This window comes from Nelumbo lutea, chromosome 1 (genome assembly GCF_056320005.1).
Source record: "Nelumbo lutea isolate HS-2025 chromosome 1, American lotus-T2T, whole genome shotgun sequence".
Lineage (NCBI taxonomy): Eukaryota > Viridiplantae > Streptophyta > Magnoliopsida > Proteales > Nelumbonaceae > Nelumbo > Nelumbo lutea.
In genome coordinates, this window is record NC_142684.1 from 164,638,244 (window position 1) to 164,782,422 (window position 144,179).

General features: G+C 38.7%; 3 protein-coding genes across 15 annotated transcripts; 1 reads left to right on the forward strand and 2 right to left on the reverse strand.

Annotated features, from left to right (window-relative positions):
• Positions 1-20,677: 20,677 nt before the first annotated feature.
• On the reverse strand, positions 20,678-57,524 carry LOC148878898 (beta-galactosidase 8-like). 13 transcript variants are annotated; one of them, XR_016104042.1, is made up of 7 exons: positions 57,247-57,383; positions 25,190-25,274; positions 23,520-23,624; positions 23,294-23,381; positions 22,995-23,113; positions 21,146-21,307; positions 20,678-20,940 (listed from the first exon to the last, which is right to left on the reverse strand). XR_016104042.1 is itself a non-coding variant. In XM_088960275.1 (6 exons), the coding sequence occupies exons 3-6, from the start codon at positions 23,559-23,561 to the stop codon at positions 21,197-21,199; spliced, it is 360 nt and encodes a 119-aa protein (XP_088816401.1). In that variant the 5' UTR covers positions 23,562-23,624; positions 25,190-25,274; positions 57,247-57,383; the 3' UTR covers positions 20,678-21,196. The 13 variants fall into 13 exon arrangements, 4 of the variants coding, with proteins under 4 accessions (XP_088816401.1, XP_088816402.1, XP_088816403.1 ...); XR_016104044.1 differs by having other exon boundaries at positions 20,726-20,940; positions 21,146-21,285; XR_016104045.1 differs by lacking the exons at positions 23,294-23,381; positions 23,520-23,624 and adding an exon at positions 27,149-27,418 and having other exon boundaries at positions 25,190-26,571; positions 57,247-57,423.
• A 12,656-nt stretch (positions 57,525-70,180) lies between these two features.
• LOC148878899 (Galactose oxidase/kelch repeat superfamily protein) lies at positions 70,181-72,924 on the forward strand. Its single transcript, XM_088960279.1, has 2 exons — positions 70,181-71,360; positions 72,424-72,924. Exons 1-2 carry the CDS (start codon positions 70,384-70,386, stop codon positions 72,713-72,715), a joined length of 1,269 nt encoding a protein of 422 aa, XP_088816405.1. The 5' UTR covers positions 70,181-70,383; the 3' UTR covers positions 72,716-72,924.
• An 834-nt stretch (positions 72,925-73,758) lies between these two features.
• LOC148878900 (GRF-interacting factor 1-like) lies at positions 73,759-96,778 on the reverse strand. Its single transcript, XM_088960280.1, has 4 exons — positions 96,045-96,778; positions 76,640-76,716; positions 74,566-74,650; positions 73,759-74,431 (listed from the first exon to the last, which is right to left on the reverse strand). The coding sequence occupies exons 1-4, from the start codon at positions 96,123-96,125 to the stop codon at positions 73,997-73,999; spliced, it is 678 nt and encodes a 225-aa protein (XP_088816406.1). The 5' UTR covers positions 96,126-96,778; the 3' UTR covers positions 73,759-73,996.
• Positions 96,779-144,179: the final 47,401 nt, after the last annotated feature.

Sequence of the window (144,179 nt, forward strand, 5' to 3'; positions counted from 1 at the left end):
ATTTTTATTATTTCCAAATTAAATATAAATACATTATAATTTTAAAAGGAAGTAGATTATTTACCATAACATATATCCTTGAATATCTCAATTTCAATATAATTAATCTTTACTAATAATTACTGTTTAATGCAAATATATCTGTTGTAATATATATATATATATATAAAGTTAATGAATTTTATGCAATTTAATGGAGTAATGGAGATGAGAGAGAATTAGTGACATGAGTTATTGAAGGAGATATTTAATGGCATAATTAATGAGGAGAGGGTATTAAACTAGTTAATGAGAAATAAAAGGGATGGAGAGAGAGAGAGAGAGAGAGAGAGAGAGAGAGAGAGAGAGAGAGAATGGTGTTTTAAAGAGTGTTAAAACTGAAGGGATTAGAGATCCATCATATGGATGCCAAACCCTATAGGTAGGTTGAGTGAAATTTCAAAAATTTCCTCTCCCCTCATTTGGAAATCACATTCCCTATTTTATAAAATCTGCATTTTCAAAGATCAATCTTGAACTATAAACCAAACCAGATATAAACCAGAAGCAGGAGAGGGATATACATGATATAGAGAAACAGTATCTTCCAATGGAGGTGTAATGCCCAAGGTAGGAACCAAAGACTACTCCCACTGAAAATGGCGTAGTGTAGGATGGAGCAGAATCGACAATGTTCTTCCAAAAGAATCAAACCCTTCACAAGAATTCGGTGGAGGCACCGAGTACATCTTCAGATCATCCTTTCTCCAAAGACTGATATCAAAATCCAATCTTGATCACTCCTGCTAGAAACAAGAAATCGAATTGGCAGTAGTGGCGGCAACAGAAAGGAGGCGACAAGGAGAAAATAACTCAGTCTTATTGGGTGTTGTGTTCTCTCTCTGAATTTCGAATGTGATTGATCTTCTATAGCCACCGCCCCCTTCTCATTTTATAACCTTAAAGGGATCAACTCCTAATCCCATTAGGAGTTGTTGATTCAAATCATATTTGGATCTGAATTCTCCTTAAAAGATAAGGATAAATCCTTATCTTATCTGTAGATTAGCTCAGCCCTATCCTAATCTGATTAGGAGGTTTCCATATCTGAATCTATATTCAGATTTGGACTCTCTGAGTGGATAGGGTAAGACCCTATCCTATCTGCTAATCTAATCTCAAATTCACCACTTCTTTAACTGATCAAATCAACCCAGTTCGAAATGGGCTTTAGGCCCATTAATAGTATGTCTCACTTAGCCTTCCAAATTGCTGCCCAGTTGGGCTTCCTTGTATGGCGTGGGACCCAAGCATTGATCTACACATAAGCCACAAGGGTTCGGTCCAGCTTTTGTTACAAGGCCTAGCCGATTCACTAGAAAGCCCAGTGAACCCCTTGAGCCCATCACATGGACTCTATAGGCCCAACACTTACATTAAGTGGTCCCTGGGCCAAGCCACCTTGTAACTCCCAGGGACTGTGGGCAGATGCAAGATTAGCCCATCAGGTATTATCCTCAATGGTCTTACACTTAACCTCTCAGCCCATAATGATCATACACTGCCCGACAAGAGAGGACCTCTCCCTCGGCTGTAAGGAACAATGTTGCACTCTCTGCTCACATGGATCCCGGGAATTAAAACCTTTTGCAAACAATTTGAAACCATAACATATATATACTTTTATATCTCATATAAAATATATTTTGCAAAACAAATATCAATGATTGAAATTGGCTGCCGGTAGTTTTGGTTTCCATTAGAGAGAGCACACCCCCGATCATTACCTTTGTCTGACAAAGGGGTTGATCCTGTCACTTTGATCACCCACTCAGATGAATTCTTGGACTGTTCCAACATACCTAGGTTTTGACCTCCTCTAAGGATCTCGCTGATTGGCAAATCAAAGACAGCCCAATCCGACACCTAGTGTAGTATCATAATCGAGTGTAGGGGTCAGGTGTAACTTTTCAGTTTTGCCCACTAATTTCCAAGGTCCAGGGCAATACTAGAAATCTGGTCTGGTTCAAGGTTTCAAGTAATCCTACACTACATGTGCTTTGGGTCTCACCTTGGCAAATGAGACAGGCTACCCTAACATTTGACAGCACACCAGTGTTAGCCTTAGCAGGATAAATCTCCCTAGACTTATCCAACGGCTGTGAACATTCTAAACTAACACGAGTCTCAATTAAGTGTCTAGTTTAAGGGTATTACACAGAAACACACCACAAGAACAAGAATCAAATATGTACTTTATTAATTTACAATAAATATCATAAGTACATCAAACTGATTGGAGCTAAGGGCATACAACTGTTTAACAACTCCCACTTGCACTAAGGTCCAATCTGGTATAAGCCAAAGTCCCATACTTTTCACATGTTTCTCAAACACTTTCTGTGTCAGTGGCTTAGTCAATGGGTCTGCTACATTCTCCACTGACACTACCCTCTGAATCAGGACGTCCCCTCTACCAACAATCTCCCGTAGTACATGGTACTTCTTCTCGATGTGCTTGGACTTCGAGTGGGCTCGTGGCTTCTTAGCCTGAGCAATCGCTCCACTGTTGTCACACAACTACGGGATGGGTGATGTACTGGACGAAACTACTCTCAATTTGTGAACGAACTTTTTCATCCACACGACTTCCTTGGCAACTTCACTTGCGGCAATGTATTTGACTTCAGTTAGGGAGTCTACTGTGGATCCCTGTTTGTTGCTTTTCCAGCAAACAACACACGATCCTATCATGAAAATATACCCAGATGTAGACTTTCTATCATCTGGATCCGACTGGAAATCGGCATCAGTATACCCTGGATCTATAGTGAGCTACCATCAAATACCAGACAAAACTCTTTTGTCCTTCGAAGGTACTTCAGTATATTTTTCACAGTGGTTCAGTGCTCCTGCCATGGGTTGGCCTAGAATTTGCTTACCACACTCACAGCTTGAGCAATGTCAGGATGAGTGCACAGCATGGCATACATGATGCTCCTTACGATTGAGGCATAGGGAATGTCCTTCATGCCCTCAATCTCCTCAGAAGTCTTGGGAGACATCTTTTTGGACAGAGTGACTTTGTGCCTAAAAGGAACATTTCCTTTCTTGGAGTTTTCCATGCTGTATCTCTTGACAATTTTGTCAATGTAGGCAAATTGGGATAATCCTATTATTCGCTTCGATCTATCTCTATAGAGTCGAAAACCCAGTATATAGGAGGCTTCTCCAAGATCTTTCATGGAGATTTGCTGTGAAAGCCATATTTTCACCATAGTCAACATTCCTATGTCATTCCCAATGAGTAGAATGTCGTCTACATACAGAACTAGAAACGTAACCTTATCCCCACTAGACTTCCTGTAAACACAGGGCTCATCCGGGTTCTGCTCGAAGTCAAACTTTTTGACGGTAGAGTTAAACCGGATGTTCCAACTCCTAAAAGCTTGCTTAAGCCCATATATGGATCTATTTAACTTACATACCATGTATTCCTGACCCACAGCTATGAAACCTTGCGGTTGCTGCATGAAGATATCTTCAGTAAGATCTCCATTCAGGAACGCAGTTTTGACATCCATTTGCCAAATCTCGTAGTCATGGTATGTTGCTACAGCTAGTAGGATCCAAATGAATTTAAGCATGGCCACGGGCGAAAAGGTTTCATCATAATCGATGCCCTCTTTTTGAGTGTACCCTTTCACCACAAGACGAGCTTTGTAGGTCTCAACCTTACCAACAGGGCCCTTCTTCCTCTTATAGATCCATTTGCCACCAATTGTTTTTACCTCGGGGGACGGATCTACTAGAGTCCAAATCTTCAAGTGTCTGACACTTGGTTTTTTTCCGGTCCAAAGTTCGTATGGAGTGTTTGGAACCAATTTGGTTAGAACCCGATTTAGCACGTATATCGCAGTCTCTAATGCGTAACCCCAAAAGGATGTGGGTAACTCTGAGTGTACAAGAAGTGACCAGACCATATCCAATAAGGTCCTATTCCTCCTCTCTGAAACACTGTTAAGCTGTGGTGTAGCAGGAGGAACCAATTGTGATACTATCCCATTGACCTTCAAGTAGTCCCTGAATTCGTTAGAGAGATATTCGCCTCCTCGATCTAATCAAAGGGCCTTGATTTGTCTCCCTAACTGTTTCTCGACCTCTTGTCTGAACTCCTTGAACTTTTCAAAGGATTCGGATTTGTGTCTCATTAGGTACACGTAACCATACCGAGAATAGTCATCGGTAAATGTAATGAAATACACGTGCTGGTTACGAGTCCTAACACTCAGGGGACCACATACATCACTATGTATAAGGTCAAGCGTTCCTGTACATCTTTTAGGCTTACCGTTAACCATTTTGTCATCTTTCCCTGAAGGCAAGGCTTACAAGTGGAAAGATTTTCTACAGTTAGAAAATCCAAAGGACCAACCTTTACCAACCTTGTGATACGGTCAACACCGATGTCGCCAAGTCGGTAATGCCACAGGCACGTAGGATTAACTGTATCACATATTCTTTTCTTGGGGATATCAGCTGACGTAGTTTCGGCAATGTTAGTTTCTAGAGATCATTCTCTAGTTCCTCGTATGCGATGAATTTGTTATTTATTTTAATAGTAATCGTATTACTAAAGAAGACAGAATAACCATCAGCACACAATTTTGAGACAGAAATCAATTTTTTTCTTAAATTTTGTACAAAAAGACAATATTTGAGTACAATTATTCATTCTCTAAAAATTAACTCTACGGTTCCTATAGCTGTAGTTGCAACACTTGCAGAAGTCCCCAAGTAAAGCGTTACTTCTCCTTCACTCAGCCTTCTTCTTACCTTGAACCCCTGCAGTGAGTTATACGCATGAGTTGAAGCTCCGGAGTCAATACACTAGGACGCAGAAGCAACCAACAAATTGGTTTCTATGACACAAGATTCGAGATTACTTTTATTGGATTCTAGGTATTGAGGATAGTTGCTCTTCCAGTGGTCAGTTTGCTTGCAATAGTGACAAGCATTCGATGCCTTGTCTTTCCTCTGTTTCTTGGGTTTGGTGGCCTTCTTCTGGGGCTTTCTCTTTGCCCTCATCTTCTTGCCTGATTTGCTTGTTTCAACAAGCATGGCAATGGGCTTATCCTTCTTAATCAATTCTTCGGCCCTTTGCAACATATTGCTGAGTTCTTGCAAGCTGACATTCAACTTGTTCATGTTGTAGTTCATGATGAATGGATTGAAGGACGAAGACAAAGAGTTGAGAATAACATCAATCTGGGTTACTGGATCCAGTCCGGATCCAGGAGCCTCTAGTTCGTTAATGTAACCCATTATCCGAAGACAATGGTCGTGAACTTGTTGGCTCTTGGACATCTACGCGGTCATGAACTATTTCAAGACCTTCTATCGAGTAGAATGATTATGCTCTTCGTACATTGTCTTGAGACTGTCCAATATGTCATTGGCAAGCTCGATCTGATCAAACTTTCTTTGTATTGGATTATCCAATGAGGCAATGATATAGCAGTGGGCAAGGGAGCTTTTCTCCTCTCATTCTCGGTATTCTGTTATTCGGGCCTCAGAAGCCCTATCTCTCAGACGATCCAAGGCAGGATTCTTGGCCACCTTATCCAGTTTCTCAGAGGTCAAGACCAACACGAGGTTACGATACTAGTCGGCATAGTTTGACCCTTAAGCTTGTTGTTGTTAAGAAGTTTTGCAAATTGTCCGTTTGCCATTTTCTGATAAAAGAGCAAAAATCAGTCCACAACCTAATTTGATTCATGTTCATTATATAGATATGAATTTTAATCTATGTTCCATTCCCATTTGTTCATCTCTGAGATTTCCCTACTATCTCAGTGACGGAGACAATGACTTGTCTCTAGAAATGTGGGAAATCACATAGGGTGCATGGAGCCAACTGTTTCAGCTGCAAAACCCCACCACCTTTCTGTGAAGGATCATATCCACTCATCATATGAGCTTTCCCTTTGGCCTCTGTTAGACAAGGTTCATTGCCATTTTAGGTTAAACCTTTCTGTCTAGTGAGTGCTCACCCATCATATTCGTGAACGCCAAGGTGCCATGAGGGAGTTCCCATTTTCTGGTGAAGCCCCTCCCACACCGGTCTATGATGCCCCTATCATCTTATGAAACACTTTGACAAATCCAACAGCAAATGGATAGCCCATTTTCTGGTGTGTTTCCTCATTATTGAAGGACCCGTCTTTATGGGCCGAGTTAGGGTTAAGTAGTTCGGCCCATATAGCTTTTCTTGCAAAAGTGGACTTTTAGCAGTTTTAACAATTTAAAACTGGGCCTTACAGGTTGGGCTGAATTAAACTCTTAATTAATTATCAATCCTTAGGCCCATCAGTGGGAAATTAAGGCTGACAATCAGTCTCCATCGAACCCAATATTCGGTCCAACCAGTTTGAACCAATCTGGTTCGTATGGGCCTAGGGTTTGATCTTTAATTAAAGATTTAATTCAAGAAAATGATCTGAAATTAAATACTGATCAAAGAAAAGCAAGAATCAGTCAAGAAGGGTTGTTTGCACATCACATCCTACAAAACAGAGGTTAGATCACAGAATGCAGTTTTATAAATTACAAATCGCAGATTGCGATAACCTCATCTGCGAAATCTCCTTCCTACGCCGCCATCTTCGATCTAAAAATAATAAAAGCAAAAACTCGAAAATTTCTATTAATATTACATCAGATCGAATCCTATACATTTAGTCTAAAAAAAATTATTTTACATACCAAAATAAATAGGAACTACAAAATCACAGTTTTCTATGCCAATCAAGATCTCGATCTCCAGTTGTACGAACATCCCATAAATCAAGAAAATTATAAAGAACAATTCTAAATAAAATTCAGATTTATAAAATTTAATTTCAGACCATTCGCCCTCTATCTGGGAAACTATTTTCCAAATAAAACCCTAATCTGCGCAAATCGGGTAGAACGCCTTCTACCCATTTGCGTAGGCTCAGATCTGCATGAATTCGGTTCAAGATTTGAACCATGGATCTAATACCACTAAAGGGATTAGAGATCCATCATATGGATGGCCGAACCTTGCAGGTAGGTTGGGCAAAATTTCAAAAATTTCCTCTCCCTCATCTGAGAATCATATTCCTGTTTTAGAAAACCTACATTTTCAAGGATCAATCTTGAACCATAAACCAAACCAGATATGAAACCAGAAGGAGGAGAGGGATATACCTAATACAAAGAAGCAGTATCTCCCAATGGAGGTGTTCACACCCAAGGTAGGAACCAAAGACTGCTCCCACTAAAGATGGCGCAGTGTAGGATGGAGCAGAATCAACGATGCTCCTCCAAAAGAACCAAACCCTTCACAAGAATTCGCTGGAGGCACTGAGTACACCTTCAGATCAGCCTTTCTCCAGAGACTGATATCAAGATCCAATCTTGATCACTCCTGCTAGAAACAGGAAATCGAACTGGCAGTAATGGTGGCAACAAGGAGAAAACAACTCAGTCTTACTGGGTGTTGTGTTCTCTCTCTAAATTTTGAATGTGATTGATCTTCTATTGCCGCTGCCCCCTTCTTCTTTTATAACCTTAAAGGGATCAGTTCATAATCCCATTAGGAGTTGCTGATCCAAATCATATTTGGATATGAATTCCCCTTAAGAGATATCTGTAGATTAGCTCAGCCCTATCCTAATCTAATTAGGAGGTTTCCAGATCTGAATCTGTATTTAGATTTGGACTCTTTGAGTGGATGGGTTTAGATCCTATCCTATATGCTAATCCAATCTCAGATTCACCCCTTCTTTAACTGATCAAATCAGCCCAGTTCGAAATGGGCTTTAGGCCCATTAATAGTATGTCTCACTTAGCCTTCCAAATTGCTGCCCAGTTGGGCTTCCTTGTATGGCGTGGGACCCAAGCATTGATCTACACATCAACCAAAAGGGTTCGGCCCAGTCTTTGTTACAAGGCCTAGCCGAATTCATTAGAAAGCCCAATGAACCCTTTGAGCCCATCACATGGACTCTATAGGCCCAACACTTACATTAAGTGGTCCCTGGGCCAAGCCACCTTGTAACTCCCAGGGACTGTGGGCAGATGCAAGATTAGCCCATCAGGTATTATCCTCAATAGTCTTACACTTAACCTCTCAGCACATAATGATCATACACTGCCCGGCAAGAGAGAACCTCTCCCTCGGCTGTAAGGAACAGTGTTGCACTCTCTGCTCACATGGATCCTGGGAATTAAAACCTTTTTCAAACAATTTGAAATTGTAATATATATACACTTTTATATCTCATATAAAATATATTTTGCAAAACCAATCTCAATGATTGAAATAAGCTGTCGGCAATCTTGGTTTCCATCAGAGAGAGTGCATCCTCGATCATTACCTTTGTCCGACAAAGGGGTTGATCCTGTCACTTTGATCACCCACTCAAATGAATTCTCGGACTGTCCCAACATACCCAGGTTTTGACCCCCTCTAAGGATCTCACTGATTGACATATCAAAGATAGCCCAATTCGACACCTAGTGTAATATCATAATCGAGTATTGGGGTTAGGTGTAACTTTCCAGTTTTGCCCACTAATTTCCAAGGTCTTGGGCAATACTGGAAATCTGGTCCGGTTCAAGGTTTCAAGTAATCCTACACTGCATGTGCTTTGGCTCTCACCCTGGCAATTGAGACAGGCTATCCCAACACTTGGCAGCACACCAGTGTTAGCCTTAGCAAGATAAATCTCCATAGACTTATCCAACGGCTTGAACATTCTAAACTAACACGGCTGTAAATCGGGTCATGACGCTTATGGATCGACACGACATGGCACCATAATGCGGCCCCATGGCCCGACACGATCCATATATATTATGTATATTATATATAATAATAATAATTATATAATGATATATAATATAATATATTAATATGTACACATTTTTATTTTCAATTTTATTATACTATTTTATTCCAATTGTATTTTAAAATTTTGAATCTCATTTTACTATTTCATATATAAACAATTATATACATCAAAATTCATATAAAATAAAGATTTAAGATTTTTTTTTCAATTTTTATCTATTTTGTTAATATATATTTTTAAATTTCATTATTTTTTATTTTTATTTTTAAAAATATGCCTCTCATGGCTTGGCACTGCTTTACAGCATGGCCTGGCCTGAGCTCACATTGAGCTTGTGCCATGGGCCGTGCCAGGTTGGATCTCTGAGGCACACTACAAGTCTACCAATATACATAAAAAATAATACAAACTATAGGGTTTTGCACTCTATATATTGGGGAGAAAAAAAGAAAAAGGAAAAACTTTATATCCTATTAAATTATAGGTATTGGTGAATGACAAATCCACAGATTAAAGATAATACAACAAGAGGGGGTAGTGGGTAGAGGGATTAACCATTGTGGTGCACCATGCAATCCTCCCAGCGGGGAGGATTGCAGTGGAGATAGGATATGAGCTAATAATCCACAAATCTCATTTGATTTAGTAGAAGAATAAAGAGAAAAATGAGAAGACATAACTTCATTATTGATGGAGTCACAAAAAACCAATTGGATCGCCATAATATCATGTGAAGTGTTGAACTTTGTGATGTGATTAACAACTACACAAAACAACCCTACCCTGCCAACAAAACATATTTCAATCCTCTATCAACATAATCTCACATCGTACATCTCATACATGGCAGGTCCTAGTCTCATAGTGAGATGTGTGGTGTTAGATCAAGTTGCTAAAGGATTGGAACATGTTTTGTGGGCAGAAGATCTCAACTCGCGTGCAACCACTATGGGAATAAAAAACCATCAATATAGTATGTGTTTGGAACCGTAGACTTTTATTCACTAAACATTTGTACTTGATTTGTTTGCAAAACTGAGAAAAGTAATAATGAGTCTGTTTATTGACACTTAGGCTCCACTAGGCACCACATCAGCAAAATAGTGAATAAACACCTACCTATTGGGGGAAGCACTAAAGTGAAGCATCCTCCAACAGTAGGCACACACATAAATCAAGGCATGCTTTTGCAAGTCTCTATGCGTAAGGATCCACATAATCGGAAAATACTGAAGTAGTGCCTATGTGGCAACGCTTATTCAATAAATGCCCACAGTTTCAAACACTGCCATAATATTGAGTCTGTTCACACTTATGCTAGTTTAAAGCTATAACACATTAGGTAATTCAAAGGTTTAACTGCCTAATGTAGTATACAATAGAGATATAATTAAAGATTGATGTTTATAATAAGGCAAAATCTATAATATAGATATTGCATAGAGAGAAAAAAAGATGTGAACCGATTATTAAAGTGAGACATTATCATTGACATATTCAACATTATTTAACGCTTTAGCATAATTATTAAATACATTTTGGTAAATTAATGAAAAGATAGACATGTAACATCTTTAATATGATCAAGGTTCAAAATTTCAATACGATATGCCCCGTATTGGGTGTACCGTATCGTATTGGGAACTTCACAATACACATATTTATAGATGTTTCAAGAACCATTTTCGGTTTAATGCAAAATATAGTTAAAAATAAGCGTAAAAGTGAAAATTTGAAAAAAAAAACTAAAAATATATAAAAATGTTCCATTTTAAGTATTGATACGCCCCTACCGATACATGGGTGTATCAACATTTTGAACCTTGAACATGATTAATTGATCTTGAGATCTAACATGTCACAAATAATCATTTCTACATTGTAGTAGAACTTCTATTATGATTAATTGATGATAACCTATTATGACATAGATATAAATAATTTGAGGCTTAAAAATAAACTTAAAGATGATGAGACATTATCCTATGAGATGTATAACTTAGGGTTGCACAAAGAGATGGAATTAAGATAGAGGTATGGTTAAATCTGTTTTGATAATTCAGGCTAAGAATTCAAGGGATTCAAATTTGATTTGATATCTGTGAGCCTTAAAATGGAATCTAGGTATGATTGAGGGTAAATGGAGGTGTTTTAGGTTGAAATTTTATAGGTGGATATTTTAGGGTATCCGGGATCTGGTGGTAATGTTTGATTGGTTGAGGGGGGTCAAGATCATAGAAATTTAGGTCAACGAGATATTTTAGAACATAATCTTTGTTTAATGGATGGACAAATTGGGGGAATCTAGGGTTGAAACTTTATAGGCAGATGTTTTGATGTATTTGGAGTTCAATGGTGTGGTTTGATTTATTCGGATGAGTCAAGATCAAGGGAATCTGGGTTCCAAGTGTTTAGGTAAATAAGAGGTGTCGGAATGGAATCTTGGTTTGATGAAGGAGTAAATGGAGGAATCTTAAGCTAAAATTTCATGGGTGGGTGTTTTGGGAGGTCTTGGGTCTGATGGTTGTGTCTGATCTAATGGTTGAGGTGTAAGTGGGGGTTGATCGGGGCCATCAGATAGGTATCAAGGAGGTTTAACTGTGGATCTAAGGGCTCTTGGGGTGAAATTTGGGTTTTTTGGGTTTTTTGGTGTTTTAGAGAGATCAGAAGTGTTTGATTGGGTGTTTGAGGTAAATTAGAGGTTTCGGCTGCGGACCGAGCAAAAATCGGGTGCTGACAATATCCAATGAATATGAATATGTAAAACATAAATATTTGATTAAAATATCAATAATTTTATATAAAATTAGATAACAATAGTTGGTTTCAATGAGACAAGGGAATTCCTTTGTTAGTATGTATATTTCAACTTACTAAAGATGTTGGCCCAAGAAATGCAATCAGTAAGGCCTAGTATGAAATTGAACAGAAAGGACCTATTGGGCCTACTAACAAAGTTTTTGGACCCACTAAGAAAAAGAATAATAATAGAAAAAGGGGTCCATTAACATTAATTTTTTTGGTGATATACAATATAGGGGGTCTTTAACGTATATGCCTAAGAAATTGGAACCCAATATGAATTGAAAAAAAAAAAAGCAAAAAGAAGAACCCAATTATCTCACCTTGGAATAATAGGAAGAAAATACCAAAATATTGTAAAGTTGGCAATGAAATAGATTTTCTCACATCATGCCAAATTTGAGGGGTTCACTCAAATCAATTAGAGGGATTTGCTCAAGTGGGTCCCAATTGAATGGCAATCACACATTAAGTGATTGTCTATAGAAAAGGAAACATGGTTGGATAATGGATGTTGGAAGAACTAGCCTAATTGGATTAGTGAAAGTCCTTATATATGTGGGATCAACCCCTTGCCAAGTGGCCTCTTTAGCAAATCCCACCAATCAATGTTGATCGGATTAACCCAAATTTGGTGGAGAGGATCATGTCAACAGAATTGGACAGGGCATCTTAAGTTAACCTTGTGGGTCCCCCTCTAAATTAAATGCAAATGAAAGGAAGTCACCGTTGTCAAGGATTGGCTTTCCTTTTATATACAATTTTAAATGCATTTGAATGGAGTTGGGCAAACTCTTCAAATGAACCCCTCACTATAAAAGGGGGGATGGGATGAGAGGAATGAACCCCTTGGAAGAGGAGAGAAGGTTCTCTCACAGAAAAGAGAAGATAAAAAATAAGAGAAGGAAAGGAGAAGATAGAAGAATTTGAAAGAAGTCTATCTCTCGCGTTGCTGTTAAAGTTTCAAGTTAAATGTTGTTAGCCACGTACATGTCAAGAGGCATGATCAACTGAAATCATTCTCTCCTTTGATTCTCCCTTCAGCTCCACATTTATACTCCATTGGCTCCATTTCTTTTGACAAGAAAAAGGAAGGGACGGTTGCATCCAAATCAAGGAAGGAAGAACCAGAACTTCATCTCCTCAACAGCTGAAGATTCAAAGCTACTACAACTCCGTGCAACACCAATTGGGGGATTTCGATCTTCAAATTCTCACAGACAAAAGTCGTTTGCCAATTTACTACAAAAATCAAAATCCTTTGTCAAATTCTTGCAGCCAAGGAAACTTCAATCAAGTTGCCACATCCAAAAGAAAAAAAAATTGTTACAAGTAAAGGTATTCTGTTCTCGTTCTAATAGCTAATTGTTCATGAGAAAAATTTTGTTGGTTGTTGCTTGCTTCTCATTATTGAGGATAATGATGCACAATCCAATTCATCACTCATCTAGCTTATAGGATTAGGATTAACTCCTATCCTCTTAGGATTATCTTCTATCCCTTATCTTGTTGTAACCGAACTGATCTTACTATCCTATCTGTAAGTTAGCAAAGCTTGTAGAACTCTTCTCACTTGTAATCACTCTGGCTATAAATAGTTATGGCTGGTAGTCTATCACACCATCCAAGATTAATATTCTCATATCATTCTCCTCTTGGTTTATTTTCTCAAGTTGGTATCAGAGCCATGGCTCACAATGGCATACATTTTGCAGCGAGCTAGAACAAAAGTGGCTCAAACCCCTTCCTAAGTTTTGTTTTGGGGCCACCAGTATCCAGTGTTCCTAATATCTCTCATTTTCTCCCTATCAAACTGAATCATGAGAACTATCTTCCATGGAAGGCCCAGATGATCCCTGTTCTTAGGACGCACAAGCTACTAGGCCTTGTGGAAGGCAAAATGCATGCACCACCAACTCATGTTGATGGACCAGACAGATAAAGAATGGTGAATCCAAACTATGACAATTGGGTGCATCTGGATCAATTGGTGCTTGGATGGATCATCTTGTCACTCACTAAAAGTGTGATAATCGAGGTGATCGGCCTAACTACTTCAGCTGAGGTATGGCAAGCTCTATCAGCAACCTACTCTACCATATTGAGATCGAGGGTACTTCATCTGAAACGGTAGTTGTAGAGCACCAAAAATGGTTGTCAGTCCATAACAGAGTATGTTAAGAAAGCTAAGGTAATAACCGACAGTCTAGTTGCAATTTTTGAACCCATACGCAAGGATGATCTTATACTTTATATTCTTTTTGGATTGGGGACTGAATATGAATCTATAGTTATTGTGATTACTAATAGGCCTGATTTTGATCATCTTACTATCAATGATGTAATGTGATTATTATTGAATCAAGAGGCTTGGTTAGAACAACATAACCAACCCGCTAGTGATAACCCTCCCTCAGCAAATCTAGCGACACAAGGAAAAAACAAAAATAATTGGAACTCCAAAACCACAACAAATCGTGGTAGTTCCACTCTCTTTAATGGTAGGGGTTATGGTGGCAACAATCACGGAGGTTACTCTAATCAATACACCAGTGGTAGAGGCAACAATGGTGGACGTGGCAGAGGAAATTCCTTTGAAACTATATGTCAAGTTTGCAACAAACCTGGACATGGCGCTCTTACCTACAGGAGACATTATGATCTGGCCTATCAAGGTGGACAATAGAACCCATAATATCCAGCAACATATCGTACAAGTCTTGAAAATGAACTTGACCCCGTATGGTATCCGGACTCAAGCACTACTCATGATCTGACTTTGGATATAGACAACTTACAGACTCGATCAGATTACACAAGTCAGGATTAAGTTACTGTTAGTAATGGATCATGTTTGAGGATTTTACATTCAAGGTCATCATCATTAAAACATAACAATCATACTTTTGCTTTGAATATGGTTTATCATGTTCCTAAAATCACAAAGAATATGATATTAATAAGCAAATTTACTAAGGACAATGATATTTACTTTGAATTTCATCATGATTTTTTTCTTATAAAGGATTATACGGGGAGGGTTTTAATCAGAGGAACCAATAGAAATGGCCTTTGCTAGTTCCCGGGAGGACTCAAGTCGACAATAAAGTGGCTGCCTTTATTGGAGAGCGCACAACCTTCTCAAGCTGGCATCAACAATTAGGTCATGCTGCATTCAAAGTAGTGAGTCAAGTTATTTCTAAATATGGTTTACCATGTGAGAATCATAGTGGTAACTCTATATGTCAATTGTGTCAAATGGGTAACAGTAATAGGCAACACCTTCTGGTTTCTTCATTTACTTCAACACAACCCTTAGATCATGTTTATTTAGATGTATGGGGACCAGTCCCAATATCTAATAAAGGTTTTTGAAATTATGTTATTTTGTGGATGACAATTCGAAATTCACTTGGCTGTATCCCCTCACTAAGAAATCCAAAGTTATGGATGCTTTCTTGAGTTTTAAGCATCATGTAGAACGGTTGTTTGCTAAAAAGATAAAAAGTTTTTAATCTGACCGGGGAGGGGATTTTTCATCGTCTGACATGTCCACACACTCATGAACAAAATGGCATAGTTTAACGAAAACACCGACACATTATTGAATCTACATTATCTCTACTTTCTTCCTCCTCTCTCCCATTTTCCTTTTGGACTGATGCGGCTTAGATGGCTGTATATCTGATTAATTGATTGCCCTCCTCTACTCTTCAAGGTTGATCTCCATATGAGGTATTATTTCACTAGACCCCGAATTATAATTTCATCAAAATTTTTGGATGTGCATGTTACTCATTACTGTGACCATACAATCGCCACAAATTTGATTTCCAATATCAACAGTGCATTTTTCTTGGATATAGTGCTGCTCACAAGGGCTACAAATGTCTTCACCCTACTAGTGGAAAGGAATATATCAGCCGACATGTCGTCTTCAACGAATCCCACATTCTCGGTACATAGCTACCTTCAGTTTCCAATACGAGTACTGATAGTATCCCATCCTCCATAGGTACTACAACCGACCCCATTACAAGACCACCTCGGATCTGTCCAGTAGTTCCTCCACTGACAGAATCACCACTGCCGATCAACATCTGAAATCCCTCTTTGGACGTTTTAGTGACTAATGAGAAATATGATTCTCCGACTTCTTCTTCAGACTTAGCTGATTCCACTGATTCAAGTTCTGCAACCTCCACTTATGGGCCACCTCAACGAATTAGATTGGTTTAAGAGCTTCTTGACTCTACTCCAGCCATGTTGGTTCCTAATCAACAACGAACTCATACTGTGATCACCAGATCGATGAGCTCTTCGACATTTCTTGCAAAGACTACTTCTCGGTATCCTATACCATCAGCCCTCATTGCCGACATCACCCTAGAGCAATGCAAACCAACTATGTATGGAATATGGAAACATGCTATGCAACAAGAATATCATGCACTTGTCAACAATAATACTTGGCAGCTTGTTCCCTACCATCCGAGCATGAATGTAATTGGTACCAAATGGATTTACAAAATTAAATGTAAATCTGATGGGACAATTGAGCGTCACAAGGCTTGCTTAGTGGCATAAGGTTTCAGTCAAGTATCGAGACTTGACTTCTCGGATACATTTAGTCCTGTGGTAAAACCAGTTGCAGTGTGTACTACCATTGCAATAACACTCTCTTTCAGCTGGAATATTCGACAACTTGATATCAACAACGCCTTCTTGAATGGGTTTGTTACTGAGGATATTTATGTCAAACAACCCAAAGGGTCTGAAGATCCACCAAAGCCCATGTATGTCTGTAAATTATGTAAAGCATTGTATGGACTACCGAAAGCTCCGAGGGCCTAGTTTTCTCAGCTAAGTATAGCCCTTATCAACCTCGGTTTTCGGTGTTCTCAAGCTGACCCTTTATTATTCATCTATCAACATGATGGGGTCACCATTTTCATTCTACTTTGTGTTGATGACATCCTAGTCACTAGATCCTCTCCTCATGATATTTCTCGTATCATCTCATCACTCTCTCACACCTTTGCATTAAAAGATTTAGGCTACCTTTGTCTATTTTGGGAATAGAGGCTTATTCCACCACTATGGGATTAGTACTATCACAACGTCGCTACATTCTTGATCTACTATGGCGGAGTAAACTAGCTAACACCAAACCCATATTTTCCCCCATGTCATCTTCTTGCAAATTATCATCTCTCCAAGGAGTAGCTCTCTCAGATCCATTAGAATATAGGATTATCATTCGTTACCTCAAAGGCACATTGGATGTTGGGCTTCACTTTACCCCATCCTCTTCTCTTCAGTTACATGCATATAGTGATGCTGACTGGGCTAGGTGTCTTGACGATCGTAAATCCACTAGAGGGTACTATGTGTATTTGGGATCCAACCTTATGGTGTGGAGTGCAAAGAAACAAGCCATTGTAGCTCGTTCAAGCACTGAAAAAGAATTCTGAGCACTTGCCAATTCCACGGCAGAACTATTGTGGGTTCAATCACTCTTGATTGATTTGGGTTTCCCCTCTAAAGCTCTCCCAGTTGCATGGTGTGACAATGATGGAACCACACATTTAGCTGATCACCTGGTGTTTTAAGCACGCACCAAACACGCAGAAGTTGATTTTCACTTCCTACGTGATTTAATCCTCAAACGGAAGTTGATAGTCAAGTTCATCTCATCGAAGGATCAAATAGCTGATATCATGACGAAGGCCTTACCAACACCACTGTTCCTTCATCTTTGATCCAAGTTACACGTCTTCTCGAAGCCGTTTTGCTTGCGGGGGCATATTGAGGATAATGATGCACAACCCAGTGCATCACGCATCTGGCTCATAGGATCAGGATTAACTCCTATCCTCTTAGGATTATCTTCTATCCTTTATCTTGTTGTAATCAAACTGATCTTACTTATCCTATCTGTACACTATCTTATTTGTACATTACCAAAGCTTGTAGAACTCTTCTCACTTGTAATCACTCACTATAAATGGTTCACGGCTGGTGGTCTATCACACCATCCAAGATTATTATTCTCATCTCATTTTCCTCTTAGTTTATTTTCTCAAGTCTCATAATCACGAGTTATCATAGCAATTTCGGATTTTGTCCAAGACAAGAGAATCAGAGGTTGTTCTTCAACAAAAAGAAGAAAAAAAAAGGGTTTGTATCCCACTTACATTTCTAAAAAAAAGTTAAATTTCTTTAAATTTGTCTTTAATTTTGTGTGCTCCAAATTTAGTGTAAAATTTGTGTCGACAGCCTTTTCAAACAAATAATGATTTTAAAACTAGGTAGGGTGGTTTATGATATAAATATAAAAGAGACAAATATATTGTAAATGTTGGCCTTGTGTCAATTGTATTTTTTTTATTGAACCAATGTTGATTGTGGTTAATTTGAAGTCCAATAAAAAGAAACATTTAATGGACCTTGAATCCCATTAAATCTTATAAGAAGTGGTGAATTATTAAAACCTCTCATGAAGTTTCTAATTTTCTGAAGGATACCTTGAAGTTTATTAATAATATCAATCAAGTTTCCTGAGTGTAGAGGTGTAAATAGGGTCGTGTCGCCCGCGGCTTGGCATGACCCGACACGAATTTGGAGCGGCCCGGCATGGCCCAACACAATGGTTCGTGGGCCGTGCTAGGCTTGGGGTTTTAGGTCCACAGGTTGGGTCGGCATGGTACGACCAATCAGGTCATGCTGCCCGCGACCCAACACGACCCAGCCTATGGCAAGATCCGACATGACCCATATATTATTTATATATATATTAAAAAATATATATAAATAATATATAGTATATAATATATTAATAAAATAAATATTTTTTATTTTATTATACTAATTTATTTAATTATTATATATAAGCAATTTATACATCAAAATTCATATAAAATTAAAATTTTAAGTTTTTTTGTCATTTTTTAAATAAATAGCTTTGTTCTAATGCATAGCCTAACCTGGCCCAAGGCGCAACCCCGGGCCAAGGTTGTGGGTCGTACCGGGCTGACCCCCAAAGTTATCCCAAGGGAGGGCCGCACAACCCGTTTTACACCACTACCTGAATCTTTGACGCCGCTACCAATTGTCACAAACTTGAAGCTTAGGTGAACGATCTTCTACTGGTTTGAGAAAAAGTCATCGCCAAAGATTTTTGGAGAGAGAATCCTAAAGAAAGCAACCTAGATCGGTTCCCATATTAATACACATAAATGCATATGCTTGAGTTTCGGGCCTTCTGGGTAGCTCATCATCATATGATTTTGATGAACATGACTAATTCCCGGTGTTTTTGAACTGTCATTGACTTGATGGTCAGACCATTTGGCTTAGGAACCATTCAGGCAATTGGTCCATTTCACTCTTAATCTGTTTCGTGGCAAAAAACTGTTGACTTCATCAATGATTCATTTGACCCGGGTGGTTAAACTGTCGACTCGTTTGACTTGGATAATGGTTTTTGGCCATTTTTATTTTAATTATTTTTTAAATTGAAATGGGCCGCCCATTTGAATCGAACGGTCAGACCGCTGACCTGAAAATTAGTGGCCAAAGCGATTCTGATTCTGGGTTGGTTTTTAAAACATTGCTAGTTCATGTACCGTTGTATGAGACAAGGAGCTTTCAAATAGGACTATCAATGGGTCAGGTCAACCCGATAGAATCGAACCAACTGATCTGAGTATGCTAGTTCTAATTCTAGGATTTTGTCCCAATTAATAATTGAGTCAGTTCTGGTTATTGCTTTTTCCAAACCAATTATTTTGTTAATAATATATAAAGGTTTTTTAGTTTTCCTATAATTTTTATCATATTTTATGTCAAAAGGGCAAATTTAATAGATAATATATAAGATAATTTAGTTAAAAACACTTTACTTATTAACATATAAATAATTTACTATTTTATTGTCATTTTTATTAAGGTTATATTATGAAAAATAAGTCTTAATTTTGTCATTTATATAAATAAAAATATGTATCAGTATGATTGGGTCTGTTGGGTTGGACCCGATTATCCCAATTATTAATTGGGATAGCTCTGGGTCTATGATTTTGTTACCATCAATAATCCGTTTGGGACTAGGGACTTTATCCCAATCTAGAACTTTTTCATTTATTTTTGAAATCGCCACATCAGCCAAAAAAACAAAAAAAATTCTTGATCTCTATTTTTGTTTTCAAAGAGAAAAACAGGTTGGTTTGTTAAAAAAAACAAGAAGGGTTTCTAGAACCATCAAAATAACGGTTTTTAAAATTAAAACAAATTTTCTATATATATAAGGAATATATGATTTATGGAACATGATATATAACCATGTTTTTAAAACCAGAAATTCAACAATAACATGTTTTCAGCTTGTCATGAAAACAAAAACACATATATAAGGAGAACATGTTTTTTGTGTTATTATTTTGAGAAACAATCTATTTTCAAACAAGATGGTTTTGATTTGTTTTTGAAATCAACAACAATAAAAATAATTCATGCACTACAAGAAAAACCAGTTAAGCCGGCACTCACTGAACCGCTGGCTTTGCCTTTTAAACCGCCGACATAGATATGGGCTGGCGGTTCAGTGGCCGCCTCTATAGTTGTGTCGCCCTAGGTCATGGGGTCTAGAATACAAAAACCTCCATCCTAGGGACCTGGTCCAACCATACATTTGCTAGCGGTTTTTAGAGAACCTCCAGCTTATATAATGCACGGTGGTAGCTCAAACTGCTAGGACAGGTGGCATTGACCGCCAGTTTAGTTATTGAGCGGGCGCCCTTGACCGCCAGCTTAGATTAATTTGTCACTTCCATAAAATGCCACCTTAGCTAAATTTTAACTGCTGGCTCGGACTATCTAATTAAACCACCGCCATTAATGTTTTATTTCGTCAAAGGTGGCAGTTTGGACCACCGGCGTAGACGTTATATAAACCGCCTGTCTAAGTGTAATGCTTTGCCAAAGGTGGTGGTTTGTTTAACCATCAGCTTAGGTTTTTAATTTTTTTTTTTTAAATAAGAATTTCAGTTGACACCTGAAACTTGAAGTGTTACAAGTATCATTGCAGTAAAAAATAGAAAGGAAAAAAGAAACATTTATTCAAATAAGCATCCAGGAAAAAAGAAACATCTATTCAAATAAGTATATCCAGGTATCAGTTTTGATAGCTCCCATACTTGGCCCAATAGGGTCAATATTGCTCCGGACAGTTCCTTCGAAAAGGACAGGTTCTTGAGGAATAATTCAATAGTGCGACCTGAGAATGCCATTCATATTCTACGTGATGATGCTTTTCCAACCACACACTTCTTAATGCATGAGAATGCCATCGATGTCATTTGGTGAGGAAGGGCATAATACCATTTGGTGCCCTTCCCATGTGTTGATATGAAGGAGAGAAGCATAGAAATGAAATACCAGATATGGCAGTGAAGTGTGAGTGTGTGCACATATTAACAAACCTTTGCAGTATTGAACACCACATTCTTGCAGTCTGGAAGGATGCTCACAGATCATGCAGGTAAAGTATATGAATTGCCATTGAAATTCACAGTTACAGCAGATTGGGTACCCACGTTGGCAAGAAAAGCAGCACATACCCCTGATGTTTTGTAAACATGAGCCTGAAATGAGAATAAATCCATTTCAAGCAATCAAATAAAAGGAGAATTAGAAGATACTCCTCTATGATGAAAATAAGTAAGAGCATGTGGTTTAACTTTCATATTTTAAATTATTCTTTGTCGGTATTGGTATCTTATCTTATGCTTAAAATTCTAGTACTTTATCAACACCAGCATGTGAGAATTGAGGGACATAAGTAAGATTTGTAATGACTCTGCATCCTCTGCTAGATATATGGTGCAAACATTGGATAACATATGCTGTGCAGAAATGTCATGAACTACAATGATCATAAAACCAAAGTCTTTCCTTTTCATAATTAGCTCTTTAATACATTCCTAAGGTCCAAATGTCTTTGGACCTAAATTCCCACAAAAAAAAAGATTCCTTTTCTTGTGTGTGCTGGGAAGGGGTGGAGGGTGGGAGATAATCAGGCTTAAAGCAGATCCAAGCCAGAATATCGCATTATAGTCTGTCACAGATGTAATCAATAGTAATAATGACATCTTTGAGCTTAAGGGGAAAAGAAAGGATAAAAAAAATACTCTTTTACAGAACTGTGCATAAAAGCAAACCACTAAGTTGGTTTCATTCCAAATAGAGGTGTCAATAGAATCTACATGTTTTTAAGTGAGTGCTAGAAAAAGTGGAAGGCCTTTTATCCCTTATGGATCCAATCATAGAAACAAAGGCCTTGTCTTCAAGTATGAACAGAATGTTCAGATGGACCTTCAAATCAGCAAGAGCATACTTGATTTTTAGTTGGGGAAGGATTAGGGAAAGTTGACTTTGTTTGGAGGAGCACCGGACCCAAAGGCTCATTTAATGTTTCAATGTACTAGTTATCTTGACTTGATTTGATGGCTATGCAAGATGTATATCCTAGTCAATGTAATAGCTCCCATGAAAATATATAAGGAGAGAGAGAGAACATAAAAAACTATCCACCATATGATTCATAACTCAGAATACCAACAAAGTAATCAAATAAACTGAAAAAAAAAGACAGAAAATTCACCAGGCACCAAGTATTCAAGGTTTATAAAGGGTCATTACCCAATGTTAGTGATGACTATCTAGGGTCTTGGGAGGGATAGGCTGGTATGAACCTACCCTCTGGCACTTTTTTGCATAAAGTGGCTGCTCTCATAGCCAAACCTGCTTTCTTATGCTTGCCATTTTCCATCCCAATATTTTACCATTACACCAAGCAATGGCCCCTAGGCACCATATATTCAAGGTTTGACCTTAATAAACCTAGTTGTATTTTCCAGGTGAAAATTATACAGAAATGCAACTTAAATCCAATCAATTTAGGTGAGCAGAATAATAGATCTTGTGATTAATGTTTACCTGTTATTGTCTTACTCAAAATATAGATAAAGAGAAATTCTACCTGGATCGACTGGATGGCCTATTGATGGAATTATGGAGAAAACTGCATGCTTGTATGCCAAGTATTTAAAACACAAAACATCTCATCCAGAGGCTATCTTATTTATTTTTTGTTTCTAATTTCTTACATACAAGAAAAAAGAGGCATCTTCTAAGAGGACTCGAGATTAATTTTACTTGCCAACCAAATAATAGAAATCTATGCATAAGCAGTTTGGCTATCTATACATTGAAATTACTTAAGATAGCTATACTTTTTAGTAATAATTAAGAAGTTAATAAGGGCTATACCTCCAAATTTGGACCAAGAGAAGTGAATGTTGGATTAGTGGCTATTAGCGCTTCTTCACAAAGTTTAATGGCCTTGTGCAAGTCTTTTAGGTGGCCCCATTTTGGCTGTCTAACCAATCCTGCAGTAAAGACAAGAAAAAAGAGAGAGTTTTTTAGAAAATATGTCATCTTATAGATATTATATCAACAGACACTTACATATTGTTATATCACTGTTTTCACAGAGAACAAACTAAAGTGTACCATCTCAGAGCCACAACATGTAGGAATTCCAATTCATGAACATATAGCAAGCTTACCATATTCATCAATTGGAGAATCATAATCATAACTAGTTGCAATAAAGGGTCCACCAGTAGTTTGACCAAAATTGGTCCCACCATGGTACTATGCAAGAAAAAGAAACAAATATTGGTACAAAAAGTATCAGTCCATAAATTCTTCTTAGTTCAAAATTCTAGGTTCATAATAAGTCAAGTAGTTCTCAAGGAAATTTTTGTGAAGGTATAAATTTTCAAAGTGTACCATATAGTAATTATGAAATGTTCCACCTCGTTGGAAAATCATGCAACAGCAAATGCAAGGTCCTCTACTGGTTTGTATGGCACAGAACCACCAAAGGAAAGAAACCTAACATTGCAAATAATTCAAATAATTTCATGTGAAGAAAAGGAAAATGATCATTGCAGAACCAACTGTTATTTAAATTAAATAACTGGCTCAACTAAGAAAAATATTGTTAGAATCTAGAAGCAAACACCTTACTGAAACAATTGGCTCAAAGAGCAATTAGAACCAACTGGCTCAAATAAGAAATAAGCTGAACCTTTTTTTTTAAAGAGTAATTGTTTTAAGAAACGAAACAGCCAGTAGTTTTTCATGCCTCAAAGAACATCCCAAAAGCCATAGGGCAACCAGTAGACTTATAGTGTCATAATAAACTGACCTAACAAGCAGAGTATGCAAACCAAGCTCAGGGGGAGGAACTTCAAAAGTATGGTGTACATACAAGTATTTACATGATATCTGCCTTACTGAAACTTGGACTCCCTTAGGATTTAGGAAGGCAGATATCCATACCAGAAAGACCATTAGCAGAGTACATTACGAAAGCATTTAATAAGCCCTGAACTGGATTCATTTGAATATCACATTCATCAAACCAGTAATAGAAAAAGCAAAAGATTGTAATTACATACACTGAGGCCCACTCCTTAGGTACCACTATCACAAGTTTACAATGCCTCAATTCGATTTAAAGAACTTGAACTTAAGCCCATTGTTCACGATACTCCAAACACCCCCAATACTGAAAGCTAAGCAGAAAGCAATTCTTAGCCACCCAAGTGTCCAATTGAAGTACCAATTAAAGTTGAACTTTCGGAGTTTCTTTATGAGAACCCACATGAAGCAAGGGTAAGCAAAGGTGACAGGGAGAGTAAGTCCTCCCAACAGACCAGCAAGGCTGGAAAGGAAAGGGAGTGCCACTCCAATGAAAAAAGAGATGAATTAATCCATAGAAAACTTGGAAACCCGATCGTACCCAAATTGAGCAAGGGTGGTTAATTGGTACGGCCTGTGTACCCTGCTTCGAAACTGTCAAAAACAGGCATGGAGTATATCTGGAAGCTACTCAGGAAATTGAACACGACTAAGAGGAAAGTTGTTGCAAGAAGTCCTCGTGGAATGCCATGATTATTAAATGCATACAAGGCACCCGGAATCCCTCTTGATGGCATCTATAACAATAATCAGACAGAGGATTGAAATTCAGTACCAATCACAGACACATAGACATAATCATAAGCAGCATCAAAATACTTGTATATACATCATGTAAATACTTGCACATGAAAAGACAGAGATATCTGCCTTCCTAAATCCTAAGGTAGTCCAATTTTATTATGGAATACTTGTAAATACTTGTATGTACTTGTATGGATATCTGCCTTACTGAAACTATTTGGAGTCCAAGTTTCAGAAGTATGGTGTACATACAGGTATTTACAAATATTATGAAAAGACATAGATATATGCCTTACTGAAACTATTTAGAGTCCAGGTTTTAATAATGAATGGTATGGATACTGTTTCACCATAGAGGTAGAGCTGCAAATCATAAGAAGACAGGGGAGGAACTTCAGAATAATGCAAGAGTGGGAAAACACATTTTAAAAAGCACAAAGGAACTCTACCTCATCTTCCACTTTACATTGTAGCTATGTAAAGTGATCTATGTATCCAGTTCCCTCCAATAGCACTTCCAATTGTTTTGTTTTACTGCACTACCATCAAATATAGAAAACCATGAGGAAGAACCTAAGAGTGGTAAGCATGTCATAGAAGCTCCCAAAAATAACAATTTTATGCTTGTATAATACCTGTAGCATATAAAAATATAAAAATAAGAACAGTCAACTAGGAGAAGTGGCCATCATCATTCAAGTAGGGATTTTTTAATTCATAGGGAATAGAAATTATGATGTTTTCTTTGAGCTGAAGCTTGCAAGTGACAACTCTGCAAGTTTGGTGAACAGTAATCTGATTACTATTACCTCTCTATAAATATATCTTGTACCCCATGTTTTAAGGAGAGAATGAACTGCAATGAAGTTATTGTCATCAAGCACAAGTTCTGGTGGAAGAGATCCATAGAAAGAATTTCCATGAATAGAAAGTTCAGTTAAATATCTTAGCAATCCAATGGTCGAAGGTAAGCTTAGGAATGGCAACGGGGCGGGGTGGGGATGGGGAGTCCCCGTGAAAATCCCCATCCCCATCCCCATCCCCATCCCCGTCCTCGTCCCCGCTAACGGGGACAAGGTTATCCCCATCCCCGTCCCCACGGGGATCCCCATTTCCCGTGATTTTTTATAACGTTAACCATTTTGTTTTTGTTTTTTATTTTATTTAAAAAATAAATTTACAATCCTATTAGATAAGATTCAACCATATTTTTTAAAATATTAATACATAGATGTATGTGTACATATATACATATATAACATATGCATACATATATACATATATTAGTGGGGATCCCACAGGGTGGAGAGTGCTCTCCCCATCCCCGCTAACGGGGATGAAAATTTCCCCATCCCCGTCCCCGCAAGGGGAAAATCATCCTCATCCCCACCCCATTTGGGGCGGATCCCCACTGGAATCGGGGAAATGGGGAAAATTGCCATCCCTAGGTAAGCTCCCAAAAAAGTTATTGTCATCAAGCACAAGTTTTTCATCATATTGTTATTTACTACAAGAACAGTGCCGCATTGATAAGGCTCATACAAAATACAAATACAAATCATGTAAATTACAACTTGTGAATATTTTATTTGATGTATTGCTTCCATAGTTGACAAGGAAATAGGCACTTTTCCAACCAAAAGAAAAGATAGAAACTTGAACAAAATCATATAACGTAAAAAAAATTATTTTTTATAAGCATCTTAAATAAAATATTGAATAAAAAAATCCAATTGTTCTCTAGCAAGACAAGGGGTGATTCAAAAGAAAACAAGTGATCCAATGATATCCCATGCTCCTACTGCAAATCCACTTAAGAAATTGTTTCAATCTGCAATAGAAGAAGGATAAATATTAGAATTTGTGTTGAAATGTTTGATTCAAAGGATACAAATAGTAAAAGAATCTTACAAATCCATAAAACCAAGCAATGGGTACACCAACAACACTTCCAATTGTCCTGTAACGTCCATGTGGACGTACTAGAAGTGCATCATTGATGATAGGAATGTTAATCACAACCTCAACCCATCCTGGACCAAGTCGGATACCACCTACAATTTTTGATGGGTTGGTACTTATAATAGTTGCTTCCACTACAGATGCAAACATCCCTTGATGGTTAGTCAACGAATAGCATTTCGTGTTTTCCTACAAATGCAATTCAATTATTACCAAATGTCTTTGTATTATTTTTAAAATTAATGCATGAGATAAAAAATAACACTTATAGTTAAATTCTATGAATCATTATTATGGTTGGCACTAAATTGATGGAAAAAAGGGGCTTTGAAAAGTATAAGTTGAAGAGTGGTTTGGAAACTGAGATGATTCTCCTTAGAAGCCCTTATATATAAATGAACACAAATATCAAATTAGTCTATATATATATATATATAAATTATTACCTAACTTTCTTTTCATCCAGTCGAACTCGTAATTCCCTATTTTCTTCAGCCAATTTATTTGCACGCTCTTCAATTGCCTTTTGCCCTTCTTGCGCAGTTCTTGTTTGCTCTCCATTCCACTGTTAGGGGCCATTGAACCTAGTTGGGGTTGGACCCAACCCTAGTCCACGCACTCAGCCATGATGCACTGGGCCCATTACACGAGCATATATGCCATTCGGTCCATTATCCTCTCCCTAACCTTCTAGATCTTGTATTTTCCATTTGTTGCTTAAATAGAATACAAAAATTGAAAGCATTAGAAGACCATCCATTAATATGTTAATAATAATGATGGTTTAACATGTCGTTAATAAATTATAAGAGTTCATATTTAAAATATGGTTACCATTATATCAACAAATTGTGGCTCAACAGTAGACCTGTTCATGGGCCGGGCCGGGCCAGGCTCGGGCCCGGGCCGGGCTTTGACTCTTTATTAACAGAAAAATGTTAGACCCGAGCCCGAAGCCCGACCTAATAAAAGAAATTTGAATTTTTTCCCTATTCAAATGGACATTTTCTATTTTAATTTAGATGTTTTTTTCCCCTATTTAAATGAACAATGGGCCTACAAGTGAATCAACACCATTCTCAAATCAAAAAAATTATTCAAATGGACATCACATAGGGTTTTTACTTAGGTTTAACTATAGGTCGGGCCGGGCCGGGCCGGCCCGTCGGGCCACCCGGCCCATGAACAGGTCTAATCAATAGGTGCCCCATCTTTCTTCCTTTGAGTCGCAAAAAATACCTTTGTACGTGATATTTCTTTTTCCTTTCCTTTCATTATTATCAAAAAAATTTTATATATTGTCATTCTTAACACACAAAAGATATAAATATAACAACAAACTTAGTAAATCAAATAACACAATTACCAATTTTTCCTGAACCCTTGCATAACTCTTTGCACGGCAGTGTGCTTTAATACCTGTTTGGAGCGATTAACTTTATTGGTTGTAGCTCGTGCCTATAATCATATACAATAAAATTAGATATTAAATATATTCAATATGGAACTTGTTTTAGTATATCTACCACACTTAAAATCCCCTTATCAAACTTCCAAAAGTCAACCAAGTTTTTTCATTGCTCTGGATCAACCCATTTGCCAATTTGTATTGATTCTGCAATCTTTGGACTTGGGTCAAAGTACTTGGTCTTCAAATCACATTTCCAATCTTTCCACTTCTTACCCAATGATTTCATAGAAAAGTCTTTCAATCGCTTATCAACATCAATTTTTTTCTAGAACCAAAATAAAACACCAATCAACATGTCTGCACAAGATAAATAATAATATTAAAAAAACAATGTATTGATTACCTCAACGATGTCCCATATGTCTTTCTTTAATTCACTGGGGACTTTTCTCCAGTCTACAATGTCTATGGGCAATTCATATGACATCCATGCAACATAACCCAAAAACTTAACCAATTTCTTTGCTCCTTTACCACTTGGTTGGTTATGTTCATTTATCTCAACCTTAATATGTTGCCCTTCTGGCATGTTCTAAACATCTAATGCTATGGTTGGGCCTCTAAGCCTACGCGTGTTAGCAAAAGATGACTCTCCTGCAGGCTAGCCTATATTGGATTCTTCTTGCATGTCTGAGTTAGGTGCCAGGGGCTGGGTTGAATCATCCTTAGCCTCATGTCTTGGTCTAGTGGTTGGCTAGGGTTGGGGCTGGCTTGCTTGTAACCTTGTTCTCTTTCTTCTAGTTAGCCAACACAAACTCATGTTCACCTATTTTCAATATGGTTAGTTTATACTTATTTTAATTTATTAAAATAGAAAAAGAAAGAAATACAAAGGATGTTGACCACCAGTCACTCAAGAGAAAAAGAAACAGAACTACACCTCCAAAAAGATAACTCTAACAACTAAATATCAAAACAGCCATTGATCGATCATGCACAAAGATCAAAAAACGACATACTTGGAATTTGTAAGGCATTATACAACCAAAAATATTATTTAATTATTTTCCAGTGATACAATAAAATTCACATTGACTCTACTTTAGTCAAAATCGTCTTCACCATTATCTTCAAAATTAATGACATCACTGTCAATGTCAATGTCCCCATCATTATTGTTAGCATCATCGGACTCAATATAATCTTCATCTTCTTCACCCACTCCAATTGATTGTATGGAATCATATGTTTGCTCAATCTCTATGCCAGGTGCATCTGTTCTATCCCAACTAACATCATCACCACTTAATGAGACATTGTCTGCTAAGTTTTGCACACTATGAGGCTCATCTCGTATATCACCATCATCTTCATTCACATCAACATCCCCACGCATATCATATAAGTTTCTAGGCTTTGTCTTGACAACAACATGCCAATTTCAGTTAATGGGATCCTGGACATAGAATACTTTTTCTAACTGAAAGGCTAAAACAAATGGTTCATCTGTACGCAACAGATGATTGAAGTTAACAAGAGTAAATCCAAATTTGTTAACCTTCATCCCTTTACCTTGAGCAACATCAACCCAGTCACACTTGAATAGCATTACTTTTAAATGCTCATAATAATTCAATTCTATGATATCGGTGAAGACACCATAATATGCAATGTCACCTATAACTGGGTTTATATCTTGTGTACTGGAAAAACAATTTGTTTTTGCAATCACAATAATGCCATTATTTTGGGTTTTCTGTTTGCTTCATGTTCCTTTGTATGAATCCTGAACCCATTTATGCTAACTCCTTTATATCTCTTTGCAGTTATGCATATGCCACTGGCCAACCATTTCAAACTATTCAAAATTTTCTCCTTTCCCTCAATACGCAATTTCATTATCTGTATAAGATTTAAAGGATATCTTATGAGAAACATGATACTTGATTAACATCAAATATTTCCAATAAGGAAACTTAAAGTATGCATTACTAACATGGTTCATAAGCCAATTAGGAAATTCCTTATTATGGATTCTCTGCACAATATGTGGCCGTGATCTAGGGTTCTCTCCACAAATCTTTTCAAAGTGTTCCCTACAATTGCATAGAATTGAAAACATGAGATGTGGTTATAAGGGGGCATTATTCATTAGAAATCTCAAACATATAACCTAGTCAACTTAATATATGGGCCAACAGCATCGCAATCGCAATTGCATAACACATACAGGTGTGCTTTCGTTAGTGTTTCCTTGTCCAGTTGAACATGAGAGGCACTTCCAATGCCATGGCATATGCCTGAGAAGATTTCAAATCGTCAAGTTCATGAAACCCATCCTCTTTATTTCTTATGGCTTATTTAGCCTAGTTTCAACACCTTGGAGGTATTTAGAACAAAAGGTCATGCACTCATGCACTATGTACCCCTCTGGCCTTGGCTATACATCCTTTTGGCCTATTTTTATTTCGTACATATGATTTTAGTGTAAAAAGATACCTATCCATGAAAAAAGAATGAATAAAAATAGTTTAAGCAATAAATCAATAAAATAGAAAATGTTCAAAATTGAACATAATTGGCATACCTCTATTGGGTACATCTAACGATATCGAACTAGTCCGGCTAGCCTAGCCTTTTCTGCTAAGTGGATGGGCAAATGTATCATAATGTCAAAAAATGAATGTGGGAAAATCATCTTTAACTGACAAATTACAATTGCAATATTGGATTCTAGACTAGAAAAGTCATAACCCTTTGCAACCGTTGAACATAAGTTCCTAAAGAACTTGTATAGTTCAACCAAAATAGAACTCACATTCTTCGGTAACACCCTCCGTATGACCATGGAAAGCAATTGTTGCATCAATATATGATAATCATGACTCTTCAGCCCCTTAAGCTTGTAATTATTATTCACTTGAACTAAGCCCGAAATGTTGGATGCATACCCATCTGGAACCTTCACATTACCAAGCACTTAACAAAAAATAGTCTTCTCTTTCTTATTCATTGTGTAGAATGCTGCAGGTAGATAGGTTCTATCAGGCTAAGAACTAGGCTTAGGGTGAAGTTCTTTTCTTATGCCCATATGTTGTAAGTCCTGACAAGTTTTTAAATAGTCTTTTGTCTTCCCTTCAATGTTCAATAGTGTCCCCAATAAACTATCACATACTTTCTTCTCTATGTGCATCACGTCCAACTTGTGCCGCAACAGGAGATTTTCCCAATAAGGCAAATTAAAAAATATGCTTATCTTCTTCCAATTGTGCCTATCACCATTATGATTATCATTATTAGAGTTGTCCCTGCATTTTCTCTTTCTTCCACCATTGGATTTATTTCCCTTCCCAAGTGTGTATTCTAATCCTTGCACATCATTTATCACTTGCTTCCCTGTTAATCTTATAGGTGCTGATTTCCACTCCTCATTACCATCAAATGATGACTTATCATGTCGAAACCTATGATTTCCATCTAAGAATCTACGATGACCCATATAACAAAAATTGTGCCAATTCTTCAACTTTAGTGAACAAGGACCCCTCTGATACACAAGGCATGCCAATTTACCTATGGTAGACCACCTTGACAAATTAGCATAAGCAGGGAAGTCATTGATTGTCCAAATGAGTTGCACACAATGGAAATAACTCTTTCTTTATATGTCAGTACACCATTTTCCCATAAGTCAATGAGATCTTCCACCAATGGCTACAAGTATATATCAATATCATTATCTAGTGCACGTGATCCAAGAATCAATAAACACAACATCATATATAGTTGCTTTATGCACATCCAAGGGGGTAGGTTATAAATGACAAGCACAACAGGCCAAATACTATAAGAACTAAACATTATTCCAAATGGACAAAAACCACCACTTGCTAACCCGAGTCTTACATTACGTGGATCTAATGTAAATTCTATCAACAGGACACCTTAATACTCCATCTTCCGTACGTCCTTCATGCCATCTCATGGATGAAGCAGTTTTGGATGACATAAATAACCTCTGTAACCTTGGTCGCAAAGGAAAATAGCGTAAAACCTTGGTTGGAATCTTGCCCTTACATTTAGATGAAGATGCCTCATTGCCATTATTTGTGTTGTAAGAAGGATCCCATTGAGAAAGTACCACAAACTTTACAAGTGTCTCTTTGCTCATCTTTCTTCCAATATAACATGCAACCATTAGGGCATGCATGAATCTTAGTATAGTCAAAATCCAATTGCCCTATAATCTTCCTTGTATCATGGTACAAACCTCGAAACCCCTCACCTTTTGGTAGAACCTCTTTCAGTAGCTCAAGTAACATGATAAATGATTTGTCAGACCACCCACAAAGGTACTTAATCTGAAATAGCCTCGCTATAAATGATAATTTTGTGAAATTTTTACAGCCCGGGTGCAAATCTTGTTCAGCATCACCTAACAAATTGTATTATTCTTTAGCTACTGTATTAGACCCCACCCCTACATATAAATCTGATCCCTCAGTTTCTTTATACACTTGGTTTGATATTCCAAGAGCATCCCACCACATTCCATGCATATTAACATCCACATTTGGTGCATTATTTCCATTAGGATTCTTCTTCTCCCCATGTTTAGTCTAATTAGTATAACTTGGCATCATCCCATTCCACAATAAATGGCCCAAGACTTAATCTTTATCTTCTATTGTAGAGTTGACACATTTTTGACATGGACACAATGTCCTACCACCACGATATTCATTAACAACAATACGTTCAATAAATTTTTGCATTCCCTCAATATATGCTGGATCATCCCTACACGATGCATTAAACCCCATACAACATATTACCAAACCAAATACTATATAATGAAACCTATTCATAGAAGAAAGGCTATGTACTACGAAGGGTACCTTGGAAGATTAATCCAGCTCCTATCCATCTGATATGACTAATTGCTCCAAAGACGACTAGTACAATGAAAACTTCCCAATTTAACTGATAATGGCTATTATAAAATCCAAACATGAAAAGAATTATTAAAAAATTTCTCACCACCCTAGCTATCTGATGTACTCCACTACGATGACAAGGTTGCCCCTACCCCAATAATATGGTTATGATAGAATCTACTCTAAGGTAATTGAAAGCTTTAATGAATAGATCTGCAAGCTTGATATTTTGTTTCAGCACTTGATTTCACACCCACATCTGACTGTGATAGAGACCTTATTTACCGCTACTAAGGCTGCATGACACCCAGACTCGGGCTGAGAAGGTCCAGCATGCCGAGCATGTGATCGCCGAGCTAGGGCTCGGCTAGTGCAAGAATAGCATGATAGGAGGTCCACTCTTTAGAGGATATCAGGAGGTGAGAATAAAAGGGTCAACATAGGCCAAGAATTGCTTATCAACCCAAGTCTTCTGTTACTGGATGAACCCAGTTTAGGATTGGACTCCACCATGGCTCAAAGGATCCTAACCACCATAAAGTGGCTTGCTGGCAGGGGTCGCACCGTGGGTTGATCTTATCATGATCCAAGATGATACTAGACTCCTCTGTCTTGATTGGCTCGGTAAGGATATTTGCATTAAATCATCCAGGGATCCTTGAAACATTAGCCATTTGGATGTCTAAAATCTACAAAGTATATAATTTATAGGTTATAAAACTCACTTGATAAATTTGGAATTGGTTGATTCACTTGGGATCAACATCTGGTTGGATGTAGTGTAGTATATACAAAGTTTTAGCGTAGGGGTTTTTCTATCTTTATACCTAGATTAATGTTGCTGATCTGTAAAGTTGTGTTGGAACCAGTGATCCTCACTTAAATAAGGGCACATATGTCTTTTCAATTATTTTTAATAATATAAGTACTGTCTGGCCGACTGGGAGAAGGTTATGTTGAGACTTCCAGTTCGAACCAGATTTTCTCCCTTCTCTCTTTCTCTCTTTCTTCCACCTTTCTACTTCTTTCTACATAACCGATCTCAGACAGATAGAATTCCAAGGCAGGCCGAATCATAACATGGTATCAGAGCTACTTGAATCTGCCTAGATTTCTATCTACCTAGATATCTATTATCTGCGCACCCTATCTAGGGTTTCTCTTGTTTTTTTCTGCATTCGACTGGAGATAGGGGAAAGGGCTGAAAAGGAGTGATCACCCTCTTCCCTTGGAGGTTTCTATGCCTCCAGTCAGGTCGTATGTGGTTGGTTGCTGTGGTTTCTAAGATCGCCCTCCTGTAATCGATGAAGAATAGAGGGCCGCCGATCTGTGTGGTGCAGTGGTTGTCTTGTGTGGACTGATTTCCTGCTCATGTGGTTGTTACTTCAGTGATAAGGTAAGAGATTTCAGTGCATGATATTTGTTATGGATCAAATAGGAAGTGTCTTTCAGACCATATGCTAGGGTTTCAGATAGTAGTGTGCTAGGGTTTATGCTGGTTTTTGTGTACTTCGAAGGAAGAGTTATGATCATATAGTGGTGAGATTTCAGGTAGTCTGGGAGTAGGGTTTGTGGTGTAAAGAGAACACTTTTCAACAACAAGTGCTGAAATCAGTGTGACAGGTGTGATCTAGTTGTGTGCAGTGTGCAGAATTCAGTGGTAATAGAATTCAGCAAGTGCGCAGAAAGGATGATAACAGAATGGGAGATAATAGTGATTGTAAACCTAATGTGATGGTGCCTACAGACTACCTAAATGTTCAGATGACCTCCATTAAACTAAATGGAGAGAATTATGTGCCTTGGGCTAAATCCGTCGAAGTCTTTTTGAAGGCAAAGAAGAAGGTAAAACACATAAGAGAGGAGAAACCCCCCACTGACTCTCACGAGTATGAAGACCGGGAGCAAGAGGATGCTCAGATCATCACATGGTTGTGGAATAGTATGGAACCTAGGATTAGTGTAAACTTCATGTTTCTTGACACTGCCAAAGATGTGTGGGACCATGCGAAGAAATTGTATTCGGGTCAGGACAATACAACCAGAGTGTATCAGCTGTATCAAGAGCACTTTAACCTGCAACAGGGCAATCAGAGTCTTGAGGAGTACTATGCCAACATGAGAAACATACGTAATGAGTTGAATGTCTATCACCCTCTCACTTCTGATGTCAAGATTCAGCAACAACAGAGAAAACAACTTGATGTGACTAGATTTTTTGTGGGACTTAAGTCTGAATAAGAACCAATACAGGCTTAGATATTAGGAGGATCAGCTCTCCCCTCCTTAGAAGAGTATTTGCTTGACTCCGCAGGATTTCTATCGGATCTACTGAGAACTCTAATATCTCAGATAGATCTGCCTTTGCTGTATCGAGAGGCTGTGGTGCTAGAGGTGGAGCTAGGGGAGCTTAGTCTGGCCGTGGTGGTGGTAGTGGTTCTGTGTATGGCCGAAGTGGCAATGGTGGGCCTACTTATAATCGTGGTGGTGGTCGTACTGGGGGCAGAGATTCAGGGGGAGCCCGTGGCTCAGGCCCAAGGAAGTGCACTCATTGTGATATGGACGGACATACCATTAACTATTGTTATGATCTACATGGTCCACCCTCAACCTGGGCCAATCATGCCGCGACCAGTGACTAAAATTCCAACTTTAGACAGGAGAATCATTCATCTGATCAGATACCTCCTACATCCACAGATGGTCCTGTGAAGGAGATGGTGAGTGTTCCCCGTGACGAATATGAGAGGTTTATCCAATCACAGCAGAACACGGCGACTTTCGCTCACTCAGGTATGGCTTGTCTGGCATCCACACCCAATCCCTGGATCATTGACTCTGGAGCCTCCGATCACATGACTGGAACTCCAGGTGTGTTTTCTTATCTCATTGCTCAACATCACAATCTGTCACCCTTGCTAATGGTTCCACATCCTCAATTTGTGGTGTTGGTAATGTTGACCTAGATCCTGTATCCCTCTCCTCAGTTTTGTATGTTCCTAAATTGCCTTTTAATCTTATGTCTGTTAGTAAGCTGACCAAATCACTTAACTGCTCCATTACTTTTTTTCCTTCTATGTGTGTTTTTCAGGATCTCAAGACGGGGATGAAGATTGGTGGAGGACATGAAGCTGGTGGACTGTATTATCTTGACGGTGGTGGTGGTAGAACTTCAATAGCTCTTCAGCCATCCCTTTCTCCTCTCCAGTGGCACTACCGATTTGGTCATCCGTCGCTAAAAGTCTTGGAGTCTTTGGTCCTGTCTTTGAGTCAGCTTTCTATTTTGGATTGTGAGTCGTGTCAGTTTGGGAAACACCATCGTGTTCCCTTTAGTTCTAGGGTTGATAACCGTGTGTCGAGTCCTTTTTCTTTAATTCATTCAGATGTTTGGGGTCCTTATAAGGTGATGTCATATAATGGATACAGATATTGTCATTTGTGTAGATGATTTTTGAAGGATGACGTGGCTCTATCTAATGAAAGAAAGAAGTGAATTGTTTACCATTTTTCAGAAATTTTACGCTGAGATTCGTAACCAATTTGGTACCCACATTAAAGTTTTCCGTTCTGATAATGACCGCGAATATTTATCCTCATCATTTTAGGAATACCTGGACCAACACGACATTATACATCAGACCTCATGTACCTACACCCCACAGAAAAACGGGGTGGCTGAGAGAAAGAATCGCCATCTCCTGGAAACAGCAAGATCCCTCATGCATCACATGCATGTTCCCAAACCCTTTTGGAGTGATGCAATGCTTACCTCTTGTTTTCTGATTAATTGGATGCCCACGTTCATCCTTGATGGTTATTCTCCGTTTCAGGTCTTGTTTCCCTCTTTGTCTCCGTTTCCTCTTATGCCGAGGGTATTTGGGTGTCTGCTCCGTCCATAATCTGGGTCCCGGGAATGACAAGTTTGATGCCCGTTCTCTCAAGTGCATCTTCCTTGGCTATTCTCGGACCCAGAAAGGGTATAGGTGTTACCATCCTGGTTCTCGACGGTCCTTTGTGTGTGCTGATGTCACCTTTGAGTCTACTCCGTTCTTTTTGGGGTCCGGTGATGCTTCTTCGTCCTCGTCACCTCCTCCTCTTCCACTTCCCATTGCCGACCCTCTTCCCCTTATTCCAGCCGTGACCAAACCCTTGCCTCCGGTGCCACCACCTGTTGAACGCCCACCTATCCGTCATGTGTATACACATCGCCCACGCGTACCAACTACTACTCCTCCGGCTACATCTTCGTCGATAGATCCGGCACCAGACCCACACTTAACATCTGAGCTTGATTTCCCCATTGCTTTGCAGAAAGGTAAACGCACTTGCACCCTTCATCCTATTTCTAATTATGTTTCACTTACTCACCTTTCCGCTTCCCATCGCCAGTTTGTCACCTTGTTATCATCAGTTGTTGTCCCTAAGGATGTCTAGGAAGCCCTTGCCTCTCCAGGGTGGTGCCGAGCCATGGAAGAAGAACTCTCTGCTCTTCATCATAATCATACTTGGGACCTCACTGCTCTTCCTCCTGGGAAGCAAGTTGTTGGTTGTAAATGGGTTTATACGGTTAAGTATCTACTTGATGGTAGTGTTGAACACCTGAAAGAACGATAGGTTGCAAAAGGGTACTCCCAAACCTATGGTATTGATTACACAGAGACCTTCTCACCAGTTGCTAAGATAGGGTCAGTTCGTGTTGTGATCTCCCTTGCAGCCATGTATGAGTGGCCGCTATATCAGCTTGATATCAAGAATGCCTTTTTGCATGGTGACTTACTCGAGGAGGTCTACATGGAGCAACCTCCAGGGCTTGTTGCTCAGGGGGAGGATGGTAAGGTGTGCAGACTAAGGAAGGCTATATATGGGCTTAAACAATCTCCTCGAGCATGGTTTGGTAGGTTCAGTGAGGTGGTAAAGAAGTTTGGTATGAAACAGTGCAAAGTTGATCATTCTGTATTTAGTCATGACTCTCCGGGAAGAAAAATATTGTTGGTGGTGTATGTAGATGATATTGTTATTACTGGGAATGATAACATTGGTATTGACAGGCTGAAGACTTATTTGCATGATCATTTTCAGACAAAAGATCTTGGTAAGCTGAAATATTTCTTGGGGATAGAGGTAGCAAGATCCAAGTATGGTATTAACTTGTGCCAGAGGAAATATGTGCTTGGTTTGCTGGAAGAAACAGGCTTGTTGGGTGCTAAACCAACTGAAACACCCATGGACACAAATACCAGGCTAAGCAGTGATATGGGTGAAGTGTTTGAAGACCCTGATAGATAACGACTTGTGGGTAAACTGAACTACCTAACCATTACTAGACCAGACATCTCATTTGCGGTTAGTGTGGTAAGCTAGTTCATGCAAAAACCTCTGATTCCTCATTGGAATGCAGTTATGAGAATCGTGAGATATTTAAAAGGGGCTTCGGGTCACGGTTTGATATACAAGAGTGGCGGAAAACTTGAAATAGAAGGTATTCTGATGCTGACTGGGCCGGTTCTATGTCTGATCGGCGGTCTACTACAGGCTATTGCACTTTCCTAGGAGGTAACCTGGTGACATGGAAAAGTAAGAAGCAGACGGTTGTGGCAAGAAGTAGTGCAGAAGCAGAATATAGGGCTATGGCGCACACCGCTTGTGAATTAGTGTGGCTAAGGAACCTTCTACAAGAAGTAGGGTACAACATCAACACTTCAATGAAGCTCTATTTTGATAATCAGGCTGCAGTTCATATTTCCTCTAATCCGATGTTTCATGAAAGAACCAAGCACATTGAAGTTGACTGTCACTTTGTGAGGGAGAAGGTGCTGAATGGAGAGCTAGACACTACACATGTTAATACAGGAAACCAGTGGGCTGACTTATTTACAAAAGGCTTGAGTCGGGGAAGAGTGGACTACATATGTAACAAGCTGGTGAGTATATATCATATACTCTCACCAACTTGAGGGGGAGTGTTAGCGTAGGGGTATTTCTGTCTTTATACCTAGATTAATGTTGTTGATCTGTAATGTTGTGTTGGAACCAGTGCTCCTCACTTAAATAAGGGCACATATGTCTTTTCAATTATTTTTAATAATATAAGTACTGTCTGGCCGACTGGGAGAAAGTTATGTTGAGATTTCAAGTTCGAACAAGATTTTCTCCCTTCTCTCTTTCTCTCTTCCACCTTTCTACTTCTTTCTACATAACCAATCTCAGACAGATAGAATTCCAAGGCAGGCCGAATCATAACACTTTGTTTCAACTAATTACCCCTTAGCTGTCCCCAAAAGAGATGATCGATGGATTTGATTACAGTTGCTAATTCTTCCCCTTCCTAACTCTGTATTTACCTCATAGCAGTTCAATAACCAGGGCCAACATTGGGTAATTAATGGATTACTTATAGGTAGTTCTAGAGTTCAATACTGGAAAATTGCAACTCTTTGCTTGCAATCCTATCTTATTCCAACTAGATGACTTGCTGCTTCGGATTATGCTTCTCCTGCTATGCTAATCATTATGTGGATCAAGATGGTTACCATTTCTTGTGTTAATCTTTTTGTTGGCTTCACTACATTTATAACTCCTAAATTTGTTATAAATGATATGGGTTCATTGTGTATGCCTGTTCACGAGATTAATTGGAATTTTTTGGATGTATCCTGTTTTCTCTGTTGCTACAGTAGTCCGAACCAATAGAAGAGGAGAAGAAGAAGAAGTAGAAGAAGAAGATGAAAGAACAATCGAACATAATAGGTTAAACCCTATTAGCCGACCCTTAATATTGATTAGGCTCTAATTAGTAGTATAAAGACTAAACTGCCCCCACTTAAGTATGGGACAGGAAGTCTCTATAAAGACTGCCACATAAGCACATAACTTAACAGAAGTCAATTGACTAATCTACCCTTATTTGGCTAGCTCTAACACTCCCCCTCAAGCTAGAGAATATATGTCATATAATCCCAGCTTGTTACATATATAGTTCACTCTCCCTAAGCTTAAGCCTTTTGTAAACAAATCTGCCCACTGATCACTTGAGTCCACATGTTCTGTGCTTATCTCTCCAATAAGGACCTTCTCCCTCACAAAGTGGCAATCAATCTCTATGTGCTTTGTTCTCTCATGAAAAACAGGGTTGGATGAGATGTGGAGTGCATCTTGATTGTCACAGTACAATTTCATAGGTTTATCCATGGAGAACCCGATTTCTTGTAGGATATTCCTTAGCCATATTAATTCACATGTAGTGTGTGCTATGGCTCTGTACTCGGCTTCAGCACTGCTTCTAGCCACAACCATATGTTTCTTACTCTTCCATGTCACAAGATTTCCTCCAAGAAATGTGCAATAACCTGTAGTAGATCTTCTATTAGACACAGAGCCTGCCCAATCTGCATCTGTATACCCAATTATTTCAAGTTTTCCTCCTGGTTTGTACAATAACCCATGGCCCGGAGCTTCTTTCAGGTACCTTACAATTCTAAGAACTGCATCCCAGTGAGGTATACGTGGGTTCTGCATAAATTGGCTCACCACACTGACTGCAAAGGAGATGTCTGGTCTCGTGATAGTCAAATAGTTCAGCTTCCCCACTAGCCGTCTATACCTTCCAGGATCATCAAATATTTCCCCTTGTATCACTGCTCAACTTAACATTTGGTTCCATAGGAGTTTCAGCCGGTTTTGCACCTAACAGTCTTGTTGAGTAGGAGAAGAAGAAAGGAGGAAAGAAGAAGAATAAGAAGAAGAAGAAGAGGCAACTGATTTGAGGCCTCAAAAGTTCTACTTCAGTCGAGTGAAGCATTGTATTTATACTATACTGGTCATACAACACGATAGGACTGTAAAAATACAAAAATACCCCTACAAGTACTAAACTTGTGTACAGTACATATAATACACCTGTCAACACTCCCCCTCAAGTTGGGGCATAGATATCAATCATGCCCAACTTGTTACAGAGACCTTGGTGTCTGGAATGGTTTAGCCCTTTTGTAAAGATGTCTGCTAGTTGGTCTTTAGAGCTGATGTATGGAGTGAATACTTCGCCTATGATGATTTTCTCTCTGATAAAGTGCTTGTCAACTTCAATGTGCTTTGTTCTATCATGTAGTACCGGGTTGGCAGCGATACTTATAGCTGCCTTGTTGTCATAGAGTAGAGTCATGGGTTTACCAACTGGAAAACCCAACTCTCCCAATAAATTCCTTATCCACATACCTTCGACTACTCCGTGTGCCATTGCACGGTACTCAGCTTCAGAACTAGATCTAGCTACCACGGTTTGCTTCTTACTCCTCCAAGTAACAAGGTTCCCTCCTACAAAGGTGCAGTAACCACTAGTAGACCTTCTGTCACTTTGAGATCTAGCCCAATCCGCATCTGTGTAAATTTCAACTCTCAAATGTCCATGTTTCTGGAATAATAAGCCAGCACCTGGTAACTTCTTAAGATACCGTAGTATTCTCTCCATTGCTTCAAGATGAGTGGACCTAGGTGCATGCATGAACTGGCTAAGGACACCAATAGCATATGCTATGTCTGGACGAGTCATAGAGAGGTACAACAGTCTCCCTACAAGCACCTGAAATTGCTTCACATCCTTAAGAGGTTCACCTTGGCTGTCACTTAACTTGTGGTTGGGGTCAATGGGAGAGTCAGCTGGTTTTGTCCCAATCTTTCTAGTGTCCTTAAGCAAATCTAGGACATATTTCCTTTGGGAGATGAAGATACCCTTTTTTGATCGGGCAACCTCAATTCCAAGGAAGTATTTTGCGGGTCCTAGATCTTTCACTTCGAACTGAGTGGCAAGGAAGTCCTTCAAACTTTGAATTTCACCATTCCAGTCACCAGTAACAATTATGTCATCCACATATACTATTAGGGCAGCCATTTTACCTTCTACACTTTTTACAAACAGTGGGTGATTTGACTGACATTGCTTGTATCCCCTCTGCTGAACTGCAGTATGAAATCTGCTGAACCAAGCTCTTGGAGATTGCTTCAGCCCATATAAAGACTTCTTCAACTTGCACACCTTTTGATCATTTCCTTGAGCCAAAAAACCGGGGGGTTGAACCATATAAACTTCCTCTTCAAGGTCACCATTCAAGAAGGCATTCTTGATGTCAAGCTGATGTAGATCCCAATTCAGATTGGCAGCAAGAGAAAAAAGGACTCTAATAGAGTTCATTTTGGTAACAAGGGCAAAGGTTTCAGCATAATCAACCCCATACACTTGAGTAAAACCCTTTGCCACTAAACGAGCTTTATACCTCTCCACGGTTCCATTAGCCCCATGCTTTGAAGGGATAGGATATCCATCACATGGGCGCCCAAAGATTGCGGAATAGGGGGGGGGGCGAATTTCAAAAATTTTTCTCTCCCTTCAACTGGGAATCAAATTCCCTATTTAGAAAATCATATTTTCAATGATCATTCTTGAACCATAAATTGAACCAAATCTGAACTAAAAGGAGTAGGGAGGGATTATACCTGATACAGAGAAACGGTATCTCCCAATGGAGGTGCTCACACCCAAGGAAGGATCCAAAATCTGCTCCCACTGAAGATGGTGCAGTGCAGGGTGGAGCAGAATCAGTAGTGTTCTTCCAAAAGAACTTGACCCTTCGCAAGAATCAACTGGATGGCTTGTGAATACAGCTCCAATTGGTATCAAGATCGAATCTTGATTACTCCTGTAGAGAGGAGGAGATTGAACTACTGGAGGCGGCGGCTGTAGGAAGGAGGCGGCAAGAGAGTATTCGCAGGGAGCATAATTCTCTCTTCTTGTGATTTCAGCTCTGAAAACAGGAGTTGTGTATTACATGTCTAAAGGCTGCCGCCCCCTCCTCCTTTTATAATCCTAAAGGGATCAGCTCCTAATCCCATTAGGAGTTGCTAATCCAAATCATATTTGTATAAGAAGTCCCTTCAAGTGATAAGGGATAACCCTTATCTTATCTGTAGATCAGATCAGCCATCTCCTAATCTAATTAGGAGGCTTCCAGATCTAAATCTTATTTAGATCTTGGACTCTCTAAGTGGATAGGGTCTGGGCCCAATCCTATCAGCTGATCCACCTCAGAATTCGCCCCTTTAAATGACTAATCAAATCAGCCTAGTTCGAAATGGGCTTAAGGCCCATTAAAGGTTATGTATTCACTCGGCCTTCCAAACTGCTGCCCAGTTGGGCTGCCTTGTATGGCGTGGGACCCAAACATTGATCTACACAATAGCCACATGGGTTCGGCCCAGCCTTTGTTACAAGGCCTGGCTGAATACACTGTTATGGACAGTGCACCCCCTGAAACCCATCTTATGGGCTCTATGGGCCCAACACTTACCCTAAGTAGTCCCTGGGCCAATCCACCTTGTAACACCCAGGGACTGTGAGCAGATGCAAGATTATCCCATCAGGTATTATCCTCAATGGTATTACACTTAACCTCTTAGCCCATAATGATCATACACTGCCCGACAAGAGAGGACCTCTCCCTCGGCTGCAAGGAACAGTGTTGCACTCTCTGCTTATATGGATCTCGGGAATTAAAAACCTTTTGCAAATCATTTCGAAACCATAATATATATACTTTTATATCACATATAAAATATATTTTGAAAAACAAATCTCAACGTTTGAAATCGGCTGCCGGCAGTCTTGGTTTCCATCAGTGAGAGTGCATCATCGATCATTACCTTTGTCCGACAAAGGGGCTGATCCTGTCACTATGATCACCCACTCAGATGAATTCTCAGACTGTCCCAACATACCCAGGTTTTGACCCCCGCTAAGGATCTCACTGAATGGTATATCAAAGATAGCCCAATCCGACACCTAGTGCAGTATCATAATCGAGTCTAGGGGTCGGGTGTAACTTTCCAGTTTTGCCCATCAATCTCCATGGTCCAGGGCAATACTGGAAATCTGGTCCAGTTCATAGATTCAATTAATCCTACATTGTATGTGCCTAGGGTCTCACCCTGGCAGTTGAGACAGGCCACCCCAACCGATTTGGTGGCACCACAGTGTCAGCCTTGTCAGGGTAGGTCTCCCCAGACCGACTCACTGGCTGTGAACATTCTAAACTAACACGAATCTCGTTAAGTGTCCAATTTAAGGGTATTACACAGAAACATACCAAGGGAACATGAATCAAATATGCACTTTTATTCATTTACAATAAACTCATAAAGTACATCATCTTGATTGAAGCTAAGGACATACAGAACTGTCTAACATGCTTAACAGTGAACACCCATTTACATCCAACTGGATCCTTTCCCTTAGGGAGATCAACAAGTTCCCACGTGCCATTCTTATAAAGAGCATCAATTTCTTCCTTCATGGCCTTTGTCCATTCTAGTACTGAGAGAGCTTCTGCCACATTCTTGGGAATAGGGATACTGTTAATGGAGGTAAGAAAAGCACGAAATGAAGGTGAGATTTTCTCATAGGAAACAAAGTTGGAAATGGAGTGTTTAGTGGTGCACGACCTAACACCTTTCCTGTGGGCAATGGGAAGGTCAAGATCATTAGCAACAGGGAGGTTGGGAGTCAAGTTACCTGAGTGAGTATGATCTTCCCCCAAGGAATTTGATGGCATTTGAGGTACGGCTTCTGGATTCTCCATAGCACTTGAACCTGGTTGGCCTTTACGATGACGAGAAAAAACACGGAAAGGTGGAGGATCAGAAGAAGGGGAAGGAGTAGGAAAATGAGGCAATTGAACCAGTTTCTCCTCATGCCTACACTCCCCCTGAGCAAAAATAGGAAAGAATGGCTCATCCTCAAAAAAGGTAACATCCATGGAGACATAGAATTTCCGAGAAACAGGATCAAAGCAACGATACCCTTTCTGAGATAATGAGTAGCCAAGAAATATGCACGGGATAGCACGAGAGTCCAATTTTCCCCGGGTGGGAGATAGGTTTTGGACAAAGCACCGACAACCAAAAACACAAGGAGGAATAGAAAGAAGAGGGGCCTTAGGAAAGAGAAGCTGATGTGGGGCTTTGTACTCTAACCAATGAGAGGGCATTCGGTTAATGAGGTATGTAGAACAAAAGATAGCCTCAAGCCAAAATCGTTTGGGAACATTCGTGTGGAATAGTAAACCTCGTGCCACTTCAAGAAGGTGTTGGTTCTTCTGTTCAGCCACACCATTTTGTTGTGGCGTGCGGGCACAAGAGCTCCGATGAAGTGAGCCATGTGAAGCAAAGAACTCCGTGAGGTCACTATGAAAAGATTCTTTTGCATTGTCTGATTGAAATATTTGGATTTCGGTCTGAAATTGGGTGAAGACCATCTGCTGAAAATCTTGGATAATTTTTGGTACTTCCTCACGGGATCGCATTGGATATACCCAAGTGTATCTGGAATTATCATCAATGAAGGTAATGAAGTACTTGTAGCCACTCTCAGAAGGTAAAGTAACAGAGCCCCACACATTAGAATGTACAATGTGAAAAGGAAACTCAGATTTACTATTTTTTTGAGGAAATTGAGTTCTACAATGCTTGCTTAACTGACACGTTTGACAAGAAAAATTAGAAACAGACACAGACTTACACAGTTCTGGGAAAACAACTTTCAAGGACTCAAAAGACAAATGACCCAGACGACAATGCCACAAATACATTTTACTCTTTCTGAACTAACTCATAGACTCTGTAACATGAAGGAATTTTTAACACTACTGACTGAAAATAAATTCATAGGGAATTTTAGAACATGAAGAACATTAGAAAGAGTAAGGCCAAGGGGAAGAGAGAGAGTTCCTTGACCAGCTATGGAAGTGTATGATCCATCAGCTAGTCTCACTTTATCTCTTCCGGAAAGAGGGTGATAAGTTTGAAAGTAAGAAGATATACCAGTCGTGTGTTTTGACGCTCCAGAATCAATGATTCATGGAGAGTCAAGGTTGTGAGAAGCAACATGGAAAGCTGTGGCAGGATTACCTGATGTGGATGCAAAAGAGGTGGTGGGAGGAGCATCCATCTGGCGAATAGCTCTACCATAAAGGTCCAAATGGTCACGGAAGGAGTTTACAATATCCTCCCTTGGGTCAGATCCAGAGTAGCTATGTTGGCCATGTGGTGTTTGAGTCACAGTAGAAGTGGAGGGCTGATTCTCCCGAGTAACCATATTGGCCATGTGGTGTTTCTTGGTACCTTGTTGCCCGGGTCTTCTAATTACATCTGAGCCTTGCTTCTTAGGTAGATCTTGAGCCCACTTTGGTTTCCCATGGAGATCCCAACAAGTATCTTTGGTGTGTCGGGGCTTCTGACAATTAGTGCACCACAATTTTTCCTTATCTTCTTCTTTTCTCCCGGAGATCCCCTCTCTTGGAAGAAGGGCCACCACTAGTAGAAAAACCCCCCTTTGCCGCCAACACAATTGCATCCCCTCCAGTGTTGTTCATCAAGTTTCTTCTGCTCTCTTCAGACTGGACAAGAGCATAGACCTCCTGAATTGAAGGAAGATCCCTAGAACTTAGAAGTTGTACTCTGATGGATTCATAGATAGGATTGAGACCATGTAAAAAAGCAAACACTCTTTGCTGTGAGACAAGTTTCTTGTACGATTTTGCATCTTCATCACACTTCCAATCAATATTTTGGTAATGGTTCAACTCCTTCCAAACAGTTGTCAAGTCAGAGTAATAAACTGATAAACTCCTCTCCCCCTGTTTACAAGTAGATGAAGTTGCTTGCAGTTGATAAATCTTGGCATAATGTCGAAGTTCAGAATATGTGGATTTTGCCTGTTCCCAAATCTCATTTGCAGTTTTAGCCCACATGAAATTCTTCCTTATTTGCGGTTGCATGGAGATCAAAAGCCAAGACATAACCATGTTGTTCTCCTGATCCCATCTATCATGTTCTGCATTTCCAGAAGTTGGTTATTTGATTCTTCCATTTATGTAGCATATTTTTTCCCCTTGCAGTTATGTATAGCTTGATCCCCCTTGACCACTCTAGATAGTTTAACCCATCAAGAGGAACAACAGCCATAGGGAAGGATAGGTCATTGTTCCCACTCATTCCATTCAGCATTGTGGAGATTCTGGATGTAGCTGAATCTTCACTATTCATGATTCTAGGTTTAGAAGTACACAAAACCAAAGGCACACTGCCTTACAGAGCTAGTCCACAACTAGGCACTTGCAGATTTTCGGTTTCACAGGGAACCAAGCACAAACATTGCAACAGTAGTACTAGGTTGTATGACCTACACTGTGTAGGAGTCCACAGAACAATATACGAACTGCACTTGCAGTGTAACCAGGTCTGAATGACCTACAGTTTTACACTTCAGTACAGCTTCTCAACTAAAAAAAAAAAAACTCAGTAGGAACAGCAATATGAGTGGTGGTTCACCACACCTAATTGGTTGATATCCACTTTCCAGGGCAGTCGAACAGTCACTTAGGGTCTAGGGTTCATCAAAAGTCCCTTAGAGAGCAGAATAGAGCAACACACAATCGGAGGAAGGGGGACAGTCCCTACTCAGATTTTGGGACATCAACAGTCGTACAAGAAGAGAACCATAAACAGAAAAAATCAGTTCAGTACCTAGGTCACCCAAACTGTGAATAGGCAGTACAGTCAAGGACTCGAACTTCTCTTCAAATCAGAACCTTCCTTCGTACATCTGGGATGGTTTTCTATAGTCTTCTTAGCCGAGCAGCTCCAGTTACCAACACCTAAGGCTGAAGGATGAAGGAAGATGAAGAAAAAACTTGTAGCAAAACCCTTTTCTGCGCTAGGAAGTTGAATAGTCAACTTTCTTGTAGCAGAACCCTACTCGGCAGTGGAGACTAGTAGCAGCACTAGAGAATACTTCCTCTTCCTTGTCTTCGAGCATCAGGACTAAGCTTCTACGCAGCAGTGGAGAGAGACCTCGACTGGTTGTTTTCTAGGCCTGGACGGTCCTGCTCTGATACCATGTTGAGCAAGAGAAGAAGAAAGGAGGAAGGAAGAAGAATAAGAAGAAGAGGCAACTGAGTTGAGGCCTCAAAAGTTCTGCTTCAGTCGAGTGAAGCATTGTATTTATACTATACTGGCCATACAACACAATAGGACTGTAAAATTACAAAAATACCCCTACGGGTACTAAAACCTGTGTACAGTACATATAATACACTTGTCAATAAGTCTTGTTTCATCCAATAGATCAAGAACATATTTTCTTTGGCACAGGTTTACACCTTGTCTTGATCTAGCAACTTCTATACCCAAGAAATACTTCAATGTCCCAAGGTCTTTTGTTTGAAAATGATTTTGCAGAAAGACCTTTAGTTTATCGATCCCCAATTTGTCACTACCAGTTATGACAATTTCATCCACATATGCCACTAATAAAATGTTTCCGGCTTCTGAATCATGGCTGAACATTGAGTGGTCAACCTGGCATTGTTTCATTCCAAAATTCTTCACCACTTCACTAAACTTCCCAAACCAAGCACGAGGCGATTGTTTCAACCCATAAATTGCCTTTTTCAATCTGCACACCTTACCTTCCTCCCCCTGAGCAACAAACCCAGGTGGATGCTCCATATATACCTCCTCCATAAGGTCATCATGAAGGAAGGCATTTTTAATGTCAAGTTGAAACAAGGGCCAATCATACATAACTGCTAGGGAAATTAACACACGGACAGAGCCAATCTTAGCCACTGGAGAGAAGGTCTCCATATAGTCTACTCCATACAACTGTGAATAACCTTTAGCAACAAGTCTAGCCTTCAGACGCTCCACACTACCATCTGGCAAGTATTTAACAGTATACACCCATTTACAACCCACAACATGCTTACCAGGTGGAAGAGTAGTGAGCTCCCACGTGTGAGTATGCTGAAGGGCAGAGAGTTCCTCCTCCATTGCCTGCCGCCACCCAGGTGAGCTAAGAGCCTCTTGGACATTCTTAGGTATAGAAATAGATGACAATAGTGAAACAAACTAGCGATGTGAGGTGGAAAGGCAAGATACTGAAACAAAATTGGAAATGGGATGGAGGGTACAACTACGTTAACCTTTTCGTAAAGTAATGTGTAGATCAAGTCCTGAGGGTTCAGGGACAGGAGCAACAACAGGATCCGCAGACCAGGTAGAAGCTGGAGGAGGAGCCGGTGTCTGTCGATGAGTATACATGTGCCGGATCGATGGTCGTTCAGTAGGGATCTGCACGGGAGGAGGTGAAGGGTCAACCCCAACAGGAACACCCAGAACGGGATCACGAACTAGAAGAGGAAGAGAAAGCAAAGGTGGAGACACAGATACTTCAGGTCCCGAGAAGAAGGTGATAGACTCAGAAAATGTGACATTAGGATAGACATAGCACTTCCGAGAAATGGGATTTTAACACTTGTACCCTTTTTGAGTCCGAGAGTAGCCAAGAAAGACACACTTAATGGAGCGTGCATCCAGCTTGCCTATTCTAGGACTCAGATTGTGAGCAAAACACACACAGCTAAAGATACTAGGTGTTAATGGAAAGGGAGACAAGGTGGGGAACAAGATAGAGAAGGGAGACCAACCATGAAGAATGGAGAGCATCCGATTAATGAGAAAACACGCAGTAAGTACAATATCACTCCAAAACCATTTAGGAACACTCATATGATAGAGAATAGACCGAGCAGTTTCAAGGAGGTGACGGTTCTTTCGTTCAGCCACCCCATTTTGTTGAGGAGTGGATACACATGAAGTTTGATGAATGATGCCATGTTATTCTAAATACTGTTGAAAGAAAGTAAGAAAGTATTCACGACCATTATCTGAACGAAGAACTTTGATTGGAACACCAAATTGTGTACGTATTTCAGCATGAAATTTTTGAAAAATGGAAAATAATTCACTCATTTCTTTCATTAAGTAAATCCATGTCATCCTTGAACAATCATCAATAAAAGTGACAAAATACTTGTAACCATTAGAAGACTCTATTTTGATCGGGCCCCAAACATCTGAATGAACCAAAGCAAAATGGATCAACATACGACTTTCAACTCTAGGACTGAAGGGAACACGACGATGTTTCCCATACTAACACGACTCACACTGTAACGATGACAAATGACTCAAAGACGGAACCAGTATCTTGAGTGCCTTGAGAGATGGATGTCCCAGTCGACAATGCCACTGTAGAGGAGTGAGAGAAGTCCGAAGTGCAACTGACGATCCACCACCATCAAGGTAATACAATCCACCAGCCTCATGCCCCCCACCAATCTTCTTCCCCGTCTTACGATCCTGAAAAACACAAAAGGGAAAAATGTAATAGAGCAATTAAGAGTCTTGGTTAATTTACTAACAGACATATGATTGAATGGAAATTTGGGAACATATAGAACAGATGATAAAGAAAGAGAAGTCGTGTCAACATTACCAATACCACAAATGGGAGAAGAGGAACCGTTGGCAAGGGTAACAGTTTGAGATGTGAAAGTTTCAGAGGGAAGAGAACACACCTAGAGTCTCGGTCATATGATCAGAGGCTCCAGAGTCAATAATCCAGGGAGAGGGTTTGGATGATAGACAAGCTATAACTAAGTGGGCAAGGGTGGCAGTAGTATGTTGTGAAGTAGTCTGGAGGAACCGCTCATACTCATCACACGGTACACTCACCATCTCCTTCCCGGAAACAGATATAGATGTGGAAGGAGTTAGATTTGCATGTTAGTTATCACTGACATCAACCCCACTAGCTACAGCATGATTGGCCCATGTAGAAGGAGGGCCATGGAGATCATAACAGAAATTTACCGAATGTCTGTCCCTGCCACAATGGATACACTTCCTTGTAGAGTTACTTTTTCCTTTGCCACGACCTCCCCCTGAGTCACGACCACCACCACGGCCAAATATAGAACCACCACGACCTCCTCGGGAGGCATGTCCTCCCCCTTTAGTACCACGTCCACCTCCTCTGGCTATCACAAATGCTGATCTGTCAGATTGTGTGGGATTCTCTGTAGGTCCCAAAGAAATCCTACGAAGTTGTGCAAACACTTCCTCAAGTGTAGGAAGAGTAGAGGCCCCTAATATTTGGGCCCTAACTGGTTCATATTCTGATTTCAACCCCACTAAGAACCTAGTGACATCTAATTGTTCCCTCTGTTGTTGCTGAACCTTAACATCTGGAGTAAGGGGATGATAGACATTGTGTTCATTTCTGAGGTTCTTCATACTGGCATAGTACTCTTCTAAGGTTTTATTCCCTTGCTGCAAATCAAAATACTCCTGATAGAGCTGATATACCCTTGTAGTATTATCCTGCCCAGAATACAACTTCTTGGCATGTTCCCATATGTCCTTAGCTGTATCTAAGAATATAAAGTTGGCACTTATTTTGGGTTCCATATTATTCCATAACCATGTCATGATTTGGGCATCTTCCTATTCCCAATCGTCAAACCCTGAAGAGTCAGCTGGTGGTTTATCTACCTTCACATGCTTCACTTTCCTCTTTGCCTTGAGAAAAACTTCTATTGACTTGGCCCATGGAACATAGTTCTCACCATTAAGTTTAATTGAAATCATTTGTACACCCAGATAGTTAGAGGGAAATACCACACTAGGTTTCTAATCACTACAGCCATCTCTAGTTGCTGCCATGATGCTCTTCCAATGCTGCTTCTAATCTGAATTCCCAGTCACCAACTAAGTACTACTGTCAAGAGTTTGATATTCCAGAAACTACAGCAGTCCCCAAACACAATGATAGGTACACAAACTTTTGTTCTTGTTCACACCACTACTGCTTTCACAAAACCATGAATCACACTGACATTAATTCAGCATTTACTGACCACATACAATCCCTCTTACAGCTACTCAACAGAGATTGTGCATCACAAGCACCACCACACAGCCATAGCTGTCACACATGGTACAAACCTGTCTGACCTTTTTCAAAGGGCACTACAAGTCCAAAGAAAACTCAACTAGTGCCACTGCAGTACCCCTTACACCATTCGGCCACCTGCAGTAACCCTTACACCATTCGGCCACCTGCAGTAACCCTTACACCATTCGGCCACTGTAAAAGCAGCCTGTTCTTGGACCTTTTTCCAAGAACCAAGGCAACAAACAACCTAGTTCTCTAGGTTCTGATCAGTCCTCGCAGATTTTTGAAGACTTTCAGCCCAGAAATATCAACAGCACAAAAAAAGAGGTAACCTACCTTCTTTTGAGAGCTTCAGTCGACCATTCACTGATGAAGTTGTTCTCTTGAAAAAAAAAAAATTCTGCGCAGAGAAAGAGGAACTGAGGTGTTCTCAGACCTAGGCTGAACCTGTGTTTTCCATTGTCATCCCAGAAAAAAGAAAAAGAAGAGGCCACGAACAGAAAGGAGTAGGTCACGAATCTGTGAGGAGATTAGAAGGCAACGTCCTGCTCTGATACTTAACAGAAGTCAATTGACTAATCTACCCTTATTCGGCTAGCTCTAACATATCCTTTTTTCAAATAAACTTCTTCATGCATTTGTGGATTTTACTCTTTCAGGGCCAAGATGATCAGCTTCTGGATTCACCTACTTCCATTAGCTTTCTACTTAAATTATTGAAACCACCCCTTGCTAATACCATGGAGAACAAAGCAGTGACCATTGGTTGTAAGTCTAGCTCTAGTGCTGTCATTTCAAAAGTTGAAGAAATTCTCTTGAGCAGTAAGGAGATAAATTTGTGCAATGGGGGCAATGAAGGAATGGGGAGGCCAGAGTTAAGCCCAAAATGGATAGCTTTGTTGACAATGGAGAAGGCATGCTTATCTACCATTTCACTTGAAGGTACTAGGAGAACTTTCCTATCTATTATTCCTGAGTTTTCAATTTTTAGGAGCTCATAGTGTTTCAAACATAGTCCTGTATTCCCGTTAAAGGAAATTTTATCCCTTTATTGATTTCTCCTGGGTTTTCATGCTACTGTTTGTTCTTTCAGATACATCTGGCACCATAAGAAGAGTTGGAGGAAATTTCAAGGAAAGATTACGAGAACTTGGAGGGCTAGATTGGTGAATTACTTTCCATAATTGTAAGCCATCCATGTTTTAACAAATTATGCTTCCATGTTTTGCATTAAAATTCTTATTTGTTAAGGATGTTTATTGCATGAGAACATCATATATGCTATTTTTTTTTTCTGCTTAGCAGAAATGTACTGATAAATCCTGTGATTATGATGATGTTACCATGTTTTGTATTTGAGTTCTCCTCTGCTAGGAAGCTTATGGCATGAGAACAGCATAAATGCTATTGGTTCTCTGCTTAATAGAAATTTACCGGTAGATCTTTTGATTCTGGTTATGTATCTTGGAGGTTTTACTTGGATGATTTTATTGGTACTTGGTAGGTTTAACAAATGTCCTATTAATGTGTTCAGAAGCAGTTCTTTACATCCCTAACCCAGTTTTTTTTTTTTTTTGTCAGAAACTGGACTGGGCTGTGGATTGGACTTTTTTTAAAAGATAATCAATTAAAAAAACAAAAATAGAACAGAACTTCTCCCAACACAGCAAGTTGCTTTCCACAGTATACATCAACTAATAATGTCTGTTAGTTACAATAATTGTACCTGAATAAAAAAAAGAACTATAAGGGATACCCACAGAGCATTAATTATGTGTGTGGTAGCTTGTTTTCTAGGTTGGGTGCTATCTTAACACCCTCAGGTAGTATGACTCTTTTCTATTTTAATGGAATTTTTATTCTGATTCTTCCTGAATCAGAATATCTGCTAATGGTTTAGCTTACTCTCTATCCAGAAACAGGGTTCATAAGAGGACTAGAGGAGTTACATTAGAGTCCTATAATACTATGGTAGGTATTTTTTTCCTTTGTGGGTGTGTAGGGAGGCTGTAGTATGAAAAGCTTGGGTTTTCTTTCTATTCTTTCTTTCCTTCACCTTGTACTTTCTTTTTATATTTTCTTAATAAAATTCTTTTGATCTTGTTACTGATAAAAAAATGCTTCTCCAAGAGGAAGTTTGTTTTGGGAAATTGCTTGTGGCAAGATTAACACTTGCAGAATGTAACAATAAGGATCGAGCTGTAACTATTGATATCTGCCCGCATGTTTGCATCTTGCCAATGATCTTTGGATTTCCGCTTGAACTTGGTGGGTCTTCAGTGGGACCCTCCAAAAGCTGTGACAAGGCCATTACCCAATGTTTGTCCCAGCTAATATTTGGCTTTTATTCACACAAAATGGCAACTCTTAGATTTTATTATTACATGTTTATCAGCCCAAGATTTCATCATATCACATGAAAGTTGTGATTGATGTCCTACACAGTTGTTAACCCTCCAAAAGCTGTGACAAGGCCATTACCCAATGTTTGTCCCAGCTAATATTTGGCTTTTATTCACACAAAATGGCAACTCTTAGATTTTATTATTACATGCTTATCAGCCCAAGATTTCATCATATCACATGAAAGTTGTGAATGATGTCCTACACAGTTGTAAGCTTCAAGAGCTGAGCATTAGGGAAGCTGATGCTATCGAGGTAAGGGTGATCAGTGATGGTCCTCCTTGTTATCCAAAGAGGTGCTGCATTATGTAGATCTTCTCTACTAGTGGAAAGTGGTTTTGCAAATGCTATTAAATGCAAGGTTTAGAGTAGGTTCTTATTTCCATAGATCACATGTATGGCTTTTGCACTGGTCATGGATGAACTGAATAAACATATTCAGCAGGAGGTCTAATGGTGCATGTTGTTTGCAGATGACATTGTTTTAATTGATGAAACTAATGAAGGGTTAATTAAGCTTATGGGCAAATTCCTTAGAAACAAGAGGTTTTATAATAAGTAGTACAAATTAGGGTACCTTGGTTCAACAGTTCATAACAAGGGAGAGATTGAGGAGGATGTCCTTCATAGAATTAGGGCAGGATGGGCAAAACGGAGGGGTGCATCCAAAGTTCTATGTGATATGCAAATCAAATAAATTCACATTTCAGTTGGGTGTGAAGGTCTGCAAATGGGGTAGCAAATGTATTAGCTAAACAAGGAGTTGAAAGGTCAAATCTTTTCTGGGCAAACTTGTAAAACCGTTACCAAAGGGTGTTTGAATCTCCAACAGTTGTATTAATTTTAATCTTCATCTCTAATGAAATCATTTGCTGATCAAAAAGGAAATTTATATAAAACAGTTGTAAGGCCAGCTATGTTGTATCCTGTAGGAGCAGAGTGTTAGGTAGTCAAGAAACAAGAAACATGTCCAGAAAATGAGTGTGGCAGAAATCTATATGCCAAGATGGATGAGTGGAAAAACTAGAAATGAAGTCGTTCGAAGGAACCTATGAGTTGCTTCAATGGGTGATAAAATGAGGGAAAGTAGATTAAGATGGTTGGTCAAGTGCATATAAGACCATCAACAACACCCATAAGAAGTGATTTGTTGCAAGGTGAAGGGGTTAGAAGGGTAGGAGTAGACCCAAAAGGACATGGGTAGAAATAGTAAGAAATGATTTGAGTGCCAATAATTTAACAATAGATGTGGCATTAAACAGAACGGAATGGCAAAAGAGGATTCGTGTTGCCAACCCCATATAGTAGGGATAAGGCTTGGATGATGATGACATGTGTGAAACCCTCTTTTTGTATAGCTTGAGATGGACTATTAAAGAGAGTGGTATTAGCTCCTAGCCCCATTCACCCATTGTTCTATGATGTTTAATACAGATTCATATAAACTATTGGAAATTGATGCTCTTAATATGTGTATGTCAGCTGTTGGACATACAGTTGTGCTTGCTCCATGTCAGATCCTGAATTTCTGATTTGATCTCCATCTTCCCAGGCAAGGGAAAAGGAGGGGGGAAACTCATTCCTTTTGTTGGCCAGAGGAGCATGGTAGTTTTGACTAACTTTAGTTTGGGATTCCAGTTTACTAAGGAAAAAAGATTTCTTGGAGAAGGTGCTGAGGTTGGCTATGGGTACAGAAAATTCTTGGTGGTTTCATCTGTTTATCTGTTATTCTATTGAGTTAATTAAAGGCGAGAATTAATGATTGAACCACTGTGCTCCTTTTAGATGGACATCAGAAATGAACCACTGTGCTCCTTTTTATACATGTACTACATTCCAAGTTGCACAATATGTTTGTTGAAAGATTGCATTTTTGTGAATATAAAGGAATTTTCCTCATCTACTTGAAGGGATTAAGTTTTTCAGAGGGTTCAAATTTGTTCTGGAGGGTCAATGCTTTTGACGGGAAGTTGTCATGTTTTCTTATGAAATGAAAATTAGGGAGACATCCGGTTTATTCAGGGGTTTTAGTTCTCAAGGATGGTCTTTATTTTCCACGGAATCCAGAATCTGTGAGGGTTTGTGATGCTGGATCAATAGATAAATGGCTAAAATATTTTTCTTAGATGAGGGGTTGTGAGGTGTAGCAGGGCTAAACTTAGATGAGGGGGAGGTAGAAGCAATTGCGAAGACTCTAGGTTGTCAAACTAGTGATTGAGATGCTTATGATGTGAGAGAAAATAAGCAACTATTGCACAACTCACTAAATATGTAAGTGTAAAAACCAAACATTTGGTTACAAGTAGATGTTGGCTACATATGTACAAAAACACTATCATATAAAAAAAAAACCCTTCATTTTTTGATAAAGTAAGCATTTATGTCTAGGAGAGAAGGTATTGGAAGAACTCATACAATTAGAGCCTCTAAACCATGGCTACTATATACTGCTATCAAACATGTATGACTCAGCCTGACAATGGAAGGATGTGAATAGAATTCGGGAGTGGACGAAATCCAGAGGTATTGAGAAGATTCCTGGTTGCAGTTAAATAGAGATTGACAACACAGTTCATGAATCATTGTAGGTGACAAGATACACAACTCCAAGATATTTATGCAAAACTAGATGAGATTTATTAGAAACTAGAGTCTGCTACTTATGTGACAGATAATTCTATTGTATTGTTTGACAGAGTTGGATATTGAGATAGTGATCCTAATCCAAACTGAATAGTGAAGAGTACAACTTTAGATATTGACGAACTTGCTGATCAGTTAGGATTGGGATCGAAGTCTTATGTAAAAGTCGCCCAAATTAGAATTTCCTTAACAATCAATATCTCCAATTTGCTCCTAACAATCAATGTCCATTGATTATACATTTTTCATCATATATAAGTGTGCAAGAACCGGAGAGATTCAAAATCAAAATTTTTAACCAACCAGTAAAGCGGAACCCTTCTCCTATCAAGCTTCTGAATCCGCCCTTTCATTCCTCGTTCATCTGCGTACCAGGAATGTAGAGTAGAAGATGGTTCTCGCCCTAAGAGGGTGGTTTCTGTTAACTTTCTAATGTGGACGTAAGGGAAGGGGCTTAAGCTGCTTGGCATTCCTTATTTTAAGTATTCGTCTCCCTTTTGCAGTTAAAATACCCCTGTGAACACTAAGTTTTTTAACTGCGTAAAGGAGACAAGTCGTTAGAATAAGAAATTCCAAATGCAGCGATGCCACGGTGTCAGAAACTCCAGGGGGTTAATTTCTAATTTTCTAGCAACCGTTAGAAACCGTTAGAAACATGAAGGATGTTTCTGCAATTTACAAAAAAAAAAAAAATCAAATCGTTACTCGTAAACAGCCCTGGTCTCCTCAACCGGTAATACTTAAAACACTAAAAATATTTGACCACACGATGTGCATACTTTGGTCTACCTTTTTCATCTATGACCACCCATCAACTACTCATAAGATGGACGATAGCTAAATTCATTGGACAAAGAGAGTAGTGTCTACGGACGACAATTTACTGTAGGATCACTTGATCATAACTTCTCCTTCAAGAGTTACGATTATGACATCAACATGGGCGGACAATCTTGAATTTTCTCATATTCTGTTAACAATCTCCGATTTCGTATCTTGCATGGCGTTGCTTGCTGCATTCGTAACCGTTTTATATCTTCTTCTTTGTTTCGTCAGGTGCCTTCATGGAAGCTACCTCCGTACCAAATCCAACCATTTAAAACCAGCGTTCATCAAGTTAATTTTCTGTCAGATGCCATGCCATCACTCTTTAGCCTTGAGAAAGAATCGATGGACAAGCTTAGAGCCTGTTATCATTCCAAGAACAGAAGAATAGCCAAAGCTGAGACTGAGAGATAACCCATCAAAGTTGTCTAATACATATTCAGCCCCTTGATGGTTAATGCTAGAAATCAGGCCGAGTTCAGAGCGCTCGTCCAAGAACTAACGGGCCAAAATTCCGACGACAGGAGTTTCATTAGCAACCCCACCACAAGCAGCGAGGTCGCCTCAGGAGTAACTGACGATAAAAGTTGGAAGAGAAACGAGACTGTTTATGACGAGTTGTCCATGGATGGAATGACTTTGATCGAATTCACAGATGATTTCATCTCGGCTGAACAGTGTGAGATTTTATCTGGATTTGAATTTTCCAGTGACTTTTGTGATAATTAATCATATGGGATAAGTTCTATAGCATCAATTAATTGTTATTAAGAATTAATTTGATGTTTGTAATGGTTGCTGTTTTTTCCGCAAATCTGGTTTCAGTAATTGGACGTTGATAATAACAACTTGGAACTAATTTTTAATGATATAACTTTAACAAAAATGACAGTAAAGTTATCATATACTCTCTATGAAATTTACTTTTCAAATACAAAATATAACAAAGTTTACAAGAAAAGTAGGAGGCTTTTATGTATTATTAATTAGGGAAATTTTCAGATCAGTACCTTAAACTTCAAGAGTTGTGTCAACTCAGTTACTTAACTTCAAAACATGTTTATACAGTACCCTGAACTTTTAGAATATATCTAATAGGTCTCACATGATGACATGTACCACTTAAAACTTCTAAAATATAAAAATTACCCTTGAAAGAAGGCACTGTTCATTGTCTTCTATGTACCTTGAGACTAAAGAGCTGTGCCATTGCTACGATGGTGCCAGGAACAGATTTGAACAACCCAACAACGGTGCTGGGAATTGACCAAGTTTCGGTGACGACTGAAACTGCCATTGATATGGTTTCTTGTATATTCTTTAATTTTTTTTTTTTTTATGTAACAGATGAAATTTTCCTATATATACTAAAATCCATTTTGGGTAGTCGCTGTAACCAAGGGCCGTATCAGCCGATATGTATCATATCAGGAGCTTCCCGATATGCCCCTACAGAGGGTGTATCGGGGTTTTGCCCGGCTCAGGGGGTGGACGGACCTTAAATTGGCCCCTCTGAACCAGATTTGAAAAAGACTAAAAAAAAACTATCGATACTGTCTGATACGCATCTATCGGTGTATCGATATTTTGAACCTTGGTCGTAACCTTCCCGTCTCAGCTAGGATGCAAAGGGAAATGATGTTGATCTTAGCATTTACAAGGGAAATGTTCTGTTGATTGTTAATGTTGCACCACAATGGTATAACTTAGTTTCTTCTTTGCTTATTTCAGAATTTACTTCTATTTGGATTTAACTTCATTGACCACAAATTCACCATCGGTAATCGGTAACCTATCATTCCACAAGCCGAAAAACAAAATTGCTTGGATACAAGGTGGAATGACAACATAGTTTACTGAAATCAAGATTTAAACTAAAGTGGTTTTGTTTAAATTGATTTATGTGGAAGTGACAGATAAAGAAAATTAGATGACATCTGATGGATAGTTTTGATATTTCCAAAACTAATTGATGGACTGTTAACAACAGGGACCTATTAAACACATTCTGAATGTTCAGGGTAGTACATAGATACATTTTAAAGTTCAGGAACTAACTTGACGCAACCCCTAAAGTTCAGAGTACTGTTCAAAAATTTCTTCAAGTCTTAATCCATTAGGAATAGCAATTATTAATCAAGACACAAATCACACAATCAGAACCGATATAATCAAATCCACTATTGGTATGGTTTTATTAGGTAGACCCGACCCATTGACAATTCTATCTAACAACGTATGAACCCTACATCCTATAATATTGAATAATATAATACAAAAATTAAAATATATGAAAATCGTAGGGCCCATAATTTAGATCATTTTATGTATCCATTATTTCTATTTCTATTTTTTTTTCTTTATCTGTTTTTATCACTTTGCTTTTGTGCTAAGGCCGGGACCTGAGGATACAAAACCATAATGGCATCAAGGGCCCCCAAATCATTCATGTTAAAAAGCCATATAGAATTAATTATAAAGCCATATAGTTCTAACTTCTAAGTTAAAAAGTGCGAGTCATCAATAGTAGGTCCCTGATTCTTAAAATTTGGACCAGGTGGCAAATTATAAAATCCCTAGACTCCACTATGGATCTTGTCCCCAAACATAATACACACCCTTTATTTGTCCATTATTTTTATGATTTTAATGTTAAAAAAGGAAATAATTTGATTTTTCCATAGTTTTTTCTATTAAAAGTGTATTGGGAAACGAACATTCTTTTCATTCAGCTAAGGAGGTGGCCTAATTTTAGTATTAAGTGAAAAAACCATCTCTACACCAGTAATACAAACATGTGGCATACAAGAAAGAAAGAAAGGAAAGATATTCTATAACCGAGTGGGCCATCAGTATTTTGAAGTTCTAATATACTGCTCAATGATGCTCAACTTTATCATGTGTCCAGACCCAAATTACTAACATCCCAATTTATGAGGCCTCTCTAAGCTATGAAAGTAGTAACAACCACTCTAAACGATAATCTTTAATAGTTTATTTCTAGGGTACAACTTGGACAGGTATGATTGGGTTGAAGGCCAACACATACCCAACCCTAAGATCGGGACCTCAGGCTCAGCCCTTAGCTCAACTCAAGATGAAAGCCCAAGTTGGTCAACCCAAACCCGAATTGAACTAAACTCAACAAAACTCAGGCTGGGTTTGGGCTTGGGTACATTCAGGTGAGTTTGGTCAGGCTAGTGGAGTTGGTTGGGTTTGACAGCCATTCTATGTATGCTTTAAACTTAGGGTCTGTTTGGTTTGTGATCGAAATTGGAATCGGACCCGGAATGGGAATCCCTTAGAATCAGAATCGGAATAGCCTATTTCCCCTACCTATTTGGTTCAAACAGGAATCGGAATCGGATTCCGATTGATGCTGTTTGGTTCATCAAGAGGCTAAAATCGGAATCAATCATGATTTCCAATTTTGCCCCTAATAAAAATAAAAAAAGCAGAAAATAATACAAAAAAAATGCAGAAATTACAATAATTTTGCAACAAATTCAGAAAAAAAAGCATGAAAATACTCAAAATTCAGGAAAAAAAACAGCAAAGTCAGAAAAAAATCAAAGTAAAATGCAGTGAAAGCGTATTTACATGAGTTGGGATTTGGCCTGGACTTGATCGATGCAGCAAGGACGAGTTTCGGTTGATTTTTCACCTTAGGTTGTTTGTTGTGAGCCACAATGATGATCAAGAATATGGACGGGGGTGATTCATGGGAGAAGACAACCTCACTAGCGTGGACTCTGCTTAAGAAAGATGAATTCTCTCGAGTGATTTTCGTTATAGATGGTTTTTCTTAACATGTGACAAAGAACAATAATAGGGGAGTCCTTGTAAAACTGACGAAACCAATGGTAGACGAGAGTAAACCCAAAAATGGCAAAACATTGTTGAATATATGCAAGAAAACTGGATTCACAACACTACTGGATTGTTGTCTCGTCGGGGAAGACGATGAACAAGTATCTGTAAATGTTGTGCTTTGCTCACCAAAAGAGTGATAAGAATGATAAAAGAAATCAGGAAAAATAGGGAAAATGGGAGAATGAGAAAGGAAAATGGGAGAAGAGAGATAAGAAGATAGGGGTTTCGGTCCAACCTGCCGCTACAGTGACCATTGCATCAGCAAGGACAGAACAAAGAGAGGGAAGAAGAAGAAGAAGAAGAAGAAGAAGAAGAAGAAGAAGAAGAAGAAGAAGAAGAAGAAGAGAGGAAAGAGAGAAGAGATCGACCTCCTCAGCAGAGATGGGTTTGATGACGGTAACGACAACAGCAACGGCATGGGATTCTTCCTTTTCACCGCAATTCAATCACAGGTTGGATTGGAAGGGTTTTTTGTCCAAAAAGAAAAAAAATGAAAACTAATAGCAGAATGGGAATCACATTCTGGGGGAGGGGGTCGGGAATGGCCATTCCAATTCCTCATTCCCATTCTAGTTGACCAAACATCCAAAATTGGAATGACCCATTCTGATTCCAATTCCAGGGTCCTATTCCCTCAAACCAAACAGATCGTTAGATATTTCATCTAGATTTAATTATGTATTATAATGGCATACAAAATATATAGGTTTTTATATAATCTTCTACATGAGTATGCATTTGAACAAAAAATATGAATATTATAATACATTTTGAAAGAATGGTAGGATCCATCGTATGGATGCCAAAATGGTTGCAAAATGGGTGGGCGAATTTCAAAATTTTCCTACATTTCTTCCAACTGGGAATCGTATTCCCTGATTTTAGAATCAAAATTCAAAGATCCTATTCGAACCAAACCAGACCAGATCTGACCCAAGAACAAAGGGAAGGATTATACCTGATACGGAGAATCAAGATCTCCCAACGTCGATGTTCACGCCCAAAGAAAGATCCAAGATCTACTTCCACTGAAGATGACACAGCGAAGGTGGGGTAGAACCAACAGTGTACATCCTACATACCGAACTCTTCACAAGAATCCGTTGGAGGCTTAGAGCACTGAACCAAATCAGTCTTTCAGCAAAGTCTGATCTCAAGAACCAGCTTCTTGATTGTCCCTTCAGAGGAGTTCAAACCAAGCAGTAAGGCTGCGGCGGTTGGAGGAGTTCCTAAGGTTGAAAGTGGTGTGGATGCAGATTTTAGCTTAGAAAGATGAGATCCTATCTCAGATTGTAGAAGTTGTAACTGCAAAACCCTAAGTCGAATTCTCGTAATTCTAGATTAGGGTTTCCTCCTTTCTTAGTGATTACGAGACCTCCTAATCCTATTAGGAGTTATCCCAATCCAAATCTGTATTTGGATAGGGGATAATCTTAATCCTATCTGCATATTAGGTCAGCCCACTCCTGATCTCATCAGGAGGTTAATCTTAATCCTATCTGTAGATACGCCCCCTTAAGTGGGTGATCATATTATCCTAGGTCGAAATGGGCTTTTAGGCCCATTAAGAAATCAATGCTCAATAATTTTTCAAACTGCTGCCCAGTTGGGCTTCTTTGTATGGCATGGGACCCACGCATTGATCTACACATCAGCCACATAGATTCGGCCCAGCCTTTGTTACAAGGCCTAGCCAAATTCATTCGAAAACCCAGTGAACCTCTCGAGCCCATCACATGGACTCTATGGGCCCAACACTTACACTAAGTGGTCATTGGGCCAAGCCATCTTATAAAAACATAGGGACTTTGGACAGATGCAAGATTAGCCCATTAGGCATTACCCTACATGGTCTTACACTTAACCTCTCAGCCCATAATGATCAAACACTGCCCGACAAGAGAGGACCTCTCCCTCGGCTGCAAGGAACAGTGCTGCACTCTCTACTCACATGGATCCCAGGAATTAAAACCATTTGCAAACATTTTGAAACCGTGTATAAGTATATATCATATATGTAAATTTGAAAAACAAAATTCCAACGATTGAAATCAACTGCCAGTAGTTTGGTTTCCATCAGAGAGAGCGCATCCCCAATCATTACCTTTGTCCAGCAAAGGGATTGATCATGTCACTATGATCACCCACTCAGATATATTCTCAGACTGTCCCAACATACTTAGGTTTTGACCCCCGCTAAGGATCTCACTGATTGGAATATCAAAGACATCCCAATCCAACACCTAGTGCAGCATCATAATCGAGTCTACAGGTCAAGTGTAAATTTCCAGTTTTGCCCATCAATCTCCAAGGTCCAGGGCAATACTGGAAATCTGGTCCGGTTCAAGGATTCAAGTAATCCTACACTACATGTGCCTTGGATCTCACCCTGGCGGCTGAGACAAACCACCCCAACATTTGGTAGCAGATCAGTGTCAGCCTTGGCAGGATAAATCTCCCTAGACTTATCAATGGCTATGAACATTTAAAACTAACACGAGTCTCATTAAGTGTCCAGTTTAAGGGTCTTACACAGAAACATACCACTTAACATGAATCAAACATGTACTTTATTTATTTACACTAAATGTCAAAAGTACATCAAAATTGATTGGAGCTAAGGGCATATAAAACTATCTAACACATTCAATTCAAGTGTGTTTGTGTGCATATGTATACACTTAAGTACATCATAGGTCAGGCTAAAGCTGGATTGGGCCGGCTTTGAGTCACCCGAGACTTTAATCCAAGCCTGACCTGACCCGTATTAAAGTCAAACCCGGCTTTTCAAACCTCTGGTCCAATCCAAAAGCCTGAAAATCCAAGCCCAATTAATGCTAGTTTAGTTGGGTAATGCTTTGGGTTGGGCCTGCCCAAGTTGCAACCCAGTGCTCATCATCAAATATTTGTTTGCAGTTGATCCAATAGTTGAATGGTCAATTGTCATCCCTCCTATGAGTCATGGGAAAGGTTTTAAAAGGCTAAAGGCGAAGGTGAGGTGATTGGGTATAAAAGGGGTGAGCCTAAGCCTAGGCGTTTTGAGGCGTAAGCCTCAAACCAAAAAAATAAAAATTATGTATTTATATTTTTTAGAAAAAAACAAATGAATAAGTTTTTTTTTCTAGATTTACATTACCCAACTTAACCTGAATTTGACCTCATCTAGGGACCAAGCTAACAATTTTTTTATTAAAAAAAATCGTATATACAAAGTGCCAAACTTATTATTTATTTCATTTTATATTTTCTCTAATACTTTATTCTTAGTTTTTTTTTTCTCATTGTGGTCTAAAAGCATTGGGGTTTGTTTATTCTTTATAGCTCCATTCTTAATAAAAAAAAATGATTAGTAGGGGTGAGCAAAAAAAACCAAAAAACTGAACCGATCGAAAAAACCAATCGAAACCGAACCGAAAAATTGGTGTTTGGTTCGGTGTTTTTAAAAAACTGAAGGTACCAGTTCAATTTTGGTTAACCATTATAGAAAGCTAGTGGTTAACCAAACTGGCCAGTATACATATATTTCTATATATTTTATATATATTTATGCATTATTTATAAATATATATTATTTAAAATATAATATTTTTTATTATATATTATACATTTTTATATATTATAAATTAATAAATATGCATTATTTATAAATATATATTATTTAAAATATAATATTTTTTATATATTTACAAATTTTTATTATATTTTTATAATATATATTGTAAAAACTAAAAAACCGATGGTTAACCAAATCGGTCAACCGGTTAACCGACTGGCTTCAATTCAGTTCTGGTTACCGATTTTCCAAAAAACGGTAGTACCGGTTTGGTTCCAAAAAAATGCCCCATGGATCGGTTAACCAAACTGTGAACACCCCTATTGATTAGTAGTTCCATTGTTTTGTTTTAGACTTTTAATTTTAGCTACATAGTCCATAAAGAAATTATTTGGATAAGGTAACTCATTGTTTAGTGCAAAAAGGAGATAAGTGCTTAAAATAAGGAATGTCAAATGCAGCCTATATATATAATTTAATAGTAGCTCACATTAACAATATTTCCAAAAAAAATGTCATTATTTAAGCCTTGGGCCTTACACATCACAAGGCTAAAGGCTTAAAGATGTAGTCCTCTAACAACTCAAGGCGCCTTGGCAATGAAGACAAAAGCTGTTGAGGCCAGGCCTTTTCAGTCAGCCTCGCCTTGAGGCTTAGGCCTTTTCAGTCAGCCTCGCCTTGAGGCTTAGGCCTTTGGCCTCTCCTCAATAACCTTTTAAAATCATGGGCGTGGGAACAAACCGGTGCAACTGTGGCTCTCTAGAAGAAAGAGAGAAAGAAATTACAATTCTTCGGGCTAAGGTGGTATACTGATATATTTGGCTCTAGACCTTGAATCTTCGAAACAAAAGTGAACCTTCTTACCTTCTGAGAGTAGTATTGAATCTAACGAAACTATTTCAATACATACATGAATACATTTTTATAATATTTTATATGAAAAGATTATAAGTGACGTCTATAATCAATGAGAGAAATTGTCTAATCAAAATGACCTCTTTGTTTAATATTAACCATGTTTAGAAAAGAGAACGCCTTTGAAATTTAGTGTTTTTTTTTAACAATTTAGAAGTGTGTATGTTTAAGTTTAGCTGAATGACTGCCTAACCTCCAAGAAACTAAAACTTTTATTTAATGGCCGGTTCAACATCTTTTTTCTTTTTATTTATTTATTTGTGGAGGGGGGGGGGGGGGGGGAGGATTGACAAACCTGCCTAAGGTTTCTAAGAAAGACTTGAGATCTCCTGCTCACAATAAGTCTGTCCACGTCTACCCACAACACACTACCCCATTGTATTGGGCACATCTCCCCTCACATAATGGAAGATAAGATATTCTTCATGTGTGGCTATGGTATTATGCAGGTAGACATGAACAGAGTTCTCGTGGGCAGGAGATCCAGACTTTCTAAGAAATACTAAAGCCTCCTCTTTCCTTTCATCAATGACACTAGTCTTCCTTGCTGACATGGCAAGACAAAAACCATCGTTAACTTATTTCCGATGAGCAAGTTGTCTAGATGGCCACTTGCCACCCCTCCAAATAGGAGGTGCAAGACCAAACCTGCAAAACTAGAGGCTCATCATGATAATGGCCAATAGGCCTCATGTGCACCCCTGCTCTTCCCCATCCTTAATTCCCCTGTCCACTAATGCAATTAGTTGCTCTTGGCATGTAACCATTTGAGATATGACATTAATGTTTTGTTAAAACCCAACTTTAAACTAAGGCTGCATTTGAATGCAATCGAAAAATCAACCATGTAAAAGTCAGTCGATGGAAAAATCTATTGTGTAAAAATTCATCAGCTTAAAACTGTTGGACCGTTGGGAATTTTTAAGTGAGAACGAATGTAAAAGTACATCAGTTTTATCGATGTATCATTTACATCGATTTTATTGATGTATCATTTATATCGATTACCGATATAAAATTCAACCAAAAAACATAATTACATTGATTTTTTATGTAACTTTTACATGGAAAACAAACAATTGCAAAAGTGGACCGGATGTAAAGTTTTACACTGGGCCACTTTTACACCGAAAACAAATGGGTGTAAATGTAAACCGATGGTTGAGTTTTACATCAATTCACATTTACACTTCAATCTAACGCAACCTAACGGGCAAAAATTCCCACTATAGCTTTACCAAATTCATGCTCATTGAAGAATTTCCCTTATCGAGTTAAGAAAGGAAGATGAGTATGGTATAAGTATAATGTGATAGATCAAAATTGTTGTCTTTGAAAGATCATGCACCAAATGTTCCTTTTAAAACCACTCTTATTGGTTATATCAAGGTTCAAAAAATCGTTATGTATTGGCTCATATCTATTGATATGTATTGTATCAGGCCTTTTCTAATACGCCCTTATAGGGGTTGTATCAGTTCAGGGCCTGGTTTAGAGGATAACCAGAACTTAAACCGACCTCTCTGAACAAAAATAAAAAAAAAAAAAAAAAGTAAAACTTAAAAAATAAAAGTACCGTTACTGGCCGATACACCCTCGGTACTTTAAACCTTGGGTCACATGTCATCCAACAACTTTTGCCCTTTGAAATTTTGCAAAAGGTAGACACCACATTTTTAGATCACATGCCAGCCTCTAATTTGGACAAACTTTTATGTGTTATGAACAGTTTTGATATTCCATGGCCCATGAATAATTTGGATTCAATTTGATTTTGATTTGAATCCAAATTTCAAACTCCATTTGTTTTATCTTAATACAAATATAAGTCCAATCTGACTAGACCTGAATTTGAAAACATCTTATCAAAATCAATAATTTTCCTGTGCATAACTCTTATAAGAAATATCTTAACCTCTCTTTGTATTGAGGGGGATTTTTAGTATTAGATTAAACATTCAAAACGCCATAAGAGCATCCTCAGTATTTCTTCCATTTTATCAAGGTTAATAGAAGGAACCTTTTTGATAAGAGATGTTCAAGGGTTGAAGTAAATCGGAGAAGAGGTTTAAGGGTTTTTTCAAATACTTCGATATAATTGTCAGATTAATCAATCACTGCAGATCTATAAAGACTCAAGGGTGAGGATTGAGCAGGGTGCATGTCTCCATTGGCCATACCATACAGAGTTTCACAATTCTCCAATATCAATCTTACATCTTGTCAATCCATTCGATGTGGAGTTGATACTAAACTAAAGCATCCCTTGGGGTACAGGTTCAAATCGTGGAAAGGCAAGCTCTCCATATTGTGTGAAAGTAGGTTGTGTGTGCACTCTGTTACTGACCCACTAACAGACTGCTAAGGTCTCTATATAGATATAGATATATCTTCTCTAGGGTTTTTGACAATCATAAAAACCTCTTCCTTGGGGTTTTATTTTAACAAAAACCTATAAGACTTATACTTGCCTCCCCTAATTGTCCCAAATGGGAAGTGGGAAATGTTGGCCTAATGCATTAATTTTTAAAATACTCATTTTACCCTTATGTATCATTATATAAAAAAAATACTAAAATACAATTAAAAGAATTTTTAACTTTCAAATAAAAAATTCCCCGAGCCAAATTGAAAAGAATAATGTAATTTTACTTTATAATTAAGCTCGTAAGGATAAAGTGAAGTCTAAAAGGACAAATTTGGCATTTTGAATTATGTTGGAAGATGTTCTAATGAGTGGTAAGTAAAATTTCATGGTTTTTAAAAATGAATCGGTGACCGAACCGGTCAGCGGTCTGATTACCGGTTCGGACGGTCCGACCATTTAGGGTCAAACAGTTGGCCCGTTTTGACAAAAAAATAAAAAAAAAGGAAAATGGTCAAAACTATTTGAATGGTACGAAAGGTTAACCGGCCAGTTCAGCGGTTTGCTTACTAAAATCAATGGCTTTGGGGGAAAACGGAACTGGTCATCTCGGTTTTTCCAGTCCGACCATCCGATCTGGTCCAGTTTTGAAAACCATGGAAAATTTTGTAACTAAGGTGTGTTTGGTTGCAATGCAATTAAATTTGTGCTGATGCAAAACCATGGCAATGCAAATGATTTGAATGTAAATTCTAACCTATTTTTGTTTCAAATTTTAGCTTATTTTGTTTGATTTCAGTACAAATGAAGTAAATTAAGACATGAAGCAAAATAAAGTAAAATCCAAAACAAAATTAAATTAAATAAGAATTTGCATTTTTTTACATTTTGCACTCCCATGCATTTGTACTAGTGCAAATAAATTTGCACTGCAACCAAACACAACCTAATTCTTCATTACAAGGACAATAATAAAAGGGAGGTAAATGCAGGTTCCTTTTCAAAACTATGAGGGATATTTTTGTTAAAGTAAAACCTCAAGGGAGGTTTTTATATTTTACCCTAAAAATGGAGAGAGAAAAATCTTTCATCTCCTCTTTCCGAGTGATTCTAAATGACTATTTCAACCATTACTAGGTCATCTACTTAAATTTAGGGTTATTATTAATAAATGAAAGTACTTCAAGTATAAAATAATCACCCCAATGCTCACGCTTTATCATTCAAAAAATAAATAGTTGGGCAATTACAAATTTACATTAGTGTACTTTAAATTAGAATATCCTAGGGTTCTATGGTTCTAAGTTAATATTGGCTATATGTTAAATCAACTTGACCAATCATGTTAAAGTTTGCTTAATTTTTTATTAGTTGGTATTTCATAGTATACTTTCACTCGGGACAAAATATACTTATCATGGTGCATAAGATGCACTATAGATTTTACCTATTTTCTATTCGGTTTTTGGTGATCATTAAGGGGCATTCTTTTTTGGGAGAATGATGGTTTAGCACAGGGTTAGAATTTATAGGCCTAAAGTACTGTTGGGGTAGGTGTTAACTCGGAATTGATGCCAATTCATAGACCGACATTGATGCATAGAGTGTGAGTTATTGACATTTTGAATATTTATAGCTTTACAACATAAATCAGAAATCTGTATTGAACCTACCTCTACTTTTTTGTTCTTTTTTTGGATTTGGAGAAGAAGGAATCGCCATAAAACGCAAGCAGAAAAAAGCCCACATTTCCCTCGAAGTCGAAACGACCCCAGAAAAGAAAAGTGTCGAAACAAAAGGAAGAGTAGCACAACTGAAAACCACAAACACCCTCAGCGACTCAGCGACAGCGAGTGACCGAGAGACATCACTCCAATTCACATTCCAATTTCACTCAAACCACCCTGTAATGACTTCTTCTTCTTCTTCTTCTTCTTCTTTACTATCGTCATCATCTGGTGATTCTACTGATCGTAACGATACCACCCTAACCCTAATTCCAGGCCTCCCCAACGACCTCTCCTCTTTAATCCTCTCTTTCATCCCTTACTCCCACCACGCTCGTCTCAGACCCACCTGCAAATCATGGAGAACTTTCTTCTCCAACCCTAAAACCCTACTCTCTCTTCGTCGGACCCACCTCGCCTTCTCCCACCTCCTCTGTATCTTCCCTGAAGACCCTTCTCTCACCCCGCCTTATCTCTTCGACCCACATCACCTCGCTTGGTGTCCTCTCCCTCCCATGCCCTGTAACCCTCATGCCTACGGCCTCTCCAATTTTATCGCTGTTTCCATCGCCAACCACCTCTACGTCCTCGGCGGGTCCCTCTTCGACACCCGATCCTACCCCATCGACCGCCCGTCTCCGTCTTCCTCCATTTTCCGTCTTGACCTCTCTACCTCCACCTGGGATTGTCTCTCCCCGATGCTCTCCCCCCGCGGTAGCTTTGCTTGCGTTGCACTTCCCAATTCGGGGCAAATTCTCGTCGCCGGTGGTGGCTCTCGACACCCGATGTTTGGAGCAGCCGGGAGCAGGATGAGTTCGGCCGAGAGATACGATGTTGAGAAGGATGAGTGGGTTGCGCTCGATGGATTGCCGAGGTTTCGTGCTGGGTGCGTTGGGTTCTTGGTTGGGAAGGGCGAGGGCAGGGAATTCTGGGTGATGGGTGGGTACGGGGAATCCAGGACTGTTTCTGGGGTGTTTCCTGTGGATGAATATTATAAAGATGGAGCGGTTTTGGAGTTGAAGAATGGGGGGAAGTGGAGGGAAATTGGGGATATGTGGGAAGAAGGGGAGAGGCGTAGGCTTGGGAAGGTTGTTGCCGTCGATGGGGACGACGGCGAAATGCCCGGGATTTTTATGCTCGATAGGAATGATATTTTCCGGTAATTTTTCTGACTCAACATGGTTCGAATGTTATTGGATTGTATCATCTGGGTTTGTTCTATTGCTTCGTTTTAGTAGTGATTGTGGCATAGCTTTCTCGGACTTTGGTTTCCCATGATTTGTTTAGAAGAATTAATGCTTGTAAATTAGCAGTGCCGTGTTAGTTTGAATTGATTAGACTCCATAAATGACCTTTTTTATATTTCTTATGGATTTGAGGGTTGATGCTTTCTGATTGAATCTCTTGAAATGTTTTCTCAGTGTTGGCTGATCCATGTCCCTGTGTACTGTGAAATTTAATGTGATTTTAGTTGCATAAAAGTTGGGGCACCGGCACTATTGTGAGGATTAATTGTCTTACCCATTCTCACAGTTGCTGAAATTGGAATACTTGATCTAGCACACAGTAACCATATCAAATGAATGAGATGAAGTTATTAGATGCTTAATCAGTTTTTTCTCTTCTTTATCGTCAAACCGATGGGAGGAGTAACCGTCTTACCCATTCTCATAGTTGGTGAGATTCAAACACTAGATGTAGCACACATCAAATGAATGAGATGGAAGTTATTAGATGCTTAATCAGCCTTTTCTCTCCTTTAATGTCAAACTGTTGGGAGGATTAATTGGTAATTGTCTTACCCATTCTCACAGTTGGTTAAATTCAAACACTTGATGTAACAAACATTAACCATTATCAAATGCTTGAGATGAAGTTATTAGATGCCTAATCGACCTTATGAAGACGTAAACTCATCTGGCTGCATTTTGGTTCTACTTGACAAAGATAGCAAATTCCTGGGTATAGCCATGTTGCTTTTGAGATGCATGGATGGACCTGCATTGATTCATAAAAAAACAATGGTTAATTTCACTTGCCTTGCTCGTATTTCCTTTTTGAATGTGCCCAATTCTGATAGCTGCTCTGAGCATGCAAACCAAGACTTTTTCTTCAAACAATAATCCTACACCATGGTTTTGTAGTGTATTCATCCTCTGTTATTTAGGGTCTCTTAGTTGGCTAACACTTGGATCTGCCTTTTCCATATTCTGCAACTGCAGATATGATATTTCTTCTAATAGGTGGCAAAAGGAGTCGAGTGTTCCAAAGAAAGCTCCTACAGACACTTGTTTCGGTTTTGCTGCATTAGATGGAGAGCTGCATGTGATGTCTGCAATTAACTACATCGACTCTGTGGACATCCGAAGGCCTCGGCAGCAAAAGAAGCTGCCATCACTGTTTATCCAAATCTACCATCCAAAGAAGGGAACTTGGAGAAGCATGACGACAAAACCACCATTCAAGTGCCGCTTGGATTTCAAAACTGCAGTTTTGTGTAGCATCCGATTGTAATGCAGTTATATAGATGTCTCAGGCTCACTGCAAATTGCAATTTGTTTGTACTTGAATGGCTACTCTGATATTTCTGTAATTACGCCTATACATGTAAACATTGATAAATCACACACGCACATGCATTGTTTACATATGATATGGAAAGAGTTTTGACCAATCAAAACCCACCCATTAATTTTGGTAAATAACACTTGATTCACTACAAAGCCTATGATTTCAGTTGATTTGTCAGATGTTTTTCCGGCATCATATCTTTTCCATATCATAGTCGAACCCTTTACATATATACTCCACACATGTATGCATTTATATATCAATGTATAGCTTGTGTTTATATATCATTGTATAACTTCTTATGGGTTTGATCCTTGTTTTAGGGGGTATGTGTTTGCATATTCACGCTATAGAAGAGATTAAATTATCTCTACGTTTGAAGCTCTGGTTTACAACATATATGGCCCACTGGGTAGGGCATAGGGAATGTTATCTTGAATCTTGATTGCAATTTGCAAATGATTAAAGCCTTTAATCAATCTTCTGGTTGTCAACTTGTCATATTAAGCGCTCAGCCTCTTGCAAGTGGAATCGAATTATAGAAATGAGAGCTTTCAACCTAACTTGTTGGCCCTTTTTTTCTCTTGGAGATTTCATACTTACAAATTGCAACCAGATTTGCTTTTGTTCTTTCCACATCAAATCCATCTAAAAATGAGAGAACTTTTGGCTACTACTACATATGAAGTAATTTCACTTTTTCACAATGGATGTAAAATATTATAACCATCTCATTCAACGTTTAAAGAATATCACAAGGAGGTGTGGGCCGCGTAGCCTTGTCATCCACATGAAAAGAGATTCGACCTACTTTAGTTTTAATTTTAAAAGGAGAGTTTTTTCATCTAAATAGGTCCCATTTTTGTTGGATGTCATGTCATCTCTAAGTAAGGAGAATACAGAATTTCCGGTAAGGCCCACCCATGTAATGTGTTTAATTTTTGCCTGCTCGCAGCTATTACTAGTCTACTACTAACACAAAGAAATTGGTGAGGAAAGCACAAAGAGAACATGTCCCTCAACAACCTAGAGATTTACAAGATAACCTAATGCATGATGCATGTCTTATACTTCAACAAGAAAAGCAAGTAGCCTGTAGTCACCACCATCATTATTGTCATAATCGTTTATCCCACAATAAGTCCACTATGCAACAACATTTATGTTTAGCGGGATGCTCCTACAAGTTAGCATGTTCACGGCCAGGGAGCCCATGCTCACCACTCAATTCCCTTCATCTTCAGAACCTTTCAAGTACAGAGGCTCATTGCCATCTCCGCCTTGACCTGAGTTGCCACCTCTCCCATCAGCAGAACCTGCACCTGTCACATCTTGCTTGCTTGCTACTGTCACTCCCCTGCTGGCGGTCTGCAGGCCCTCTCCAGTTGTGCGGCCAAAATCAGGAAAGCCTCCAGGCCCAATTGCACCATTGCCTCCCACACTGGCATCGCCATGCAGCATGTGAAGTCCACTATTCCCACTAGAGCTCATACCAAGCTGGCTATGCAAAGCTTGTTGCTGCAGTGCTGACAAAGGCTGCTGGGCATACAACATGGAGGATCGAGCAGCCATGAGTGACTGCGGTGTCATCTGCTGCTGGGTCTGCTGGTGCTGCATGTAGTGTGCAGAACCTGGCTGCATGATGGTATTGGTAGGATACTGGAGAACATGGTTCCCAGTGTAAGTCATCCCCCATTAAAAATAAAAAAAAAAAGAGGAGAAAAGGAGAACGGAAAATGAAGATATTTCTTAAACTAAAACATGAAGAGGGGGGGGGCAGAGGTGAACTGTACCTGAGCATGCATGGCAGGTGGTTGAGGTTGAGAATCAGCAATGGCAGCCAGATACATAAGGTTCCTTTGAAGCCTTGCCTGATTCCTATAAAGAAGGAAAATCAAAACCAACTTTCCTAGTCTCACAAAATAATTACAAAATCAATAAAAATGTGGGAACTATTATACCACTACGGAAACTCCCTAATAAAATGGCATGCACCAAAAACAAGAATTAATAGAAGACAATTCAGTAGCATTGCTATTATTACTCATGACAAAGCACAAGCACTGGATGGTCCTTAACAGGCTAAATCTAGAACCCCAAGAATCCTAATACCTTCACATATCTACTCTACATTCCGTATAAACTGAGGCAGTGAGGTTACCCAACACAACACACCAGTTCCCGAGGAGGGAACATGGGGTTTCAGATATTGCCTGTTTATCAAATTTCTATGAATAAGACAGATTGTAATTCTGGTGATGGTGGACAACATGGCAGAAAAATAGAAAACAGATGAATAAGCAGGGAATTTCAGACTAGCCATACGTGGTCCATGGAACATTAATTAACTCCTGGCACTATTTAATGGAACTCAACCATGGTATTCATATCTGCAAATAAAATATATATTCTACATTCATTTGAAAGAAGGCATATGGACAACAATGAAAACAACTTGATGCATCTCTTTGATCAATCAAACTTGTTTTTCTTTTGGGTGATGTGGCAGCTCTTTGTTCAAGGTGCAATAGCTAGCTGGTTGTGGCAGGAACCTTGGATTGGCTTCTGCCTTCACCAAGGTTGGGAGAGAGCTAGCTACCCCCCGTTTTATAGTCCATTCTCCTAGCAAAAACCAAAAGGTGATGTACCAAGATGAGTCAACATGCAGTAATGGAGTGTGTTTTGACTGGGGTGATACATAAGGTGAGAGAACATTGGACGTCTTTTCACCCTTCTCCTTATCTCCTATGCTGGTATATGGAGAAAATGGGGGGGGGGGGGGGGGGTGGCTGGCATGTTCTTCCAAAAAAGAAACTTGCTCATAAATCTCAGTTACCTCCTATGGATGCATTATTAAATTAAACTTTGATGGGAGTAGTCATGGTAATCTGGTTCCTTTTGAATAGAGCGAGTCTTAGAAATGAAGAAAGTCATGCCATTGCTTTGTTTTCAAGACCAATTGGAGTTGGGGACTCTCTATAAGGACCTAACTCTTAGATGCAACCCAAGGGGTAAAATCAGCAAAAGACTTGAACATGGAGAGGTTGATTATTGAAGGGGGTTCTAAGATGGTGGTGGGCTGGTTAAGAAATCCAGAGGATGTGGTATGGGCTCATAAAGAAAGTTAAAAAATTCAAATGGCTAGCTAGCAATATGGTGTCAAGGATACAATGAGTCCAAAGGTCTGCTAACGGGTTGGCTGATACATTAGCTAAGCAGGGGGTCAATAGGGAGCAATTGTATTGGGCTCAGTTGTAATGTAAATGTACTTGTGGAGAGGTAGCAGCTTGTACCTCTCCATGGGTTGCTTTTGCTGTATGTACATATATTACACCTTTTTATTTAATAAAATTTCTGAGTTCATCATCATCATCACCCAAACCTTATCCCTGAAATCACTCGACTCAGATCCATATATTCAACACGAAAAAAAAAAGAAACGGTGCAAAAGCTCCACAATCCAGGAAAAATGACACAAAAAAGAAAAACAATGTATTGATGGAAAGTTGCTTCCCATGATATATACTATTGTTCAATACTTAGGCATCCAGACTTACCAAAAAAAGGCATCCAGTACAAAAATTTGAACAATTCATAGAATAATAGAAATACGCACTAGATTGCAGTCCATCAAAGAAAAAGCAACTATCATGTAGGACACTAGTCACCATATGTTGCACTAGGAAGGAAGTAAACATGTGGAAAAGAATGTGATAATTGGACTCCCAACTTAATATCTCCCCACCTCCAAGGATAACTCCAGGATAACTAATGAATCAATGAAATGGTTAAAAATAAAGTTTTAACACACTCCATAGAGATCATTTATCATTATGCATTATCAATAATAGTCAAATCCAAACTTACTCTGCACATTCACTCAGTTTTCCTGAGTTCTGGTTCTCAAGAATCTTCAGAATCAAGGACTTGTTCTCATCCAGATACTGCATGGGTGGTAAATCCATAGTGAAACAAAGATGCATAAGCCAATTAGTATTGGAAGACAAGGCAAAAAGCAGGCGAATTAAAAAGACTGAAATTTGCAATTAAATAAATACAACAAATGGAAAGAAACAGGACTAATGTAGCCGACCCCATATAGTTGGGAGGAAAAAAATGATAATGTGAAGAATGTTGAGAGCAAGCTACAAGAAAGAAGCACTTGACAGTTTGACTGAAAATTGTCCTTTTGAATGTGTAGCAAATCCATTTTCAAATCTAGGTTAATCTGGTTATATACACAGCTCAAAACAATACTGAAACACATTCAATCAGGGAATCAGAAGGCTGAACCAGCTATAAGTTGATATGAAAATTGGAAAGCAAATGGGAATCATGCACGAACCACCAAAGATCCAGAACTTGACAAGGCAGAATAATAACAATAAAACAATTTCCCATACAATTATTAAACAGATATTGGAAAGAGAAAATAGGAAAAATTAACCATTTAGTCACAAGACTCACAACCTACTAGTTTGCATTAGAGGTGCAACTTGGGTTGGCCCAAGTTAGAATTTTACACTTTCAGGCCCAGGCCTTCAGGCCACACCCATTCAAATTTTGACACAAGGACAACCCAAGCCTGCCCAAGTTGCACCCCTAGTTTGCATCACGCCGCCTTGCAGGCAGTAATGAGATTACCTGAAATCAGTGCTCAGTTCATTAGTATTCAAATGTTTAAACTGAATTGTGCATGAAGAAGTGGGTATTCTGGGAAGAACAGTTATAAATAGGGATTTTAATGAGTTATCTATCTACTCCATTGGGTATTATTTTGTAATTTGGATATTTATAATGCTAATATAAAGAACCTCTCTCATTTTGAGATGAGACAGGCAAATGGTTAGAAGACTCGGTTTTGTCTTCTCTCTTTCAGTTTTCCTCCTCCTCTATTCACCCATAACACATGTCGACATTTTTACTAGAATGCATATTCTTATAAGACTCCTGCATTGTTTTATCACTATATGACTTTAGCCAGAATAAACAATAATGAAATCCAAGACTTTTGCAATTTGATACAAAAGCTATCATGCAATTCAAGACTTCTGCAGGCTAAAAATATAGAAAGTCCATTTGTCCAAACATTATGCAAAGAGCCATACAACAGAACAATAACATACCAAAGATTACAACTGTTGTGCATGAAATTGATATGGACAATCATTTTCCATCTTGAAGTGATAAAGTTTTTTTTTATCAATAACAGAAACTTTATTAAGATTTATGAAGCTTTAGGTACAACAAGGGGGAGATAAAAAGTCTTAGCTCCCCATCAGCAAATTACAATGAAAGAAGATTAAAAATTAGCCCAAAAAAAGCCTCCCTATTCACCCCTTGCTTGGCCAACCCATCTGCAAAAGAATTAACAGTCCTTTTCACCCAGCTGTATTGTATCTCAATGCCCCTACATAGCCATAATTTTTTTTTTTCTTTTCATTATTGTAACTCCACAAGCCACTGTCCTCTTTCTTCAACCAGCTAATCACCACCTTTGAATCACCTTCCAAAATCAGCTGACTGATATTTAGTTCCCTTGCTCTTTGAACCCCTTCCATAGCTGCAAGGATCTCAGCCCTAAGAGAGTCTTGTTCTCCAATAGGGCCTGAGAACAGAGCAATAACAACCCCTTCCTCATTCCTGAAAACTCCCCCAATCCCAGAGGGCCCTGGATTCCTTATGCTACTGCCATCAAAATTCACTTTTATAAATCCGGAGGGAGGAGGGGATCACAAGTGACTAAGAGTCCTCTTACATAGGGTAGAGGTTGCTATCTCTTTCCAGTTTCTTAACAGGTCAGCTATAGGAAAGTCTGAAAACAGTTCCTTAGTTTTTAGCCAGTGGGCAGCCCTTAAAAGTATTAGGTCTAATAGGTCTTTCAGGGATCTTTCCTTTTCTGAAAATATTCGAGAGTTTCTTTCCTCCCACAGTGACCAACACACGGCTGCCCTAATACTCCTCCACATCATCTTCCCTCGCTTCTTAGGCCATCTGAAAAATGAAGGGGAGAACAAACCTTGGATACTCTCAGGAGGGTTCCAAGTACACCCAAAGCGAGAGAGTACCCACTCCCAAACAGTTTTAGTAGCCTTACAAGAAACCATAAGGTGGTAACTGGATTCCCCATCATCTTTACAAAGAGAGCATCTAAAAGGAAGTAAACAAGAATTGGGTCTCTTTTTCTGAAGTAGATCATTTGTATTTATTCTTTCCGGGAAATTTTCCCAACAAAAAAACCCAACCCGAGGAGGAATGGGCTTGCTCCAAATTTCCTTAGTCGGAAAGGACACACCAGGAGGGACAGATGACTGAGCTAAGGTTTCAAAAAACGAAGCACAAGAGAAGGTTCCTAAAGTAGAAGGGATCCAAATTCTGGTGTCTTCCCTATTAGGATCAAGGAAGATATTCTCAATGATGGCTAAGAAAGGTAAGAGGTTGTCCACGTTTGTATCCCTAATTGACCTTCATAGGTCGAGGTTCCACCCAAAACTAGAAGTGGAGTCTAAAGGAACTAAAAAGGAAGAGATAGGTTCATTTTTCAAATCTGACAGAGCATACAAGGAAGGAAATTGGCCCTTCAGAGGTGAAACCCCAACCCAAAGATGTTCCCAAAATTTTATTCGATTGCCAGAATTAACACCGTACTTGATCCAAGGGGAGAAAGCTGGAAGCAGATCATGGATGGATTTCCACGGAGAAGCAGTTGTAGCCCTTGCCACAATTCCAGAATCCCAGCCGTTGTCTTCTAGCCCATGTATGCTAGCCACGATCTTTGTCTACAATTTTTCCTTTTCCACTGTGAACCTCCACAACCATTATTCCAACAACGCCATATTCCTTTTCTTGATGTTTCCAATCCCAAGACCTAGTTTTTTACATCTAATTACCACCTCCCATCTCACCCTATGATCTCTCTTCTCTCCCGGCTCCCAAAGAAAATTCCTCATTAATTTTTCCAATAAGTTGGAGACCTTGGTTCAGATCTTAAACACTGACAAATAATAAACAGGTAAGTTAGCTAGGGTGGACCTAATCAGAGTGACTCTCCCTCCTAAGGAAAGATAATTTCTCTTCTAGGGCGCAAGCCTCTTCTCAAATCTCTCCACTACCGGAGTCCAAAAGCTTTCATTCTTAGGGTTATCTCCAAAAGGGAGGCCCAGGTACGTCAAAGGCCAATCTGAGATTGCACAACCTAACACACTTGCATAATTCCTTAACTCCCTCCTCCATATTCACCCCCACCACACAACTCTTATCAAAGTTCACCTTAAGGTTAGACATTTGCTCAAAGAGTTGTATTGCTAATTTTAAATTCCGGATCCAGCTAATATTCCCACCCTCACAAAACAAAATTGTGTCATCTGTAAACTGGAGATGGGTCAGTGGTACCTCCTCCCTGCCAACTCTGCACCCTTTTATCGGATTCCTTGAGTCTTCTCTATGGATCAATCTCTCAAGTACATCAACCATCAGGGTAAAAAGAAAGGGGGAAGAGTGGGTCTCCTTGTCTTATACCTCTCAAAGTAGGAAAAAAGTCAACCACCGTTCCATTCACCAATATAGAATAGTGACAAGTCCTAATACAACCCCAGATCCATTTACACCACCTTTTTCCAAATCCATAGCTTCTCAACACCTCCACTAAAAAAGACCAATCCACTAAGTCATAAGCCTTCTCCAAGTCCAATTTGCATACCACTCCCTTCTTAGATTTCCTGAAGCTCTCCAGACTCTCATTTGCAATGAGGGTTTGATCAGTGATCCGTCTTCCCTCTACAAAGGCTCCTTGGTTGGGTGCAATAATAGAGGGGAGGACCTTCTTTATCCTAAGAGGCAACACTTTTGCAATTATTTTATACAAGCTATTCACCAAACTGATAGGTTTGAAATCCTTAGGTTGTGATGCCTCTTTCTTCTTTGGGACCAAAGCAATGAAAGTTTAGTTCAGGCCCGAATTAATTATTCCCCTACTATGAAACTCCTAAAGACTGAACTAAGATCCTTCTCCACTATATCCCAACAATCCTAATAGAAAGCCATTGTGAAGCCATCTAGGCCTGGAGCTTTTGTTCTATCCATTGAGAATACTATTGCCTTTATCTCTTCCAGATCAAACATCTTTTTCAACCACTCTCTATTCTCTGCACTTAGAGTCGACCACTCCAAACCCTCCAACCACACCCTCTCATTCAAAGGCCTTCCGAATATAGATTTGAAATGAGTTACTAAGGCCTCTGCTATTTCTACCGGGTTCGACAAGACTGCTCCTACTTCCAATTTTGATATGAGATTCTTTTTTCTCCTCCCATTTGTCATTGAATGGAAAAATCTAGTGTTTCTATCTCCCTCCTTTAGCCACTTACACCTAGATTTTTGCCTCCAACTTATTTCCTCCTTAATCAAAATATCCTCCATCTGCCTCCTCAAATCCCATCTCATTTTCCTGTCTTCCTCTCCAAAGGATCCCCTCTCTTCCTTCATATCCAAATCCTCAATCTGCTTCAGTAGGACTTGTTTCCTTTCCTCTATTCTTCCAAACTCCAACCTATTCCACTCCTTTAATTGTGATTTTAAAAATTGAAGTTTCTTATGGAACCTTATTCCCTCCCACTCTACTACCATTGCTCCCACCACGCCCTAATCTTCTCATTGAACCCCGAATGGGTCAACCACATATTTTCAAACCTAAATGGAGTGGGTCCATCACCTCTCAATTCCTCCTTACACATCACTATAGGCCAATGGTCTGAAGTAATTCTTGGGAGTGCCCTAGATACTAGGTTACCCCAATGTTCCTCCCAGTCTGTTGAGAACAAGAATCTGTTCAGCTTGGAGCATACTGGCCTCGACTGAAGGTTGAACCAAATGAAATTATTTAGGAATGGAATTTCTTTTAAACTCAAAAGTATCCACAAAATGGTTGAACTTTCTCATATTAGTTGCTACTCTCTGTCTAGGGTTGTTGGTTTCCTCTGTAAACCGCACTACATTAAAATCCCCTCCCACACACCACGGTCCCTCCTAGAGGCCCTTAACATCACTCAATTCCTCCCACAATTTCTTCCTTGGACTATAGTCATTGGGGCCATAAACGTTTGTTAGTACCCATTCGTACCCATCTTCCACCTGTCTGAACTTCAGGGAAACAGAGTAATCACCTATTAGCTCCTCCAAGCCGATTAGTATATCTTCTTTCCACAGTGTTACAATCCCTTCTGAGGATCCCCATGATGGAGCGGCCACCCACTTAATTCCTCTATCTCTCCGCACACTCCTTGCCCATCTGCAATCAAAATCCATTATTTTAGACTCTTGGATCATTACCACATTCGGGTTAAACTTCTTAATCACCTCTTTAATTGTTGCTCTCTTCCTAACACTGCCCAAGCCCCTCACATTCCAACTTAGAATTCTCATTTTAACATCTCAAACTCAACCCCAACTCCTCCACCCTCTACTTAACCCCTTTCCTTTTATCCCCTCTCACCTCAAACTTCTTGTCCCCCTCAATATCTCTTTTCAACCTCTCTACTTCACTCAACTTTCTTTTCTTTAACTTACTATCCTCTTTTTTAAGCAGATAAACTTTTAGATCATTTGGATTCTTCAGTTTACACCCCAGCTTTTGCACAAATTCTGCAACTAATTCTTCCTTGTTAGTTTCCTCCTTATCTAATGTTCCTCTCTTCTCACTCCTAGGGATCTTCTCAATCCTTTCCTTATTTCCTCCATCATTTGTCCTTTCTACCCCTTCTGTAAACCCCCTCTGCATTTCCTTCCTTTCCACTTCACCCATTAGACCCTCAATGATTTCCCAAATCTTTGTCTCCCTACAAGTTTTCTCCACCACTTCCTCCCCTTCCTTATCCCCTTGTACCCTCATTGTGGCTTTCTGACCATGGGCCTCGGACACTTGGTTGAGAAAGGAATCTAGAACAAGGGACACGGAGCACTCATCAGTAGCAAAAACTGAATTGACAGAGTTAACAGAAATACCTGAGGTCAACTAAGGGTGGAGAGGGGTATTCAAACGAGGAAGATTGGTTGTCACTCCCTGTTCAGAGAATTTGGAGCTCTCTATCTCCTTGGATTGGAGGAAATTAATCCTCGTCACTTGGTCTACACAAAGACCTCTTCTTATACCCAATTGTTTACCTCTCTGTGATGTATTCTTGTTCAATTCAGAGTAGACCTGGGCCAACTCCTTCTCAGATTCTTGCAAGACACTAGAACTTGAGAGGGGCACGCCTAGTTTTGGGCTAAGGACTGCATCGTTACAAGTGTTTGTTTCGTTCACCCACTCCTCCCCTTTTTCCTTTTGTTCCCCCACTGCCTCCTCAAGAAACAAAAATTCCAGATTTAATGCTCCCCTATTTTGATCTTCAATATTATCTTCATTTTCCGAGCTGCCCAAACTTTCAAACTCTTCTGAACTCTCATCACAATAGTTCTCTGAGCTGCAGCTTATCCATCCTTTGTCTTCCTCTTCCCTCTCTTCTATTATGTTCCTTGCATAATGCGGGTTTGGGCGATCAAGACCAAGTCTTTTCTGCTTGTCACCGGCCTATCTACATACCCAACTCAGAGTCCGATTACCCCTTGTCACGCACCCATTCTGGTGTTTCAGGTGTTCATCCGAACCCTCCTTAGACGATGATAGATGACAAGACTCATCTATCATCGAGTTTTCACAAAACTGCCCCATGTGATAACTTAAGTTGTCATGTGGGCCTCTCAAGGTGCAACTGGATTCCCCTCTTGGCTCACCCCTTTTTCTATCTGGTTCAGTTTTTGTTACAGCCAGTTCAGAAAAGGATTTTTTAATGTAAACCGCTCACCCTTTTCCCCTTCTGGCCACGTCAGCAAAGGAAGGACCACCCCCAAAACTCAATTTAGTTTCAAAGAATTTTGAATTGATTGCCTTAAAAGGAAGGCTTCGATACAAGTAACCTCCCTGCGACTATTCCCCTTCCTCTTTCACTCTCGCACGCGCATCAGACTTCCCCTCCAATCCTTGAGAGCCATGTGTGCTCCAACCTACGAGCTCCTCTCCGTCTCCTTCCTCTGTTCGTCTTCCCCAAAGCGACGCCTCAGCTTCTGAGGCCGCCCAAACTCTGTACCAAGCACCATCTGAGTGCACTTCAAAGGAGCGAGGCACATTTTCTGGTTTGATTCCTACGACCTTGAGCTCTACAGCACGCAAGCACCTCAAGTTCACCTCCAGCAGGACACCCCCCAAAGCTCTTGTGAGTCTCCTAAGAGTTGGTTCGTTCCAGAGATTAAAGGGTAGCCCTAGAAGCTTGATCAGAAGACTACCAGCTTTTGGCTCTACTTCGTTGCAAACTGGAATCCAGTTTTGAACATGTATTAGTCTTCCTTCTATTTGGACGGTGCTAAAGTTCAATTTCTTATCGCCAACATCTAAGATGGCTTTCTTCTCTGCAAAGGGTAGCAGCATTGCTTCTTCTTCTAGGCCCAGTTTTTCAGCAACTGCATCTAGTATCTTCGACCAGTCCCTTATCGCCTTATCTGCAAACTGGAATCCAGTTTTGAACATGTATTAGTCTTCCTTCTATTTGGACGGTGCTAAAGTTCAATTTCTTATCGCCAACACCTAAGATGGCTTTCTTCTCTGCAAAGGGTAGCAGCATTGCTTCTTCTTCTTCTAGGCCCAGTTTCTCAGCAATTGCATCTAGTATCTTCGACCAGTCCCTTATCGCCTTATCTGCCATTGAGACCATATTGTCCTCCCATATGCCTCTCCCTTCTTCAAATGCTATTCTCCGATGTTCAATTGAACTAGCTATCAATATTTTCGGACTTTGATTCTTATGAGGCTCCAGGGAACAAGGCTTTAAGGGGAAACTTTTTACCGGCTTGCTATCAAAAACTTCCACTGGAACTTTCCTCTCAATCTCCACAAGAAAAGCTTGAAGACTGAGAGCAAATGAAGCCCAACCTTGCCCCCTTTTTTCCTTCTGGAATACAAATCACTTGGCTTTTGTTAATGCCAAAGTGCTCTGTAACCGTAATAAACCACCCTCTTCCATTCCTTATTAGAACAGATTCAAATCTTTTTCCCCGACAGATCACCGAGTTCCTCCATCCTTCTTCTCGGATGGAATTAACAGTTCCATCAACAAATTCTTTCAACCATAGACACACTTCACCTGGTAGGAAGATTGTCGCCCTACTGCCTTCTCTAATTTTCAGGTAAGCCTTCCCCTTTGTCCTTCCCAGTTCGAATAGGAATTTTTTTGCTTCAATGGTCGTCTCCACACACCACCTCCCTGTTGACCTGAAGTTTCTCTCCTCTCCCGTACTCCCCATCTCCTTTAGTTTCAGTCGATTTGGTTGAGTTGGAAACACTTCCTCCACTCTTGGGACATGTTATTTCAAGCCCACCAGAGGACTTTTACCAAGGGATAATGAATCAAACTTTAGTAGCCAATGAAGTGATAAAGTATTTGAATAAGCTATTATCAGTGGTACCGGCTATCTGGGGTATTGGGAAGGTGCACTGGATAAGGACCTAACTTTTGGCGTGGAGTGTTGGACTCCAACATGCGTCTTCAAGAATCCATCGATGTTGGACTCTGACATGTGTCCAACATGGACTTATTATCCATTTAAAAGAGTCAATGCAATAGTGGTTCTCATGCATGTCAGGCTTAAGATTTTACCATTGCACCAAGCAATGGCCCCTTGACAAGACCATCTTCCTTTATAGTGCATACAAGTTCTAGCAGGTATAAATTACCAACTTAGCCAGCATGGCAGTCCTAAATCTAATGGGTAATGACCACAATTACCTCAGATTATTCTTAGTCTTAAAAGCACTATTTTCCTGACTCTAGGATAAATGATTAAATCTATTTTACTTTAATAACTATAGAAATAACCTAATTGTGTGCTTTATCGTTTACTTAGGACTTTAATCTTTGGGGCAAAACATTGTTATAATTGTATGTATGTATGATCAAATCAAAAAGGCCAAACTCAAAATAAAACAAAAAATAAGTATGGATGTCTAGGGCAAGCAGTGTGAACTAGGACTCCATCTTGGACGTAGAAAAGTGTGCATTGGACAAAGCCTTCTGTAGTTGCCCATACAGTAAGACACAAGATTGAACTAATTGTCCCTGACCACAATGGTTCATATGCACTAGTTATGTCGAAGATATTGATTCTTGTCAAGGGATGCCATGCCTAGCAAGTACATCAAAAATTATTCTGGCGTTTGTATAGCAAGGCTGAGGAGTTTGGTTAAGACAACTGTCATCAAGAGTTCAACACATTTCCTTTATGCTTCCACCTTGCCTTAGGTCCTTTAGCTTTCAAAAAAAATGAAATTCTCTAATTGGATCAAGTAGGAAGCTTCCCTACATGTCTATTCCTATTTCTGCCAGAAGGGGCCTTTTGGTTATGTATGACAAGTGCATTATGCATTGGGCCTCCCCAACCATAGTTGTCAAGATGATGCCTAGGCGACAAGGCACCCTTGGAGGCTCACCTCGCCCAGTCACCAAGCAATTTTGTGCATTGGGTTATAAAATACTTTTATATTTTTTATTTTTTGACATTATAATTATAAAATAAACATTATTAAACTAGAATATTCATTTTATGTGTTTATATACTAATTCTTTTTATTATTTTCTTATTTTGTTAGGGTTTAATCAGCTCAAACATTGCTAATTGTTGTATTGAACCCATGGTTTAAAGTATTGATACACCTCTGTGTATTGGCAAAGGTGTACCGGTACTTATAACGATACTCTCCCTATTTTTTTTATTTCTTTAGTTTTCAATTTCATTTTTAAATATATATATATATATATTATTATTTTAAAAAATGGGTCCCCTAAAACACCTGTAAACAGGTATCGGGACCCCAAAGATACAATACAATACACCAGATACGAGGTGTATCGTATCGAAATTTTGATCCTTGATTGAACCCTCAAAATTTTCAAAACCTGAACCAATAAGCAAGGGAAGAACTTAAAATTTTGTCTAATCAACACATTTTCTTCTTCCACATCTTCTTCTTCTTCTTCCACCTCTTCATTTCTTATTTCCTATAACAAAAGTAGGGGTTCAAGCCCCTATATTTTTTTTAATTTTCATTCCTTTGTTTTTTTTCTTCTCATAAAATGTTGATTTTCTAGACTTAAACATGAAATTTATACTTCTTTTATGAAAATTATGAATAATTATTAAGGAAAGATGGTTATGGAACCTAGGGAACTACCCTAGGATATATGGTTTTACTTGAAAAGGTGACCCCCTATCGCCTAGGGAACTACCCTAGGATATAGGCAACTAGGCGACAAGGTGCCCCCCTATCGCCTAGCCTCGCCTTGGCACCTTGAAACCTATGCCTCCAACTGGATTGCTTTCCACTAGATTCCTGGATTGTTCAAGGAAGGTCACTAAACAACCCTACTAGAAGACCTGAACATCACTAAACAACCCTACTTTAAGGAACTATTCTATCACTTCTGGAAAATCCCCTTACAAAGGATCGATTATTAGGACGTTCATGATGAAGAAGGAATTTCGACTGCACTGATTCTAGAAAATCAGAGTTCTTTGTTTCATGTCTGCAAAATCCATATGCCCTAAGAAAAAATCTTAGTTTATGTAAGTAACAGAAAATTCAAATCCTTGGAGGTCTGGAATAGAGGAAACAGGCTAAACAAAGACTTACCTCTTAACAATTACAGAGCAAACCAGTAGAAAAAGAACAAAACACTTACAAGACAAACTTCCCTTTTAAGATCAATAATCATTTACATGGTAAACTTACTATTCATTTTCTTGTTCTGCAATCACCATGACAAGTAAAACGCCATGAGTTTCAGTAGAGTTTAGTGATGTTATGGATTGCGGAGGGTTTTGTGCAACAAGAAAGAAGAGAAATGGAAGACAATGGTGGTGATTATTTTGCTGATCTACATGGAGGATTTATCAGCCATCCAAGCACATCACTTCTATGTGCTAAGAGCTTCATCTCTCTCCCTTCCATTTTGAAAAAGCAGAAACAGAGCAGTAGGAAGATTATTCAAATGTTTTTATTTTGAAAATTTAAAGAATGAAGAGTAAATAATCTTTTCCATCTTTCCGTTAATGGTTACTGATGGTTGTCAAAAAACTTGGGTGATACTTTAAGGCAAATTGCTAAACAGTAGGGATAGAGTTAAGTCCATTTACTAGTACTTTCAAGGGATTTCCCCTAAACAGATTGACTTAAACATGTGAGACAAGTATTTAAAACTTCTATAAAGGGATCTATTGATCCCAAAAGAATAGCCAAATTTTGGGTGTTAATCTCAAAGGCTCAGTTTGGAAAGAGTGCAAATACAAATATGTACAGTACAAAGCCTTGTAATTTGTATTGCTAAGCCTGTGTTTGCGGTGTACATATTTGTATTTGCACTCCTTCCAAACTGAGCCAAAGGGACTAATTTGAAGGCATTTTTGTCATCTTAACAGCTAAAAACATTTTGAATAATAAAAACGAAATTTAACCTTCAAGAATTTAGAATGTAACTTATGACCATTAATGAAGATAAAATATATGATCAGAAAATAGTGCAGTAAAAAGGTAGCTCGCTAGGAACCTAAGAAAAAGAAATATGGTTATATGGCAATTTTCTTCTTATTTCCCACTGAAAGGCTTAGTGGAATCTACAGAAAGAATTCATTTTATTTACACACCATTGTGTTACTAGAAGTTAAAAAAGACTGCTTCCATCAAGAAAATGGTAGATCGGTTGACAGTAGACTATGGTAAAGCAGTAGAACTTATGATTGGAAATACCGCTACAAGTCATATAATAAATGTCAAAGAGGAAATGATAAATATTTTTAATAAATACAGTTCATTATTTGGGATTTGCTGAACTCCCTATTCTTAGGACAATAACATCATCCCCATTTTTTATGGGTGGAAAATTCCCTTGACTTATTGCCCTTCTAAAACATTATGGTAGGGTAAATTAGTAATTTCAATTTATTTCATCTGTTGTCATTTCATAAGTAGTTAACAAGAAGGAAACAGGTATTAGGGTTTTGATTGATCTTTGCACATACAGATCTAAAAAGCACCAACTGAAGGTGAACCCAATTAACCAATGAATCTCAAGCTAAGTTTGTAAGATGGGCTGGTTAAATAATCTAGAGTCAGACCTAGGAAGTTTGACAGAACAAAAGAAACAACCTAACCAGGTGGTTTGATTAAGACACCACTTTTCATTCAGAATGGCAATAGATGGATTATGGAATACACTTTGATTGGTGTCTTCAAACAAACCAATGATATAATCCCCAGATTAATCTTGAAAGTAAACAATTTCATCAAAAGTTGTTGAAATGAAAAACTTCTGATCAAAATTTTGTAGTTCCAAGCATTTCCTCTTCTAACTCATACGGTTATACCCACCCTTGTCACCTAAGTTCATGCAAAGTATCCCTATAGTGAACAAAAAAACGGGAATAAAGGGCATATTTATAATTTATCAAAAATAAAATAAAGGGCATATTTATCCAAAATAATGTGAGGATGATGCTAACTTCTCCTTGGGAGCAGGAAGTTTAGATTTACCCCAGTTACTGGAGCCTGCAAGTGAATGGGTTAGGATTCATTGATTTTAGAGGGGAAGAAAGAATTCATTTAGATTAAACTTGGCTGGGTTATGGTTCCATGAAGTATAAAGGAAAGAAAGAACTTACTCCTGCTTTTTTGATAATCTCTGACAGAGCCTTCTACTAACATGAACGATTAGATACATGGAGAATGTTTCTGTACTTCCCCTTTATGTAAATAAGTTACAAAAGGAAAGAAGTAAAGAAGATGAAATCATAGAATGTATCAAATATAAAGCAGCTCCGTGGTTGAAGACTTTTTGGAGCTATTTGCACCTTTCTCCATGGATGAACTTTGATTGTGCGTTGGAAACGTGGGACCATACAGAATAGGAATTTTTAGGAGCAAAGAGGAGAATGTAGTTGCCACGTATTTGGGCCCAATTGGGTGTGGGGACTCAATAAGAGCTGAAATTATGGCAGCTATGCATGAAGTGCAGCAGGCTGTTGAAATGAAAGTGGCCAATTTAATTATAGAAGGTGATTCAAAGGTGGTAATAGGCTAGCTATTGGATGGGGAGAAGGTTATATGGGCACACCAAAACATGCTTTAGAAGTTCAAGTGGCTGTCGAGAAGTATACAAATAAGGATTCAGCAGGTTCATAGGGTTGGCTGATACATTAGCCAAGCAGGGGTGATGTAGGACCGGCTCTGTTCTAGTCCTTAGAGAATGTGAATGATAGCTGTAATGGCTTCTTGAAGGAATAAGGAGAAAAAATAGGGAGAGAAAGAAGAGAGAAAATACCTGGAATCACTCACAGGGTGCCTAGAATCACTCTAGGGCATGGGAATCACTCACCATAGTTAGCATAAACTGAAGAAAACTCAAACTTCATTGCCTTTGTGTAAAACATCCATACATATTTATTGATTCTAAACTCATAATAATCCTCGGAGTCAAACTGTTAGACTCATAATAGTCTTAGGAGTCAAACTATTAGACTCAATAATCCTAGTAGGACTCAAACTAAGTAGTCATATCCTATTTCAATTCAAAGAAGACTCAATAACTCTAATCCTACTTATGCAATGACTTTGAAATTTTAAACATAAACAAACTATAACTATACAAATTAAACCCTATCAATGGACCCCACAAAAAATTGCAAAATGACAAAAATACCCCTTGACTCTTCAGCTCCTGCATCAAGGGGCCACTAAAAATCAAAGTTTTGGGGCTGAAATTTAATGGTTTATAATGAGGGGGAGATGGCAGGGGCTTTGCTCTAATTGGTTGTATGAGTTTCCTCTGAATTGGATGGTGATCTTTCTTCCAATGGAACAACTTCCCTCATGTACTTCTAAATGTATTTAGAACTATGTGCAACTCTGTTTATGTATCTCATTAGTTATAGATATGCATTAAATGCAATCATGAAAACCAACATCACCCCTTTCACAGTTCCAATCTATTCTAAATATTAAATATATAAGAAAATAAATATAAATAAACATGATGGACATTTGTAATTCCTCTATTAAGAATCAACAAGCACCATCTCAGAACAAACCCTGGTACATAATTCATGTGCATGTGTATGTGATGCAGGAACATAAATTGTTGGGTTTCTTTGGCTCTAATTCATGTGCATGTGCATGTTTATGCTCTCCAGCCTGTTTTATTAATGCTGAACTTGTACATTGGGTCTGAACTCTGAAGTTGGGTCATTCTTTGGCTCTAATTATGGGCTACACATGGGACCTTTATTTGGGCCTCCAATAGGATTGTTGGGCTTATATGGTCCCATGTTAAGGCAGTTCGTGTTTCTTAGCACCCATTTGAGAGGGCTATCACTCTTCTGTTTTTCAATTTTCACAGAGTTCAAGGCACAAAGGTTGGTGAAAACAGGGAAAGAAGCATGGGGCAGTCACTGAACTACATGAATGGCTCTCATTCTCAAGCTTTTTTTAGCTCTGACGCAGATCTTCATGTTTTTCATTTTTACAAAATTCCATACAAGACAAAGTATGTCATTTTCTCTCTTCTTTCATTAAAATGCATTGCTGTTATGCCACCATCATTTTTTCTCAAGGACAAAATCACCATTGTGATCACAAAATATTGTCTACTCTTTGCAGGTGCTATTCTTTAACTGCAATTGTCAAGCAGCTCAACTTAAGCTCAAACCCTCCCACACAGGCCCTTAACTCGTGTGCAGCTATTTGTGAGTCAAAAACTTGATTACTAGGAGAATAATCACTATTAGATCTAAGTTAGGACTCATTTGTTTCCAAGTTTAGTTAGGAAGGAAAGGATTTTAATAGCATCTTGGATAGGAAGAGGTAATTGTTTTGCAAGATATCTAAGATTCAAGAAATCTTTCTTTATAAATACAGTAGTACTAAATGTTTGTAGCAGAAAAGAGTTTTGATGAGCTGAGTAACAGCTTATTGATTATTTTTTTGGTGATGAGTCCTTTTTGAGGATGCATAGTTTTGTATGGCTACAAGGCTGTATAGAGAATTTACTTTTTGCAAGCTTCCATGTAGTAATGAAATACCTTTCCTTTTCTCAAATATATATGATAAGTACAGTAGTACTAACTTGGAAGGTTCTGTTTACTTCTATGTTCTAACCCTCATATTCAAATCTGAGTGTTTTTTCCTTGCAGGTGACAACCAGTTCTATGGTTCCCCACTTCCACCAAGCCTATCCTAACCTACTCAGCCTTCTCTTTTTTTATATTTTATTAACAGGGGCTGTAAACTAAATGTTCTATCTCGTTCTTTTTTTCTTTTTGCATATTTGTGGTCTATATTGGCTTATATATGAGACTGCATCGATATCTAAAATTTAGAACATCATGTCTTTTTTGTGGTCAACTAATCAGCATCCATGCACCAACCAGAGAGGTCAAGATAATAGTTATCAGATTATAGCTCTACCACATTAATAACACTTAGAAAAAACCCAATTTAACTACTTCCAGTACCTTGGATAAAGAAACCATAACATAATGAGGGAGAAATTAAAGAACATGTTGCCCATGAAATTAGAGCAGGTTAGTTGACATGGAGTGTATCTGGTGTGTTTTTTTTTTATGAATGAGTTTATCTGGTGTGTTGTGTGGCCAACTATACCAATGAGACTGAGAAGCTATTTTATAACAGCTGTTATTGGCTAAACTGCTTTGCCTTTAGTAAACAAATTATTAAGAGAGATTGTGATCTCCTTAATGGTTGAAGCTGAAGCTGGATTGCTTGCCATATGCTCGAATATTTTACTATGTAATTATTTTATCCAATAAAAGACAGAGAAATAAGTAATTCAGTTCAGCCACTTCAGCTGTTATCAAATAACCCCTAAAAGAAAAAACAAAGCAAGAAGGGACCAGCATTGCTATATGAATTATGAAACATAGTGTTGGTCAATCAAGGAACAAGTTCAAATAATAATTGAGCAGATGAGGGAAGGATGTTGAGATAGGTGATTGGCAAGACCAGAAAAAGCAGAGTAAAAAATGAGTGCATTATAGAAGACTCAGAATAAGATCCAATTAGTGACAAAATGAGGGAAAGTCAACTGAGATAGTTTGTTCATGTGCACAGATCAGTTTCAGCTATTAAAGTTCTCACAACCTCCTTAATAATTTACTTAATGGCAAAGCAAATAGCCATTTAGTTCAGCCGCTTCAGCTGTAATCAAATAGGTCCTTGGAAAAATATCTTAAGGGTCAAGAATTTCCATCATATATAGTTGTCAAGGTGACACTTAGGCAACAGGGCAGCCTTGGAGGGTCACCTCATCCAAGTGTTTGCATATTTTTGTAGAAGGCGCCACATAATGTTTTTTTTTTTTTATGATATTAATATTACAATAAATAGTATTACACTAAATTGTTCATTTTATGGGTTAACAATATCTTTATAATTCTTATACTAGTTTCTTTGTCTTATTGTCTTATTTCTTTGGGTTTCATTGACACACAATTCAGTGGACATTGTCTTGAAAAGACTTCAAGACATAAACTGCCCCTTTCTTTTCTTCTGTTTTTGTGACAAAAATAGGGGATCCAATCATTATCCTAGGACATAAACAAGGGCTCAGCCCCTAGATTTTCCATGTTTTCTTTTCTTTCTTCTTTTCCTTCGCATAAATATGTTGATTTTCTAGTTTTGATAGGAGGTTTATACTTATTTCATGAGGATCATTGGTAATTATTAGTTATAAATAGCTATTTGTTGCTATGAAACATAAAGAATTACCTTAGAATTTATATTTTTTTATTTCAAAAACTCATTGCCTAGGTAACAAGGAGATCCCTGTTGCCTAGCTGTACCTTGGCACCTTGAAAACTATGATACCCAGTATGTTATAATCTAACTCGTGCTAACCAAACTAAGATAGTGACCCTATTAGAAGGGTTGCTTAAAAGCTGGTTTCCATTCCATTTTGGAGTTTTAACAAATGCCTAATACAGAATCCATAACCATGCACTATATTGTTGTATTCAATGCAGCTAGTCAGGATTCACCTTGCAACACAAAGTACAGGTAGATATCTTCCTTAGTGTAGCCAAAGCTATAACGACTAGTCAGTTTGGCCTATTTAGGGAGCAGCATTGACTAGACGGTGACTAAAATGTGACTACCTAACCAAAAAATAGAAGTGCTAGACTCAAAGATAATGATGTAATCACATAAGAATGCTAAAAAGAGATCACATTCATGCAAACAAATATATGGCAAGTTGAATCATTTATATTACAATTTGATGCACTGGTACAAAGGTTCCATAATCCATATCATGTAAGATACATCAACTCTTGGTCTAAGTTCTGTAACCAACACCTTGTACAGTTGTTTCCTTGCTGCATCTGGATAACATAGGTCAGTGGTCTAAAATGGCTAGTCAGTCAACTAGTTGATGACTAGTTGATCCTTTTACCACTCTGCCCTTCCTATGGTACATATTGATTAGAAGGCAAAAATGTCTTGACAAGGATGTTATCTTGACATCGGCTTGCTACAAATTGCTAATAGAAGCATAATAGATCTGTTTGTTGGATAGTGTAAAAAAATGAAAAATTCAGTACAATAATTAAGGAAGACAATATTTGTCTTCTATCCGATGCAGGAGACCATGCTCCTTCAGCAGCCTAGGATGTTTGGTTGCTAATAATTGCTCTTTAGGACTGATCATAGAAACAAAGAGAAGGATTTACATTGAATGCTAGTGATAAGGAAAGGACATGGATGATCAACCTGCTCAGAGACGGTTAATAATGGCTAGATGGAATAAGGGCAAACATGCAGAGTATTAAAGGAGGAAAGAAAAAGTGAACATAAAACATAGAGGAACCAAGTCTTTCTTATTGAACAGGTATTTCAGCTTTGGTAGGGCCAGGGGTGGAGCCAAGTATATTGGTAGGGGGTCCTTGCCCCCCCCCCAAACTTTTTTGTTAAAACTATCATATGCATAGCTTAGTAAGTGGAGGCAGGGTTAAAAACCAGTAAAGTGGGTCCTTGGCCACCCCAAATCTTCAACTGAAATGTTAAGGATCACTCTCTAATGCTTTTCCAACTCCTAAAATAAAATAAAAAATGTTTATTTTTTCTTCAAAAAAACAATATTAACCATTTTTCTAGTATGTCCTTTTTTGTAGCATGTCTGTTGGCCCATCTTTTTCATCTTGCTGAGTTAAACTGTCAGACATGCATCACTGCATCAGATTCCAATTCTCGTATCCGTGTCCATGCAACGCTGGGCTTTCTACATGATTTTATCATTTTGTCTTGTGATACAGGCAATTGAATATGCACTTACTCTAAGCACGTCTTATCATTTCTGCAACCAAAACTTCTTAAGGCCTTGCTTTCATAACCCCAATATAACTCATAAGCTATGAAGATTAACCCACACAAACACATCCGCAACCAAAAAGGAAGGACCCATTACCAGCTAAGATTGGAACTTAGAAAATCAAAATGAAATAAATATATTGGTAAAGTCGCATTACAAACGTTGATTCCTTAAGGAAAAAAGGACTTTATCAAATGCTAGGCATAGTTCCTTCTAGCATCCAGAAATGGCATTGAGATGGAGGAGAAGCAGAAACAATGAAAGCATATCACCTCCCATTCGCCTTCATTGATAGGCAAACATTATTAAATATGGATGGATAAGGAACAACCACCACCCCCAGTCTCCAATCTTTACTTATCACTTATTATTGTAATACCAAAGCTCAAAACATAACAGCAGAATACCCTCTCGGCAGATAAGCAAGCAAAGCACCGGATCACTGTAAAAACCATACAAACAAAACTAAAACACTGGAAATGAGAAGGATCACCTTACATCATTATCAAGTCTCAAACCCTAAAACGATAATAAGAATAATAGAAAGAGATAACAAACAGCGGAGAAAAGAAAACACAAAACTACTAATCAAGCCAAGAAAGAGGGGTAAAAGACGAGAAGTACAAAACCATGAACTGAGAGTAATTCATTCGAGAACAAGCATGAGAAAATAAAGCCAACAAATACCCATCAAAGAAAACTCTTCAAACAAGTAAAAGAAACCAAGACTTGACGAACCCACCTCAAGGAAGCATGTAAAAACAAAAAGAGAATAGAAAAATAAATAAGAAAAAAAAAGCAGAGGAGATGGAGACCTGTTGGATGTGATCCGTGGTGACGTTGTTGGGGTTGTAGGCTGCCATCATGGGTTGCATCTGCATGAGGTGTTGCTGCATTTCTTTTTATCTCTTCTATCTATCTGAGCTTCTTCACAGCACTGCTACAGATGCTTTTGCTTTTCTCTTTTTTCTTCAGAACTAGTTCACTTTTGTCTGTACAACTTTTAGGTAACAACAACAGAAACACGAAGATGGTGATGAGTTAGAGGTGATATGAGCAAACAAGCATGAAACAAGGATGAGAGTGAGAAGGAGAGAGAGGGTTTTGTGCTGGGTTTAAGGACGCTCTTTTTGGTTTTGCCTTTTCCTTTTCTGGGTTCTACACTCAACAGTGACCCAAACCCAATTCACGTGGACGAGCAAGTGGGGAAGTGAAAAGAGGAGAAAGGGAAGAAGTTGGCACTTTGGCAGGAACGAAGCAGAGCAGAACCTACGACCTAAATCTGCGACAGTCACATGTCTGTTGGTCCTTGGACCGCTCGGTCGTGCTCCTGGTCCCGAGCCATCCGACGTGAGTTTTATAGGCTTTTGGAGTTTCGAGAGCTTTTCTTTTTCCGTTGATAAGGAAAAAAAAAATAAAGATTTCTTCAAGGAGCTTTCATAGTTGATAATCTTATCTTACCTTTTCTCAACTCTCAAGTAGTCATGTAAAAGACCAGAGAAGAGAAACAGAGAGAGCTCTAGCTCTCTATCTATGTTCGGGTCCCAATGGAATAGACTCGACCTCCGAGGGGTTTTACTGACAGTGTGGCGAGAGCCACTGGTCGGGAATCTTTTCATGGTTTGGTAGAATAAGACCCAAAAAGTACTATGGATTTTGTGCTTAGTTGTAAAGCACGGTTTATTATTTTATTCGACAGAAAAAAACATTTGCCACGTGGACAATCAACTGTAGTTTGGAGAGACTAGAGACACGTAAAGAGATTTTGTGGGCTAAGCATCTATTTAATTATTAGGATTATAGAGTAATATATTATTCATTTATTTATTTGGGTAAGTGCCTAAGTGGTGATTCCGATAGGAAAAACATTGTCAGGGATTTACATATACTCAATTTAAAGCAACTTAGATTAGATATATTATTTAAGAAGATGGACATCAAATGGAGGTCCAAAATCCAAAGCTTATAGAGGTGATTCTATATTAGTATGTAATAGATTAGGGGCCAAATTAAGGTGGGTCCATTTGTAAGTGTCTGTTTGGGAGGAATTTGATGCTGGGACTTTTGGCTTTGGGAGGTGGGTGATGGGTCCCATTTGGAAAGCCCATGCCCAATGTTTAATAGAGTATATATGGAGAGCCAAGTCTAGTGACCCGTTTGGGAGGCTGAAATTCTGATTTAGTTGCTTCGGTCCTTGGAGAAATCACCAGGGTCTTATTTGGGAGGACCAAGTTGAAGATTCAACTAAACTAGAGCTTCTATAAAGCATTCCATATAAGCTATTTAAAGAGATTGAAGTAGGCAGCCCTTCAAGTGAATGAATAAAAGTCAACTTGAGTTCTCTGAATTTTTCACCAAACATAGCTTGAGGATGTGTTTAATGCAGGGCCTACCTTGGAAATTTAGAAGCTACTATGGTTCAATCCTCTCAAATGGATACTAAGGCTGTGTTTGGTTTGAAGAAAATAGTAGGGAAAGGAAGGGAAAGTTAAGAAAGCTTTTACAAACCTTGTATAGTTACTCTACCTTTTTCTTCATTTTCCTACCTTTTCCTCCAAACCAAACATAGCCTAAAAGAAGCTTAAGTGGGAAGCCTTTTTTTTTTTATTCTTTTGTTGTAAGATTGTCATTTGGGGCTTTCCAAGGTGTTCACCAAAAATTAGTGATTATTTATTGACTGTTTGAGTGAAACCCACTTCATAATGCCAAAAGCTCGAAGTGCCTGTTTGGAATTTGGGCTATTCAGAATTTTCACCAAACATAGTTCAAAGGTTGTTTGTATAGGGCCCACCTCAAAAGCTAGAAGCCATTGCAATTTACATGAAAGACCTCTCAAACAAGCATAAATTGGTTGCCAATCACTCATTTGAAACAGACTTATAGGGTTTTTTTGATTGTTGAGAAAGGGATGAGAAAAATGAATATTCCCGAATTATTCTCTCTTTCTTGTGTTTGTTTACTGGTAAATAGTGTTTTGGGATGAGAAACAAGAGGGACTCGGGATCCCAAAATTAAGTGAGTGGGGTCGCACCAAAACAGTGCAACCCCGGTGAGAAAATAAACGCTAAGAAAATTACTCGGGCTTTGTTAGAGCAAGAAGTCGATCATCTCCTCTCTCTCTCTCCACCACTAACCATTTTCTTCCTGTTATCAGCACCTCCACCACCGCCACCACCACCGCTGATCATCACCACATCCTCCTCCAGCATCTCAACCATACCCTCCTCTTTGTTCGCTCATTCGCCCACTCCTCAGCAGAGGAGGTTGCTGGTGAGCGTCGCCACCGGAAGCACCGCCTCTGTATTGAACCCCCACTCCACGCCCTCCGTCGAGACCCTAACGCACCACGCCCGCGTCCCGACCCTAAATCACCATTGCAGAGCATAACAGAAGAGGGAGACCGACCTTACTCCTCCCAATCGCCATCGGACGCGAACGCGAGTGATCGACCTTACCAAAATCAAAAGCAAAGAGAAGAGGGTCTCGACACAACCCGCCATGCGATGGCGTAAGTAGCCAACAACGCTTCAGCCCTTTTTCTTAGTCTCAAGTCTAGAAAATTGATGAGAAGCCCGCGAGCCACAAGGAAGAAAGATGCCTCTCTTCGCTATCCTCCTTCTTTTCTTGATTGCACTGGAAAGCGACCAGTCGACCACTTCCCTATTCCCTCTTCTCTGCTTGTTCACTTTTCGTTCCTTAATTACAAGCCAGCATTTTCAGTTGGGCTTTCATTTAATTTCTTCAATTTCTGGCGCTCTCCCCCTACTTCTTAAATCTTTCAGTTGGGGTTTCTCTTTCCCTTCCCTTTTAAGCCTGTTATCTCCCTCTGATTTCTCTACTTCATTTTCTCCTCTGTTTTGAGTGTTTCAGGGTCTGGGCTTTAAAGGGTCTCTGCTTTTTCTACCATGGAGTGGTTCTTTAAGACCCAACGTGTCATCTACAAGCCTGTAGAGGAAGTTGATCTTACCCCAGATAGCGATGAGGTTTATCTCCGGACAAATGTTAAAGGTTTTAATCCCATTGCCTTTTCCTTGTTGTGTTATCGTTTGTTTCCTGTGCATGACAAATAATTCTGCATTGTTACCATCAGGTTGTGAAGTTATTTAGTTGTTGTGAGACTAAGTACTAATGTTCGCAGTGCAAATTGATTAAAATTTTATCTGCAGCTGGGTAGCAATTAATGGTTGTCCATGGTAGATAGGATGTAAGCATAACTCTGTATTAGGAAGTCAATATCTAATTGTTCTAATTTCTTTTGTTCTGTCTCTTCTAATTACTATTTTGGATATAAATTTTTACAATTGATGACTCTGAAAGAAAGGATTTTGAAATTATATTCATAATCTAGTACTGCAGTTCAGTACAATTTTCATTTCAATTGAATAAAATCTATTCATCACAGGTCTTATTCCATTTCTGTGCTTCTGTCTTTAAATTTGCTAATGCTTGATATATGCTCTTGTTTTCAGTTAAAATCTTATTTGCTAAGTAAATTTTGGATTAATTATGTAATTAGATATTGGTAGTTTGTTTATGTAGTTTGTTTTGAACCACCATGGAGTGGTTCTCCTATAAATTTTCTTGCAAAACAAATACTAGAAAGTGGATTTTCTAACAAAAATTTTCTTAGCAAATAAATACATTATAATTAACTGAGAAAATAAATTTTCCTCTTCTCATCCCATCCTTTCTCAGTCCAATTTTCTTAGCAATCAAACAGACCCTTAGATAGCTTTTCGGGAATGCCTAAAAGCAGTTGTGCCAACTTAGCTGAATGTGCCTCCCAAACGGATACTAAGCTATTCTACAGCCATTTAGGCAGTTTCCCGCAAAAAAAAAAAGAGCCTCTAAGTAGTTTCTTTGAGGTAGCTATATACAAAGACAAACCTTTCCAAACGAGTCCTAAGAATAATTCAGAATCTAATTACTCTCTTCAATACAACAAAATGTTCAACTTTGGATCCATTGAAGATTTTAGAATTCACGATGTTTTGGAGGGCTTTCACATGTGGCGTTTGGCTTTGTGGGTGGGGTTTGTCTTAAAAGCCTATAAATAATACGTGTTAAAAAAAAAAAACAAAAAAGAAGTAAAAAAATCAGACAACTAGATCTGGTCATCGTACGGCCATACATGATTCTAAATTCAAGCATATTCTAGTAGCTTCTTCAAAGCAGCAGGGTTAAGCCCTCCAAAACGAGCCCATAGTCCATAAAGAACCATAACAGCCTTTCAGGACAACTCATTTTTCAGTACTCCTTTCATTGGAAACAAACAAATCTCCATTTTCTTGGTCAAAATTCCAATTAAACGAACTGTGATCTAAATCCAATCATAGTTGCTGTTTACCATGGTGCCCTCCCTTAGTACCCACTTCTTTTTCAATTTTGTAACAGGAAAAAAAAACCAATCTATTTTGTTGGAAAATTTTCTTTTAAATCAAAGCCATTGACTAATAAAAAGGCCAAGTACGAGGGAGAAATATCAAAATTGAAAATCCAATGGGAGATACAAGATTTTGTAAATAAGGCCTTGTTTGGTTGTAGTGCAATTTTATTTGTACTAGTACAAATGTTTGAGAGTGCAAATGAAAATAATATAAATTCTGGTTTAATTTTGTTTTAGGTTTTACCTTATTCTGTTTCAGTACTTCACTTGTAGTGCAGTATCATTTGCACTATCAAAACTTTTGCATCAGTGTAAATAAATTTGCAAACCAAACACAAAGGAAAAGTAATGTGCAAATTATTGCAATGGGCAAAGTGGTAATATAGAATTTAAGGTAAGATTTTTTTTCTTATGCTATTAGCCAAAAATTGCATTGCTCAATGAGAACCAGACTACCAGAATACCAAGTTTCCTAGTTTCATAAATAAAATCCCGGAGCTCTTGATCAAGTAAAAACATGAGAAAGGGGTAAAGCCCTTTTTTTTTTACTTTTTTAGCTAACAAACGAGCCACGCGATTGCTAGACCGAAAGAGAAAATGGATTGAGCAACGAGGGATGCAAATATAAGATGCAATAACTCCCTGCAGTCGCAATGAAATAATACGGATAAGTATGGATAGACGTAATGTAGATTTCTGAATTCCGCTTTAAATTTTTAAATATTCAGAAGGTAAAAAACCCATACTCTATACACCCATATTTGCCGGTATCAATTCCGAGCTGGCACCTATTCCAACTGTATTTTGGGCCTTTAAATTCTGACCTTGGGCTAAACTGTCATTCTTCCATGATATTATGAATAGGCCAATGAGAATAACTATTCCCCAGCAGAGATAATAGCAGTGGTATTTAAATATGGTATTTAGGGGCTGTTTCATAACAACTGAAATAGCTTAACTGAATGATTTATTATTTTGTCTTTTAGTGAAAAAAGTTATTCAGGAATTTATAAATTTAATGACTTATTATTTTTTCTTTCAGTGAATGAGTTATTGGGGAGGTTATAAATTACTTAATGACAAATTAAAATTGAATTACTACTATATCTACAAATATTTTGTTATTTGATTAATTTGTCTACCAAAAATAAAGTGACAAGGCATTCTGTTGAACTACCTCAGCCGTTATCAAATTGAGGAAGGGAATAAAATATGTATAATAACAAAACTATCAAATGGTATCGGATTGCCTTTAATCAGCTTTTCTTTTTTAATTATTTAGGTGTTAGAAAAAAAAATAAAAGTGTCAAATGAAATGGGCAATATAATCCTTGAGATATCAGATCGTAAGTAGTCAGCTCACTTTATTTTATTAGTAGTATTTATACTATACTAGCCCTTCATGTGCAAGTAGGACTGTCAATCGGTTGGGTTTAGGTGGAATCAGAACCAATCCGGTAAAAATACTAAGGATCTGGAATCGAACCAGATCATTTTAGACCAAGGGTTGAATTAATCAGTTCTTAGGACAATTGGGTCTGAGTTGATGGACCCAATTATAATAAATATATTGAAATTCGGGTCGGATCTGAATTGGTTCGGGTTAGGTGGAACCAGTTCTGGACTGATAATATTCGGAGCAATATTTCAGGACTGGAATCAACCCACTAGTTCCAATTCCTATAATCATAATTGACCTAATCGGTTCGGGTCCTTTGGGTCTAACCCATTCCATTTGACAGCCCTATGTGCTAGGACATGGGAAAGTCTCATACTTTTTTTTTTTTGGTAAATATTTTTTAAGAAACAATTTTATAAACATTAAATAGTAGCATCCAATATACATGCTATTTCGTTTGAGGGCAAAATTGTAAAATAAATTATGAGAAGAATAAATTGTAATATTAACAAATAAAATGGTATTTAATATTTATGCTATTTACTTAGAGGTAAAATAATATTATGAAAAATATTCAATAATAGTCCTTCAGATGTAACTAAATTGCTCGATGCCACTTTTTATATAAGATAACTAGTGGGGATCCATGCTGTGCACAGGAAAATGAAATGCAATTGTTGACAAATTATTGTAATTTATTTAGGTTCATATTATTTAATAATTGGAAGTAATTATCATCCTCAGTTCTACTAATTTTATAGAAATTAGTGGTTATTTTTTCCCTAAGTTCTACTGATTTCTGGTATTTTCTATTATCTAATAATTTATGATAATTCTTGGTAAATATAATATTTTATGGAAATTAGTGGTTATTTTTGGCTAAGTTCTACTAATTTCTGGTAATTTATATTATACTAATTTATTATAATTCTTGGTCAATATATACTTATTATATGATAGTTTATTGGTCAATTAGTGGAAATTAGTTCTATTTTATAATTTCTACTAATTTCTGGTAATTTCTATTATATACTAATTTCTTGGTAAATATATACTAATGTATTATATTTATTAAATGATAGTTTATTGGTAAATTCTAGTAATTTATCGATTTTATGGAATTTAGTGGCTATTTTTTGGACATTTCTACTAATTTATGATAATTTTTGGCAAATTATTTTAATGTATTTAGGATTATATTATTTGATAATTTCAAGTAATTATCATCCTAAAGTCTACTAATTTGTGATAATTTCTTTTGATTTATTTTTAGTAATTTTTTTATAAATATTGCTAATTTATGCCTAATAATGGTAATTTATTTTAATTTATATTTGATAATTTTTATAATTATTTGACAATTGTTATTGTTACATTATTTGATAATTTTAGGTATAACAGTTATCAAACTTAAAAAAAATCAAATAGCAATATTTTTAACTTACAATATGTAACAATCTTCAAAGCACAAAATCTATAAATGTAAACCAAAGCAATTCATTAAGCTAAATGCAAATAGAATTTTTAAGTAACATTATGTAAAATCTTCAAAGCACAAAACCCAAAATTTTAAACCAAAGAAATTCAATAAGCAAAAAGACAAACATTATTTTTTCTGATTTTTATTAACATTATTTATTAAATATTTAATTATTAACAACATTTATCAATAATAGTAAGTAATTATAATATTTTATTAAATAATCATTAATGGTAGTTTTAATAATATTATTTAGTTATTTTAATATAACAATAATTATTAAATTTATGAATAGGATTTATTAACAATCTTCATTAAATTAATAATTGAAGCAATTCGTTAAGCTAAATTCAAATAGCATTTTTAACTAACACTATGTAACAATCTTCAAAGCATAAAACCCAAAAATTTAAACCAAAGAAATTCAATAAGCAAAAAGACAAACATTATTTTTGCTGATTTTTATTAACATTATTTACTAAATATTTAATTGTTAACAGCATTTATCAATAATAGTAAGTAATTATAATATTTTATTAAATAATCAGTAATAATAGTTTTAATAATATTATTTAGTTATTTTTAATATAACAGTAATTATTAAAGTTATGAATAGGATTTATTAACAATATTCATTAAATTAGTAATAACCAAAATTAAATTAAATTAATATTATTTATCAATAATAGTCAGTAATTATAATATTTTATTAAATAATCAATATCAATACTTTAATAACATTTTTAATTATTTTTAATATAACAATAATTACTAAATTTATTAACAGTATTTATTAACAACAGTATTTATAATTTTAATTTAAAGTAAATATCTATTTATTAACAATATTTATGATAACAATAATTATTAATTATAATCACTAATTGTATATTTATTAAATTACCGTAATAATCAGTAATTATTAAAACCAGGTTAAAATAAATAGATAACAGTATTTATCTAAACTGGATTTATAAATAAAATTGGGTTTGATATTTATAGTCGGTAATAGTACTATTACCAATTATAATCAGTAATTAAGCTACTGCCATTTGGCAAAAGGGGAGATCACCCCTTTCCCTTTAATATATATATATATATATATAAGATTAGGTAATAAAATAGTGCCACTCATTATTTTATCTTATTAACCAAACTATTTTTTTTTATTTTTTATAACCTATTCTTCTTTAATTGAAATTTTAAAAATGCCCTCATTTTTTTCTGTATGTGAATAATGACAAAATTTATTATTTCAGAGTTCAGATGTATAGAAAACGACTAAATAGAATAATTCCATCCCACATGGTTTTAAAACTCCTATAAGCTGCATTGGTGTACTGGCGGTTTTGCAACTAATCTCAAATGTAGCCAGGAGAAACAGGTGAGGTTGTGTTCATCTATTTTGCAATAAATAGGTGAGGTTGGGTTGTATTTTATTAAAACACCTCCTATATTTTGCAATAAATTTGTTTAATTGACTTTCCATTAGATGACAATGAAAAATGGTAGTTTTTACCCTAATGTCCATTTGAATAAATTTAATCAAAAGAAAAAATAAAAATAAAAATGTCATTTTTGCTCCTACTAAGACACCAATAACCATTCTATTTGGCTCGTTTAAGTGTTAGAAATATTTTTAGAATAAAAAATCATGGGCTCATGACCTTGAACATTTTCCACTCAGTTTAGGTGACCATGTTACTATTTTTGGATGGTAGAACAAACACTTCTTAGTGAAAGGTCAATTAGGTAAATAGATTTCAAAACTATAAGGGGCTGCTATAGTAAGATCTAAACTATAGGATATCTTTAAGTAAATCTGTGAAACTATAGGGGATGTTCTAGTATATGACCGTTATAATATTTATACATATAAACATATAAACATGAAATTGGGTTCGGATTATGTTAGCTTGGCTGATACTACCTTGACCCTAATCCAATCTGAAGTCTAGTCCAAACTTTTGAATCCTAATTAACCCTAAGTCCCTAACTTGACCTTCAACTTGACTAGCTAACCCAGGCCAAGTTGCAGCCCTAATTAAATAGGTCTTACCTAAAAGATCATTTGTCTATAAATCAAAGAGATCAAGTAAGTTTATCTAATTGAAATTAGTTATTTGATTATGCTGATTTTTTGTCTATCTATTGTTTAGACATATGGTAGTAGCTTAAGAGGGTGCTTATGAATTTTTACAAGTGGTGAAGAATTGTTGGCCTGTTGTTCCATTTTGATGACTTATCTTCTTCTCCATGACCATATATATCAAAACATATTTAAAAATTTATTTATAATTTAAAATTTTTATTTATTTTTAAGTAAATTTATTTTTTAAATAAATATTATTATCTAAAAAAATTTCGGGGATTTGTGTCCCCACGAGGAACCCATCCCTGTTGGGGATTGGGGATGGAGAACAAATTTTGTCCCCGGTGAGAATCAGGGATGGGGACGGGGGTTAATATCATAATCGAAGCTGGGGACGGGGAAGAAATGGGAGTTTGAGGGAAAGTTTTAGAGAATTTTGCAAAATTTGTTAAGAACCATCAATTTTCTATTTCTCTCTTATTTTCTATCAACCCTAATTTTAGGGAGCATTCTTTTTTTTTTGGATTTTGAGAGGGGGAAAATTGATCAATGGGATTTTGAATCCCATAGACCAAGAAACTCATGTTCTATTTTTAGTTTTATGTAGGGACCAGGGAAAGTTTATTTTCCTAGGTTATTACTTACTCATAGGTGGGTAAATAACTTTCCCACATTGGGGGGAAGTTTCCAACACTTGAATAGGACATAAATGCCCTTTAATAACATATTTTTATGGCTAAAATGGTCATCCTTATTTACATAGGAAATAAAAGAACATGGGTAAATAACTTACCAAAAAACGAACAGAGCCTTAGAGAGAGCCACTTGTCCTTACACACACACACACACACACACACACACACACACACACACATATAATCGGGGTTGGGGCAGGGCGGGGACCTCAACCCCCATCCTCGACCCCAACCCTGATCGGGGATTCCTATTAATCTCCGTCCCCATCCCCACATTACCAAAACAATCCCCATCCCCGACTCTATCGGATCGGGGAAGTCAGATCTCCGTCGGAGATGAGGAAAATTGCCATCCCTACATTTCTCTTTTATTTTCTATCAAACCAAACACAACATAAAATAGAAAAGATTGAATGTTAGTTTGATGAAAATTGCCATCCCTACATTTCCCTACATTTCTTGTTAATAGTGACAAACCAAGTCTTTACACATGGTAGGGAGATACGATGTTCCCAATACAGACCCCACATTTGGGAATCAAATCCCCTCGATAAGCATTTTTATAGGATTCTCGCCCTTTTCATCCCATTGCCTTTGCCTTTCCAATCTCCTAATGCAATATAAAGGCGGATACTAGTTATGATAAGACTGGCACAGTGGCACTTGAAAAAGCCTAGCAATTATCACTCATTGGCAAAAATAAATAAATCTAGGCAATTAAGAAATTAATGCTCCATTCGGGTAAGCTTTTGCTTTTGATCTTTGGGCTCTGAGAAGCAAAAAATAATTAAAAAAGCATTTTGCACAAAAAATAAAACAGTCTATAGTAAAGAGATTGTAAACCCCAAAGTTTATCTAATTGGAGAATTGTGTTTTTGGGATTTAAAAACACAAATCCTGAAGCTTATCAACAGGCAATCCAAATCAATATTTGGGATGCTTGGTGGTCAATAAACAGTGGAGCCATGGACATTGAGTGTAACAATGTAATGAATGGCCAGAATACTCTTTGTCAGCCGTATGGTGAATCCCTCTCTATCAGTGACTTACTTTGCACACTTTGAATCATTTTTGGATCACTACAGCCAAGTTGCTACAATTTGAGGTTCCTGACCTCTATACGGGTCCCATCACTAAAGCACTTTTTAGAAACTGTGATGAAGGTCTTTCTTTGCTGTCTCTCCTTTTTTGGGTTTTCTTCTGGGTGGTTAGCTTTTTGAAATCAAAACAAGAAGCAATCAAATCAAATTATGAAGATTAGGTGATGCTCCCGGCTTCCCCAGCAGGATGGGATATTGGGATGACTCTTGCCATTGGATTTGATTGGGTTCTTATTACCCCACACCAAACCAACCTCTACTTTGTACCAATGGCAAAACCCTAATTAGTGAAAAAAAAGGTATATGTTCCCAGTGCTAACTTCTAAAGGGTTTGTGACTGTTATCTGCTCTCTCTCTCTCTCTCTCTCAAAACTTATGTAGAAATCAACTTAAACACGAGAATTATATTCAGTTTATAACATACTCTTAGAATTTGGAATTGAATAGTCAAGTGGGATGCCGTGGTTGTTTGTTGAAGAGACACTTGTAAATTGACCAGTCAGGGTTATCTTGTTGGGGTCTGTCTCCAACTTGTTGTTGTAGGCCCTTTGTGTTCCATGTTGTTAACGAAAGTTAATGGGTTCTATGCCTCTATGTATTTGCTTACTTGTTTATGATTGTGCTTTAATTTAGTGGCTCCCACCAAATATCTCTCTGTTGAAACACTACAGAAAGATCAGCCTATGGGATGCTTTGATTTCATAGCTCGTGGATAACCCTACTCTCCCCTGTACTTCACAATGCATGAGCAGCTCCCTCCCTCCCTCCCTCTCTCTCTCTGTGAACAAAACAAGCCATGTGATGCTAGGACAAAGGTGTTAAAGAAGGCACAAGCTGTGGATAGAGTGAGAGTTGTCTCCATGCAATGTCACATATAAAAACTCCATCTTTTGTTGTTTGTATACTCTCACTTTGTTTCTAGCTTCGATGTTAGGATGATGGATCCTGAAATTATGTATACATTGTTTCTGGCCTTGGCTTTTCCTTGCTTTGCACCCATGTGACTAACCAGGGGGTTTTGTTGGTTGTAATGGCTGTCGAAAGTTGAAACAGCTCCATCACAATCAACCCATTGGGCAGCTTGGCTCATCTATCGAAAACATTCAATTGATGGGCCACCTCTTTATAAAGCCAATTACCCCATGTTTGTGGTCCGGTCCAGACTTGTTGATGGCTTGAGCCTTTATATGTGAATTATGGTTGCAGTTAGCCTGGTGGGGTTGGTCCAAATCTGGATCTACCTTTTCCTCCCTTTCCCTACCTTTTCCTTTAAATCAAACACAGCCTTAATAAGGCAGATTAAATAGATTAAATAGGGTTGTATAACCCCTTCTGGATTTATCAAAAAAAAAAAATGAAATTAAAAAAAGTAATTGAAGCAGATGCAAAACCAGGAAAGCCCCAATGGGTCATGGGTCTACTGATGGTTTGATCTTTCAGCTGATAAAAACCATGACATAGAAAACTCACTGGGTCATTGATTCAACCACCGGTTCCGAAGCAAGTCTCACAAGTCAGAACACTACTTTACAAGTTTACATTCTCAAGCTTAGCTTAAGAAACCAACCAACCTACGACGTGGAGACGTGGAGTTGTAGGGTTAAGTGGTCCATGGAGCTTGCTGGTTTGCACAGTTGCCTATTATTTTCAGACTGTCCATTTTGTTCTTAGTAGGGGTGCATGTCGGGTAAGCCCGAATTAATAATTTATACGGTTTCGGACTTGGGCTTTACCATTAAAATTTTGATAAAACCCCAACCGTAACCCACAAAAAAGTTGCATCCCTAATTCTTAGCATTTTCTTGTTTTCTTTCCCAATAGATAGAGGAATCAATTATCAGTAATTCGATATAATACCAAGTTAACAAGCTGGCATCTTCATTAAAACAGGTCTGGGTTTTTGGACTGGGTCCTTGGTGGGTTCATCTCCATCTGGTCTGAAAAAATGACCTGTCATATAGAGTGGAAGTAGGGTTTAACATGCAAGTGGGTCTAACGTGAACCAGTTCATACCTGTTCCTCCTTTCCTCTTTGTCTCCTTACTTGGGTCGGGTTGGGTCTTGGGCTAGAAATTTGCTTAATTTGTTACGGGCCCAAGCTCAACCTTGAAATTCTTCAAATCGGGTTTCCTTACCGGCAAATGAGTTGAATGCAATGTTGACACTCCAAGTTGACCCTAAGATGAACCCACTCAGATGTAATCCGGGCCAGATTAACCAATCAAAACCCGGCTCGGGATCAATCGCTTGAATTAGAAGTGCTGAAACTCAATGCCTTTACTCAATTGGGTGATAAAATGCAAGTTTTTTTGTCCAACCCAATAGGGACCCAGCTCATTTAATGGGCTTGGATTATTCACTTGAGTGGTCCAAAACTCCAAGTGTACCATTTTGGGACAAGATTCCTGAAGTATTCTGAACCTCAATTTCATCCCACTCAGACACCAAATTTCTCTTTCAAGAATAATGATTCCAAAACTGGGGAACGAGTACTAAGTACATCACATGCTCCCTTGCCTCAGATCCCAGAGCACACAAAAGAGATGACAATCCTTCACCTTAATTGTGTCCCTTTGACCAGTCAACAAAGCTTTTGACGGTGGCCCACAAAAGCAATCCATTTGGATTTGATGGCTCAAATCATTCTGACCATAGCCGTGTCTTTTGTGGACAAGAGTTTGCCACCGGCCCACCGCTACCGTTGTTGGCCTTTTGCTGGCAATTATGTGAAGGAAAGAGAGATGCTCTTTTATGAGGAATTTGTACAGGCTTGTCTTGTCCAATGGGCTCGTAATGTAATTGGTGGATGCTGGTGTGCAATCGGGTGGGGTTGGTCGGAAGGAGGTCAACCCTAGTCCAAATCTGGCGCCTGGCCCAACCCAATCTTATCTTCAGCCTAATAACGTACTCTCAGCCTGTCTCTGATTGAAAACTAACCGGCTAACCCAACCCAATAAACCCGGCTCCAACCAGATGATTTGAAGCCTCAACCATACTATCCTTTAGTCCTTACCCGTTGTGATGCATTGAAACAACCGTATTCCTTCAACAGAATCATGAAACCAGATTAATTCTATTGGGTTGCATCTGATTTGGAAATGAAAAAAACGATTAATTAAATCAAAATTCATCAGAATTGGAATCGGTATATCCTATTATTATATGGTACTTTTCTCGGCAACCAAACGTACCGGGAGAGGGAGGGAATGAATGACCATTCCCTCAAACGGAGAATGAAAATAGAATTCCAATTCTGCCAATCAAAATGGTTGGGGTCCATTTGGATTCTGATTACAGACCTCTATTCCCGTTAATTAAATAAACCGTTTTTTTACCCTCACCATACCTGTATTAAATTTGAACCATACTGCAAACCAAGATTTCCTATTCACCTTCTCTATCCGCATCCCATCCACAGTATACCGCAGCGGCATATCTCATGATACAAAATGATACAAAATGGTGACGTGTGGCTGCAATTCAAGTTAGGTAGAGAGTTGTGGGCAGGAAATCCGATCTGCCATATCAGAGAGAGCAACGCTAAGAACTCAAATATGTTTCATTGCACCGTTCAAGTCAAGTAGGTCCCCCCCTCCCTATGAGAGTACAGTTTGGGTCCCACCAATAAAATTCTACATATGTAGAGTAAATGGCTAAATGTGCATCTTGTGAGGGGGTTCAAAGTTCAAACAAGGTTCCCCGTATTGATATGATACAGCCTATTCCAAAATGGGCTGACAGATGTTTTTTGGATTGAGGGGCCCATTAAATCCCAATCCATCAGGCCCATTCCACTATTTTCTTTTGTATATTTTTAAATTTAGTTAAAATATAAGATGAAAATTATATATCAATACTTGTAAATATGTATGAGAAATCTTAAAATGGTTATGTTGATGTTAACTTATGTATAAGTATACATTTTTTATGTATTATAATATTAATTTTATAAAACGTTAAGTATTCATGTATGTTAATTAGTTGTCCTACCAAATCTACCAATATTTATATTTATGTTATTAGTGGTGAGATGTGAAATTCAGCTTAACAAAAAACCTTTTGTATTTTATAAATTTATCTCAATATTTATATTGTATAAAGCAGATACTTGTTTTGATTTTGGTGTATGTTTTTATTTTAAGAGATAAGTATACTGTACTCCCCTCATAAATATTTTTGTAGTGATTTGGTTTATTAATATTTTTGAGAAAAATAAATAATTAGCAAAAACCTGAGTTTTTGTAGTGGTTTGGTTTATTAATATTTTTGAGAAAAATAAATAATTAGCAAAAACCTGAGTTTTTGTAGTGATTTGGTTTCTCTCATGTTCCACAATGGAACAATTGCCTAGCTAGCTAGGCCACTGCTTTTAGCCACTTGGGATCCACCGCTCACCATGCTATTATGTATTGGGTGAGTACAAATCAGCCCCCCACGAGATTGTCCCTAACGTCCCACAGCACATCTTCGTGGTGTATTGAGAGCATCTCCGGATGATAATATCTTCATTTTTGGGATTATCATTGGGAGATGTTTCCAATACACAACGGGATGTGCTGTGGGATGCTGTGGAGGGCAATCTTGTGGGGGGCTGATTTGGTCTGGTAGTATCATTTTTTGGATTATCATTGAGAGATATTTTCAATACACGGCGGGGATGTGCTGTGGCATGCTGTGGAGGGCAATCTTGTGGGGGGCTGATTTGGTCTGGTAATATCATTTTTTGGATTATCATTGGGAAATGTTTTCAATACACAGTGGGGATGTGCTGTGGGATGCTGTTGTGGGGGGCTGATTTGGTCTCGTAGTAGGTTATGTAACCAATATGAGTGAGTATGCCAACATTCCCTACTTTATTCATCTATCATGTATGGAACACTAGCGTGTCCATTCATGATTGGTTATGTAGTAAGTTACACAGTGCCAATCGTGTCATGTATCGAATTCAAGTCTTGGCACCATTCCCACTATGTACTAACATTCTAAGCCACTATACCATCATTCAATTTGTGATATTAAGTGAAATAAAATAAAATTTATTAATTTTATCATTAACATGAATAGACCAATACTATATGTTTATGTTCAATAATTATAACTTAAAATAAAAAATAATATTAAAAATTACTATTTTATAAACATTAATGAAGTAAACAATCTATCAAATTTACATTTATATCAAAAATTGTTTTTCTACTCTCAATAAATTTATACAAATAAAAAATATTAACAATAGATAATTATTTTAGTACTTAAATTTCATAAATTTGTACATTATATGTATCTTCAAAATTTAATATTTGTTTATAAATTATTTCAGAAAATACTATAGAAAATATAAATGTTAATAATGGAATTATAATTTTAATAATTAAAAACTATGAATTTCATATGATATGTATCTTAGAAATTTTAATAATTTTGATATACTTTTAGTTAAGATTAAAGTAAAAATATGATAATAATATATGAATCTTAGAAAAATTATAAATTTCATATGATAGTAATTTTGATATTTTCAAACATTTCAAAATTTAATATATTGACTTTTTCATTAATGTTGAAAAGTAAAAATAGAAAATAATTGCTATAGCAATTAAAATATAATAATGGCATATGTTTTGTGTCTTGGACTTATAGAATTTAACATAATAATGGTTTTGTGCATGTTTTACTTTGTAAAAACTATATAATATGAGTCTTGGACTCTTGATTGTTGGATTGTCAACAAAATTGTATGATATTTATGTATCTTGTTATATTTGTAATATGTTTCTTTATGTATTTTTGCTTTATTTGTGGTTATTTTGACTTTTAAAATTAGTGTAATTGATGTATTTACAAAGTTTGTATAATTTTCCAAGCGTATTCATGTGTTTTCATATCTTTCATCTGTATCCATGCGTTTTCAAAGTGTATCCGTATCCAAATTGTCCGATATGATATCCAATACCGATACTTTGATCCTTGATTTTAACTTAGGTAATCACCTTCCACTTTTACTACAATTCAACATTATTTTTGGGTACCTTATTTGAACTAAAGTTCCAAGTTTTGATACGACACACCTTGTATTCAATGTATTGTATCATATCTTTTGACTAATGATATGCCTATTTTAAAAAAGTTTTAAGAAGTTCATATTTTATTATTTAAATAATATAAAAATAACCCCTATGTGAAATTTTGAACAAAAAAGCTAAAAAAGAAAAATAAAAGTAAAAGGCTCAAAGTATCAACACATCTCTTTGGGTGTGTACGAGGGTGTATCAATGTTTTGAACCTTGAGCAAATCCAATTGACATTATTTTAGGGCTATTTACTAAGACACACCTATAATTTTATGAATTTACTAAAACCTACTTTATAGTTTGCCTTTTACCTAAACATCCCCTATAATTTGCAACTGATTTACTTAATCAGCATTTCACAACGAATCATTTATGTTGTCATATGAAAATTGTCATGTGGTCGCTGATGTTGCGCAATCCGGTCACTCCTAGCTGGCACTTACGTGGCTCCTGGAAGATACCTGAGATGGAGAAGAAGAAGAATCCCCGGGGGCTTTCCCGATGGGAACACTCCGATGCTTAAGTTAGTACTCTGTAGGAGAAGCAAGGAGAAGATGAAGGCTAAGAGTGTAGATAGCGCGAGTGTAGAAGATGATAATGATCATACCTATCGTCCTTGATACTAAGCTCCTTATAACAGAAATCCATTGCCTCTGGCCCCTTGGCTTCTGACTGGGCAGGTATAACCGCCACTGTCATCCTATCGCAGCCGTTACTGGCAGGGCTGAGGTGGCATGCGCGAGGCCATCACCGCAGGGTACATGCCTGTGGGGTGTAAGGCACCCTCTAAAGGTGACAAACACGACGTTATCTGACGAGGGACATGGCTGCTGTCCCCAGATTTGTCGGGTACGATGGTCAGGCAGGAGATCCTCCTACGATATGCCGAGCTACCCCGTGCCAGGCCATCTTGTAAGCGACGAGCTGCCTGTAGCAGTCTAACCCAAGCTATCTAGTTTGAGCTATCTAGCCCGAGGTGTCGGTCCTCGACTCGGCGTGTTCTTCCCGTCAAGTCGAGATCATGCTGTCAGGCTGAGCTGTTCACCAAGCCAAGTTACGTGCATGTGTCCTTGGGCCACGGGGTCAGGCTAAATCGTCCTCCATCAATTGCCCCCCACTCCTCGTGCTTGGGACGGGGCCCCAGTGCGAGGAGTTCATGGTTTGCTAGGCAGATTTGGCTTAGTACTCACACCGCGATGTTGGGCAGTTTCGTGGCTGGACCGGTGGGTATTTGGTTTGCACAGAGGGAAAAAACCCCTGTCTTGTGTAATTCATGCATGGACGTCACGCGCTTTATGCTGCGCGGATGCCATAGAGTGCGCTAAATCAAATTTGCATCGAGAGTCTCACAGCCGGTTTCTTTGAGGTCCGTTGGATTGGTCCAATCTTGACCGTTGGTTACTGGGCCCCACATCTATAAATGGCGGGATTCTGGCCATTTTCTTTCGCTGCTATGTGTTCTTCGCCTTGAGCTCGCGTCTAAGGTCTTCAGCTTGGGTCTTCTTGTTCGGTTTCATCTTTTTCTAGTGAGTCCCCAAGTCTTTCCTTTTTCTTTTTTCTCAGTCTGTTCTCCCTTATGTCTAGCGAGAGCGATTTCTCGGACGAGTCTGAGGTGGGCACCTCGGGTCATTGTGACCCTTTTGTGGCCCGACCTTCCCATGAGGTACGGGCAGCCTCGGGTGAATTGGCGTCCACCTCTCATCGAGGTCGGATGCTAGACCAGTTCGGTCCCTCTATTCTGATGCCGGAGAGGCTCCAAGACCTCGTCCAACAATTTAACCTTCATTCAGAGTACTCCTACAACCTTCCTACCGGCAATTTCCCCTAGGTGCAGGTTCGGATGAGGTCGTGATCTTTAGAGAACAACTCGTCAGTGGGCTTTGTCTCCCACTTCACCCCCTTATCCCCGAGGTGTTGAGGCATTTCAGCATCACGCTGGATCAGCTTCACCCCAACTTCATTCGGAATTTGGTAGGAACCATTTTCCTCTGTCATGAAAGGCAGTTTTCTTTGGATGCGGACATACTTTGCTCCATACTGTTAATAAAAAAGAGCGCCTCCAGCACTCCCCCTAAGCATGGGCAGGTCTACTACTTGTCTCCTCGCCCAGGCTTCAAGCTACTGTATAAGTTCCCGAGCAAGGTCCGGCTTGGAAGTGGGACTACTTTGTGGTCCGGGCCAGCACAGGGTGGCCCTTCTTCACTAGCTGGAGGGTGGCTACCCAGGCCGCCAGCATTGCCCTCAACCAGTAGACGTGGGAGACCTTCCATTCGTGGGCTCAAGCTGAGCTCAATCATCAGGGGTACATCACCGAAGAGAAGCTCGTTTAGGCCGGTTTGAGCCCGGGAAGTGGGACTGCTTTTATCTGCTTGTTGTCTTTGGGTTTACTGACACCAATTTTGTTGTAGGTCCCATGGACGAAGAAGAAAGGATTACGGCTACCAAGCTCCTCAATCAAATAAAAAAGAGGAAGAAGCAGACTACCAAGAAGGCTCGCATGGTCACCGAGGGCTTACTCCCCTGAACCCAATCATTCCCGGGCTCCCGCCCTTGAGGCCGAGCTCAACAATGCCCCTCTGGTGATAGATTTGGAGGATGACTTTCCACCCAAAAAGCCTTTGGCTACAGGGGGGGTTGGTGGACGAGCTAGCTGGGGCTTCCGCTGAGGCTCCGAGTTCTGTTGGGGTGGCCGCTGAGGCCACCGAAGAGTCAGCTCAGCATGCTACAGATGTGGCGGTGTCCAGTTTGGGGACTAGAGAGGAGGAGGAGTCCATCTTGGATCCCGAGGTCAGCCTCGACCGAAGTAAGAGGGGCGTCTTTAATGCAAAGGTCGTGAGTTGGGCCGAACTTTCCCAAGGTTAGCTCGGGGGCCGCGCTACAACCCACATCATGGTGGTAAGTTCACATTCCGTGAGCTAACACTCTATCCCCCCTTTCTCTTTTTTTTTTGACCAGTCTCCTTCCGCTAGGCGAATACCGTCGTGCATGCCTTGATTTTACAATCTGACAGACACCTGAGGCACGCTTTGGCTGTTGAGGAGTCATCCCGCGTGGCTCATGCCGAGTTGAAGGCAACACATGACAAGTTCCATCAGTTGGAGAGTGTTGTCGCTGTTCAGAGAAGCTTGAATGACGCCTTCGCGTTAGAGAGGGAGGAGCTGGTCCGTGAGTAGGACAGATTGAAGGCCGAGGTGAATAGGCTCTGGATTGGTCAAGAAGCCTTGAAGCTCAAGCTAGAAAGCCTCAAAATGGCCCAGAAGGCTTCGTAGCTCGAGATGCAGGTTCTCAAGGAAACCAAAGAGGCCTTAGAGCGTGAGGTAGAGTCTCTTAAGGCCGATATCGAGGAGAAAACGGAGATCTTCAACGACGCTTTGGAACAGGCCAATGTTCAGTCCGTCGTCGACTATGTCAAGTCACCGAGGTTCGACAATGTAATGTCAAAGGCCTACCGTAGGGGGTTCAAGCTCGGCCGGTGGTGGACAAGGTGTGCCTACCCCAACCTGGACATAAGTGCCTTTACTTCTTTCAACATCACGGATGACATGGCACGCCAGGTCGCCGATGACCCAGACTCTAAAGATGATGGCAGCAACAGGGAGGTTGATGCTACCGACTTGATTGATTCTTCCGAGGAGACCCCTGAAGAAGCCCCGAGTAAGGCTGATGAGCCTCCCAAATAGTCAAGTGCTCCTTGTACTCTGGGTTTGCAAGCTCGATTCCCTTCTCTTTTGTACTAAACATGTTTAGATAATGAAATTTATGTAATGAAGGAATATTTTTGCCAAGCATTTGTGCAATTTATTTTTGCCGAAATGGTTGTCTCACCTCAAGCTATTAACCTGTTGAGTTAAATTCCCAAAGTCGGTGTTCCTCAGCTGTCGTGGTCCCGAACTGTACTCCAATACTTGATAGGGGTAGCCTTATGTACACCGAGGTGAGTAACATAGTAGGGTACATGCCCGACCTGTCTGCACCCGGGTTAAGTTGACATTAATTTGTCCTTTACGGGTTCAATTTGCTGCATGCCAGGGCGGGCTACTCGTCACAAGGTTCATGCCCGAACTGCCTATGCCTTCGGCATCGCAAGTATTTAGCCTATGCTGACGAGGCAACTAGGTCTTGTATGCTACCGAGGTCTTTCATTAGCTCGGCATTTTAGCCCTTAGGCTAGAGGAGCGGCTTATGATCCGTTCTCCTGGAGTTTGCCCATGCCATAGAGGTGACTGAGTCTTATTGCGCCGAGGTCATGTTAGCTCGGCATTTTGGCCCTTAGGCTCGGGGAGTGGCTCGTGGCCTACTCAGTTGTTACAGATAGTATTGTCTTAAGTTGACAATATTCCATGCCCGAGGTATTTGTTTCCCTTCAAGGGTCTCGAGCTCGTACGTTCCTTCCCCGAGTACTCGTTTCACTCGGTAAGGTCCTTCCCAGTTAGACCCAAGCTTGCCAGAGGCGGGCTCAGGTATCATAGCTTTACGAAGAACCAGGTCACCAATGCGGAGGTTCCGCTTCTTGACCCTAGCATTATAGTACCGAGCTACTCTCTGTTGGTAGGCTGCGGTCTTGATGTATGCGAGGTCCCTTACTTTGTCGAGTAGATCGAGGTTGGTATGGAGCTCATCTTCATTCGTCTGGTCACTGTATGCTTCTAGTCGCAGCGTAGGGACTTCGATCTCTGCGGGGATAACTGCTTCAGTGCTGTAGGTGAGGTTGAAGGGTGTTTCTCCCATGGAGGTCTTCTCCGTGATCTGGTAGGCCCATAGAACACTGGGTAGCTCATCTGCCCACAACTCTTTAGCTCGGTCCAGCCGTGCTTTCATTCCGCGGAGGATGACTCTGTTCATGACTTCTGCCTGACCGTTTGCTTGAGGGTGTGCGACTGAAGTGAAATTCTGTCAGACTCCCATGTCTTGGCACTAGTCTTGGAATTTGATGTCCTCGAACTGCTTGCCGTTCTCAGAAATCAATACCCGAGGTAACCCGAAGTGGCACACGATTTTCTTCCAAAAGAAGTTTTGGACATTCCGGGCTGTGATTGTTATAAGGGCTTCAACTTCTACCCACTTGGTGAAGTAGTCCATTGCTACTACTAAGAACTTCCTCCCACCCGTTGTTGGCGGGAATGACCCGAGTAGATCGATGCCCCACTATGCAAAGGGCCACGGGTTGGTGAGATACTTGAGGTTAGCAATGGGTTGGTGGTGAATATTGGCGTGCTTCTGGCATTTGTCACATTTTCTAACGATCTCAATAGCATCTGCCTTCATTGTTGGCCAATAATACCCCTATCGAAGTGCCTTCTAGGCGAGGGCCCTGACCCCCAAGTATCTTTCGCACAACCCCTCATGAGTGTCACGGAGTATGAGCTCGGCTTTAGTAGGTCGTAAGCAACGCAGGTAGGGGAGCGTGTAGGATCTCTGGTATAGCCGTTCGTTTATCATGACGCATTTGGCTGCCTGACGTTGCACCCTTCTGGCTGCATTGCAATCTGCAGGGAGGGTCCCATGTAGCAAGAAGCTCGTGAGCGGGTCAATCTAGCTCATCTCTACTTGAACGACGAGAGCGACCTCCTCTGCCCCCCTGAGAATGCTAGGCCGAGGCAGGTGTTCTATGTACACGGTTCTCATGGTGATGTCGCTGGCGCTGGCTAATTTGGATAGGGCAGCGGCCTCAGTGTTCTCCGACCTAGGGATTTTCCTGATAAAGTGTGACTGGAAGTTGAGTAGGGCTTCTCTGACTTTGGCTAAGTAGGCGACCATGGTTGGCTCGTGAGCTTCGTACTTGCCAGTGACCTGGTTGACCACGAGCTGGGAGTCGCTGTAGATAACGATGTGCCTGACTTTTACTTCTCTGGCTAGAGCTAGTCCAACTATCAACGCTTCGTACTCCATTTCATTGTTAGATGCCGTGAACTCGAAGCATAGCATGTACTCCAGTTTCTGCCACTTGGGTCGTGGATAACTATTCCGGCTCCGCTGCTCTGTTGGTTTGAGGATTCATCTACATGAAGGATCCAGGGCTCCTCATCCCAGCTCACACTTGGCCAAACTAGGAAAGATGCCACACTGGCTGCTACCTCACGGGGCTTGGACTCGACCGAACTGAGAGCTTCGAGCTCACCCTAGCTGGGAGCCTTGTCCTCATCCGGCCTGGGAACTTCGAAGCTGAATGTGCACTCGACGATGAAATCTGTTAAGGCTTGGGCCTTAATGGTAGTTCGTGGCTTGTACTGGAGGTCGTACTCGCTGAGCTCAACAGCCCACTTCGTCAACCAACTAGAGACCTCGAGCTTAAATAAGACTTGCCTTAGAGGTTTGTCGATGAGAACGATAATAGTGTGAGCCTGGAAGTATGGGTGAAGCTTCCGGGCTGTAATTACCAGTGCGAATGTTAGCTTTTCTATCTCTGGATATCTCATCTCTGCTCCCTGCAATACTTTACTAACATAATAGATGGGTCGTTGAACCCGATCTACTTCCTTTATTAGCACCGAACTGACCACTTCGTCGCTTACCGAGAGGTACAGTTCAAGAACATCTTCCTCCTCGGACAGGGTTAAGATCAGCACACTAGCGAGGTATTTTTTGAGCTCATCAAACGTGAGCTGGCAGTCTTGGGTCCACTTGAACCCTTTGCTCTTAATTGCCTTAAAGAACAACAGATAGCGGTCCACCGATTTGGACATGAAGCAGCTCAGGGCGGCTATGCAGCCATTCAACCTCTTAACCTCCTTCAATTTCTGGGGTGGTCTCATATCTAAGATGGCCTTAATCTTATTCGGGTTGGCCTCAATGCCGTGCTGGTTAACGATGTATCCTAGGAACTTGCCTAAGGTTACACCGAATACACACTTGTTTGGGTTCAATCTCATATTAAACTTACGCAAAATTTCAAAAACAGAATGCAAGTCTTGTATTAATTCATGTGAAAATTGGGTTTTTACGACCATGTCGTCTACATAGCATTCTACTTTTCTGCTAATTAATGGCGCAAACAACTTATTTACAAGCATTTGAAAGGTTGCTCCTGCGTTTTTCAACCCGAAGGGCATAACCTTGTAACAGTATAGACCGAACTCCATGATGAAGACAGTCTTTTCTTCGTCTGTCGGGTCCATCTTGATTTGGTTATAGCCCGAATAGGCATCCAAGAAACTTAGCAACTCGTGCCCTGAGGTCGCATCTACCAAGCGGTCAATTCTAGGGAGCGGGAAGCAGTCTTTTGGGCTAGCACGGTTTAAGTCGGTGTAGTCGACGCACATGCGCCACTTGCCGTTGGCCTTCTTTCCAGGACGGGGTTGGCTACCTAGCTTGGGTAATGGACTTCTCTTATGAAGTCAGCTGCGGGAAGCTTCTCGACCTCCTCGTCGACCGCTTTCCACCGCTCCGGGGCTAGGTTGAGCTTCTTCTGTCTAACGGGCCTAACTACAAGATCAGTATTCAACTTGTGAGTTATAAGGTCGGGGTCTATACTGGGCATCTCTGCCGTGGACCATGCAAAAATATCTAAATTTTGAAGTAAGAAACTTACTAGTTCGGATCGTAGAAGTTCCTGGATGGAAGCACGGATCTGAAGCGTCTGAGCTGGGTTGGCTGCTGAGGTCAGGACTGCGACTGTTTCTCCCGTGGACGCGGCTTGTTCTTCGCCTTGATCCGTAGGCCGCTCTAGTTCGAGGTCGTCGACCACCTTGGTCTTTCCCTTCAAGGCGGCGACATAGCACTTGCGGGACTCGAATTGGTCACTCCGCGCTACCCCCACACCGATGTCTGTAGGGAACTTCATAGCCAAATGATAGGTGGAGACCACCACCTGTAGGATATGGGTGATCGGCCGACCTATTATGGCATTGTATGGGGAGGGGGTCGCGACCACTAGAAAGTCGTGGTTGAGTCTGACTATGCAGGGCCATGTGCCGACTTCCATAGGTACTGTTATTTTCCCAAGGGGCCGGACTTCTTCTCCACTGAAGCCCACCAAAGCAATGTCCGCGGGCTTCAAGTCACTTTTCTACAACTAAAGCTGGTCGAACGTAGCTTTGAAGAGGATATCTGCCGAGTTGCCTGAGTCAACGAGTACACGCTTGACCTCGAAGTGGTTGATCTGTTAGACAGTTTTGTATGCCCTTAGCTTCAATCTGATTTGATATACTTTTGTTATTTAGTGGAAATAAATAAAGTGCATGTTTGATTCATATTGTTTGGTTTAATTCTGTGTAAAACCCTAAAACTGGACATTTATAGAGACTCGTGTTAGTTTTAAATGTTCACAGCCGTTGGATAAGTCTGGGGAGATTTATCCTGCCAAGGCTGATGCTGATGTGTCACCAAGTGTTGGGATGGCCTGTCTCAGCCATCAGGGTAAGACCCGAGTCACATGCAGTATGGGATTATTTGAATCCTTGAACCGGACCAGATTTCCAGTATTGCCCTGGACCTTGGAGATAGATGGGCAAAACTGGAAAGTTACACCTGACCCCTAGACTCGATTATGACATTTCACTAGGTGTTGGATCAGGTTGCCTTTGATATGCCAATCAGTGAGATCCTTAGCGGGGATCAAAACCTGGGTATGTTGGGGCAGTTTGAGAATTCATCTGAGTGGGTGATCATAGTGACAGAATCAGCCACTTTGTCGGACAAAGGGTAATGATCGGGAATGCACTCTCTCTGATGGATACCAAACTGCCGGTAGTTGATTTCAATCGTTGGAAATTTGTTTTGCAAAATTAATATATTTATATATATATGTACGGTTTCGAATTGTTTGCAAATGGTTTTAATTCCCGAGATCCATGAAAAGAGAAGAGTGCGGCACTGTTCCTTGTAGCCGAGGGAGAGGTCCTCTCTTGTCGGGCAGTGCTTGATCATTAAGGGCTGAGAGGTTAAGTGTAAGACCATTTAGGATAATACCTGATGGGTTAATCTTGCACCTGCCCACAGTCCCTGGGTTTTTATAAGATGGCTTGGCCCAGGGACCACTTAATGTAAGTGTTGGGCCCATAGGGTCCATATGATGGACTCAAGGGGTTCATTGAGTTTTTCAGTGAATTCGGCTGGGCCTTGTATTAAAGGCTGGGCCGAACCCATGTGGCTGGTGTGTAGATCAATGCTTGGGTCCCACGCCATACAAAGAAGCCCAACTGGGCAGCAGATTGGAAAGTAATTAGACACTGAACACTTAATGGGCCAGAAGCCCATTTCGAGGTGGGCTGATATGATCACCCATCCTTGGGGCGAATCTGAGATTAATGTTAGTTAAAGGATTGGGCCTTTTGCCTTATCCACTCTTGGAGACCAAATTCAAATTGGATTTGAATATGGTAACCTCCTGATAAGATCAGGAGTAAGCTAACTTTATCTGCAGATAGGATTAAGATTATCCCCTATCCAAATACTGATTTGGATTGGGATAACTCCTAATTAGGAGGATTCTTAATCAAGAAGAAAGGAGGAGAAACCCTAACCAAGAAGGAAAAATATCAGATTTCGAACCACCTTGAAGGGATATAGGATATCTCCTGCGAATTGAGATAGGATCTCATTCATACTCCAGAAAAGAAAAAGGCAGTTCAGCCTTTTCGCCTTTAGAGTTCTCCTCCTGCCGCCGCCATCTGTTTTTTGCAAGATTAGATCTTTGTAGAAAAAGAAAGTCAAGAAATCTGTTCTTGACATTAGTCTTGCAACAAAGACTAAAATGATTCAGTGTTTAGTGTTTCCAGAGGATTCTTGTGAAGGATCCAGTGTGTAGGACGCACCCTGCTGGTTCTGTTCCATCCATAGCTGTGTCATCTTCAGCAGGAACGGATCTTGGAGCATTCTTTGGGTGTGAACACCAACTTTGGGAGATACTGCTTCTCCGGATCAGGTATATTCCACCCATTTATCTTTTGGTACAGATCTGGTTTGATTATGGTTCAAGTGGGATCCTTGAATATTGTATTCTAAACTTAGGGAATATGATTCCCAGTTGGGAGAAGGTAGGAAATTTTTGAAATTCGTCCACCCATTCCTTAACCTTTATGGCGTCCATTAGATGGATCTTGCCAATCTTTCATGATCATCAACTTTATCACAAGTGCGTCATCGTGGTTGTAGTGGACCCCTCGCGCATCATCCTCCGTGAAGAAAATTGGCTCTTCTGTCCTCGGCCGCTTCAAAGGATTCTGTTCTTCTTGGGCAGCTTCATGAACTGACGTCCAAGCTGTTGTTGAAGTACAACCCACGACAATCGAACCCCCCACTATCACGTGGATTGTGCCCCGAACCGGCCTCTCTTCCGGGGGCTGCTTCTGTGACTGTTCGGCCGGTCTGCTGTTGGACTCAGGAGCATCCTTACCGTGCTTCCCTTGCTGACTTGTTTTTTTTTTTTTATTATTATTATTATTTTGTACAAAGTTCCTTAAATATCCGCGACGGATGAGCTCCTTAATCTCATCGAGGAGGTTTTTACAATTTTCGGTACTGTGACCGTGATCTTTGTGAAAACTACAATACATATTCTTATTTCTTTCATTGGGATTTCCCCTCAAACGGGGTGGCCACTTCACATACGGGGCCCCCTTGATTGCCATCAGGATTTTGGCCCGCTTCGCGTTCAATGGGGTGTGATCAGTTCGGTCTGCTACTGGAGCTCGGAACGACTAACCTGGCTTTGCCCCCCGAGCTGCATCTTTTTTCTTTCAACTGTCCCCTTGACTAGAAGGCTCTCCTTCCCTTTTCCTCTTTTCGGGCACACCCTCGCCCTTCTGGTTGATCTCTTGCTCGGTGGCTATAAACCTGTCTACGAACTTAAGGAATTTAGTTATGGTCATTGGTTGGTTGACGACCATGTGCCACTTGAACTCTTTATGTGTCACGCCTCTCTTGGATGTTGCGAGGCGCACGACAGGGTCCAGGCGTGGTATTTGCATGTAAGCATCGTTGAACTGTTTGATGTAGCTCCAGATGGACTCTCATTCTCTCTACACTATGTTGAGGAGATTTTCTTCAGTCCGCGGACACCGTTTGCTGGTAACGAAGTGGGACGTGAAGACTTGCGCGAATTGTGCCCAATTTCTTATTGATTCGGGCGCCAGGTTCCGGTACCATGTGCGGGCTACTCCTCTAGAAGTGGTGGAGAAGGCCAATACATGCATGACTCACTGGCTCTCACCAGGTGCATCTGCGACTGAAAGGCGTCCGTGTGATCATTTGGGTTGAACGACCCGTCGTACTTGTCAAGAGGGGGGAGCTTGAAATCTTTAGGCATTGGGACTGCCAGGAGCTCGGGAGATAGGGAGATTGAACTGAAAGGAGGGGAGCCTTGACTTTGCCCAAGCTTACCTCTTCTTTGCCTCTGAGCTCGGGCAAGTCATGGGTGGCAGATCGGCGAGCTTGGTGACGACGTCTCTGCTTCTTGGCGGGCTCGGCGTTGGTGTTGCTCACCTCTGTGCTTTCAAGAATTGTGTGTGTAGGAAGTAGCTCAGGCCACTGGTGATGGCTGCGGATGGAGGAATCCTGCTTGGAGCTTGTGACCAGGATCTAGAACTGATTCTTTAGGAACGAAGTATCGGGCTTTGAGGGCTGAGGCGACATGGACTTGGTGAGCTGAGGTCCTCCTGACCTGACTGCTCGCGGTGAGGCCGGAGTGGCTAGTCTTTCTTGTCTGCAGCGGGAGGAGGCCTGGCTCCTAGGAGGGTTCTAGGGGGCCTCTCCTTGGCGAGAAAGGCGCTCCTCCTGACAGCGAGACCTAGCTCGCTGTGAGGCTGGGTGCCGAGGAGGGAGCTGCGGCTGCTGAAGCTGAGGTTGAGGCAACTGAGGGAATTACTGCTGATACTAGTATTGGGAGACCTGGTGTAGCACCTACTGCTGATAGATCTAGAATTGTTGAAACTATTGCATTTGAGCTTGCATGGCTCACGCGCACTGCACCAAGTCCTCCAGTTGGTTCGGGTTGGCCGTTGGGGGCACAATCGAGGGTTCGGTGAAGGTTGCTTTGATTGTGGTAGGGAGTGGAGCAACGACGGGTGCCCCTGTAAGAGGCACGTTCAAACTAGGGATCCCATCCACTGAGAGGGGGACGGTGAATTGTCCGATGCAGACAGTAGGAAGCTGGGGCTGTTCCCTGGAGTTATCCATCTCCATGCTTCATCTGATGTTGCTTGAGGAAGCCATGAGTGTTGAGTTTTCAAGGAAGAAAGAGTTGTGAAGGTTTAGAGAAAGGCTTTTCAAAGCGTTTCCCACAGACGGTGCCAAATGATGTAGCGCAATCCAGTCACTCCTAGCTGGCACTTACGTGGTTCTTGGAAGATACTTGAGATGGAGAAGAAGAAGAATCCCCCGGGGCTTGCCCGGCGGGAACACTCCGATGCTTAAGTTAGTACTCTATAGGAGAAGCAAGGAGAAGATGAAGGCTAAGAGTGCAGATAGTGCGAGTGTAGAAGATGATAATGATCATACCTGTCCTCCTTGATACTAAGCTCCTTATAACAGAAATCCGTTGCCTCTGGCCCCTTGGCTTTTGACAGGGCGGGTATAACCGCCACTGTCATCTTGCTACAGCCGTTACTGGCAGGGTTGAGGTGGCATGCGCGGGAACGTCACCGCAGGGTACGTTCCTGTGGGGTGTAAGGCACCCTCTAAAGGTGACAGGCACGACGTTGTCTGACGAGGGACATGGCTGCTGTCCCTAGACCTGTCGGGTAAGATGGTCGGGCAGGAGATCCTCTTGCGACATGCCGAGCTACCCCGTGCCGGGCTATCTTGTAAGTGACGAACTGCCTGTGGCAGTCTAACCTGAACTGTCTAGTCCGAGCTATCTAGCCCAAGGTGTCGGTCCTCGACTCGGCGTGTCCTTCTCGTCGAGTCGAGATCATGCTGTTAGGCTAAGCTGTTCACCAAGCCAGGTTACACGCACATGTCCTTGGGCCACGGGGTCAGGCCAAATCGTCCTCCATAAGTCGCCTAAACTGAGTGGAAATGCTTAAGGACTTGGGGCCATGGTTGTTTATTACAAAAGTACCCTTGGCACTTCAAATCAAGATTTTCAGAAGAAACAATGTTTGGTTTTGAGATCTACTAAATAATGTTCGGTTTTAGCTAGGGATGCATCTTGAGTTGGCCCAAGTTAGCATTTTACATTGCTTTGGGCTTGAGCATTTGAGCTAGGCCCATTTGAAGTTTCACAAAAGCCCAATCTAAGCCTGTCTAAGTTGACTTTCTAGTTTTAGCAAAATGAAGAAGAAGAGAGGACCTAGACAATTGCGTCTAGGTTCTTGATTTGCAATAGTGTATCTTCCCTTCTTTGAACAAAGAAGAAAACATACACCAAAGAAAGAGGTTGTTCAAGTTTTATTAGTGGAAAAATGACATTTCCATTTCCATTTTTTGATTAAATTTGTTTGGATAGACATTTGAGTCAAAACTATCATTTTCCACTTAGGTGTAATGGAGGGTACATTAATTAAATCAGTTGTAAACTTATCAAGTGTTTTAGTAAAAAGAAAACTATAGAGTAGGTTTTAGTAAAATCATGAATTATAAGGGTGTTTTAGTAAATATCCCATTATTTTATTGCCATTTCTCATTGCATTTGAAAGCACGAATTTTTTATTTAAAAAATACATGTAAATGAGATCATTTCTGGATTTGAAGAAACAATCTCATTTATATAACTAATTAATGGACTGAGCTGTAATATTATACCTGTAATTTGCATTGTAGCTGCATTTTGATTTCCTTTATGCCAAATATGACAGTGGGGATGCTTGTAATATTAAAGATCCATTGTTCTTCATGACAGAACCTTGAGTAGAATAAAAGTAGGAAAGCATATCAAGGAAACCATTCAACCTAAAAACTTAAGAATGTTAAGTGAGGTCCTTGAATAAGTTTTTATTTTCTACTACATCCTTTCACACAAAAGCCCAACATAACTTAAAATGTGGATAAGCATAAAGCCATAGACCCATCCATACCTTATGCTAATATTTAATTAATTATAATAAGGGGTACAGGGATCAAACACTAGACCATTTGATCAAACATTCTCTAATATTATTTAAAGAAATTATTCAACTTAAAAGTTCCCTAAAACAGGATTAGGGCGATGATTAATGTGTAAATAGAATAACAATCGTGCATTCCAGCCTTGTAAACACTAGACCATTTACTCCATCAAGTTATATAATCTAGTTATGATTCTCTAGCTGAAGGTGTCATATTGTGATTTGTAATGCAAAGCTATTTTTAGGTGGTGTTTAAAACAATGTCTCAGCCACGATATATTCCATTTTAAAAGTGCCACGCCTCCTCTTAGCATTCGGTTGCGGGTTGCACCATGGTGTGGACCGAACCACTCTATATCGTGGAACAGTTTACACCATATCTTAAAAATCTCATCCGGATCTTTCCATGCCATGATTCCCTATTTTGTAGAGTGCATTTTACTCAAATTCGAAAATTCCAGAATCGTAGAGCTTTCATTTTAATAATTTCTATAATTTGTATAAAATTATTTAATTTCATAAAAATTACTCTTAGCAATTTATCAATTTTAAATATTTTGAATTATTTTTTATAATTTTATCAACTTTTATTAACTTTTGTGATTTATTGTTGCTTTTTTAATAAATGGTTTTCAATAATTATCTTTATTATCCATATTATGTATAAATATATCACTTTCATTGTTAAGTTATATTATTTTATTTGTAATGTATATTACTAAAAAAAGAACATTGTTTATTCTTGATTAACAACATAAATCATCGTCGCACATGTTGTAGGTGAGATGCATGGGATCAAGACATAGATTGTGGACTAAACTATTCCACACCTTGTAGAATGCCTATGAGGGTGTGGTGTGGTTAAGTCTACCTAGTTTTGTCCACAATGCAGAAAAACTATCCTCTATGCTGCCATAGGTGTGGTATGTAGATGAGAATACACCACCCAATTTCTCATTCACAATGCAAAATACCTCATTAATCAAACAAAACCAATCCAAGTTGAAATTCATCTAATGTGGATTCCACGTAGGGGTGGCTACGAGCTGAGCTTCTCACGAGCTATTCGAGCTTGGCTTGTCTTTGTTTAAATCGAGGTTTGAGCTTGATACATAGGCTCATTTGCTAATTGAGCTGAACTCGAGCCCAATGAAGCTTGACTCGTAAAGCTCGCGAGCCTAGTATAATAAATAAATATTTTTTATTATATGCATACATATATATATATATATATATATATAATAAATAATTTTTATTATATATAATATTTTTATTATACGTATACATATACATACACATATATGTATATATATAATAAATAATTTTTATTATATATAATATTTTTATTTTTTATATATAATAGTAAATAATTTTTATAATTCTTATTTTTTTGTATGTAAAATAAAAACATTTTTTATATGTATATATTTATTTTTATATGTTTAATAATAAATCATTTTTATAATTCTTAATTTCTTGTATATAAAATAAAAAAAACATTTTTATATTTATAATTTTACTGTTTAGAAAAAGAACTTGGCTTAAAGTCAAGTTCAAGCCGAGCCGAGTTCGAACTTGCAAACTTTGAACCGAGCCAAGCTTAAGCTCAAGTCTTTAGCTCGAATCGAGCTCAAGCCTAACATAATTTCAGCGAGCAGAGCTCGAATAGCCAAGTATTCGGCTCGGCTCAGCTAAAATCCACCCCTAATTCCATGATTTAAAATATACATGGTCAATCAAGAGGTATTCCATCTAATAAATGGCTTGGATTGACTAGAAGACATTTCTCCATGTGGCCAAAATATATAGAGTTGGTATTATGGAAGCTCCTACATACTTGACCTAACCAAACAATCTTTTCATTTATATATTTTTTATTTACTGGTATTTGTGTACGTGCTTTGCATGTGACAAATTTTGTGATGATGATAGCATAAAATATATTTTCAAAAATTTTTGTATTTTTTTAATATTTTCTATATCTATAAAATTATTCTTATTTATCGATTCATTAATATAGAGATATGTCGATATAAAATTCTTGCAAAGGTCATGAGAATTAATAAAATTTTTATTATTCTTATTTATCATTAATAAAATTCTTATTATTCTTATTTATTATGGTTCATTAATAAAATTAATAATTTTTTTTTTCAATTATGTTCATCAGAATTTTATTTGAATTCTTGTTACCTTTGCAAGAATTATCTTCTATATGATAAATCCAACTTCAGCTCCTTCTACTGCTAAAAACCTTACAATGAATTGCTATAAAAATGTCGCTTACTCTTGAAGATATCTTGCCATCAAATGATGTGGATTTAAGGTAACGGAAATTAAGAATTAACACACCATATGGTGGGAATAAAGAAGAGAAAACCATCTACTACATTAATGATCAAGAACTGAACCAATGAAAATAGATTAAAAATATTAAAAAAAATTAAAACAAGAAAATAGTGTAAAGAATAAATTGCTCATCCATTTGTAATTACCAAACTTAAGGGGAGGTTTGGACAATGGTCAAAAACTTCAGGAGCAATTTCAACAATTACAATGGTTTGTTTTCAAATTATTGAACAAATAGAGGGATTTTTGTGTATTTTCCCTAACAAGCATTAAATGGGAATACAAAATAACATTTTTTCCATTAACTTGTTTTACAATTATGAACAAAAAGAATGGAGTTTTGTGTCTTCTTTGTAATAAGCATTAAATGAGAAAGAAGAGTCATTTCCTAATAAGCATTAAGTGAGAAAACAAAATAAAATTTTTACCAATGCTCCTTCTCTCATTCATGGGGTATTTTAGTCTAGTGAAAATTCTAGAAGCCAACCACTTATAATTGTACTTTTTTAGATAGTATTGATAGATTTGGGACGGATTTCCTCATTCCCTCTGGTTTGGCCAAGGTACGACCGAATGTAGTATGAATTAAACAAGGTACAGGCCCACCCATACCTTGTGCTGAAATTTAATTAATTATAATGGGGGTGACGAGAATTGAACGCTAGACCACTTGGTCAAAGTGGCTCTAATACCATCTCAAGAAACCATTCAACCTAAAAGCTTAAGCTGTTAGGTGAGGTATTTGAATGTGTTGATATTCTCTAACATAGGGAGAGGGATATTATATATTTTGAAGTGATAGTCTGTCAGACATGTATATTTTTCATTGGATTTTCCGATGATCCCCCTCTGCCCTGTTTTCTACAACACGAATGTTGTTGTTTCCAAATTGCCACATCAATAAAATAACAAAAACATGTTTTTGTTTCGAGAGCAAAAACAAGTTGATTTTATTTCCAAAAATAATTCATGTCTTTGAGAAAACAAAAACAACATTTGCAATGAAGACATTATATGATTTATGAAACATGATTTTAACTTTTAAGGGGTGTTTCACAATGTGTGGTTTTGTTTTATTAAACAAAAATACTTGCCAAGTCAGCAAAACCATTCACATTGTCAAACATACACCTCCTAAATAACAAGATGAAAACATAAAGTGTGGGTTGTTGACATTTTGAATATTTAAAACTCTGCAGTGGAAATCAGAAATCTGTATTGGGCCTGTCCGTACTTTTCCGTTATTTAAATTAGAAACTCAAGAACAGTTTTTTTTTTTTTTTAACACATGTATTAACTAAAAACATATTTTTTCATGTTTTTGTTTTGGATAAATCTATGATGATGGAAAGATATGATAATAGAAGAGCTTTGACCAATCAAAACCTTTCTTAAATGTTGATGAATAACACCTGATTGAGTACCATTTTTATGATACTGATGAATAACACCTGATTGGTTACAAGTTTTTCCCTATATCATGCTAATATCATAGTGACCACCCTTGTTTCAAGAATCAGTTTATTTTCAAACCAGACTATTTTAATTTCTTTTTAGAAATCACAACTAAGGAAAACAATATAATGAACATTAGAGAACACTCTCTTAGGCGTCCAAACTGGATATATTATATTATATGCATTTATTGTTAGATTTATCCAGCTACTGGCGACAAGAATAACAAGTCTTTGAGATATTTTCTATAATAAGCAATACATGATCTGATATTTGAAGCATCAAATCCGGGTTCTTTCTCTTGACTACATACATGGAAGCAAACCCAATACTTGGAAATTAATCTATGCCAGGTCTTAATAAGATGATCTCAATCGCGTATATAATTAACCTTTTTTTTGAGAAAAACGAGAATTACAAGAAATATAGAGATGTGGAAATGGTTGAACGTGACTGACATTTGAGACTAAGACCGCCAATTAACAACTTATAGTTCACGCAAGTGGATGAATTAATCAAATACAAATTAAATATGATCCATGTCTCTCACTTTATCCCCACCACAGTGTCCATTGATGTCGCATGGAAACTTGACAAACAGGAACACATTGATCAAACTTCAAAAATTGAGGGCCCAATAGCACACCCATGAAACTTTCTCAGTCTATAATGCTCCACCATTTACAGAAAAAACAAGAAAGAAGTAAAGGTAAACTAGAAGACCACAACCAGAACATTCTTCATACTTGTAATATTTTAATTTACAAAGACTATTGATGTTATACTTATCAATATTATATCTGTGCAGAGAGAGAGAGAGAGAGAGAGAGAGTTAGGGGGTGACCAATAAAGACCTTGGGGTACAAGTTTGAAACCCAGACTTTGTTTCTTATAATCCATGCATTTTATTCCAACCTATTCACCAAAAAAATTCTATTCCAACCATGCAGAAAAGTTCATGTGCAGTCGATAGTCAAAACCCTGAAGCACAAAAAATAATTAAATTAAGGAGTAGGGTGCACAAGGTTGCTCATATAAATACTTGTCTATCCCCACTATAAGTTATCCATTGCTCATCTCTATTCTCTCGTATAAGATTTAACAATATGGGGTCCCTGAGGAGGGTTTCTGCAATTATAGCTGGTGTGCTGCTTCTGAGCTTCCAACTGAGCATGGCTGGTAGGGTCTTGGCTGGAGAAGAAGAAGAGTGGATGAAGAGAAGTGTGTTGTTAGAGTCTCTACAGAAGGGTAGTGTCTCTCCTTCGGGACCTTCTGGGTGCACTAACGTCCCCGGGAGTGGTGGCAGCAGTTGCCCCGTCCCAGCTGCAGCGGTGACAGAAATGAACATTGCCGGCAGTGCTCTGGTCAATTTTACCCCTTTCCCGTCTGTCGTCGTCCCATTTGGAGTGGCAAGCGGCAATCAGAAGTGAATTAAGCTCTCATTAGTCATTATATATATTAATGACCTTGGACGATATATGGAAACCAATCAAAGTCTATTGAAAGGATGCAGAATAAAGCAAATCGAATTACATGCAGGTCGTAAACAGTGACAAAGTTGGGTTTATAATTCAATTAATTTTCTTTCGTTCTTTTGGGGTTCAGGCTGCATTTGTTTTGTACATCTGTTCATGCCTTTTCTTTTTCTTTTTCGTTTTGTAATGATCAATTCATTTTAACACGCAAAGAATCTAAACTTTCCAATTCCAAGGATAGAAGGAATTATATATATTTTGATGCGCGTAATTAATGTATTTTAGATTTAAATGTTATGTTTTATTAAAGTTGGTTAGAGTGTGTGGCTGTTAATCACAAGATCGAAGGTTTAAACCCTTCTTCTAGCGAATTAAACATTCATTTTGATATTTGTTTTGTGTAATGATGCGCCTACTTCTGAGAAAATTTGAATTTCGCTCAAGGTTTTGACCAATCACAAACCACGTTAATTTTGCTGAAACCCAGCCCTGATTGATTAAAATTTAAAACTACGTCTTGTTGAAATACGTGTTTAGCTGGGGATGTGTCTCCGACAGATTTTTTTTGCTCGTTCAAACTGGCTTGTTATAGCCACGTGGCTTGGCGGCATTGAAATCATCCACGTCGTCCTTGTCTGGATGGCAATTGTTGAAATTCGTCATGATCGCCTAGGGCTGCTATCTATTGGGTTGGATCAAGTTGGAAATTCTCACATGAGTTATCAGTTAATGGTGACAATCCCCTCTCTCTTCTTCCTGTTTCCACGAAGCAAGCATCAGACTTCAATGTTGGGTCAATCAGTTTGATTGACCACTGAATTTAGACGTGCAAGGAATGGCATCGTCATAAATACTTGTATACCAGCTGGAATGAGAATGGCAACTCTAAGCTGGGTTCGAGAAAGATTTTCTTTTATTATTATTATAAAATCAACAAGGTGTGACATGCAAAATAAAAAAGAGAATTATAATTATAAGCAACAAAAACGTCAATATATAGTAAGGAGAGGACACTGATCATAGAGGTTTACCGAGAACTATTGATTTTATTTATATATATGTGCATATATATTGTTCATCAAGAAGTACCACTTCTTATTGCTTAATTTCCTGGGTTTTCCCTTAGAGCCAGATAAATCTCAGTCTCTTCCTTCACCGATCTTTATTAGTTTGTCACTTCAGTTAAAATCAATTGAGATAATATGACATGGGGACAACAGAAGTAGCACTGTAGGGACCTCCGCTAGCTTCAGCATCAGAAGTAGCTCTGGTTTTGGTTTAATTACCTGGAGTTCACATCCAAACTTTTCACTTCTGATTGATCGAGTTTCTCTCATCTGATCAGCGGCAACTTAAAAACGCCAACTTCACCGTCCGTTTAATTTGAATGAGAGTTGCGTTGCTAACTTAGATCAACACCTACCACCACAGAAATACACATATATGCTAATTTGGACTTCCCCATACAGACTGCTATTCCTATGTGGCTACGTAGGATCTCTGATTCTATCTAATAGAGTCCTAGGATCAAATCCCATTGCCACCAGGGTTGGGCGGTGGGGATGGGTTACGCGGTTAGGTTGATCATGAAAAAAAAAAAAAAACTGAACTCATAAATGTATGAAGCAGTGTCTAACGTGTTTGGTTTCACGTAAATGGCCGAGGAAATTGGATATTTTATTAAGGGTGTGTTTTGAAACGATGAAAATGGAGTGTAAATTCTGGTTCAGGATAAATTTGTATTTTGGTTCACTTTTGTCCATTTTTGACAATATTATATTTATGTATTGATAAATGATAGAAAACACATTTTCCAATACATATTTACATTGATAATAATATGTAAAAGTACATCAATAAAAAAGAAGTAAATTTGCATTCAAGTGGGCTTTTGATAAAAAAAAAAGCATATGTTTTATTGAAATTTATGTTTGCACCCATTACAGCTAAAAGTCTGCTTGGTAAGAAGGTAAATTTGTCAGTGCAAAACTAACCCAACTTTACAATTTATATGAACCGTTTTACACTCTATATATTTGCATTCACACCAATGTTTTCGAACTGTCGTTGACTTGGACAGTCAGACTGTTTAGACTAGAAACCATTCAGATGACCGGTTCCATTTTACCCCAAACCCAGTCTCTGATAAAAAACCATTGAATTAGTCAACGAACCATTGACCCGGACGGTTTGACCGTTGAACCGTTCGACTCGGGAAACGGTTCGCGATTTATTAACTTGTAACAACAAAATGAAAAGGGAAAAAAACTCTCAGATTTGAGATTTGAAATCTCTCGGATATGAGATCTACTGAGAGAGATGTGTGAGACTGAGAGAGATCTCACATTTAGAGATATGGGAGAGAAGTTTAGAGTCTTTAGACTCTAGATGACAGATTTGCGAGAGAGTGAGAGTGAGATCTAAACATAGAAATCTCAGATATACTCCCGTTTTTCACCATCGTCGCCGCTATTGCCGCCATCATCTTTGCCGTTGTCACTATAAGTTACTGCTGCCGCTGTTGCCACTAAAGCCTTCAAGCCCTCTTCATCTTCTTCTTCTTCTAAACTCTTTCAGCTGACAACTTGTCAAATACCTCTTATTCCATATTTATTTTCTCTTTATATTTATATGCATCTTACCATAATATTCCAATCTATTGGGTAAGATGACATATCACTGTTAAAATACTCAAACCGTTGAACCGTTTGACCCTGATGGTCGAACTGCTGACCCGAAAACCAGTGGCCAAAACGGTTCAATTTCAAGGTCAGTTTTTAAAACCTTGATTCACACTTATTTGCATTGTTTCCAAAAGCATCCTAAAGGTGGAGAATACTAATTGTATTAATAAAATAGCATTCCTTACTGTTAATAATTTTTTGTAAGGCTGTGTTTGGTTATAATGCAATTTTATTTGCACTAGTACAAATGCATGGGTGTATAAATGTAAAAAATGCAAATTCTTGTTTAATTTTGTTTTAGGTTTTATTTTATTCTATACTGTAATCAAACAAAATAAGTTAAAATTTAAAACAAAAATAGGTCTACTCCAATCATTTATATTGCCATGATTTTATATCAGCGCAAATTTATTTACATTACAACCAATCATGTGGTCACTTTTGCAGGTTAATACACCCTTTTAGAAATGCCTCTGACTCAATTATTGAAACTAATTAAGATTAATCTAAGTGTATATCACGTGAATCAATAGTTTGAACCTTGAAATTATTTTACAAATATAGGGTGGTCCTGTCAAGAGCCCAGATAGTTGAAATCATTTTCCAATTTAGTGTGAAACTGGGCAACATTTTCTAGAGAATCATTTCTTTCACTTCGTCTTTAAAAGCATTAATGGAATGCAGCCTAATTAAGTAAAGTGATAGAATTGAACTAATTAAATTGTTGCGGGGAAATGGTCGTTCTCTCTAATCAATTGTTTTGATCGATCGGGGACATTATTTTCCATTTGTTGAAATGAGAAAGTTGTATAAAGAAGAGATCTAGAAGGTCCATTTGGAAAAAGAGTGGTGTTGCATAAAGTTAATGATTCAAAGTTTTAAACTTTTGTAGGCGTTTGGTGCTGTAGTATTTCAAGTCACAACTTTTGATCTTAAATTAACCAATATTGAGAGAAATTATTTCAATTCTAAATATTTGGTTGAGTGGAATCGGAATCTCATTTTCATTTCTAATGGAATGACATTCTCCCATTTAAAGGAAGGATCATTCTCTCTTCCTCTTTTGAGAATGAAATCCCATTCATGCTGATACCAATTCCCATTCCTATTTTATCTAGACCAAACAGACAATAGGAATAGCCATTCCGATTCCGGCATCAAACCAAACGGACCCCTGATATTTTTGGCATAGAAAGCACTACACCACAGTTTATAATAGTTTCAAGACAATTTCCATGATGCTATAGGAAGCACTACACCATGTCATTTGAATTCTCGACAAACAAGATATGTACAATGGACTACGAAGCCAACTAGGAGGAAACACGTCACTGATGCATTTATCTGTAGATGGAAGCATGCCCTTTTAACTCAAATTGGATTTTCTGCCCATTACTCTCTAAACCACAAGAACTTTATCAACATCTACCCACGTAATATTGCAGTCACACATGAGGAACATCTCATCCTCCTACATAGTATTATGCACGGGAGATATTCCCAATACATGAAGATAGTGTGTTGTCGATAGACGGGTAGAATTCCTGTGGACAGGAGATCCAGAGTCCACTCTACTCGCCTTGAATTACAGCCACACATCTCCAAAATTTGTATTGTGAGAAGTGTGGTTGCAGTGTACTGTAGGCAGCAGGGCGTGGGTAGAAAAAGTTAATAGGAAACCTGAGTTTCTTTTAGCTCGTGTTCTTTGTGATGCTACTTCTGAAAGAATTGCAACCACGCATCTCTCAATTCATAATAGAGATGTATGGCTCTAAGTCACGGCGGGTAGGAAAAGTGAATAGAAAATCCCAAGTGGAGTCGATGGGACCGGACCATTGGGTTTCAGTTTCATACATGTATACAATAATACACACCCAGCCCCTTGGAAACAATTAATATTGTGTTGATCAATGATCATTCTCGTGGAATTAATTAATGTATATGGTTTGTCTATGGTTGACTGTGAAATATCCTTATTAGACCCGTTTGGGACGAAAGTCCCGCATCGAAGGTTCCCAAAAGTTAATAGACCAAGAAAGTAGAAAGGGGGCCGGAAAGAAAAGATGGTTCCTGAAGTTAAAGAATAAGAAAGGAGAGAGAGAGGGAGAGGTCTTAATGGCCAACAGTCAAAATCCGGAAGCAGCTTAGATATGCAGGGAAGGTTGTTTATATAAATACACTCTATAGATCTCCTGCATTAAATCTCTGTCCTCTGCTGCTTCAAGAGATGGAGCAGGTAATAATAAGGAAGGTTTTGGCAATTATGGTACTTCTTGTTCTGAGTGTCCAGCCTCACATAGCTAGTAGGGTGTTGCATGGAGATCAGAGTACTGAGGAATTGCTGAAGAAGAGTCTGAGTCTGTTTTCGGTGTCTCTGCAGAAGGGCCCTGTCAATGGTTCTACAAATTCTCCGTGCACGTACGTCCCTGGAAATGACAGAGCCAATTGCCCTATCCATGGATGAACTTAACTTTGCTGCGTCGGCTCTTGTTGTTGCCTGTGGCTACACTACGCATCAGATATGAAACCTTTTAATGCTCATCCTTCTGCTTCCATTTGCATTCAAAATTTGTTAGTTTGGAGGTTATAAAATCAAACCGAATTACATGTCATCACCGTTAATGTTATCAATTCCGTCTTCACTTATTTTTCTTCTTCTTCTTCTTTTGGGCGCAGCAGCCTGATTTATGTATACAAGTATCTCTTTCTCTCTCTCTCTCAGTTGTAATATTCTTTTCATTTTAAAAGGAAAGAGAAGAGACATGGTTGTTCTGAAATTTTGCAGTACTAGCTCAGTTGGCTAGAATGTGTGGCCGTCAACGACAAACTCAAAGGTCCAAACCTAGCTGACAAACCTGACCTCAATAAATTAACTTTGGACCCGATCATAGTTGGGTCCGTTTCAGGTCCAAAAATTAAAGACCCCATAAGATTCAAGTCCAAGACCCGGTTAGCACGTACCAACTTTTTTTTTTTCCTTTTATAATCAATTAATTATATGCATTCGGTTGTTTGTTTTAATAGGATATTAAATTATTAGGATTAATTTCCACACAATTTCTAAACACCAGATCAATCATGATCATTTGGCGGGTCTGGGCCCAGACCACGACCCGGAATTGATGTATATATATGGACCCAGCTCGCCCATTGTCACTCCCAATTGTTATAAATAAATCTGAAGGATCCTCATGAGTTAGTCATGATTCACCTTTCTCTTCAATAATTGCTACAAGTTGCCCTTAATTTATATCGGGCTTTGCTCTACATTGAATTTAATTACTTAGTACTCTTCCATTCCATCAGAATTGGGCATGCACGAAGCTTATAATATGCTTTCTCTTGTGGCCACAGCCCAATGAACGAGCTAGTTATTTAGTAATTCTACAGTACCCGTTTGTCAAATTTGAATTCAAATCCAATTCAATTAATTAAGGTGATGTTAATTCGAATTGGATGAAAATATGGATCAATGGTATTATTCAATAATTAAACCCAATTCGAGTTCAACCCAAATCAAATTTGGATAGGCAAATGGGTTTCAATCTTACAGCCTTACTCTAGATCGTTCATTCAAATATGAACATGAAGTATGGACATTATTATTTCTCTTAACCATGTGTTCAATGCCGCCTTTGTCCAAATCAGCTATTGTAGCTGACAAATATTGGAATTTAAGGGAAGTAAGTAAGAGCTAATGGGTTGGAAGTTGTGATAAGTAAAGTAAAAGGTGAGTTTTTAAACACGCAATCGTCTTATGGAGCTTGAGATTGTGGGCATTTACCTCAAGTTTCTAGTTGACCAAACCACATTTGATGGGCTCTTTTTGGATCAAATTTTGACTAAGCAAACCTGTGAAGTCGACCCACTATGTTATATGGTAGAGACAATTACAAAATTGTTTTCCGTAAATGGGATAAGGGATGAGCTGCTTTGTGTGTGAGCACTAAGAGTAAGAGAAGACATCGGTCATAAATCACTGATCGAATGTACACGCATCTCCCAAATGTGATTTGGATTTTGGCGTGCAGCGGATTCGGCGCCACCACCACCACCTTAGACCTAGAGGTCTTGCCTGGAAGACAGGATGATATGTAATTTATCAAACTGATGTTGATATATTAGACACATTGGTTTTTTTTCTTCTTTTTGGTAATTTCCTGCTGATCGTCCTTCCAAGTTCCAAGGGAGCTGGATCTTCCACGTGGCCAACCATGGGTTGATAATTCAGTGGGCTGGGCTCCATCTATAATCATCGTTGAGTTGTATATAAAAAAAAAAAAATCAACGTTGGGCTCAAAGTTGATTGACTTTTATCCAACCCAACCCAACCTCACCACTAGACCTGTTCATAGCCGGGCCGGGCCGGGCTTTTACTGTGTATTAATAAATTTTTTTAAGGCCCGAGCCTGAGCCCGGCCCGACCATCGGTCCTACAACTTGGGCCCGAGCCCGACTCTCATAAAAAGCTCAAAACCCAAGCCTGGGCCTGGGCCCGGGCCTAAAATTTAGCCTATACTATTATTATTATTATTATTAATGTTGAAGCAGCTGAATAGAGAGAGAGAGATTGAAATTATAAAGAAAAGAATAATATATATATATATATATATATATTAAATTATAAATATATATTTTAATAAATATTATATTATTTATATATTTTATATAATATATAAAATACATATTATATATTTTATAAAATATATAATACTGAGTCGGGCTAGGCTAGGCTTTTTTGACAAATCCCGAGCCCAGCCCGAAACACAGTCGGGCTTACTGTGTTAAGCCCGGGGTCAAGCCCACGGGCCTAATTATATGACCAAGCCTGATCGGGGTGCGGGCCGGGCTAGGCCGGGCCGTCGGGCTATTTGGCCCATGAACAGGTCTACTCACCAGCCCCACCCCCCAAAACCCATAAAAACAAAGAAAATATGAAAATAAGGCTTACTTTGGAAACAATACAAATATATATATACGATGTAAATACATATAAAATATAAAATTTTGCATTCTACACATTTATATTATTCTTTCCAAACTTAGCATAAGGTTGTATTTATTTGTGGTATAAATATCAAATTGGTTTTATTTTATACTTCAATCCAATTTTGTGAACGTTTTGACGAAGTATAACTAACCACCCATTTAAAACTTCATACATATTAAGTTTTACATCGATAATAGAGGGAAATTTATATATGATACAAATGATGTAATACTTTGCATCAATAATCTCAAGTTCCTATTACCTATCGATGCCGTACATCTCCCCCTAAATACAAAATTGTAGAGCGGCTTAATGCCGTAAACAAGGGTTAAAATATTGACATGACATAAACTATAAATTGTATCAATTTTGTTAAAGATGGGCACGTGGCATACGTGGAATGGGATTGGTGCCCCATTCATTCAACAAGTGCCAGTCAGTATCACTTTTATATCCCGCCGTATTAAACTTGTATTGGTTGATATGGACCCATACCATGTGCTGGTCATCTGATATATATTTGCTTCATGGGATATACAAAAAGGAGTAGCCCATCCCCTTTCCCTTAACCCCCAAACCCTTGTTGGCAGCGGGATTTGGTTGTAATGTAATTTTATTTGGCAGTCTGTATTTAGTTGTAATCTAATTTTATTTACATCAATGCAAAATTATGGTAGTGCAAATGATTTTATTTCAAAATTTATCTTATTTTGTTTAATTGCAATACAAATAAAATAAAATAAGATTTGCAGAAATAAAATATCTCAAAACAAAAATAAATAAAAAATTGCATTCTTTTCATTTGCACTTCTTTGTATTTATACTAGTGCAAATAAAATTGCACTGCAACCAAGCACAGCTCTATTAGTAGTGGAACAATAATTATCAAAGATGCAGACCTTGATATCATAGCCTGATCAAAGCTCAATTAAACAAATAAGCTAGAGAAAAATTGCTTTAACAAATTTTGATATTCCTGTGTACAACAGTTATGGATGAGCAGGTGAGGAAAAAGCAATACTCGTTGATGATGGCAATAGAAAACTTTATTTTCTCAAACTTAATTACTTCAATTAGACGAGAAACCACAACAGTACAGCCATTAGTGATCGATCATTTCTATGCTAGCAGTAGTAGCCCAGAGAACAAATTTCTGGGATTGAGGACACTTTTTTATGGTAAAAATAAAAATTTTATTAAAAAAGAAAGATAGATGTAAGAGAGTTCATCCCAATTAAAAAAAGTATAAATATCATAATAATTATAATATTTTTTTTGGATATAAATGCTATAATATTTTTTTTGGGCTCCATGGGGCTATACAACAGGGGTATTTCATCCTCTAATCCCTTTTGTATGGAGCTACAACCAGCATGAGACATATGTGTATTAATTAATAAGTGTGTCTGCTTTGTGCATGGCAATTTTTCATGATGATATTAAATAATATATTTCCATTTTTTAATATTTTTATTTTTAATATTTTTTTTATGTCACATTTATTTTTCTTTAATAATACGATTAATTAATTTAGGATTCAATAAAAGAATGAGAGTAAATGTCCTAACAATAAGACTTAATGAGAAGGATTTGAAATTACATTTTTGTTCTTACAATTAGAAATGAACCAAATTCAAAATTTGGGATTTATATATTATATTATATTGTTATAATTATTATATCATATATATATATATATATATATATATATGATCTTTAAATAGAAATGCCTAACCTTAGATCATTATAGATGATACACCAAAACTTGATGAATGGAATCAGGAATCGTGGACCAAACCGAGGAGTCAAGAGATCAGTCCGATCAGGAATCAGGAATCGTGGCAATAAACTCACCTAGATACTCACTTCCACAGACCGCAGTTGTGTATATTTGTAACCATGGTTTTCAAAACCAGAATGGAATTAATGGTTGGACTGGAAAAACTAGGAATGGTCATCTGATCAGTTCCGTTTTACCCCAAAATCGTTATTTTGGCCAAAAACCGTTGTTTTGGTCAGCAAACTGTTGACCCAGGCAGTCAAATCGTTCAAACCGTCTAATGGTTTTTGACTTTTTTTTTTTTAATTTTTTGTCAAAACGGACCATCCGTTCGGTTTGAACATTCAGACCATTCGACTTGAAAACTAAACTCCTGAACAAATCATTGTCTGATTCGATTTTATAAACCTTGTTTGTAATATATCCTAGAGGCCTCTACTTTTAACCCAAAATGGATTCATTTGTATTGATTGTTATGAAAAACTAGAGATCAGTTTATGTTAAGAATAAACAATTGCAAGTCTACAATTTTCTTACATGTAGGTGGTGCAAATTGGGTGGGCTTGAGTTAGGAGCATTTGTGAAAATGGGCCTGATCCAATGGTATGTAAATTCTTCAATAAAAGCCCAGAAGCTTATTGTTTACTTGGCCAAGCAAAACTTCACCAGATTGAACATAATTGATGTAAGTACATATTAACTCTATGTTAAAGTGCTCCAATGGTCATGGGTCTCATTTAAAAATGAGAAAACGATTAGGCTTCTTTAGGAAAGATTGACATTTGACAGGTTTTATTTTATTTTTTATAAATTCCTAATATCTTGTCTGTGAATGTAATCCAACTAAAGAATAAATATAAATGAAAAGGTTGATGTTGAAGAATAACACCCCATGACATGACAGGGCATCCGAGATGTTTATGAATTGGTTTGTTGACATTTTTTTTTTACCTTATAAAGTGGCCCTAAGACGATCATATGGCACCCCATGTGGTTCTTTTAGTTCTTTCCAAAACTTGTAAATTCGTTTCGTTTGTTGGAGTAGACATTTGTGATATTGGGTTCGGTCTAGGCTGGGTTAGGGTAGACCTGGTATGGTAAGAAAAAACAAACCTGGTCCTGACCCATACTATAGGGTCTATTAATAATAGACGAGAACCAAACCTATTATTAGTCAGGCTTATTGGGTCTGACCCTGTAAGACCTGGTTATAATTAATAAGCATTTAGCCTAGTAATTTGACAAAACACAAAAAAGGTATCTTTTCCATCATCATCATCTAAGTCTTATCCCAACTATGTGGGATTGGTTACATGAGCCCTGTTTTCACTATTTTGTGGGGGTGTCTTTGTTATTATCATCATTATCTAAGCCTTAACCCACTATGTGGGGTTCGCTACATGAGTCCTATTTTCACCATTCTGCTATGTTTAATTCCATATTCATGGTTAAATTACGAGGGTTTAGATCATTTATTATTTCAACCCATGCTCTTTGTCTGCCCTAGCCCTTCTAGTCCCTTGTCACTAATCACTTATTCTTATGGTTGCTGCAGGTGGTCTTCAACAGGGGTGCAAGTGGGGCTGGGTTAGGTTAGGTTGGGGTTAACCCTAACCCAATCCAAGTTGTTGAGCCCCCAACCCTAAAACTTTGGGTTGGGCTCAAGTCAGCTTTGCTGGTCTCAGGTTGGTCTGACTTTTCTCTTCCTTTTGCTTAATGTTCTTTTTTTTTTTCCATGTGGCTATATAATGGGGGTAACCCATCCCCCCAAACCCATAACCCCTCCCCCAACCCAGGTGTAGGCATGATTTGATCCCAAGTGTCTGTCACAACCAACAGGAGATCTTAGCAACTAACCGGTTGGCACTTTGCATTTTTCTTAATGTTCTTATTTCCTAGACAATGTTATTCAATATTAGAATTATTATGTGAAATGGATATAATTATCATATTTTAGAGAAAAAATTGACTTTAAATTTAAAATTTGTGTCATACAATATACATGCATACATG

Bases quoted from the DNA above. Each gene is read 5' to 3' on its own strand.
- LOC148878898 (XM_088960275.1), bottom strand. From the start codon at position 23,561: ATGATTTTCCAACGAGGTGGAACATTTCATAATTACTATATG. The intron at 23,382-23,519 runs GTACACTTTGAA...TTTCTTGCATAG, and splicing joins CATTTCATAATTACTATATG to TACCATGGTGGGACCAATTT. The intron at 21,308-22,994 runs GTATAGCCCTTA...TTCTCATTTCAG, and splicing joins CTCTTGGTCCAAATTTGGAG to GCTCATGTTTACAAAACATC.
- LOC148878899 (XM_088960279.1), top strand. From the start codon at position 70,384: ATGACTTCTTCTTCTTCTTCTTCTTCTTCTTTACTATCGTCATCATCT. The intron at 71,361-72,423 runs GTAATTTTTCTG...CTGCAACTGCAG, and splicing joins GATAGGAATGATATTTTCCG to ATATGATATTTCTTCTAATA.
- LOC148878900 (XM_088960280.1), bottom strand. From the start codon at position 96,125: ATGCAGCAACACCTCATGCAGATGCAACCCATGATGGCAGCCTACAAC. The intron at 76,717-96,044 runs GTCTCCATCTCC...CCACCCATGCAG, and splicing joins CCACGGATCACATCCAACAG to TATCTGGATGAGAACAAGTC. The intron at 74,432-74,565 runs GTACAGTTCACC...CATGTTCTCCAG, and splicing joins CACCTGCCATGCATGCTCAG to TATCCTACCAATACCATCAT.